This window comes from Sceloporus undulatus, chromosome 5 (genome assembly GCF_019175285.1).
Source record: "Sceloporus undulatus isolate JIND9_A2432 ecotype Alabama chromosome 5, SceUnd_v1.1, whole genome shotgun sequence".
NCBI classification, from domain to species: Eukaryota; Metazoa; Chordata; class Lepidosauria; order Squamata; family Phrynosomatidae; genus Sceloporus; species Sceloporus undulatus.
The window spans coordinates 103,118,270-103,262,448 of NC_056526.1; the positions used below are offsets into that span (position 1 = coordinate 103,118,270).

Below are 144,179 nucleotides of genomic sequence, written 5' to 3' on the forward strand. Positions count from 1 at the left end.
CCGAAGATGTGGCCCGTGGCTCCAAACCGCCCAGTGCCACCGACAAACCCTCCAAGCCCCCCCATAAGTCATTGGTGACTGAGGGTACCGAGCGGGCCTCCAAACCGAAGAAGGGATCGGAGGGCTCCCGTTCGAAGGAGGCTACCGAGCCGGAGGTCCATCTCGCCTCGCCTTCATCCTCCAAGGCATCCAAGGGATCGCGTCATGCGATACCTAAGGAGCGGACCGAGCCGGTGCAAGGGACAAGGTCCCCGAGGCCTTCGTCGTCGACAGCGGCTGCTGTCCTCCCTGGACCTCCCGGACAACCCGTTCTTCCCAGCGGAGGAGCCTCCCAGGCCTGGGAAGGAGAGGCACCACGACGAGGCGGGTCGTGATACTGCCCCTAAAAAGGCAAGCCCTCCAAGGATCGGCCCACCACCGACCCACCGAGGGCAAAGGAGAAGAAGCGCTCCCCCTCCAAACAGGCTCGCGCTTCCGCTTCGTCAGCTCCCCGCGACCAGGAGCCGACGCTGGTACACCAGGGGACCCCGGTACCGGACACACCTCTGCCTCCTCCGACCATGGATTTCATCCACGGGACGGATGATACCGCGCCTCCTCGCTCCCCGGAGCATCGGTCGCCCTCCCACCCGGCAACCGACGATGAGGAAGACTTGCCCCGCGGACAAGAGTTCCTGGACCTCTTTTACGACATGCAGTCGCTCCGCTACTACATGTCGGTCCCGGAGGACAGAGCCTTGTGGGAGTTCACCAGGCTGAACCCCCATCCCGTAGACCGGGCCAACCCGTCCAGATCGGTCCCGACCGTGTCGGTCTACGAGAGGTCGCCGTCTCCATCCCGTAGACGCGAGAGGTCGCCGTCTCCACCCCGCAGATGCTCCCGGTCCTCAGTCGGCTTCACTCCAACCCGCCCGAGATCCCAGGTCAGAGTGACGGATCCTCTCTCCTCTGACCTGGACTCCGAAGACGAGCCGCTGCCACCTTCGGAGGCACCCTCGGACGAGGGTGTCCTCTTGGGCTCGGCCTCCCCTCAGAGGATGCACAACCCAGAGCCGTCTTCTCCGTCGGACGACGTCAGGTCCTTCACGGAACACGTGGTCAAGATGGCGAGGGCGCTCGACATCGAGCTCTCATCCGCGGAGGACGACGCCGAGGACCCGGTTGAGCGTCGGGTGCATGGACGAGTCCCCACTCCACCGTGCCTGCTCCTCCTTCCCTCTCTCCAGACCATCGTGAGGAGGTCCTGGGACTCTCCGGCCGCCCTATCGGCACCCTCCCGCAAGGTGGAGTCACTCTATAGGGTCGCCCCGGCGAGTTGCCCTTGGTTGGCCGAACACCCTAGGCCGAACTCTGCCATCGTGGGGGGAGCCCAACACAGCTTCGTCCCGAAGCAGGCCACCTCCCCTGTCGACCAGGAGGCGAAGAAGGTGGACGGACTGGCCAAGAAGGTGTACTCGACATCGGCTCTTGGGTCAAGGCCGCCAACTACACCGCTTGCATGGGGGCCTACATCCAGACCCTCATGGAACGGATCTCCCCCCTCGTTCCGGACGTCCCAGATGACATCCAGAGGCAGCTGGTGGAGATCAGGGACGAGGCGCACTCCGTCGGAAGCTGGCTGATCACCACTTCCAGGAACATGGCGTACTGCTCCGGGAGGGCCATGTCAGCTTCCATGGCTCTTCGACGCCAGGCTTGGCTGAGGGCCTCCGACCTCAACCCGACGGTCAGAGCTGCCATCGAGGACATGCCGCTCGACGGAACCGGCCTTTTCCACGCCGAGACCGACGACCGCCTGAACCGCAAGTTCAGGATGAAGGCGGCGGCAAAGAAACACGGCATGTCCTCGGCACCGGCCTCTCCGTTCCGGAAGCGACAGCGCCCGTGGCAGCCCCAAGATCAGTCACAGGGGACCTTCTCCCGGGATCGACAGCCCCAGCAGCAGGGCTCTCAGGGACAGCGCTTCCCCGGACACCCTTCTCGACGAAGTGCGCGCCTTGCCTTCATGGTCTTTCCCTACCTGGACGTCTGGCTGTTTGCAGCCGAATCCCAAGACGAGCTGCAGAAGGCAGTTGCATTCGCCCTGCGCCTTCTGGACTCAGGTCAAGTTCATCGGGGCCATCCTCGACTCCGAAAACTGCTTAGCCTTCCTCCCTCCGGATCGGTTTCAGGCCCTGACAACATCTCTCAGGCCGTGCATCTCACACAGAAGGGTGAGAGCCAGAGACGTCCAAGTCGCCCTGGGCCACATGGCATCGACGACATTCGTCACCCCCTGGGCAAGACTTCGTCTTCGACCTCTCCAATCCTGGTTCCTCTCCGTCTTCTCTCCGTTGGAGGACCCGCCTTCAAAGTCGCTCACGGTACCGAGACCGGTAGCCGCTTCTCTCAGATGGTGGCTAAACAGCCCCAATGTCTGCACCGGGATGCCCTTTCACCAGCCCCAGGCGCAGCTGACTCTGACAACCGATGCATCCCTGGAGGGATGGGGCGCTCACCTGCTCGACCTCGTCGTCAAAGACAGGTGGTCCGCAGGAGACAAGCTCCTCCACATCAACGCGTTGGAGATGCTCGCAGTGGAGAAGGCTTTGAGGGCGTTCGAGTTTGTTGTCTCAGGGAGAGTAGTCCTCCTCAGGACGGACAACACCACCGTGATGTACTACATCAACAAGCAAGGTGGTACCAGGTCCAGGACCCTGCTCAACCTCACACTCCGCGTCTGGGACTGGTGCATCCAGAGACGCGTCCTCCTCCAGGCGATTCACCTTCCCGGGGAGGACAACGAGCTGGCAGACCGCCTCAGCAGATCTCCATCGGTGTGCCACGAGTGGAGGCTCCATCCCGAGACGGTCAGCGACCTCTTCGATCGGTGGGGAACCCCCCGGATCGACCTCTTCGCGACCAGCTGGAACAGCCACTGTCCCCAGTTCTGCTCCAGAAAGCAAATGGACGGATCCCTTGGAGACGCATTCGCTTTCCTCTGGACGGGGGAGCTCCTCTACGCTTTCCCTCCGTTCCCTCTCATCATCAGGGTGGTGTCCAAGATGACAACGGATCGCTCGCATGCGATCCTGATCACCCCGTGGTGGCCGAGACAGCCGTGGTTCGCATCCCTTCTCCACCTCTCCAGGAGATGCTTCCTCCGTCTCGACCCGCGTCCGGACCTGTTGTCGATCCAGGACGGACGAATTCTCCACCCGGACATCAAGAGCCTGCCGCTGGTGGTCTGGAGGATTCGGCCCTGACTGCCTTGCCAGAGTCGGTGAGGACGGTGGTCCTGGCTGCGAGGAAGCCTTCCACCCAGCGGTCTTATGCCCTGAAATGGAGGAGATTTTGCCTCTTCCTTAACCAAAAGGGCTTGTCTCCTGCTCAGGTTTCCACTCCAGTGGTGCTGGAGTTTTTGATGGCACTTTTGGATGGAGGGCTGTCCCTCACGTCCATCAAATGCTACCTGTCTGCCATTTGTTCCAAATACCAGTTCGGGGGGAGGATTTCTTTCTTCAAAGACCCCTTGGTGAAGGGGTTCCTGAAGGGTTGTGCCAACCTGTATCCTCCTGTGTCGGTACCAACGCCGGCTTGGAGTTTGGAGTCGGTATTGTCTGCCCTCCAATCCAAGCCCTTTGAACCGATGGCCACAGCGGACTTGAGACTATTGACTTGGAAAACCGCTTTTCTTGTGGCCATCACCTTTGCCCGCCGTGCGGGTGAACTCTGTGCTTTGCGGAGGGACCAGCCATTCCTGAGGTTCCACAAGGACAAGGTGGTCCTCCGTACGGACATTACCTTCCTGCCTAAGGTAGTGTCTGCTTTCCACATGTGTCAGGACATTGTGTTGCCCACGCTCGCATCCAACCCGATGTCGGATGAAGAGCGATGCCTTCACTCTCTTGATGTCAGGAGAGCGCTGGCCTTTTACCTGGACAAAACTGCTGCCTCCAGTCGGTCCGAGAGACTTTTCCAATGCTACTCGGAACCGAAAAAGGGGTTGCCTGTGTCGGCGCAGAGGTTATCCAGATGGGTGTCTGGTACCATCCACCTCTGCTATGAACTGTTAGGCAAGCCTCTCCCTGGCAGGGTTCGGTCCCATTCCACAAGGTCAATGGCAGCATCCTCTGCATTCCTGTCGGGGATCCCCTTGGAGGATGTCTGCAGGGCTGCTGTCTGGTCCCAACCTCTGACTTTTATTAAGCACTATAGGTTGGACACCAGAGCCATCCGAGACGCAGCTTTCGGGAGGGCTCTGTTGGTTTCAGGGTTGCATGGATTGCACTACTGATGTTTTGTGTTGTACAGTTGATACTGTTTACATTTGTTGAATGTTGGTTTGCACAAACCCTATGGGATCGGTCTTGTACGACCTCTGTTCCCTTCTTAGGTTTAGCAAAGTTATTGCTATGTTGTTCTGTGCATGAACAAACAGACTGACTCCTATGGTTCAAGGTTTTTTATTGTAATGAATATACCTTTGGTTTACCATAGCTTTGGTATCAGGACACTCCCTCCGCCGCATACCTTAGCTTGTCAGTCTAAACCCATTTGTATGATTCGCAGAGACCACGAAGAAGAAGGACAGGTTGCTTACCTGTAACGGTATTTCTTCGAGTGGTCATCTGCGAATACATACAAATCCCACCCGTCCATCCCCTCAGTGTCCTGCTCACATTGGCTCTTTCCATCGCCTGCTTGGCGGAAAAATTGCGGAACTGGGGAAAAGAGCGGGAAGGCAGGGGCCTTATAACGGGTGGGCGGAGTTACCGCCAAAAAGTTTCAATATGTTGCAGAGTTAACTCTGCCCAGTGATTCCAGTAGGTTCCGAGCAGCACTGCGCAGGCGCAGTGAAACCCATTTGTATGTATTCGCAGATGACCACTCGAAGAAATACCGTTACAGGTAAGCAACCTGTCCTTCTCCCTATTGAAATTCATTTTGGCCCTATCCAGATGGGCCTTTTAGCACATCGCGACATACTAGGGTTGCCTCGGGGCGTTGCTTATATACGCCCCGCAACCCTAGTACGTCACCAGGATGTCAAAATGGCGGCGCCCTGTCTACATGGGCACTGCCATTTTGATGAGACGGCTGCGTCGCATCCAAATGGCGTGGCATGGCCATTACATCCTGGCACTGCTGCAGGGCACTTGTGGCGCCCTTTCAGTGGCGCCAGAAGGAGCTCCGAAACAGAGCTCCTTTCGCCGCTTGTATTGCTGGTGCACCCTTTACATGGCTGCGCCAGCGATACAAAGAGAAAGGGGCCGAGTGGCCCCTTTCTCTCTTTCCCCATCGCTGTCGGAGTGTCCTTGGGGCATGAAGCCCCAAGGACACCCCTTTCCAGGCTGTGAGGAAGCGGTGTTTAGCTGCTTCCCTGAGGCCTGGAAAAGCAGCAGATTGTGGCCTCTGGGGTTGTTGCTGTGGCCACTGAGGCCCCAATCTGTTGGGAAAAGGGGCGGGTGCAGGCCGCCCCAAAGGGGCAGTCTGTATCTTGCCTTTGTTAGCTTTGGCCTAGCTTTCTAATCTATTAAAGTCATTTTGAATTTCCATCCTCTCCTCTGAGGTATTAGCTACTACTGCTAATTTGGTGTCATCTGCAGATTTGATACGCATGCCCCCTATTTCTTCATCCAAGTAATTGATAAAGATATAGTCATGTTAGTCTGTAGAAACAGTACATAGAGAGATCTTGTAGCACCTTTGAGATCAACTGAAAGCAAGAAATTGGCAGCATGAGCTTTGGTAGACTTCCTCAGATGTTGAACAGCACTGGGTCCAGAACAGAACCCTGTAGCATCCCACTAGTCACTTCTTTCTGGGTTGAAAAGGAGCCATTGCTGAGTATTCTTTGCAGGGACGAGGCTAGGATTTTAGGAAGGGGGGGGGGTCCAGACTAAGTGCCACCATTATAATGGGGCTTGGGTGCAGTGGCACAGCAGCACACACCATTCATTTTTCTAATGGAAGGGGGGGTCCGGACCCCAAGAACCCCCCCCCCTTGGCTACGTCCCTGCTCTTTGGGTTCTGCCAGTCAACCAATTACTAATCCATGGAACAGTTGCATTGCACTTATGTGAGAGTGAGCCTACTCATGCTATGGCTTCCTGTTTTGCAGTCCCATCTCAATCAAAAGAACTGGGTTTAAAATAGACTTCTTGCCCTGTCATTGATTACAGATCTGGTCATCAGCAGAATAGCTCAAGGGTTCAAAGTCTAAGGCTGAAGCCATGTGAGTTGTACTGATTGTTGGTAGAACAAACTTTGCAGTTGGTAGACTGCAAAGATCATAAACACATTTTGCCCCAATTAATGATTGTTGAAAGGCTGCAGGATAGATCACTACACACAGATTGCATTGTAAAATCAGTGGTTTATCAGAGGTATATTCTCAGGGAGGAAGAATACCGTCCATCTCTCTCTCTCTCTCTCTCTCTGTGTGTGTGTGTGTGCGTGCGCGCGTGTGTGTGTGCGCGTGCACGTGTGTTACTACTGTTAGTATGGTAATTTATCCTTAAAAGAAAGGTGGATTTCTTAAGTTATTTGAATGGCAGTGGGGAGTAAGGGACCTGTTTCATGCCCATACAAATATTGTTTTTACTCTTTTGTGATGAAGAACAATTAAATTACTGTTAGATGGGCATTTGGGGTCTTTGGACCTTCAAGGTGTTAGGAAAACAAACCTCCTCGTGATAGCAGTGCTGAAAGCAATATGGGGATATTGGGAATTTATCCGAAAGTGTTGGAGTTACGTAATTAGGCCTGCTTAGAGAGTTCTTATGAGTTTCTGAAATGGGAGGAGGAATTAAAAGCAAACCTTTTATTTCCATGTTCTAGGTACAGTAGTATGTTTAGCTATCCCGTATTAATTAACTCTTCATTTACTTTGAACAGAGTAACCCTGTTTAAGATAAATGGATTGTGGAGATGTAGATGAAGATTAGCTAGCCCTTGCTTCTGAATTAAGAGTAGTGGAAGCACAAAGGCAAAAAAGTGGAACCTAACATATGCGAGTGTATTTTAGTTTAAATCTTTATTACCAGGATGGATGCCTTGTATGAAGCATTTTCACATATTTTAAAGGTGAAAAACCATACAAAAGCTTGGAAATCACAAAACAGTGGTATTCTGGGGTAAGGGGTTGACACATCAGGAACCCCAGAAGACAGTCTGGGAACTCTAGGAGGACTGGATTTAGTCCTAACAAAAGGCGATGGCCATCTGCCGGGGGTACTTTGATTGTGAGTTCCTGTATGGCAGGGGGTTGGACTGGATGGCCCTTGTGGTCTTTTCCAACTCTAGGATTCTATGATTCTAAGAAAACAAATAGCTTTAACATGTCTCAATTACTCTTTGGGTAAAAATATGCACAGATTATGAGAAAGTAGCTTCCTTTTCTCCTAAATTATTAAAGAGGTAAGGTAAGAGGTATATGGTCATCCTGTTTTATGATGTTTTTCTTCCACAAAGCTCCAAGTAGGCCACAAGGGGTTAATTTTACATTCAGAACAATTCATTGAGTAGATTAGGCTAATGACCGTCTTTCTCTTGAAACCATTCTCACAGCTCATTCACACTTGCAAAAAACCCAGTTTTTGAGTCACATTGATCCGAGACTCCAGCATCGATTTGAAACGGAACAAAGTTCACACAATTTCCCCCCCCTTACTTAATGCATTTGTTTCCATTTAACATGATTCACGTGCACACTTACATTTGCAATGCTATAAAATGGATTCTCAATATCAGGCGTGATTGATCCATCCCAGTTCTTTTTTTTTTTAATGTCAATCATTTGATGCACATGGGTGTGTTTCTGGTGATGCAAGCACTCGGAGATGTGGCCACATGCATCAGTTGTTGCTATGTCCATGGTCCTGTGTGTGTGTGTGTGTAAGATGCACACTCCTCCTCCTCCTCACCTTCCCTCTGTGCCTGGGAATGGGCTGCTAGAATCAGACTATTTTTATTTCTATGGGAGCAACAGCTGATCCAGTCAGAAACATATAGACACTTTCCTCCACACTTTCCCTAGTCCAGCCTACACACACACACACACACACACACACACACACACACACACACACACATTCTCTCCCTCCCTGCCTTAGTTCCTTTTACGTTTGCCCCACCCCTGACTCCACTGCCAGCCATGCATGCCAGGGGAACCCCCCCCCCATGACACCCATGGATCCATGCATCCCATGGGAGAATCCCTTATGACAACCACAGATCCATGCATCCCAGGGGAGACTCCATCATGTCACCCACAGATTCATGCATCCCAGGGGACAATCCCCCATGGCACCCACAGATCCATGGGGCAAGAAGAAGATTCCTGCCACGGCACCCATGACTCCCTCCCGTGAACCCACACAAATGTGACAGTTTGCAAAAACTGTCAAAAAGTGTGTTTTTAAACCACACCACACCATGCCGTGTGAACTAACCCGGTTCTTTTCAAAAGAAATAGCAAAAGATTCATTTCCAAAAGAACAGATTCTTTTGGAATTTCAACGATTCACCCCAATTCAGACCAAACTCAGTCGGATCTGAAATCGATCCAAAAGTGTGAAGGAGGTACATATAAACCGGTTTAAGCCGATTTGCAAACCTGTGTAAAACCATAGTGTGAATGAGGCCTCAGTTTCTTCTGAGCCCTGTAACTTCCAAATCTGCATTTGTCAGGTAAACTTTGGTCAAGAACTTGCAGTGTTGATGAAGGCAGCAGAGAGAGGAAGGAGCAGAAATATCGCCAGGGCAGGAGGGGGATAGTCAAAAAGTAAAAGATCATTCTTGTCTGGAGATTTATGCTGTGTTGCATATGTAAGAGTGGCAACTGTTTTACAATAGCTAAATTATGAAAACATCATCCAGATACATTTCTTTTTTACATACAGTATTGGAAGTGTTTCAGGCTTGGCTGGCAAAACATATACTTTTGTTGTTGTTGTAAAGAGATCATGTTTTAACCACCAAACCCGAAAACATTATTGTCTTTGAGCATGAAAAACATTCAAGGACGTTCAGCACATGGACTCTATTAGCTATAATGTGAATCCTTTTTTTAAACAACAGCAATTGTATATGGCTTTCTTCTTCAAATTCTGTCATGGAATTCAGCATAGTACAATTCATATCCCATGACATTACAAATAATGGTTTTTATTGTACTTTTTAAAATGAGAAAAAATAGATAAAGGTTGCCATTTGTTCCTAGTATTCCCCTTAGAAAATAATAATGTTGGAAATTCATCCCTCCCACCTTGACAGCTAGTAGTCTGCGTGTACCATTATTCATAGTTATAAAAATTCACAGTTAAACACTGGTGCATTTTTCTATCCTGGAACATCCATCATGTTTCTCTTATTAGGTTACCGAGATACTGGATTCATGTTGGCATATGATATGTCATTACCATCTACCGTTTAGTTCCCAGAAAGTTTTGCAGTTTATTCTAAGGTGTTAAAAGAAGTATGTAAAATGCATTCAATAAGCACATATAAAACGCTAGTGTAATTTTTTTTAAACAAATAGGCCAACTGAAGTTTAAGGTGTATGGGAAGACAAAGAGCTTTCTATAGAGTATATCACATGGAGCTTTTTGGAGATTTTCCCACTCAGTTCCGACGTGAATGTGTTATCAGAAGCCATTCCTTTCTATGGGGGCTCCTTGTGAGGTGCTTCCGCAGTGATTCCAAAGTGACCCCTCATTTTGGTAAAACCGGAAAAAAAGTGACTTCACAGAATTCGCTTCCAAGCTCACTTCAATTGCACTTCGAATTGGTCTGGTGTGGAAAACCACTCCGATGTCACCCCCCTTGGCCCCCTCCATCCTGCTCCATCATCCCCCTCCTCCTCCTTCATGCCATCTCGCCCCCTCTGCCACCCTGCAACCCATCCCATCATTCCCATCATCTCCTGCCTTCTCCTGCATCCCAATCCTGGCCCAGCGACCCCCGCGAGCTATCCCATCATCCCCTGCCTTCTCCTGCATCCCGATCCTGGTCCCAATGAACTTCAGTGAGCTATCCCATCATCCCTTCTCCTGCATCCCAATCCTGGCTCCAGCAACCCCCAGCGAGCTATCTCATCATCCCCTGCCTTCTCCTGTATCCCAATCCTGGCCCCAGGGACCCCCAGCTAGCTATCCCATCATCCCCTGCCTTCTCCTGCATCCCGATCCTGGCCCCTGCAACCCCCAGCGACCTATCCCATCATTCCCTGACTGCTTCTTCAACCCGATGAAGGATGACAGCTAAGGTGGGGGCAGGGAAGGAGGACAGCATCCAGAGCCCCACTGAGCATGTGCAAGGCTGTCGATTCGAATTGTTGAACCCTCTGGTGTGGTAATACAACGTGCACTCACTCTGTTTTGCTTGAATCCGCATCACGTGACTTGCTTGGAATAGAACTGACTTCGCTTCCCCCTCAATTTGGAAGGGCAACAGAAAGGCAACCAGGTGTGGTAAAACATCACGTTTTAACTTTAATTCGCATTACTAAAGAAGAGTGACTCTGGATCTGGTGTGAAAAAACATCACGCTTTGCATTGCTAGAACAAGAGTGACTGCGGATCTGAGCTGCAAACTCCCCCATGTGTGATAAGGTCCTTTGTCTTCCCACAAAACAGCAACCATTTCCACACATGCAAATTTATGTTTAGACTATATTTACATTACTGTTTAATTGAGACTCCAAATACTTGACCAATGCTTATTTCCAAGAAAACTGAACAATTAGGATTAAAACTAAAACCTGAAGCTTCAGGCATGACCTCTGAATTTTTATTATTTCTGTTAATAATTATACTGTAATGAGTATTCCACACATGGTACTATAGTGCTTTACATTATCAGGCAAGCCAGAATGCTTCAGTGGGTTGAGTGCTGGACTATGACTATGGAGAACCAGGTTCTAATCCCTGCTTGGCCATGAAAACCCAAGTCTTTTTTTCTTCCTTTTTTGTTGTCTCCTTCTATTTTTCTACATTGATTATTATAGTACTCTTTAGTCTCTTCCGCACAGGCCCCTTTCTTGCAGCAGTCACGCTAGTAATAGTAAGATGGGAACAAGACGCTTTCAAGGCAGCCATCACTGCACCTCTCCCAATTGCATGACCGGAGCTGCTGCTTCCATCACATTCTCTTCGTGACTCTCCCTTAACCTTGCCTCCCTGCCTTGTGCCCTGTCCTGCATGCTTTTAGGTTTGGTTCCCTCCCCCCCCCTTGTTTCTTATGCAATTCCAGAACTCTGCTGCCCCTGAAGTAGTGAAAGAAAGAAAGAAAGAATAGAAAATAAATAAATAAATAAATGTAATCAGGGTGCTTCAGAATAGCGAAGGGGAATGGGGACAGGAGGGGGGAGGAGACACTGGCACCACATGACTGGCAATTGTGCAACTGCCCCAAAAGTGATATTTCACAACTACTGGGGACTTGTGTGATTGCCAAGTCATTCATAGGTTTCCCCCATCAATTAAATGGGACGAGTAGGGACAGGACAACTATGGATTGGAGGCGGCAGCATGTGATGAGTAGCAAGTAGATTTTGCTGCCGCTTATCAGTGCACTTAAGTACTCCCTAAGCGATTTACCAAGTGTAAGCTAATTGCCCTCAACAATCTGGGTATTCATTCCAAGCTGCCTTGGAAGGATGCAAGCCGAGTCGAGCTTGAGCCCTTTTGCTGGTACTGAACTCGGAACCTTATGGTTTGTGAGTGAATGGCTGCAGTACAGACATTTAACCACTGTGCCACCAGGGCTCCTTTGGCAAAGCTGCTTCTTTCCCAGTGTAATTGTGGTTTAAAAACCATGTGTTCTAATGTCCTTTGTCTCTATGCACAAGTCACAGTATTTAGGGTTCTGATCCTATTTTTGTCTTCTTTTACTTTTGCTTCTCATCTGTCCTTAACTGCTTAAAGAATTTTATCTGACATCCAGTGAGGGTTCTATTTCTCTTGGGCATTAGATAGTTCATAGCTGCCCTTCCAGGGCCTAGTTATCTGATTTCTAAGCTGTAGTCTCCATTTTGATTAATGACTGAGCTAAGGTATGGAATCTTTTTTAGCCATTTCAATGTCTTCATCATCTCTTTTAAAGTTATGTAAATAATCTGATGTCATAATTTTCAACTGTAAACCTGCCCTTGCACTTTCTTTTTTTATTTTCTTCACTGTTTCAAGTCTTTGCTATTTTCTACTAGTAGCATGGTGCCATCTGCACAGTGGATCCACCATATTGCAGCTAGCCATCTGTGGATTGGAGCTCCCATGGATTACTCTGCCCCATATTAGATAATTGCAGTGCATGCCCAGAGGCACACAGACTCAAGCAGAGACATGTCACTGCCCATTGATTAATATGCTTCTGTATTTTTCACCATCAATTGAGGGCAGGGGGGAACCAAAATTGCCCCAAGAACTGCATTTTAGATGTGTAAAATCAGTTATAAAACCACAGGGTTAGATGGGTCTGATACTCCACCTAAGCAAACAATCCCCGCAGATCACTCCTCTGTTTACTGACAGACATGTTTAGAACCAGAACATTCCAAGCTGATAATTCTGAAGCCTTGGACTGAAGACCTCTAGTGAGAGAGAACATCTGTCTCCCCAGGTGTATTGTTCTACTGTCAAACGTCTCTTGGTGTTAAGATGTTTCTTTTAATGTTCAGCCGAAATCTTCCCTCCAGTAACTTAAACTAGTTAGATGCATACCGTCAAACATTTCACAGCTGAAATCCAGGATACATGTGGCCAAGCAACATCAGAGTGTTGGCAAATGGCAAAACCTATTAATGCGGAAGAATACAAAAACTAGGAGAAACTGCAGCACTGGCTTTTGGCTGATTCTGCTGGGAAGGGCAAGATTCCACCCCCTCCTGTATTTTTCTTTTCCCCCTACTGAGTTAATTGAGTACAAATTACATTTCCACTATGAACTCAGTTTGCAGCAATTGATTTAAGCTGAAGACAAAGGAGGAAAATGGGAGGAAGAGAGAGAAAATGTGGTGTTGAAGAAGAGCACTGAGGATCCCGTGGACAGTCAAAAAAGACAAAGAAATGGGTCCTAGATCAGATCAGGCCAAAAATCTCTTTGGAAGCCAAGATGACAAAACTGAGGCTGTTGTACTTTGGCTATGCCATGAGAAGGCACAACTCATTGGGGAAGAAATGCTCAGAAAGGTGGAGGAAAGTAGAAAAAGAGGAAGGCTGCATGCTAGATGGATGAACGCTATTAAGGAGGTCACAGATAAAACTTTGCAGGAACTAAGCAGAGCACTGGAGGACAGGGAGTCTTGGAGATGTCTCATCCATAGAGTCGCCAGAGGTTGAAATCAACTTGAGGGCAGTTAACAACAAACAACAAAAACAATCCAAAGTTCACACCAATGTAATATCCAGACAGTAAGTGGATTTTCAGGAAAACTTTGGAAACAAAAGCATTTCTGGGATACTTTCTGGGGAAAATGCTAGTGTATAACCTAAATAGAGAGCCAGTGGATGTAGTGGTTTGAGGGCTGGACTATATCTCTGAAATTCAGGGTTCAAATCCCCGCTCAGCTATAGAAAACTACTAGATATTCTTGGGTACGTCACACTCTCTTAGCCTCAGAGGAAAGCAAAGACAAACACCCTCTGAATGAGTCTTGCAAAGAAAATCCTGTGGTAGGGGCACTTTAGGGTCACCATAAGTTGGAAACGACTTGAAGGCATACAACAACAACAATAACAATGAGAGCCTGGCAGAATCTTGTGTGTTATAAATCACAAAAGAATTTGGAGCTTACTCTGTTTTCAGACCTGATTCTATTTACTGGATGGCACATGGTTTCATAGTGGTTGGGAAGAAACTCAGTACAGAAAACATATGAGAAAAATAAACTGTTACTGACCTGTATAATTTATACTAATAATGGTATGCTAATAATATTATAATTATAATATTAATAATGAATCTCTACAGCTACAGTTTCTTAGGATATGCATGTTTCATTGGAAAATTTCACATTTAAAATTTTTTTGGCCTCTATTCTACTGACTGGAAGTACTACACATGTTGTGACACACTTTTCAGATTTAAGAGCTTGCATGTCAAGCAAACCATTTCCCCTTGTTTCACTTCTTTTGAACTTCCCACAAACATAAAAATTACCAATAAGTTTTGCTTTGAGCAATATGCCAAACAGACAATGATGTTCTTCTGCTATGCTAGGACTGACACTAACATAATATAGTCATGATTTCCTCTGCACTTTTGGCAATACAATCAGAGGAACAGTAGGCTTGGGACAAAAATTGCATAGCAACACCATCAGACACTCCCACAGCATTCCTCCGACACCATCTACACTAGTTGAAAATACGCTATATAGCCATACTCATAAAATATCAGTAGCACCAAGATGTTACTGATACTAATCCACACACAACTAGGCAACCAGAATTTCACCACAGTGTCTCTCCTTACTCAAACCAGAACAACACTACTGGCCAAGTAGGAGTCTAAGCCATGTTGCAGGAACAATATCTTCACATCTCCAGAAGAATTGACACACGTTCCCATTTGTACACTCCTAATTCTCTAGACATAGAGAAGGAGGCAGTGAGAAGTAGCCCTCAGCCTTGCTTCATGAGAGAAGTCCTAGAAGCATAAAACCATAAGGTGGAAGAGACTACAATGACCATCCAGTCCAACTCTTTACCATATCCTGATAGAAGGCCACCCAAAAGATACCTGAAGAATGGATTGTGTCTTTGCATAAGTTTATCTTGATGCCTAAGGCAGGAGTACCTGTGCTGCCTGTGCTTCTGTTGCTGTTCTAGGTTCTAGTGGTGTCTGCACAGTCCAGAATGCCCCCAGAACAGCCTGGAGTATGCTGGCCTTGAAGCTACCCTGACCTCCTCCCATTACCTGGGGCCCTCTGTTGCAAAGCAGGGCAGCTGTTCACATGCGCATCCCACTGTGCAGCTGCCACAGCAGTGCACCACTCACTCAGAGGTGAGAATCAGATGCCCAGCATCATGGCTGGGCACCTCTTTCTGACCTCAGAGTGATGTGCTGTGGCAGTGGCTGTGCTGGGCAGCACATGGAATATACATGTAAACAGCTAACCAGCATCACAGCTGTGGATTCTGGATCTTCCGTGAAGATCTGGAGCAAATAGTAATTTAATTTAATCCATATTAAGTGTGATATACTCCAGGTTTGGTGCTGAACTGGCTGGATATCATCTGGACTGTTTGTACTAGACTCTGGGCCATGTGTGGTCCGGACTCCCTGCTTAGAGGACCGGGGTAAGACACCTTATTTGGACCATGCAGACAGGGCTTCCATTTGCTGGTATCCCAACCACCATGCTTTCAGCAGTCTCTTCCTCCTACCTCTCCCAAGTCTGAGGTGTCCTTTCTGAAAGCAAGATATTGTGAGCAAGATGAACATCAACACCACCCTGCTCCCATGGCACCAGTATCCTCCTTGACCCCCATAGCACACTTTCATGCTCCAAATAATAATAATAATATTAATAATATTAATAATAATAATAATAATATTTATTTGTATACCGCCCTATGGGAAACCAATCCGGGCGGTTGACAACAGTAAAATATAAAATACAACAATTAAAAGCACTTTATCCCTCCCCCCCCTTAAGACAGTATTAAACAGTATAACATATTAAAACACAATAGCAAAGCATAAAAACAACAATTAAAAACTAAAACATATGAAAATTGTCAGGCTCCAGTTAAATAGTGGCAAGCCCCTTCAGGGGGCCAATGGTGGTCCAGGGCTCTGGGAAGCCTTGCTGGCATCACTAAGGCTGGCACTTCCTATTGGTGGCAAATGCAGCAGTGACAAGTGGCCAGCATACAGTTCTAATTAGTCTTTGTAAGAGATGCAGGAAGTAATAGTAAACCCAGGATATAGAGAGCTAGAAAGGGAAATAGCTGGAATTATTTCTGGAATTAAATACAGCTCATGGTCTAAGCTAGAGATTTCTAGTTGAACAAAATCACCCAAAAGGGAAAATAAAGCATGTTTTCTCTGTATCTCTACTAGTGTACTATGATTGGCTTTTATTAGTTAGAATCCTCCTGTCCAGGCATAGGGGCAGAGAGATAGAAGATGGATGGAAACTTGGGCCTCTTCTCTGGAGTTTATCACACGGGAGGAATTTCTCTTAATTTCGAATGAAAAGAAAGATGGGCTAGAACGCATTCACGTGAATTTGCTAGTTCAGCTAATTTACGTGATTTTGAATTGCGTTCGAACTGACTTCCCATTGTCCAAAAATAGCTTGCCATTGCCCGAAATTGTGTGTGATCACCTCTCACACAATAATGTGAAACCCCATGATTGCGTTCGGACTGACTTCCCATTGCCCGAAATTGTGTGTGGTAGTCTATCACGCAATAACGTTAAACCCCATGATTGCGTTCGGATTGCCATTGGATTATATTTCCAATTTCCCTTGTCTGATTACGTCCTCTAACTCCAGTGGGTATGTTGAACTTGCAGTATAATGCTATATTGCTTCTGAAAACAGAGCTGAGCTGTGAATGAGCACAGGATTGCAGCTTCATTAAATTGTTCCCTTGCCACACTTCCAAGTCCACTCAGGTTTCTTCTTTGTGCCAACAAGTCCCACCAGGACATAATCCAAGCCCCAAGGCAATCATCACTTGAGCTCTAATAGTGTGTGTGTGTGTGTTCTGGTCTTATAAGAGATGCAGTAAAATAGGATTCATTAGAGTTTCCAGGAATCTTTTGTAAAGTCAACGTTTAAAAAAAAGTGATCAGGGTATTGTGACAGAAAGATCAATGATATATACAACTGTTCCGCACTTTTCCGCACTTCCACCACCTTGCAAGAGGTAATCTTCATCTCTAGAAACATCCCTCCAGGGGTGCAAGTGTTGGAACATTACATCTAGCTGATATAGAAATGATCAAGTTTGCTGCTTAACATGGACAAAAATGCCCTCTCTGATGCTTTTAAATTGGGATATAATGCAACCAAACCTAAATTTGCTGTTGGACAGTATCTTAAGCATAATCAATACCTAGAGTGAATCAAAGTTTATGAACTCGACACATTGTCCTCTTCCATTCTGTCAGAAAGATGTCAGATAAGTTAGTGGGACTAAACCCACAGCAGAAAAGGTGGGCTTCAACAAAAATTTATTTTACAAATCTATATGAAGGTCTCTAGAGAAACCTGCCCTGTCTTGGCCTTAAGATGATATTGGATGCATAAGTATGTTTCTTTAAATTTAGATTGTGCATCTTCAATGAACTAGTTATGATAGGCACAAAGCTGAAAACCACATGACACCGAATATAACCTTCACTGTAAATACTTGTGTAATCTAAGGAAAAATATCTCCCTTGGGAATGTAAGAAATGCAAATAAATGTCTTAGCACTCCTCTGATTCCCTATGTCCCCCCAATTTATTGGTCCATGAGCCTGATGAATGAAACATCCCACCCCATGTCTCTAGGGTCTATTCTATTAAATGGAATGTTAATGAATTGACTACAGTATTTGTATTTAATCTATGGGATGTATGATTAATAACATTTAGCATTTTCATTTCTATACTGCTTATCAATGAACTCAGTACTCTCCAACAGGTTTATAATCTGTAAGCCAATTGCCCCAACAAGCTGGATACTCATTTTACTGATCTATGAAAGGATGGAAGGCTGAGTCAACCTTGGAGTCCTGGGATTGAACTCACAACGTTGTGGCTGCAGTACTGGCATTTAACCACTGTGACACCAGGGCTCTTATATAATTATTATTATTATTATTATTATTATTATTATTATTATTATTAACCTTTATTTATAAAGCGCTATAAATTTACACAGCACTGTACATACAATCTTTTTAATTGGACGGTTCCCCGCCTTCAGGCTTACAATCTAAGAAGACACGACACAGAAGGAGAAGGGAGTGGTGGTGGGGAAGGGGCCTGTTTAGTGAGATAATACATATAAAATACATAGCAATACAGGAAATGATTCAATAAAACAGACAACAAAAGAACATCAAATAGCAAGTGACAATTATGCAATGCCTGGGAACGCTTCTCTGAACAGGATGGTCTTCAGCTCCATTTTGAAGCTGGTTAAGGAATAAAAAGAATAAGAAGCAGAAGCAGCAGCAAGTATTATATTTCTGTTCTTATGTGAACTTAGACACACATACTTATATTTTCCTTGTGGTAGCAACCATAGCCTAGTTTTGTAGAATGTCAGAGTTCCCAGATTTGCGGAATAATTACATCAGTGCCCAAATGGCCCATTGTGGAAGGTGATGTAGGGCTTCTCCTTCTCCCAATTTCCCCCCTAAAAATCTCTACGTTGATTTAAACAATTGTCTTTACTTGCTGCTTATTGTTTCATCATTGATATCTTGTCCTTCCAAATGTCCAAGGAGGCTATAAACTGGGGAATGGGCAATGGGTAAATTGATCTCTTTCAGACTAAAGGCTGACTTCACTTCTTTATGGGGATTGCATTTCAGTGGTATAAGTATAGGTGACATGAATGTCAAGTTGTAACCAACTGTAGGGGATGGAGCTCATCTCTGTTTCTAAGCTGAAGAGCCAGCATTGGCCAAGGACTGCTCTGGTGGTCATGTGGCCAGCATGACTGCACCAAATGCTGTGACCTTCCCACTGAGAAGTGGTACCTATCTTTCTACTTGCATTTGCATGCTTTCAAACTGTTTGGTTGGCAGAAGCTGAGAGTAGTGACAAGAGCTCGCCCTATCATGCGGCACTTTGGCCTCGAACTGTCAACCTTCCGATCATCAGAAATGGCGTCTTAACCACTAAGCCACTGCATCTCTCAGTGGTAGGCAGAGTAAAAAAGGGGGACCAAAAATACTAGCATACTTTATTTTGAAAGAGTGCATTGCCAGTAACTTAACCTTGAAAGCCAGTGTGATGTAGTGGTTTGAGTGTTGGACTATAATCTGGACACCAGGGTTCGATTCCTGCTCGGCCATGAAAACCCCTGGATGACCTTAGGCAAGTCACATGCTCTCAGCATCAGTGGTAAAAACCTCACAATGACACAAATGCTTCGGTTGGTGTTTGCCATGGCCAACCTCTGAGGCCGAGAGAGCGTGACTTGCTCAAGGTGACCAAGTGGGTTTCCACGGCCAAATGAGGATTTGAACCCTGGTTTCCTGAGTCCTGGTCCAACGCTCAAACCACTACATCCTCCTTTACCAACACATTTACTCTCCCACAGGGAGTAGGCACTGGAATCCATCCTAATGCCCCACCTGGTGTTGTCACCCTTACTTACAAAAACACGCCTTTATGTCACTTGTGGACAGTGGCATCATTAGGGGAGTGTGTGTGAAGGGGGTGCAGACCACATCAGGTCACACCTTAAAGGGGGCATGTGTGACACCACTGCAACTCAGACACCTACCTTTTGGCTGTGGCATTCACCTGCTTCCTTTTAATGCTTCAAGGGATGGTGAGGGTGGGCTGAAGCTCGGTCGGAGGAGAAAGGAGAGGCCCACACCCCATTTTAACGCAATCTTCACTATGTCTATGTAAATGCATTTAGGTTGCACATATGATATGAGATCAGAGGGTCTTGGAGATGTCTTATCCATAGCCTAGCCATGAGTTGAGATCGACTCAAGGGCAATTAACAACAACAACAACAACATATTGTAATTTGAAGGTATACATTTTAATTTTGTGTTTATGTTACAACTATCAGCATGACATTCGGTGATTGATGGGAGTTATGGTTTACAAGGAACATCATTAGTGCAAGAAAAAGAAAGCATTGCTAAAGATTCTGAGTGGTCTGCCCTTTTGGAAATGTTGGACTCCAGCTCCCAGAATCCCAAGCTATTGCCCAACGTGGCTGAGGCTTCTGGGAGATGAAGTCCAGAAAAAGACCTCAGTTGGTGAGCCTTGCTCCTGTCAGGGAGGGCTGTTGTCAAGCGGAAAGGAACAGCAGGGGGCGCTCTTCCTTGTCCCCCGCGGAGAGAGAGAGAGAGAGTCGTAGCCTTCCGTTTACCTGGACGGGGGCGGGGCCTCGCTTTGTGCTGCTCGCGCTGCAGCCACGGCTGCTCTCGCGGCGTCCCCGAAAGTAGTCCCGGGCAGGTCCGGGGTGGGTGTTACTCCGCCTGAACCGCCTCACTCAGAAAAAAAGGGGGGGGCGTAAATGAGTCCCTGAGGAATGCGTTGTAGTGCATTTCCTTGTAGCCTCTGAGGAGAGAAGGGGAGGTGGGGGCGGTGTCCCTCCGCGGAGCCAGGAAGGAAAAGCAGAAGGGGCGGGTGCATATCTCTCTATGTGGCTGTGAGGCCTTTGGGAGAGGAAGGGATGCGTCGCCGTCCTCCTTGCGCCTCTTCCCTTCCCTCTATGCTTTCCAAGGGGAAGGAGGAGGAAGAGGCGGCTTAAAGGAGAGAGGGAGGGAGCCTTGAAGGAGGAGGAGGGGTTCTCTTCTTCTTCTTCTTCTTCTTCTTCTTCTTCTGCCTTTGGAGCAGCCATGGCCGCAGAGGGGCGCCTGGGCCTCCCCTTCCCCGCCGCTTCTCTCGCTGCCGACCAAGGAGCCTTTTAAGAAGGCGAAGAAGACAAAGGAGGAGGAGGAGGAGGCGCTGGCTTCCCCGGTTGTTCTGGGCGGAAGTATGAGAGGGCGGCCGAGGAGGGGCTGCGCCCAGCCTTCCTCGCGGCCAAGGCCCCCGGGACCCAGGGCGCCCCCGCCGCCGCCGCCGCCGCTTCCCCTCCGCCGGTGAGGGCCAGAGAGGGAAGATGGGCGCCGTGCTCAGGAGCCTCCTCGTCTGCGGCTTCTGCTCCCTGGCCAGAGGTGAGAGACGGAGGGGCCTTGTATACGTTGTGTCTGTCTGTATATATGTCTCTCTCTCTCTATATATATATGTCTGCGTCCTGTATACTATATGTATGTGTGTTTCCCTGTAAGCATATATGTCTGTGTATATATAGATATGTATACATGCATGTATGTGTGTGTATATCTATATGTATGTGTGTTTCCCTGTAAGCATATATGCCTGTGTGTGTGTGTGTGTCTGTGTGTATATATAGACATGTATACAGTACATGTGTGTATGTGTGTGTGTCTGTACTGTATATGCATGTGTGTGTAAATATACATGTATGTGTATGTACATCTCTCTGTGTGTGTGCAATATGCGTGTGTGTGTCTGTGTAAATATATGTGTGTGTATTCGTGTGTGTGTGTGTGTGTATATATATGCCATGCAGGAAATCTCATTCAAAGCATACCTGACAGATGGCCATCAAGTGTGTGTGTAAATATATTATACATGTGTGTGTATTTGTGTGTCTATGTGTATGTATGTGTGTGTAGATATATGTGTGTGTGTGTGTACTGTATATGCATGTGTCTATATGTATGTGTGTGCCTGTGTAACTATAGGTATACATGTGTATAGGTATGCATGTGTGTGTAGATATGTGTGTGTGTGTGTAAATATATATATGTGTGTGCGTGTGTGTGTGTGTATATATGTCTCTGTGTGTATTTGTGTGTCTGTGTATGTATGTGTGTGTAGATATATGTGTGTGTGTATATATATATATGTGCATGTGTACTGTATATGCATGTGTGTGTATGTGTGTGCCTGTGTAACTATAAGTATGCATGTGTGTGTAGATATATGTGTGTGTCGACACACACACACACACAGACATATATATATGTCTGTGTGTGTGTCTATATAGGCCTGTGTGTGTGTTTCTCTGGGGTGAAGGGAGAGAGAGGGGGTCCTGGCAGGGCTGCTGGGGAAATGGGGGGGAATGGGGCAAAGATCACTTTACTTCTTTGTATTTGTTCATTTAGGGCTTTTCTCTCAGGAGTCTCCCTGGAGCTGTGACCACTGGGGAAGGCTGCCAGGGTTTTGCCAAGGGGGGGGGGGCTTGCCAGCATAATACCATGCTTGCCTCTGCATCTGTATGTACTATATATGCATGTGAGGAAGTAGATTTTGGTCCACAAAAGCTCATGCTGCCAACTTCTTTCTTTCAGTTGGTCTCAGAGGTGCTGCAAGATCTCTGATTCTGCTAACACAGCTTTATCTTTAGAATCGGTGTTTGTTGGGTGACTGTATAGCTCTCTGCAGTCCTGGTTTTATGGTGGCTTGCCTAACACCCCCCCCCCCCAAACAGTAACACAATTCAGGGCCTGTTTGCTAGGGATAGCAGGGAGATCCCATTCCAGATAAGGTCCCTCTGGGTTGCTGTGCTAACAATGTCCTTCTTCTCAGCATTGCTGGCTTGTCTTGATCAATCATCCTGGAAACACTTAACTTGGGAGTCAGCCTCTTTGGATCTTAGGCCAGGAACCACGATTGAGGGGATACTGGGAGTTGTGATTAAATGCAGAAGCAGGCTTTGGGTTGCAACTGTTTGTCTGTAGAACCAGGTCTCCCTGAATCCAGCTGTGCTTGGATTGTGTCTTTCACAGCATTTAGACTGCAGTTGGAAAAAGCTATTTAGTCAGATCCCATTCCTAAGTACTGTATATTTATTTTAGGGCATACCTTCTAACTAACGAAACAAATGCAACGAACTGCTTGGATTCAACCCTGTTTAGTTAGAAATAGCTTGCATTTAATAATGCCCCCTTTTGCGCCTCCATAAGCAGAAGTCGAGTCTTCAGCAAAGAACTGATCTGTTTGTATGGATGCACACACAGAGCGAGAAAAGCCTGCATGCATTTTAAGAAGTGCTTCCTTTTATTCACCAGCATAACTTTCTTTTGGGTGAAAAGAAAAATGCCTAGACTTCAAGAAAAGTTTATGTTGAGAATGCTTGTATTTGTGTGCAAGGGAAAAAAGGTCTCTTAAAAACAATCCCACAGCTTACATTGGCTTGTTTTAATGAGGGCTTGAGTGGATTGGAGTTGGATTGGAAGGAGTCCTGGAAAACCAGTTGATCGATATTCCTTGGGACAAATATTCCCCTATTCAGGACATCTGTTTCCCATCCTCTGACCTCCTAAGAAAACAGCACTGTACACGTTTAAATGAACGATGGAAAACCAGACATTCCTCTTGTGAAAAGAAAGTTGTTTCAGTTGCATCTCTCTGAGTTTCAGAGAGAGAAAAAGTTATTTCGGATTAACATTTTCCTGCATGAAATGTAATCTTCTGTCACATTGGCCAGAATTAAATATCCTGGTATAAATTAAAATTTCAGCAGTAGTGCAAAAATCAGTGGGCTCTTGGCAGAATTTTTTCTTTTTCCAAATGTAATGCTAAGTGTCCATATTTCAGTTTTAATGCCAAGGACAAAATGTTTGTTTCAAAAACAGTACATGCTCTTGTATGTACCATTTGTTTCAAATGAGGTTAAGCAGGAAGTCTTTGGAAGTACCTGAACCTTGTCTCTTCAGTTCTGCTGGAAACAGTCATCCTTGTATGTCTGTCCCATTGGTTTTGTTGGACCAAGCTGTGAGATGAGGTAGGGATAAGAAATAGAAGCAGTTGAATTCTCCTTCTGGTGCACTCCATTTCTTTATTTTGTAATAAAAGTAGAACTTACAATGTAGAATTGTAAAGATGGAAGAGAACACAAGGGCCATCCAGTCCAACACCCTGCCATGCAGGAACTCTCAATCAAAGCATCCCCGACAGATGGCCATCCAGCCTCTCTATAAAGATCTCCAAGGAAGGAGACTCCACCACTATCCAAGGGAGTGAGTTCCACTCAGAGAGTAGGTTGGGTTATGCATGCAGGACTCAAGGCTATAAAGAATATCTGGATTTGTGTTTTACTGGGAGACAGCCATCCTCTACATCAGTGGTTCTCAACTTTCCTAATGCTACAACCCTTTAATGCAGTTCCTTTAGGAACATATCCTTTTTTGGATATGTCCACAGCAAAAGGAAGAAGAAGGAAACGGTAGGGCCACTGCGTGGAGAAGATGGCAAAATGCTAACAGAAGACAGAGAAAAGGCAGAATTACTCAACACCTTCTTTGCCTCAGTCTTCTCACAAAAGGCAAAGAGTTCTCAACCTGAGGATAATGGAGCAGAGGACAGAAAAGGGGAAATTCAGCAGAGAATAAGTAAAGAGATACAGTGGATCCTTGTTATATGCTGGGGTTTGGTTCCAAGATCCCCAGTGTATAACAAAATCCGTGTATGCTCAAGTCCCATTAAGTGTAATGACATAGCAAAATGGTGTCCCTAATTAAAAATGGAACATCAAGGTAAATTTATACTTTTTTGGAACATTTTCAAACCGTGTATGCTTGAATCCTTGTATAAAAAACCCGTGTATAAGAAGGGCCGACTGTAGTAGAGGAATACCTGTTTAACCTAAACAAATATAAGTCTCCGGGACCAGATGAACTCCATCCAAGGGTATTAAAAGAACTGGCAAATGTAATATCGGAGCCATTGGCAATAATCCTTGAGAACTCCTGGAGAACAGGAGAGGTCCCAGCAGACTGGCGGAGGGCAAACATTGTCCCCATCTTCAAAAAGGGGAAGAAAGAGGATCCAAACAATTATCATCCAGTTAGTCTGACATCAATACCAGGAAAGATTGTAGAACAGATCATTAAACAGAGAGTCTGCGAACATCTAGAAAGCAATGCCATAATCACAAGAAGTCAACATGGGTTTCAGAGAAACAAGTTATGCCAGACAAATCTAATCTCTTTCTTTGATAAAATTACCAGCTTGTTAGACGAAGGGAATGCTGTGGATATGTTATGCCCAAGATTGTAAGGGCAACCTGTTTATCCTGAGAGCATGTGATGAGAACCTCTCCCTCCGTGGACCTATTCACAGCAAGGCTGAAAAAGACATTGAGACACCAAATTTGGTTTTAAACACCATGCATGTAACATTTATTGAATCACACAAGTAACACAACCATTGATTATCAAGAGCTCTTTCACTCACACATTCATACAATACTCACACACACTTCCCTTCCGCCGAACATTGATCAGTTGTTCTCGAAGGCTGGGGATGACACCGTTGCCGCGGTAGATGCCAACAAAATGGAGATGAAAGTCCAGGATCTTTATACTTTTCCTTCTCTCTCACTCTTGGCTGCTGGAATCTTGCAATATTGCAGCCCATTACTCAACTTCCTCTTCTGGGAGGACAGACAGGTTGTTCAGATCCGTCCGTGTTCAAAGCTACTCGTTCTGTTCAAAGTTCTCCATTGTCCTGTCAGTTCCTCATCATGGCGACTCAGGAGATAAGGTTCTTCCCGGTCATGGTTCGTCACACCTGGACGGCACCCCGCTTCAGCTTCCAAGTTTAGACTTTCCTCGCCTCGGTTGCCAAATACCTTCGTCACATCAGTGCTTTGCGCGGAACCATCTTGTTTGTTCTTTTAGCTATGTTTAAAGCACAAATCCTTGGTTCTTCGGTTCTTCAGCTCTGGGTTTAAGTCAGAACTCACTCATTCGTCTTACAATATAGTATATCTTGATTTCAGTGAGGCCTTTGACAAAGTTCCCCATGATATTCTTACAAACAAGCTTGTAAAATGCATAACCCAACCTACTCTCCGAGTGCAGAAGAGGGCTTTCTTGCACCACTTCTCAAATGAGTTGGTTTTCTTCCTATCAGCTTTCTTCACTGTCCAACTCTCACATCCATACATGGTGATGTTGAATACAGTGGCTTGGACAATTCTGACTTTAGTATTCAATTGTATATCTTTACATCTTAAGATTGTGCCTAGTTTTTTCATAGCTGCCCTTTCTATTCCCAATCTTATGATTTCTTGACTACTGCAGTCTCCATTCTAATCAGTGTTTGATCCAAAAGTATGGGAAATCTTTATTTTGATTTCCCTGTTGTCTAGGTTGAGTTTATGTAAATCTTCCATGGCCATTATTTTTGTTTTCTGCCTTTGCACTTTCATCTTTGACTTTCTTTAGTATTTTTTTTTCATTTCTTTGATGCTTTCCATTAGTAGTATGGTGTTATCTTAGATTGTTGATATTCCTTCCTCCAATCTTCACTCCTCCTTCCAATTCTAAACCTGTTCTTTGTATGATATTTTCTGCATACAAGCTAAACAAATAGGGTGATGGAATGCAGCCTTGCCAATTGGGAACCATTCTCTTGCCCTAAGTACAGATTCCGCATCAGGACTATCTATAGTCCAGTCCAACCCTCTGCCAGGAAGGAAATCTAAATCAAAGCATCACTGACAAATGGCCACCCAGCCTCTGCCTGAAGACATTCAAGGAAGGAGACTCCACTACACTCTGAGGGAGGTTGTTCAACTGTTGAACAGCCCTTACTGTCAGGACGTTCCTCCTAATGTTGAGCTGGAATCTCTTTTCCTGTAGCTTGCATACATTGCTCCTGATCCTAGTCTCTGGAGTAGCAGAAAACAAACTAGCTCCCTCCTCAATATGACATCACTTCAAGTATTTAATATTTCATACGTGTAACAGTTAAGCAATACAGTAATTGATGTTACTACTCATCAAGGAGCCATACCTTTTTAATAAGTGTTTGTTGTTACTGTGTGCCTTCAAGTCATTTCTGATTAATAGTGACCCTAAAATGAACCTATCAGTTCTTCCTGTGCAAATTAGAAAAAAAGCATTTAGTAATACATACCTACTGCAATACCTACTTTGAAGCTTTACCATATTTTGTTATCTTTAACAAGATAATATGTTTCCATTTTGTATATTTAATTGTTGTTGTTGTGCCTTCAACATTTCCAACTTATATTGACCCTGAAGTGAAACTATCATGGGGTTTTCTTGGTAAGATTTGGTCAGAGGGGGTTTGCCTTTGCCCTCTTCTGAGGTTGGAAGACTAGGTTTCTGTGGCTGAGCAGGGATTTGAATCCTGATATCCAGAATCCAAGTCCCACACTCAAACCACTACATCACACTGGCCTTATAATAAGCGTACTCTGTGGGAATCACATGTTCAGGCACTCCATCCTACTCACATTTCAGTTTTAGATGTACTCTTTAAAAAGGGCCCTAGAACTCCAGTTTTCTTATGGTCTGATGGAATGTAACTATAGAAAGAGTATTTTCATCATGTTTCCTAAAGTTCTGTTGCAATTAATTTGTATTAATTAGGCAATTTGTCCTGTTCATTACCTTTTGCAGCCTTCTTTAGGGAATTCTGTCATTATGAGCGGCTGCTGTAAGGAAAAGTGGAGTTTGAGATTGAAATAAACCCACGTACTGAAAGTTTTTCAGCTGGAATGCATGACTAGACTCTGGAGAATTAGTCTTTACCTTTTCTCTTCTCTTAAAATGTTGCTCACGCAAGCATGCATCAAGGGACTATCAAATATTTATGGAACATCCTGGTGCAGTATTATTGCTATGAGCAGTGCAGCTATGGTGCCACTCCACAAGTGGACAAAACCAAAAAATGCATTTTACGTAAATTATTCTCAGATGTATTTGTGAATGGCAAAAACACACAACTATGAGGGGGGAAATAATAAGGCTGTAATCCTAGGTAGAAGTAGCATAGGAAACAGGTTTTTAAGAAAGAGAATACACAGCACTGCATCCAAGCCTTACTTGCTTGCCCAGCTGCTCAGGGTGGAGGCAGTCAATTCACTTTACTTTTATTTGTCTCTGCCGTAAAACATACTTAAAAAACAACAAAAAGTAGAAGCACAAACCAATTAAAAATTATATAACAGGAATAATAATAAGACAACAATAAAATTTAGAATGCCGCCCCGCCCCCCCCAATCCACAGAACAGTTGTACTTTTATGGGGTCAGCTATAATGCACAAAATATATCATGCAAACCTTTGAAGCTTCACTTGCTTCATCAGACAAAGATATTAAAAATCATACAGGAGAAGAAAAGTGAGGATATTAGAATCACAGGCCTACATTTTATCTTAGGTGTTACTCCAGTTGTTAGTTGAAATGGTCTGGAGGGATATCATTGCAGGCAGAGGCCACTCTTGGGCCCCATTTACTATTTCATACTATGAAAATAATCTGGGATGAATCTGGGTTATTTCCTTGGTGTTCACACTCGCCCTGAATACACTTGAAGCACTTGGGGGGGATATTCAATGCCATCCCTCCCCAGTTTTCCTGAAAGATCCACATTGATCTGCATCTTCGGCGGTGTGGATGAGCTTCTGAATCAATTCAGACTGCTCTGTATGATTCAAGGGAATGGAGTTGACTCCATTTTATCCCGAAACGATGGCACATGTGACTTAACACAAGGGTTAAAATGACTCAGAGAGATTCACAAACCCAAAATGTAAAGGGAACAATGATTCCAATATGCATCAGCGTGGGGATCCTCATCTCCTTGGGACAAAAAACTGAATGCCCCTTAGACCTTGTGGGGACTGGGGGCAAAGGACAGTAAAACACAACATTTCAAATCAGTTAGCCACAGCATCTTCAGGTAAGGCAGGAGTTTGGTCTGATTTTCATAGGGCAGCTTCTTGTGTTCTTTATATGTCAAAGGAAGTCACTCTGCTCTGGGCCCTGATGATGTACCGAATTACTGGTCAGTAGAAGCTCTCTTTTGTAGGACACACACTTCTTAAATAGGGTGGAGAGGATGCAGCCTTAAACATTACTGGAAGATATTGAATTAGACTTTTTTCAATCTAGTTTCTAACCTGGTTTTGTGATTAAAGCTGCTTTCATTGATCTGATGAACAACCTGTATTGGAGGAGTTAGTTCTTGTTGGTTCTTCTGGAACATTAACCATGCTCAATCAGACCAAAGATCTGTCTGGTCCAGCATTCTGTTCCTGCTGCAACGAGTGGAAGTGTACAAGCAGGGAATGAGTGAAACATCATCCTCATACTCACTGCCTGATTGTATGTGTTGATAATTTTTATTTTTATCTCTCTTTTGTTAATGTTTATATTGCTTCATTTTATTGCTTCTGAAAACTCTTTGAGGCATGTCTGAAAGGTAGTGTATGTATCCCAATATAAATAAGTATATTAAAGTGTTCTTTTGTAGCATGTAAGCATTTAGCATGTACAAATTATTGTCCCACAGAGAAACCTGTCTCCTATGTTTCTGCCTGAGGCAGTTTTAAGAATAGCTTCTGGAAGATGACAAATTCATGCTGTTGGCCTAGCTGCTCTCTGTTCTGGGTGAGATTGGTCCAGCCATCACCAATTTGAAGCAGCAAGATTGGCTGATCTCAATAGATGGAGGAAGCATGAAGGCCAGAACTGTGTTTCATGCCAAAATGCAGTTACCAGCTGCTTCTTTATATCATAGAATCATAGAGTTGGAAGAGACCACAAGGGCCATCCAGTCCAACCCCTGCCATGCAGGAAATCACAATCAAAGCCTCCCCAACCGGTGGCCATCCAGCATCTGTTTAAAGACCTCCAAGGAAGGAGACTCCATCACACTCTGAGGGAGTGCGTCCCACTGTCAAACAGCTCTTACTGTCAAGAAGTTCCTCCTGATGTTGAGGTAGAATCTCTTCCTGTAGCTTGCATCCATTGTTCTGTGTTCCAGTCTCTGGAGCAGCAGAAAACAGGCTTTCTCCATCCTCAATATGACACCCCTTCAAATACTTAAACAGGGCTATCATATCACCAACTGCTTGCTTCCTTTACTGTTTCATAGATTAGACCATTCCCACAAACAAACTGCATAATTTTCTTCAGTGGAGGAAAAGAGGTCTGTATGACATCAATGATCATTTTTTATTCATCTTAACTGTTCATTGATTGGTTCTACCTAATACATGGGTGCTATTTCTCATAGTACACGTTGTGAATTATTGACATATGATGTTGTGGGAATCTTGATAGAAATCCCTGTGGGAACAAAACATTATGAACTAAGTATATCACAAGAATGTTACTACTGTTTGTTTTCCAGAGGGATAGCTATTTAGGATTAACATTTATTAAGACAACAGTAGCTTTCAGGGACTAGCTTGTTTTGTTGTCTCACTTAATACTAAAGCGTTGTCTTGATTTGCTTTTGGTATACTGAGCTATTAAAGACTTGCTGAAACATTTGTAGTAGGGCATTAAGAAATGAGATTATAGTATTTGTGACATAGTTTAATGTGGCTGGAAGCTCAGATAATGTGGCTGGAAGCTAAGATAAAATGACATTATCCCAAACTGATTAAAATTAAAAGGAATACTGGCATTTCTATTTTGGATGAAATTTTAGTGTGCCAGATGTTTGAAAGTGACGATCTGTATAATCTTATGAAATAGTAGACTTTTAAAAATGAAAGGAAAATATTAAAGGTATCATTTTCAACCTGCATATAGTATGTAATTCTTTGGAACCATGTGCTGTACAGCACATCCAAACAAAGTTAACATTTGGTAAGTTATCTGCACTTATGTAGTGAATGTGACATCTTCTGTGACTATATTTTATGACTTGGGAAAACATTTTGGTATGCCCATGGAATCTTACCTTGTACTCGTCAAAGGATAGCTATGTTTGTAAACTAGACAGGGCTTTCCTGTGTATATTTACTGGTTAGTAAGATAATAATAATAATAATAATAATAATAATAATAATATGTTTTATTTATATACTGCTATTCCAAAGATCATAGCGGTGAACAGCAAGTACGCTAATTAGCAAGTAAGCTAATTTGCCCCCAACAGTCTGGGTACTCATTTTAGCGACCTCGGAAGGATGCAAGCCTGAGTCAAGCTTCTACTACGATATAGTTCTACTATATCGGGGTTTCTTAACTTTTTCTCCTCATGACCCCTTTTCACCCAATAATTTTTTACACAAGCCCAGGGGTATAAGCATATAAGATAGGTATACAGATCAAACATTTACTGAACATAAATCATAAATATTTTTTTAAAAAAATAATTATTTGGTATATATAATTTTACCATTTATTAAAAATTTGCATACTAATGAGATGGGCATACTTGTTTATTTTTACATGAAGAATTAAATCTTGTTGGAATAGTTAATACTGCAGGACATAGAGCATCTTCAATCTTTTTCAGAGTGGATGGATATTTTGATTTTATAATTGTCAGTGCTGAGAATGTTGCTTCGCATAACCACATAGTACAAAATGGCAGAGGTATGTTTAGGGCCATTTCAGAAATCGTTAGAAATTCTGCCCTAATCCCAAACCAGATTTCAATTAATAATTTTTTTTAGGGCTTTAACTGCCCTGGTTCATTGCCGAGGAATCCTGGGAATTGTAGTTTATTGTGGCACCAGAACTCTTTGGCAGAGAGGGCTAAATGTCTCACAAAGCTACAGTTCCCAGGATTCCCTACCATTGAGCCATGTAAGTTTAAATGGTATCAAACCAAATTATTTCTGCCATGCAGATGCAGCCTAGGAAAACTTAGTTTTAGAAGAATTAACAATATTTCTTGTAGCTCCACTCAGTTTGATAAGGTTAGTGACAACTAATACTTAACTATATTTTCCACATATAAATGGAAATAAGTCAAAATTAAATGTTGAGAAGATAAAACCTAATTAAAATCTGATTTTATATTCATTTAACAGAACCCCAGATTATAATTAGTGTGTGCTTTTTAAAATGTCCTGATCTGAAATTAAACTTCCTCCAGTATATAGACTCATAGAGTTGGAAGAGACCACGAGGGCTATCCAGTCCAACCCCCAGCCATGTAGGAACTCAAAATCAGAGCACCCCCCAACAGACGCCTGTCCAGCCTCTGTTTAAAAACTTCCAAAAAGGGAGACTCCACCTCTCTCCAAGGGAGAACAGCTCTTACTGTCAGGAAGTTCTTCCTAATGTTTAGGTGGGATCTCTTTTCCTGTAGTTTGAATCCATTGTTCCAGGTCTTATTCTCTAGAGCAGCAGAAAATAAGCTTGCTCCACCCTCAATATGACATCCCTTTACATATTTAAACAGGGCTATCATATCACCCCTTAACCTTCTCTTCCCCAGGTTAAACGTATTCATGTCACTCCTCATAGGGCATGATGTTCAGTGTGCAACCCTCTCCCTTATGTTACTGCCGAAACCTATGGTATTAGACCATTGTATGAATTGATTTGAGGTGCTAACAGTGTATTGATTATGGCCAACTCTCTTTCATCAAATTTAGGTAAATCTGTGGAGGTGGTAAACTCATGGTTGAAATTGATGCTGGAGCAGATCAAAAACAGAGGATGTCTTGTGTGCACTAAAGGGCAATGATTCCTCCTCCTTGGGAGATTATGGTTTCCAGCACTTTCTTCCTTAATGATGTGTGTGCAAACTTATAAATCCAGCTCTTTTGCTTGTGACCTAGGTGGCATTTGTAGGATAAAGTTCCTTTCACCATTTGATGCTGTGTGTTTGTTGTGATACCAGATCAGAGAATACTAGGCTGTACTGTAGTTATCCTTGGCCTGGTAAATTATTTGGGTTTTTTAATGCATATGTTGAAGCACCTCTGAAAGATTGCTAGAGACTGAAGTTGACTCAAAATGTAACCCGTAGATAGTTCACTAGTATGCATATTTCTCTAGTCTTAACAGCTTCACTTATTGGTTGCTTATTTCAGAGCACAATTCAAAGTGCAGTAGGCAGCTTGGGACCTACATACTTTATGACTAGGGATAGAACATTTTGTGGTTCTTTTCTAAAATTTCCTCTCCAAGGATACTCAGCTGCTGCCACACATTGTACATGGTTGGTCATTCTGCTGGAATTTTGCTCGGTGGGATTACCCTTTCCTTCAATTTTTAAAACTACTTTTATTGAAATACCTATTTCTTACAGTTTTTACAGGATTCTTAAAAATGACATTCGACACATGATCACTATAAGAAAAACAAAAGTTATTAACTCAGTACACTGTAGTAATGACACAGTGGGGTATGTTCAAAGGTATTGTAAGTCAGTCAGTTATTATGGTCTATAGACACAAAATTTAAGCAATCAAAATATACATGTCATCAAATTCCCCAAAATAAAATTCCCCACACTAATACCTGAATCACAGAAGTTTCTCTACTCTAACTGTCCCTTTGTACATAGATAGTTCTAATCCTAGCTACCTCAAAGAGACATTTGGCAACTACAAGAGTGACATTCATGCATTTATCTTCCAGCAGGAATTTTACATTAAAAAGGTCTGATCATCTTTTCATCTTATTTAATAATGTATAGATTTTGGCTTGTTGAATCTAATTATAAAGACTACAGTGCAATAAAATATGTATCATAGACTCTACTTCCAAGTTATTAGAAGGGCATCTACTTTCGGCATAAGGGACACCGGCAAATCTGCCACAAAGTAGTACTACAAAATATATATTGCACCTTGCCTTAGAGAAAAAATGGCAATACTTGCCTAGAGACAGACTCCCCAAATAATTGGCAATATGGAAAGGGCCCTCATAGTGTAAGTGCATCATATTGGGGGAAGAAGACACGTAAGACTGTGACGACAATTCACAGACAGCTATCTCTAGTCTTATTTTAACAGACCTAGGAACAATATCCAAGCCTAGATGTGAAAGAAGAGATGAGGAGCGGCCAATAGATGCAACTGTCTTTTTTACTATCCTTTGGTCAGTCTGTTTGACTCCTGTGTTCTTACAGAAGGCCCTTGGTATCCACTGGAGTTTGATTCGAGGACACCCCCCCCTCTTGAATACCAAAATCCATGAATGTGCAAGTCCCATTATATACAATGGCATAGTGAAATTGTGACCCTTAATAAAATGGCAAAAATCAAGATTTGGTTTTTGGAAATTTTGAGAAATAACTTTCAAGCTGTGGATGATTGAATCCATGGATGCAGAATCCACAGGTAGGCAGGGCTCACTGTATTTATAAACATGTTGTAATGCTATTGTGAAGTATAGTGGCTCTTGGCAGTCATAGTCACCTGATTTTAGTTACACCTGTTTTTTCAGAAAGGCAATAGTTATGATTGTTTTTATTTACTGAATTATAGATCTCTGCATAGCCTAATTCAATGCTTTTGTCTTCTTTCAAAGCTTCTCCACTGTTGCTGTATGCAAATCGGCGTGATCTACGACTGGTGGATGCTGCACAGGTGAATGAGAATGCTACAGTTGTGGTGGGTGGTTTGGAAGATGCAGCTGCAGTGGACTTCATCTTCATCCATGGCTTGATATACTGGAGTGATGTGAGTGAAGAAGCCATTAAACGAACAGAATTCAACAAAACAGGGAGTGTACAAAATGTGGTCATCTCTGGACTGTTGTCACCTGATGGGCTAGCTTGTGATTGGCTGGGTGAGAAACTATACTGGACAGATTCAGAAACAAACCGGATTGAAGTTTCAAATTTAGATGGATCTCTGCGGAAAGTTTTATTTTGGCAAGACTTGGATCAACCCAGAGCAATTGCCTTAGATCCTACAAGAGGGTAAGCTGCTATTATTATTATTATTGTTGTTGTTATTATTATTATTATTACTACTACTACTACTATTTCTGGCAACTTCTTCAAGCCCTGTAGAGACTCCAAAGACAAACTGATTTTGATGCTTTGTTACCTGTTTTAAAGGCTGGATTTCTATTCCACTGTAATGGTACTTTCATAGTCAACATTTGGCTACAAATGCACATTTCCCCCCTTGAATTTCTGTTTGTATTGCAAAAATCTGTCCAGTTCTTGAATGACACAAATTAAGGTGGCAGCAGGATTTTTAAAAAATGGATATAATCAAATGCATTTAAAAATGAAACGATGTCTTTTTATATCTACTGTACTTTATAAAACCTAGTCCAGTGGTTTTCAAACTGTATTTCATAGAAACTGATAGTTTCTGTTATGGTAAAATTATAGTATCATCAGTAAGATAATTAATAATGTCAAATATATATCTGTTAAAGACATTTGGTCGATGGATAACCATTATTCCCTTGGAGTAAGCAGCTATGAAGATGTAATAAAAATATATTTAGTGCATCCTTTTCAGGTTATATGGTGTGATAGTGAAGTCCACAAGGCTCGGCACAAATCCTTTTGCATCTTCTCTGTGGGGATTCTTGGGCATATATATTAATGTGGAAGATGTTCCTTGCAGTGGCCTGGATAATGGATACTATCTTCTTTTCTGCCAGTGAATTTATTTATGCTCTTAGCAGAAACAAAACCAGAATAGCTTCCTGTATCTTGTTGTAGATACATTCTCTGTATTTCTTCAACCCTACTCCATCAGCATATGTTTTTAATCAGAGTTCATAAAAGCTAGTGCGGACTACAGAATTTAATGGTTTCCTTGAAATTGTCATTTTAAGTGTTGCTAACAGCTCATTAGTAAAATTTTCTGGGCTTCCCTCACTTTTTTTCTCCTTGTATGTTGTCACTTTGACACTGAAGTGATTTTGACAGGTGAAATGCCAAGCTAGTTAAAGCTTCTTAAATTGGTACAGAAATTTGTGTTGCTGGACATGTATAAATACTTTGCAAGTTCTGCGAATTTCTTGTTGGAAAGTCATTGCTGCTTAACCTGTTAATTGCACGTAAAATTGATCGTTCCTAAATAAATTAATTGGAAGCATAAACACAGTAAATAATTCAGAGGGCTTTGCGTAATGCACTGCATATTTATCTATTTTGTCATACTTCCATGCATTACATTCATTGCTGCCATGCATGTAGAAACTTTGCTGAACTGTAGGATAATCCTAGCTGGAATGTTGCAATAGTATTTCTATGTGGCATCTTAGCTAATTTCTAAAAAGAGTATGCTGTAGGGATGTGTAACTTTGTTTTGCAGCTAGGACTGTTAACTAGAAAACTACAGACTCGGCAAAGTTGGGAATTTCTGCTTCTTACCCCATTGAAGGAAGAGAGGCAGGTTTTCAGATCCTATCCATGAAGAATAGTTGTGTCACTGGCTATTTCTAGAGACAGTATGTCACTACATACCAGCCACCAGAAGGGAGAGAATGCTATTGCCCTCGTGTTCTTGTGTGCTTCCCAGAGGTATCTGGTCAGCAATTTCAGAAAACTCAGTGTTAAACCCAATAGACGTCTAGGCTAATCCATTAGGACTCTTCTTTTTTTTTGGTTTTCAGTCTTTCAATTTTTAAAAAGTGACCTGGATGTTTCTAGTTACTGATGTTGTGCCCTGCCCTGCTCCCCCATTAAGTTAATTTATCTAACAGAGTCCTTATGACCAGAATATATTCTTGGGGAAGAGTAGAAGGATGTTGATATAGGGATGGGAAAATAACCCATGAATATAGACATGGGTGTTTTCTTTTCTTTTTACTATTTTAACTTTTAAATTATTCCAATTCTAAGTTCTTCACTTATGTTTTTAGAATGCTTAAAATATTTATATTGAACAGACAGGCCAAAATAAAACTGCTTCTGGTCACTTTGGAGGCATGCTGTTTAAATGACACATGCGTCTTAAGAGGCCCGAAACTGCGCCAAAGCTGTGTTCCAGTCCTTAGGACTGGAGTGTGGCTTTGGCACAGCCTCTTCGGACGCGTACATCATTTAAACAGCAAACCTCCAAAGTGACCTGGAGCAGCTTTATTTTGGCCTATCTTTTTGGGCCTTAGATTGCTTAAACAGATTTTATTGCAAGCCACTTGGACCTCTTACGATATATGGAAAGGATAGAAATATTTTAATAACTAAATCAAAACATTGTTCTTACATTACCTATCTACATAACCAACAGCTAATCCATATTGTGATGTAGTCTGTCTGTAGCAAAGTTGGTAAACTTTTAGAAATGATTTGTTTTCATGGGTTCAGCCTGACTTTTCTGCTATAGCTGTACTAATTGTCCTTTAAGCTATGAAACCTCAGCTTCGGTTTTCTCACGTGTAACGCAGATGAAATATTAGCAAAAATGTTTTACTTTAGTACTTTGTTTTTGTTTTAGTACTTTTATGACCTGTTTCATATATGTCTGTTGACATAGAGATCCTGTTGTCAAAATAAGTTTCAGAATTCCCATTTGTCCAAAACATACGTGGAATTTTGAGTAAAACTAAGTAGTATGTAAAAGTTCTTTAGCCAAAGCCTCTCTTCTTCTGTTTGTGAAAATAAACAGGTTTCTTAGAGAAAACAGGCAAGTCTCTAGTGTATATCATATAATGTGTGAACTAATGGATGGTATCTTTCAGAGCTGGTTTTTCCTATACTAACATTTCTTTTTCATAGTTATACCGAAAGAATGTGGTGGTTTTCCCATTATCAGAATGGCTGAGAGGCATATCTTTACCTGGAACAATCTAGTTTCTCAGAAAGATAACTGATGCTTTAGAGTTGCATAACAGTGAAGTACCCCATTATATGTCATAAATACCTTAAAGGCACTAATTCTGGTCTTATCTTGGAAGCTAAGTAGGGTCAACCTTGGTTAGTACTTGAATGGGAGACTACCTGGAGCTGTAGGCTAGAAATTGGCAAAACAATCTGAATATTCTTTGCCAAAGAAAATCCTATGAAATTCATACATTAGTAAGTTACTTGAAGGTATATACCACCCTCCTTATTAGTGAGTGGCTTGTGCGTGCAGAAAATTCATAACTGTGCACTGTTTGCCTCTGCTTTGACTAGAGGTATGGCTTTGTACTTCCAATGAACTAGGAATGGATTTTAGAATTAGAACAGCCACTATGTCACTTTGCAGGATGACATTTGGATCAGTAGTAATGACCATTTAACTGCAAACAAAGTGACCAGCCACTTGCTTCTTTCTTGGTTTTTTTCCCTTCAGACAGTGGTTCCCAACCTTTCTAATGCCGCGACAGTTCCTCATGTTGTGGCGACCCCCAACCATACAATTATTTTCATTGCTACATGCCAATATGTGTTTTCCGATGGTCTTAGGCGACCCCTGTGAAAGGGTCGTTCGACCCCCAAAGGGGTCCCGACCCACAGGTTGGGAACCACTGCCTTCAGAGATTATAGTTGAGTTTTTTTAAAAACATAGTGTGTGAATATAAAGATGTCAAAAGTCTACATCAAAATGTGATAATATTGATGTAGCATTATGTAACAATTATTTTGCCTGCCTCATTTCTTCAGAGCGATGCCTCCACTGTTGTTTGTTGAGCTCTGTTCTTAGTTTTGTAAACTAATACAGTATGTACACACACTGGGAGAGAAATTTGTTTTTTCCCCCTGTACATTTTTAACCAGAGGGCAATATGCACAAGAAACAAAAGATTTGGAGGGTATGGCTCCTATTGGGTTTGTTGTTGTTGTTGTTGTTGTTTGATAAAAAGAGTCACCATCACTCAGCAGATGTAACAACATGACTTTCTATTAGTTCTTTCGTACAAACTGCGAAGCACGTCAGCCTTTCAGGTTCCAGTGAAGAATAATCTGTCTGTCTTGTCTATGTTACTCTTCCTACTTCATCTCCCTTCTTTTTCTGTCAGAACTTTAATCAGGTGGTTAAAACAGTCTCATATGTAAAAGCTACGACAATTACTGGCCTACAAAGATTTGTGGTAGTGTGCCTTCAAATTTGTGAAGTCGAAGGCTTTCATGGCTGGCATCCATAGTTTTTTGTGGGTTTTTTGGGCTATGTGGCCATGTTCTTGAACATGACCACATAGCCTGAAAAACCCACAAAAAACTATGCCTTCAAATTGTTTCTGGGATTTTCTTGGCAGGTTTTGTTCAGAGCGTTTTTGTTTTGTTTTGATTGCCTTTCTCCAAATCTGAGAGAATGTGACTTGCCTGAAGTCACCCTGTGGGCTTCCATGGCTGAGTGGGGAATTGAACCCGGGTCTTCCATAATCCTAGTCCCATTTATTATTATTATTAACCTTTATTTATAAAGCGCTGTAAATTTACACAGCACTGTACATACAATCTTTTTAATTGGACGATTCCCTGCTCTCGGGCTTACAATCTAAAAAGACACGACACAAAAGGAGAAGGGAATGGTGGAGGGGAAGGGGCCTTTCTAGTAGGATAATACGTATAAAATACATAGCAATACAGGAAATGATTCAATAAAACAGACAACAAAGAAACATCAACTAGCAAGTGACAGTTATGCAATGCCTGGGAAGGCTTCTCTGAACAGGATGGTCTTCAACTCCTTTTTGAAGCTGGTTAAAGAAGTGATGGCTCTTGCTCGGGGGGGGGGGGGGGGAAGCCGGTCTCAGGGGGGGGGGGCCGAGTGAGAAGGGGCAAATCCTAGATGGGGCAGAGGAAATCCTGGGCTGGGACAGCAGACCTTGACTACCAGAACGGAGGGCCCTGGTGGGAAGGTGAGGAGAAATAAGGTCTGATAAGTAAGGAGTGGCCAGCCCATGGAGGGCTTTAAATGTCGACAGCAGGAGCTTATACTGAATGCAGAAAGGAAGGGGGAGCCAGTGAAGGGATGCCAATACTGGAGAAATATGGTCACAGCGGTGGGTGGAAGTGATAATGCGTGCAGCTGAATGCTGGACAGAAATTAAAGGACAGAGGTGAGAAAGAGGAAGCCCAGCCAGGAGGATGTTACAGTAATCAAGTCATGAGACCACTAGGGCATGGACCAGGATCTTGGCAGTAGAGGTGCTCAAACCACTGACTACACCATGCTGGCTATCTAGAGCTTACAAACATACTTATGAAAAAGAAACCACCTCTTGGCTCTCTTGACCCGTAATCTAGATTTGCACTTGCCACAATTGAATAAATTTGAAAACAACGCTACAATGGAAGTTGGTTCTTAAATCACTTTTACAATTTGATATACTGGAACAATTTATCTTTTTTTTTCTAGAAATGTCAGTTTTTGTTACAGTCCTGCCCATCAAGGACATAAGGTAAAAGAGGCAAAGGAGGAGTTATTGTCTGTCCTGAGATGAGCCATAATCTGAGTTTCCACAAGGGCAAGGCACTTTTTAAAATTTTAAATTAGGACTGAGAAAGTTGCTATCCCTTGTGGAAGCTGAGATATGCGGAAATGTATAGCCAGTATTTTGTCATTTTGTTTTGTAAGTAGTTGGGGGCTCCTCCTGCCTTTCACTGTTTTTAGCTAAAGAATGTTGTTCTAGTAGTTGTTGTGTGTGTTATTGCCCATATCTTCATCATGTCATTATAGCCTGCCTTCTTTCAAATCAGGATTCAAGGAAGTTTACAAAGCCAGGGGTTGGATTTTTTGTTTTGTTTGTTTGTTTGGTGTAACTATAGTATATTTGGGGCATAGTGTATTTACTTAAAAACAAATGAGATGAAGAGATCTGGTGATAATACAAACATGCAAGATTTTTGTTGCTCTAATAAAGCTATTTCCCTCTTTCACACTTCTACATCATGCCAGAGGAGCAGTCAGTGTCTCCTGAACGTTTAACTTCTTAAACTAACCCTTTTCCTTGTATGCCATATGTTTTTAGATGGTAAGCCAGAATACAGAAAACTGTCAAATTAACTATTTGCAAGCCACTCTGGAAACTTTCTTTTCTTTTCTTTTTGATAAAGGGGATGTACAAATTTTATAAATAAATGGAAGAATGTGGGGTTTTGAATTTTTCAAATTACCAATATAGTTACCTTTGCTTTCTGCTATATCTGAGTGGTATCCACAGCCCAACTCTTAGGCATACTATGTGTGTATGTGCGTTCAAGGTTGACATACGATGAATTTCATAGGGTTTTTAAGGCAAGAAATACTCAAAAGTGGTTTTGCTATTTCCTTCCTCTCAAATATAGCCTACAACACCTGGTATTCATTGGCAGTCTCCCATCAAAATACTAACCAGGGCTGATCCTCTTAGCTTTCAAGTTCAGATAGGATCTGAGCCCTTTAGTGTTCAAAAATCAATTTTCCAAGTCAGTTTTCACGTTCCATGTTTCAGGTTTTTCTGATGGCTTTTTGTTTGGATTTGTTAAATGGCCAACACAACTACCCCTGCATGTTTCATGTCAGTTTCATTTTATATATTAGTAAAAGAAAAAAGTTCATAACTTGGAGGTCTTTAAGCAGAGGCTAGATGGCCATCTGCTGGGGATGCTTTGATTTGGATTTCCTGCATGGCAGGGGGTTGGACTGGATGGCCCTTGCGGTCTCTTCCAACTCTATGATTCCTACATAAATGAATTCTTATTAACTTATTAACTGTGACGCGGGACAGACTGCCCCAAAAGGGCGGCCTGCCGGCGGCCTTTTTCCCTCTGGAATGCTGCAGCCGCCAGACCGCTCAGGGTCCATCCAGAGTAAAAAGAACCCAGAAAAACTGGGTTCTTTTTGTGACACCATAGTTATGTCACACTCATGATGTAATGGATGCGACACAATGTGCAGACACTATGCGTCCATTACGTCAAAATGGCACCACCCGTGTATGGGATATTTTTCTAGCTACAATGAACAACAGGATTTATGTATTTTTGCTAGTCCCTGTGTGCGTGCACACACATGTGTAAGTGCGCACTGGAAATGACCCTTTGTCAGGATTTTGAACTTAGAAGAACACACACACTGAAATATATGTAAAAACATTTGCAAAGCATCGCTGGTGATAGAACACCATGAATTTCAGTGAACCGTAGAGATAATTTTGCAGTGTTAAGACCTATCCAATGCCATGCCATTGTCATGGAAGGAGCCGTGGTAACCAGTATATTATAGCTTCTTTGCTTGAACCTTCAAGTTTTGTGAAAAAAGAAAAACTTTCTAGCACCCTTTCAGTCGTGTAAGATATCAGGAAAAGTGTTCTTCCTAAAGACTCTGTGGCTGTGCACACTGGCCATAAAGGTTGGCCTGGGGGCAGAGTTGGTGCATGGCACCCATATGGCACACACCCCAACTCAACCCCCAGGACACCATGCACCACTTCACACGGTGCACAGCATGACAGTACTACTCTGACGCTGCGTCGACATGATGCAGTGCCAAGGGAGCGCCTTAAAGCCACAGTGCCATGACTGTCGCATCCTTTCCAGGGCGCAAAAAGGAACTGCTTTTTGCAGCTCCTTTTTTGCATCCTGGAAAGGCCAGATCAGGGCCGCAGCGTGCAGTTGCTGTGGCCCCAGTCCAGCACAATTTGCACAGCCTCTCAATTTCCTGGAATGTTGCCAGCCAATGATTACAGTTGTTTAATTTAGTTAAATCCTTAATTGTTCATTGTTTTTCACAATAATCCCTTTGCTATTTTGAATCAGTGCTGCTGCTTTCCTATTGTCTTCAGCGAAATTTAATTTTCAGTAGATGCTTTCTGATTTTGATTCTGTAATATATATATGTGGATATACTCTTGATTGTACATAGTGTAGGATTGGAGTCACGAGTGTATAACTTATATTCTTTTAGTTGTTGAATTTAGAAGAGCTGTGGATGTTTGGCAACACAAATTGTGGCATCCCAAATCAATTAGAATTACAGTAGATAACTCTAATCAAGCATGTGAAGTATTTTGGAGTTTCTGTCACGGGGTGAAACCTCCATGTGGAAAATAACTCATACACCATTTTTATTTATATAACTGCCTCTTTTGGATGCTTGAATCAGATAGTCCCCTAGGGGAAGAAAACCCTATATTTGTAAAATCATGAAGGATAGGTAATACTAGGAGGTGCATTTTAAATGTTCCACCGGGACATTTGTTTGTTGGTTTGTTGTTGGTTTGTCCTGTGGAAGACAAAATGACATAAATATATACATATGTATTATGGGGCCAGTTATCAGTCCTTCATTCAAGTGCATAAGAATTTTCTGGAGTTCACAGAAGGAAAAAAGTACCCCCTTTCCTTTCTTCTCACCTGATACCTTTCTTAAAGTGCAGGGGGAATGGAGATCTTTGTACTCTCCTGGCATGCATTATCCTGTAGTAGTGCCCACCTACAGAATGGTAATAAACTGGTTCTATGCCCCATAATGGCTTCAGCATTCTGTTAAGTTTCTGAATTGATGATCCATAAATCCTTGTTGTTTTTAAAGCATTTAATGTTGTATACACATACAGATTGCTGCATGCTTAGGTAGTCCCCTCCCAAATAACCTCCAGTGTATCTTAGTTTTAGATTTCTCTGTTTTTCTTCCAAACAGATAAGCACACAGTCACCTAAGTTTGCAGTTAGATCCAACAAGTTAGTACGTGCAAAACTTTGTGTATCTACTTCTCCCAAAATGAGTGTTCCTTTATAAAGCTTCAACAGAGACTTTCTGTCCTTGCTCAAGGTGGTCAAAAGGGAGGAGGACTGTGATAAGGAGAAAGCAAAATGGGGGTCACATATTGTCTCACAAGGCTGTTTATGCGGAGCTCAACCCCTCCAAGCTTCCTGGACTGGTCTTTATCTACACTCTCCCCAAAATGTGTTTATCACCTTTCAAAGTCTCCAGGAATAGTAATTCACCTTTGAAAGGGGTTGAGCCACCACCAATTTCATTTAGCAGGAAAATGTGAATTTGTTCAAAACCAGAAGTGGATTTCTGGCCATGTCTGGGTAGGTTTTGGGGGGATAATTTTTTGTTGTTGCCCATTCTTTAGAGCAGTGGTTACCAACCTTTTCTATGCCCCGCACCCCAATAAAATATAGCCGTGTTAGTCTGTAGAATCAGTATCTAGAAAGATCTTGTAGCATCTTTGTGACTAACTGAAAAAAAGAAGATGGTAGCATGAGCTTTGGTAGACTTCAGTCTATTTCCTCACATGCACCTTTCTTTCAGTTAGTCTCAAAGCAGATACAAGATCTCTTCACCCCTAGAAAATGTTTGCTTGTTGTTCGCACACCCTACAAAAGTAATATTACATTTGAATACGAAGAAGTTTAATGTCTAATTTTTGAACCACAAATTGAATCACATATAGTACTGTAGTTGCTGTGTGCTTCCAAGTTATTCCCCACTTACAGTAAGCCTATCAAACTCTAAACATGAACTAAAATAAACAAATATTTGCATAGTTATTTTATTTATTAATAAAGTTATTTTATTCATTAAAACACCTGAGAGTGAAGTTAATAATTATGTACTCATTCATGTACAGTATAATGATGTGCCTTGTGGGTATGGGAATGAACTATACCTAATAGTATTTCTTTTTCTCATTGAAATCCTAGGTTCATGTACTGGACAGATTGGGGAGAAGTGCCAAAGATAGAGCGTGCTGGGATGGATGGCTCAACCCGCTCAATTATTATCACCGCAGACATTTATTGGCCAAATGGGTTAACTTTAGATTATGAAGAACAGAAGCTCTACTGGGCAGATGCAAAACTGAATTTTATTCACAGATCAAATCTGGATGGAACTCATCGGTAAGAGATTTAATTGTTGTTGTTTTTTTAAAAAATACTTTATTTTTTCTTAAACAGAAGTGGTTTACAAGGAAATTAGAGCAGCTCACTGGTGTCAGATGGATTTAAAAGGATATTTTGTTTTTACCTGCAGAGTAAGATCAAATAGCTATTTGCTGAGAATCCCAAGAGAAAATTTCTTAACTTGTTTTTATTCAGAAATGTGACTTCTTTAATCTTCACAAAATTCTGTTCCTTAGAGGCCCCTCTACAACCTGGAATTTTATTATTATGCTCTAGTGATGATACTTCCTTTTACAAGTGTGTTTGAAATATTTCTTTAGTCTCTAATACATTTGTATGTACGCGAACCTGTGTATACACATGCCGGTGGGCTCTTTCTTGAGAAATGCAAGGTCAAGACTGGCAATTGGGGGAGGGGGGGCTAGGAGGGGTAGGCCCTGCACTTGAAGGTGCTGGCAAAAAAAACAAATTAATTAAAGTCATGGTACATGTCCCTCTGTTCTTCCTTAAGTGTGATGAATAAGACCTCCCTCCATCCCTCAGATGAAGGTTGATGGCCTTTGCTTTCATGAGAAATCAGTAGGGTTTCATTCTTGGTAGACATTAATAGGATTGTACTTAGAAATATATGTTAGCCACTGGCAAGCAATTGAATATGCAGATTCATTACCTAAAACAATCCTGTGTATAGATCTTGTATTATTCTGGCATTGAATTTGGGAAAATTCCTCTTCCCCCCCCCCCCCATAAAAATATAGTATGTTTTGCAGTACTTCTTCCTCTCCCATGCTCAACAAGAAAGAGAAATCCCTATTTCTTAAGGGTGTCATACAGCCTGTTCCTATTTCTTATCTTCGTTTTCCAACCAGACTCAGATGGAAAACTTTTCAGTGTCTTTGCACTCAAAGGGTTTCTGCCAGACACATTCAAATTCTTTTGGTCCTTGTGATCTCTATAACTACAGTGACAACCTTACTAAGACTCAGAATGAGACCTTTGCAAGCCTGGTTCTTGTTGGTATTCAACTCTCTTGCCAGTGCTCCTTGTTGAAGACTCACAATTCCAAGATATGTTCATTTATCCCTGTGATGATGGGTTAATTCTTGTGTATGAGTCAGCATGGTTTTCCTTTCTCCAGAGCCACAGTTGTGGTTACTACAAATGTTTCACTCACCAGTTGGGAGGCTCACTCCACAGGTTTCTCAGTGTGAAGCCACTGATCAACAGAAAATAATGATCTCCATATTCCTGTTCTTGAGATGCTAGTGGTTATAAGCCATCCAGACCTTTGAGTCTGTACTCCTTGGCAACATGGTCCTGGTGGCCTCTAATGATACTACAGTCTTGTATTTGAACAAGCAGGGTAGCAGACCTTCTACTTTATCTCACACTTCTCCTATGGAATTGGTGCTTACATCAAGGAATCTCCATCTCTGTGATTCAGCTTCCAAGGGAAGAGAATGTTCTAGCAGATTCTCCAAGGAGAACCTCTGTGGTCCTATTGGTAGTGGAAACTGCATCCTGGCACTCTACAAAATCTTCAGTCTATGGAACATGTCTATTATACTCTCTTCATCTTACTCCTGAACAAACTGTCACACCTTTACTCCAGAACTCACCAGAAAGGGACCTCACTAGGCAGTGCCTTCCTCTTCCATTGGGGAGGGGGGTCACGTAATGTACCCCTTGATGGCCAAGAAAGCTCTGGTTTGCTTCTCTTCTTCACCTGTCTCAAGGAGTATTCCATAATTTTCCATTCTATCCAGATCTTCTCATCATTGATGGTGGGAAGTGAGGCATCTGGACTTACGAACACTCAAGCTGAATGTGTGAAGGATGCTTCTGTGACTCCTTTGTCTCCTCCTGTCTGGAGTTTTCTAGATGTGCATAGACCTGCCACCGAGCACTCCTCTATATATGAATGGAAGAAATTTCACTTTCTTGGTGCTTCACTAGATCTCTCCTGCATATGTGCAGATTTGGACTTCTTGCTATCATTGTCAGACAAGGGTTTTTTCTCTATTATTGATATTTGTTGGCAGTTTCATGGAATCTGCAGAATACTGGCAAACAGGCTGTTTTTTGTTTTTGTTTTGTTTTTTGCATCACTTCGCAAAGAGATTCTTAAGAGGGTATAAAAATCTTCATCTTCCCTAACATACAGTTCTACTGCTCAGTGGACTTTGGGGCTGGTTCTTTCCCAGTTGTCACAGAAGCATTTTGAGCTGTTGGCCTCCTGTGACCTAACACAGGTTTTTTTTTTTTTGGGGGGGGGGGGTTGGTTTTTAAAAAGAAAAGAAAAGAAAAAAAAAAAAACTCTCAAGCTTTTTTTTTTAAACCTGTTTTTTGCATTAATGTAGGACTACACCAATATAGAACTAAATTAGAAAATTACATGGTGAACTGCAGTTGAGATGTTATGGCTGCTAGCTTAAATAATAATTGTTCTTCACAAAATGCTCTTTTAAAGCAAGTTGTTTTGGTTCAACTTATGTTAATTGAAGGATTTGTTTCTGAATGACACTTCTTGCACTGTAAAATAAAGCCATTAAAAAGAAGCAACTGACATAGGATACTGATCTAACAATGGACACCTGCCTATAAGCTGTTAAAGTTAAAATGTTTAAATTCAGACAGTCATTGTTGTTCCAGTAATGCTTACTGGAACAATAATGACTATTGTTAAACCAACCTGTTGATTTAAACTGTTGTTAAACCAACCAGGGTTAAACCAATCAACCCCAACCTAAAGGTAGTTACCTGGAAAATGGCCTTATACACGGATTTTTTATACACGGATTCAAGTATACACGGTTTGAAAATGTTCAAAAAAGTATAAATTTCAATTATCAAACCTTTATTTTCCATTTTTTATAAGGGACACCATTTTGCTATGTCATTATATTCAATGGGAATTGAGCATACACGGATTTTGTTATACACGGGGGATCTTGGAACCAAACCCCAGCGTATAACAAGGTTCCACTGTACTTCCATCAAGAGAGCAAGGGAATTGTGTAGGGGAGTTGTTCCCTCTATTTTTGCTTTCACAATAGCATGCTATATCTTTTCTGCCTAAGGCAGTGTCTGCCTTCCATCTTAACCAGGACATTGTACTTCCAGCCTTAACATAGAATCTTGCTTCTGTCTTATAATGCTCCCTTCTTTCCCTTGATGTTCAGCATGCATTTGAGTTTTATGTGCACCATAATGCCTCATTACACAAGTCTCAAAGATATATATAACTTCCAGTAAAAGTTGTACATCACTGTCCAACTTGCTTATTGCCTGTCCCAGTGCTGTGGCCATTTCAACCACATTTCTTGGAGGTGTTTCACTATAGGACACTGGCACAGTGGCTACTTGGTCTAAGCCCTTGACTTTCAATAAGACATTATAAATTGGATGCAAGATCCAGTGTGGAAGCCACGTTTGAGAGTGCCGTCCTCCCCCCCCCTTATATTACAGGACATTCCCTCCTCCTATGGTAAGTAGCCTGCTCATGTCTTATTTGAGTGAGTCACAGACACCATGAAGAAAATGAACAGGTTACTTACCTGTAACTGCAGTTCTTCAAGTGGTCATGTGTGAACTTACACAATCCCACCCATCCTGCCTTCGTTGTGTCCTGTTTTCCTTAGTTCTTAGGCTGCTGCTGTAGTGTCCAGTGAACTAGGAACCAAATAGAAATTCCGTTGGTTGTCCACATGGAGAGGAGTGGTGTTACCACTAAGACACTTATTTCCTAGCTCTAGAAGGTTTTGAATGATGCACTGTGCAGCACAGTGATCCCATTTGTGTGAGTTCACAAATGACCATTCAAAAAGCTGAAGGCACTATGCATGGTTTGTCACGGAGGTGGGCACTATCTTGTTTATTGAGAAACCAGCACTGTTCACCCACCCAAAAATAATGGGAGAAACATAGTAGAAGCCTCAGAGAAAAATATCTTTCTCTCTTTGATTCAAGCTGTTTTCCTCTGAATTTTGTTAGCTTAATTCAATAAAATTAAATTTCAGTTTGATGGAACTGCTGTTACCTATTTCTGGTAGGAAAGGGTGGTGAATTAATTTTCTTCTCATTTTGCCCTGCAGTAACAACCCTAATTAATAAGTTAACATATTACTGACTGAAGGGAAATGCACTTACATAGTCTCCTAGGAGGAATTTTTGCTAATAACATTTTTAGAGGCTACTATAACACAGAAGGTATTGTGTCAGCAACAGTCAAATATTTAGGCAGTTCTTTCATATTGAAGCAATTGCAGTCAGTGTGGAGGTATAAGACTGCCTGTTTGCAAAACAAATTAAAATACAATTAAGGCTGCTCTTGTTGGCGATACAGTGAGAATATTGCTAGTAATTTACAAATGTTTTGCCAGGATGTAAAACAGCATTGGAGAGATGATGATATTAGTAGGTATTGAGTGGTATTTAGTTCCCTATATTTATTGAGGTTTACAAAAGATCTTCAGAAGCAACAATTGGTACTAGTTTTATAATTCCTGTTAATACGCAAAGGGATCTTGTAGCATCTTTGAGAGCAACTGAAAGACAGAAGTTGGTAGCATGAGCTTTCATGGATTTGAGCCTACCTTTTCAGGTGCAGGAAGTAGGCTCAAGTCTATGAAAGTTCATGCTACCAACTACTGACTCTCAGTCTCAAATGTTCTGCAAGGTCCCTTTGCATACTGATTTTCTAGACTAACACAACTTAATGCTATTCAACATCTACATGAAACCGCTGGGAGAGAACATCGAGAGGCATGCTATCAGTATGCTGTTGACTCCCAAATATTTTTTGGAAAACATTAGGAGGAATTTCCTAAACAATAGGAGGAACTTCCTAACAGTAAGAGCAGTGCAACAGCAGAACACATTCCCTTGGAGTGTGGTGGAGTCTCCTTCTTTGGAGGTTTTTAAAGAGAGGCTGGATGGCCATCTGTCGGGGTGCTTTGATTATGAGTTCCTGCATGGCAGGGAGTTAGACTGGATGTCCTTGTGGTCTCTTCCAGCTCTATAATTCTGTGATTCTATGATTCTCCATGCCTTCAAAAACAGCCTCCCCTGAAGATAGTGTGTCTCCTTTGAATGCCTTGAGGAAGTAATGGGTTGGATGAGGAAAAGCAAATTGAAGTTGAATCCAGATAGGATGGTGATGCTTATTGTCAGGGGTTCTAACCTAAATTTAGAGGTGTTTAAATTAGTCATGGATGGGGTTACCCTTCCCCTGAAAATTTTTTGTTTCCATTCTGGTAGTGCTTCTGAGTCTGTCACTACAAATGACAGTTCAAATAGATGCAACGGCCAAGAGTGCTTACTATCAGCTTTGGCTGTTACCTCACCATGACCCGTTCCTAGGGCTGGAGGACCTTAATACAATAAGTTCATGTGGTGATAACCTCAAGCCTGGACCTTTGCAATGTGTTGTAATTAGACTACTACTGTACCAGCTTTACTTTAACTTTTGATGTTAGTAGTTTATGATCTCCATTGCAATCTGTTTGTGGTCTTGTTTTTGCGGAGATAATTTCTTTTAATTATGCAGTATATTTGATATCAATACACGGACATCAGGTGATGCCCATGTATACAACCACTTCTTGGGATCTTTGAAGAATGTGTTTGCAGTGAACCAACTGTTGGATTTGCAAAATGATGTCAGTTGGTCTTTTGCCTCATTTCTTGATCCTAGACCAAATTTTCCTACAATTTTTCATTCTGCTTTCCCCCCTATTTTTGCATTCTAGTCACTGGTGATAAACAATCAATTTCCTTTTCAACCCCCTCATCAAATCTTTTAATTTCTTCTTCATGTTCCTTTGTAGCTGGAGCATGAACTTGAATAATGGTTATATTAAAGGGTTTTCCCTGGAAATTTATTGACATGATTCGATCAGACTATGCATTCTATTCTTTGACTGGTTCTGCTACATCTCTCCTCATTTCCTCCTAACATTTCCTTTCCTGAGTAAAATACTGTGAAGATGTCTGACTCAAAATGTTCCATTTTTGTTCACCTTAGCTCTCCCACCCCAAGTATTGCAATATATATTTGTTCTAGCAAGTGTTAGCTATGGTGCCATTGTCATTGTTTTTTAGAGCTCCTCTGCCAGTATTACATCTGCTGCTGCTGTCTAGTAGCTGCTTGACAGTTTAGTCTTTCTCTCATCAAAAGCCATGATACTAATTCATGAGTGCATCATCATCATAGAGCAGAAAAGAAACAGTGTTGTCTTTGAGGTAGAGTGGTATGCAGGGCTTGGCAATGGCACTACTTCTCCGTTGGCTAGCAGCATGTTAGGGCCATTGGCCATACAGTTCCCTTGCACCTGGGTCAATCCGTGAAGTCTGCCTGGTGTTATGGTTGATATATAATATACACCATCCTATATTAAAATTATTATATGTTCTAGATTAAAATGGTCAAATTTGTAAAGTTATGTCCTTGTTTTATAGGCTGATTCAGGGAGAATTTTTTTTTTACATAAAAATGATGTGAAGTAAGTGTATTAGTTCAATCCTAATTTTTAAAAAGGATGTTTGAATTAGACTTTCCCCCTAAATCTAGAGACGTGGCTTGTAGATAACACACACACATGCACACACACATTTTTTGGTATTGTTTTCCATTTCCAGGGAAGCTGTCATTAAAGGATCCCTTCCACACCCTTTTGCTCTGACATTATTTGGAGATACATTGTATTGGACTGACTGGACAACTCGCTCTGTCTTGGCCTGCAATAAATATACTGGGGAGAACTTGCGTGAAATACATTCAAACATCTTTTCTCCAATGGATATCCATGTTTTCAACCAACAAAGGCAACCCAATGGTGAGTCTCCTCTGTCTTTCCCCATTGTTTTAGGAACTAATTTGTAGAAATATATTCCAAGGGAAATTGACTTGCTGCAGACATCATTCTAAGGTATGAATATGATTATTTTACTGAGTTTTTCATTGGCTAACTAACCAAAAACAGAAGCTGTATTTTAATGGGTCTGTGAACCATTAGAGCTCTTGTATCTCTGGATGCATAGATATGGGAGTTGTGAGTTTATAGGAAACAAAAACAAATGATTCGTTCAAAAATATTGTTTCCTTATGCTTTTTTCAAAAGCAAATTTATGATTTTGGTTCAAAATGAGTTTTTAAATATTGTTAGTTCAGCAGTGTGGTTTAGTGTGATGTGAATTCCAGTGCAAACACCCTGTATCATTTCATGCATTTTGTATTCCTGTATTTCTGTATTTGTGCTTTTTGCTTCTCTCACTAGCTAAAAAACAGCATAGAATTTGAAGACATCAAGTGTGCCAGGTTGGCACAGTACAGAATTTGGCTTTTTGCTAGCTAGTGTTTATGCTAATAAAATATTTTTTTTCTTACACTAATGGATTCAAATAGCGTTTCACAACCCACCTATATCTATGTGTATGTATTTAATTTATATCATGGCTTGCTGCCAACATTAAATCAAATGCAGCTAGGTTAAAAAAAGCAAAGCTAAAACCTGATAAAAAAGTTAAACCTTTACCCCCCCCCCATTAAACCAGCTATCATATTAGTACATCATTGATTTAAAAATATATAGAATCACCGAAAAACATAACCATACCAAAAAACATAGCACACACACATTCATAAAAAGATCTTTCTGCACAAGTGCTTAATCATCAAATGCCTGTTTAAATTAAAAAGATCCTTTATTGAGGAGCATCCACAAAGAAGGTTCTTGCCCTTGTCCTTACATGACAGGCCTGTTACAGTAGTGGGACTCAGCAAAAGTCCTCCCTCAGAGGACTTTTGCTGAGTCCCACTACTGGGACATTGAGATTCAAACAGGTTCACAAATAGTTTAGACCAGTGGTCCCCAAACTGTGCCCTTTAAGAGATTTTGGACTTCTGCTCCCAGAAGCCTCAGCCATGTTGGCCAGTAGTCTGAGAGTCTGGAAGCTGAGGTCCAAATACCTTAAAGGACATAATTTGGGGACCACTGGTCTAGACCTTAGTCTGGGTTCAAAATGTTGCACCCAGAATGCTGACTGTGGACAATTATAGGGATCATATAACTTCCTTGTTGAAACAGCTTTGCTGGCTACCAGTTACTTTCCAGGCACAACTTAAAATGTTTGTTATGACTGATGGGAAATGAATTGTTAGTTAGGAAAGCTGTTCCAACAAGAAAGTTACATGTTCCCTATAATTAGCCTCCATCAGCATTCTGGGTGCAACATTTTGGACTCATTGAAGTTTCCAGCTTCCAAAGAAAGCCCCACATTGTGTTTTATTACCATAGATCAGATGAGACGTAATTAAGGCATAGGTCATCATATCCAGGTTGACATCTCCAAGAAGGGGCACAACTGGAACACTCACCCGTGCAATCACACTCTTAACTACTGTTGAAATTTGGCTAACTAGGGTTAGGGATGAATCGTGGTTTTCTGATCTACCTTTGTCCTGACCCAAGATTATCTGCTTTATCTGGATTAAAAATTAAGATAGTTCACTGTTATCCATCTCATTAGTTACCAGGAACTGAGTTAGTACCAAAATGGCTTCCATTGGAATTGCATGGAAAGGAGAGAGAATTGGATGTCATTATCATATTGATGATACTGATCTCCAAACCTCTGGAGTTGGAGTAGTTGCGTATATATATGCAGCCTGAGGGACAGAACTGGGCCCTGAGGGATCCCACAGGCCAACAACCAAGGGATCACATAGGCATCCCTAAGCATCATCTTAGGAGTGCCCCCCCGCCGAGAAGCAGTAAAACAGTGCTCCCAAATCCTATCCCAGAGAAGTTGCCTAAGCAGAAGTAAGAGGGAAATAAGAGGGACTTAACTTCAGTCCAGTTACCATCCAACAAGACAACCAAAATTGTGTCTATCCTATAGTAACCCTCAAGGCAGACTGAAATGATCCAAATAATCAATTTCACCCAGGACCCCTTGGAGTGATGAGGCCACTCTTGGCCAAGAAAGGGATATCAGGGAAAGTAAATTGTGTGGATCAACACCTCAGATCCTCCTACAGAGTTTTTAAAACTCAGAAATATCATGCAAACAGCATTGTATTACTTTGCTCCCCCTTCATATATGATTTTGCTTCTTACTGTGAATATTCCTTTATGAAATTATCTATAATCAAGAATAACAGCTTACATTATGAAGGTACAAAGAATTAATCTAACTAATTGATTCAACAGTTTTAAAACTTCTGAAATTTATCTAATCCTTAGGTATTAGGGAGGCAAAATATTATAGTTAAGAAGGTGGATACAGGTAAGATGTTCTACCCATTTGGTCCCTGTGCACGAGACTTAAGCTGCTGCATTCACCCACTGCTAATCTATGTGATGTCTCCATTTGACAGCTACAAATCCATGCGGAACCAATAATGGTGGTTGCTCTCACTTGTGTTTGATGTCTCCCGTGAAGCCTTCTTACCAGTGTGCATGTCCCACAGGTGTGAAACTCCTTGAGAATGAAAAGACCTGTAAAGATGGTAGGTTATAATATTAAATAGTCCTTAAAAAATCTAGTTAAAACTAACAAATGTACTAATATATTTATACTGGCATAAGTATACCTTTTGCTTTGGCAAGTATGTAACAAGTGAAGTTCAGCCTGTGGAATAGTGCTGCTTTAGTGCATGTGACGATTTTGTGTTCTAACATTAAAACTAGGTGCTTCACAATGTGTGGTGGTAGGGTGTTGAAACTTAAGAGTAGGCTTACAAGGGGACCCCATCTCCCCTCTTCATGCCATCCCTTTCTTCATTTCATGCCTTCCAGTGGCAATCTTGGAATTGGGTTTTTGTGGGAATTGACATCTTATGTATGTGCAAGCAAGGGGGCAGTGTTAATACCAGAACACAGCTCTAGAAGCTTCTGAAGATCTCCACACACGTGTTAATTCACAGATCACCATTTAGAGAACCACAGGTGATAACCTGTTCTTAGTAAAAGTGCACCTTCAAGTGAATTATGCAACTAAGGAGTTAATCTTAGAAAATGGAGAAGCCTTTTATGATCATTTTGGTAAATCTGAGCCCTTTTTGATTACCAATAATGTTTTTGGTTTGCTTTTGCCAACTTTATATATTTTAATTTAGCAGCAAGTGAGTATTTTGAAATAGTGAACTTTGGAAGGATCAACATTTCAATGAAAGACAATTTGCCTGAAATGCAGGGTTTTTTCTTTTGTTTTTCACAAAATTTGACTTTGTCTGTTGTCTAGTCGCGAATGACCTTATATTTTTGAAGCATCATTTAAGGCATGTCTAAATTTATTATAATTTATAGTCCAGTGTGCTGCACAAAATTTTGAATTATGGCAGATTTTATTATTTCTATTTTTATCACTTTATTCTTTGGGTTATTTTTGTTGTGCCTGTTTGTATTATGAAATAAAGAAATACATAAATAGCCCATTACGTAAAGGGGTGTTGTAGCACTTTTGAGATTAAGTGAGGAAAATAAATAAATAAATTGGTAGCCTTTGCTTTCATAAATTTCAGTATACTTCTACAGATCTGAAGAAATCATACCAAAATCTGTTTTTCTAAACCAGATAAAAATGAGGGGGAAGAACTCTCAATGATGCATTGTTTTTATAAGGATTAAGGCATGCATAATGCTTTAAAAATGTTAACCTGACCAACCCCAGCCAAGTAGTTTACATGCAAACTAACTTTTTTGTCTTCTTGGTTTATATATCTTCTTGGGTATTTTAAAAATTTCTACATTGGGGGAACTTTGGACCTTCATTAGTGTCCTATTTCCATTCATTCTAGATATCTTAAAACATAAATATTTTGCAAGGAGCTGAACTAAGAATTATTTTAATTCTTTGTAGCTTCATTCTTTTGGCTAATCAAACTGACTAGCATGGTGTAGTACCTTGGGTGTTGTACTGTGACTCTGGAGACCAGGCTTCAATTCCTTGCTGAGCCATGGAAACCAACTAAATGACCTTGGGCAAGCTACCCTCTCTTATGTGAAGTCGAAGGCTTTCATGGCCGGCATCCATAGTTTTTTGTGGGTTTTTCAGGCTATGTGGCCATGTTCTAGCAGAGTTTCTTCCTGAAGTTTCGCCAGCAACTGTGGCTGGCATCTTCAGAGAATGTTTGCCTGGAAAGGACTTGGCTATATATATATTGTGTGACCTGGAAAGGCAGGAGTGATTTGCATATATATTGTTTGTTGCTAATGGCAGGCCTCAGGGTGTGAGGGTCTGCACAAGAGAATTAATGTCTATTGATTAGTGCTCATTGTCTGCTGGGAGAGTTTTCATTTGCATTTGTTGACTCTTAATCTTGCTGTCTTTCAGGACTGGTAGCCAAACCTTGTTTACTTTAAGGGTTTCCTCTTTCCTGTTGAAATTGTCCAAGTGTTTGTGGATTTCAATGGCTTCCCTGTGCATCATGACATGGTAGTGGTTGGCATGGTCCAGAACTTCAGTGTTTTCAAACAGTATTTTATGCCCAGGATGGGGTCTATGAAAACATCTGATTTAGTGATGCTCCCAGTCCCACTCCCTGTAGGCTGGGGGAAGAGAAATGCCCATTGTTCTCTCAAGTGAAACTAGAGATGATATCACAATTTGTCTGCATTTAACTTCTCATCTCAGTCAAGAGAGAGCACCATGCAGAAAACCAATCCTACCTACACTCAGATAGCAAGAGTGAGCTGAGCCTACTTTTGCAAGCAAGTTGAGGAACAGTAAAACCAGGTCCACAGTTGAATTCCTGAGTACAAAGTTCAACACACTGTTGTGTGGGCGTATTACATGATTTCATGTGGACTATGACAGTGTGCATCAGTATCTGGTCTCCAAAGTTGTAGTCCAATGGAGCCCTAGACTCAAAGTTGTAGTCCAATGCTCAAACCACTACACCAGCATTGGCTCTCATAATAACTAATATCACCATTGTGTGGTTATTGAATAACGTACTTGCATGAAAGGAGAATGGAGTTAGAAGTAGTTAAGTAATAGCTGGTTGATAGAACACAAGGTAGATATGCCTCCCCACCCCTCCAAGTAACATTTTGTTGTAGGGACTGGTAATAGCTAAATGGAGTTGTATTTAAGTGTGATGTGCCTATGAATGTGAGATAATGGAGAACAAGTGTTGACCTCTGTTTGTATGCTTCCGGGAAAGATCCCTATTCGATGGACTGTTTTTTCATTTTATCAGGTTGCTCTGAGATCTATAGATCTTTCCTCTACTTTCACAGACTCTTCTTTTGTGCCCACCACCTTCATTCTTGTTATGGATATCAGAGAAAGCCTTTTTACAGATCAGTCCTATATATTTTTTATTGAAGTGTTCTAAAACTAATTTATAAGTTAGTGATATTAAAGTAAAATACATCCTCAGGGGTAGGGGCGCAAGACCCCAGTGAATGTGGAAAAACTGCAAATAACTTGTCCCACCCCTCTATACAAGAAAGCCAGTTAAAGGGATGAGTGGCTGAGACAAGAGGAGTAGGAGCATGCACACATGCTCATCTTCTTCCCTCATCCCTTTAACTGTCGATTCACCCCTTTCCTGGGTGGATGGGTACCTGTCTTCACCAGGCCTGGAAAAGGGACTGGGAGGGGGTGGATCCATGTCTTCCCAGGCAGATGGATGCCTGGGGAAGACAGGCACCCATCCCTCCCCAAAGAGATTTCCTGGGAGGAAGGATGCCTGGGAAGACAGGCACCCATCTGCTCGGGAATGAGACTTGGGGTGTGTAGTCCACCCCCTCCTTTTTTTTATTTGCTCTTATCCTGTTTTAACAGCTTTGTATAGAAAGATGAGCTATAAGTCAAATTGGATTTTGAGTTTAAACAATCTGGGTGCTTCTTTGTGTACTACACAACTTGTTTTAATTTGCTGGGCTAATGGAAGACACTCTGCTGTTTCCTGCAGCTGTGCTGCACACTTGTCAAGAGATGTGCCCAAAGGTATCTTGCAGTGTTAAAAAAATTGACACTGAAAGAGAATTTTCAGAGATTGAGTGCAAACAATAGTTACCCCCTTTTTAGTCAAAAAAAGAATGCTAAGCTATTATATCATAAAAGATTTTTGAATTGGCAAATAAACCTGGGAAGTGGCTAGTTCATAAGCTGAGACAGGAAAAGATACCATTAAGTAAGGAGATCGATATATAATGGGAAATGTGAAAATATTAAAAGATTCTACAGAGGGTTATATGGGAAAGGCAAGGAAAAAATTAGAGACAAGGTGGAATATTTGATAGACTTCAACTGAACAAATTGTGCATAGAACAAAGGCAAAGTTTGAATTGACCTGTATCTACTACAGAGCTTGCTGATCCTTCCTGGCTCTCATATATTCTCCATGCCTTCATTTTGGATCCACCTTGGAAGTCCCACTTTGTGGAACAGTAAGGCAGAGTATAAATGGTTAAATAAAATAAATATTAAAATTTCTTGCCTAATGACTGTTGTTCTTGTTGTTCTTGTTCTTGTTCTGTGCCTTCAAGTTGTTTCTGACTTATGGCGACCCTGATCTCCAGAGTCCTAGTCCTACATTCAAGCCACTATACCATGCTGGTTATCACATTACTGCTATTATCTCCCTGCAAACATCTCTTTCCATAGGGAAGACTGACTTTATTTTTAAAAGGATTCTTCTTTTAAACAATGTACTGAGATAGACATTATTAATAAAAGGCTGTGAATACTCATACTAACAAGTTAAAACTTAATCCAGATAAGACAGAGGTGCTTTTGGTCAGTCGGAAGGCAGATCAGGAAATAGGGATCCAGCCTATATTAGATGGGGTCACACTCCCCCTGAAGACTCGGGTTCGCAGTTTGGGGGTACTCCTGGACTCAGCTTTGAACCTGGAGGCCCAGGTCTCTGTGGTGACCAGGAGGCTTTTGCCCATTCCTTGAGACACCAGATCTAGCCTCAGTGGTACATGCCTTGGTTACATTATATTTGGATTACTGTGATGCGCTCTACATGGAGCTGCCTTTGAAGAGTGTTCAGAAACTTCAGCTAGTCCAAAAACCTGCAGCTAGGCTGCTAACAGGCAGGCTGTAGATATCACACAACTCACGTTTTGAAACAGCTCTACTGGCTGCTAGTCTGTTTCTGGGCACAATTCAAACTGCTGGTGATAACCTATAAAGCCCTATATGGCTCAGGTCCAGGCTATTTGGCAGACCATATCTCCCTATATGAGCTGGCCTGGGCTCTGAGATCCTCAGGGGAGACCCTTTTCTCCATCCCACCACCATCACAAACATGGTTGGTGGGAACACGAGAGAGGGCCTTTTCCATGGCTGCCCCTAGACTCTGGAATTCCCTGCTCAGGGAGGGTAGAATGGCCTCTTCCATGTTATCCTTCCACTGGCAGACTACTTGTTTAGACAGGCTTTTAAAACAGAAAGTTTTAAAGGCTTGTGATGGGTGTTGTTATATTGTTTTAATATATTTTAAGCATTTTAATCTTTTTAAAGTACTTTATTTTAGCATTGAATTTGTTTTAATTATTATAGTAATTTAATTCTATTTTAATATACTGTTTTTGTATGTTTTTAACTGTATGGTATATTGTAAGCCACAGCCCTGGGAGAAGGGCAGGATATAAATGCTGTTGTTGTTGTTGTTGTTGTTGTTGTTATTATTATTATTATTACTACTACTACTACTACTACTACAGCAGCAGCAGCAACCATTAGTGCCTGGTTAAAACTTTAGATTAATTAGTTTTCCTGTGTAAGTGATGGCATAGTTCCTTGGAGGTGGGAGTGAAACCCCAGTCAGTCCTGGGTAAGCATTTTCAAATATTGAATTTATAGTTATGGAGGCCTGGAAGAAACATAAATTTGATGTATAAAACAAGGAGTGACAGATTGCCTTCTGCCAAACTGATATCACAAGGTTGTTGCTTAATTATGTTGTTGTGAGGCTGAACTGGGATACATTCCATCATGTTGATTTAATCATCTTTAATGAAGAGGAGGATACAAATGTAAGAAATGATAAATAGCTTCTCTTGCTGTGAAGTTTACTTTTTAATTTCTTCATCTGTAAAGGTGCCATGGAGTTGCTGCTGTTAGCCCGGAGGACTGATCTGAGGCGGATATCCTTAGACACTCCCGATTTCACCGATATTGTTTTGCAGTTGGAAGACATTCGGCATGCCATTGCTATTGATTATGATCCTGTAGAAGGGTATATCTACTGGACAGATGATGAAGTGAGAGCCATACGGCGCTCTTTCATTGATGGGTCAGCTAGCCAGTTTGTTGTGCAGGCACAAATTGCACATCCTGATGGCATTGCTGTTGATTGGATTGCTCGAAACCTTTATTGGACTGATACTGGTACGGACCGTATTGAAGTTACAAGGCTTAATGGAACTATGAGGAAGATCTTGATCTCAGAAGACTTGGAAGAACCAAGAGCTATAGTTCTGGATCCTATGATTGGGCAAGTCATATTTCTTACCTTCCTTCCAACATAGTCACTGATTCCTTATAACTGCCTGCCACCCAGCCCACCAGCCTAGCAGTCCCAAGATTTATACAGTCCCAATATTTATATATTTTACGCGGCTTCCAGCTTACGCGGAAGTCGTTTGGGGAGGGAAACAGTGTGTGATTTTGGAAGGACTGGACCATGCCATTCTGCGCCACATGAACGCGCCCCATTATTTCTTATGGGGCTCGAGCATAGACGGATTTTCCCGTATGTGGGGGGATCCGGAATGGATCCCCTGCGTAAGGAGAGGGCCCGCTGTATATTTGGTTCGACAGCTAGTTTGTCTAAGAAATTGGTTTCTGTTATAAAGGCCCACTTCAGTTTTAAGTTCTGATAGGGAAGGTGCTTATTGTATACTTGTGTACTTACTGTTTACTTGTAATAGTGCAGAGGGAGGCTTTCCTTGAGGTATGATCCTTCATTGAGATTGGACAGGGTGCTAGTGTAGCATGCTTTCATCAGCAATATGTAACATTTCTCTGGCATTCCCCTAACTGCTGCCATAGCAAGCTACCCTCAATCATTTTGCAGTTTTACTGCTTTAATATTTTGACTGGTTTTGTTGTATTTTGTGATGCGTTTATTTTGTGATTTGCTTTCATATTTTTTTTAAATGTTAGTCTATAAATCTATATAAACAGGGAAAAATGATTTTCTCTCCACAACAAAAGGTACAATCCACTAATGTTATATTTGTTATAACAGTCTTTTTTCATATTTTTCTCTTTTCCTTTCAGTTACATGTATTGGACTGACTGGGGAGAGATTCCAAAGATCGAAAGGGCAGCATTAGATGGCTCAGACAGAGTTGTACTGGTGAATACTTCCCTTGGATGGCCAAATGGATTGGCGCTGGATTATGATGAAAACAAGATATACTGGGGAGATGCCAAAACAGATAAAATTGAGGTCTCTTATGTCTATTTTAACCAATCTAAATAAGATCCTTTCCTTGGACAGGCACTGGTGACTTGATAGCTCAGTAAGCATCAGTAATTACAAACAACATGCAGATTTACCTGTTGGTAAATGGTAATACCTGCATACATTTCTAACTTTCAGAGAGACTTTCAGTTTTTATCTTTTATTATCTGTTGTAAAAAAAATCAATGTTGGTGAGTCAGAATGAATACTTAAAATGCAGACAGAGAAGGAAGTTGCTCTATGGTGGCATCAGTTAGGAAAACATACAACTTTTCCCTATTACATGGCTGTGGTGCATTTTATTATTAGCTTGGTTTTCTCTTCTAAATTTTATATTATTTTACATACAGTGGGCCTTTGGTATCCACCAGAATTTGGTTCCAGGACCCTCCCCACCTCCCCCATGGATACCAAAATCTGTGAATCCTCAAGTCCAGTTAAATACAGTGGTGTACTAAAATGGCATTCCTTTTACAAAATGGAAAAAAAATCATGCTTTGCATTTTGGAGTGTGTGTGTGTAATTAAATTTCAAGCCATGGGTGACTGAATCCATGGATAAGGAATCCGTGGATATGGAGAACTTACTGTATTCTGTACTTTCCCTTTTTTGTAACTTTTTAAAGCTAAAGCCTGGGATTTTTATAAACTCCATATTGATTTAGATTTACAAAAGTATATTTCTTGAAGAGATGGGTGGCTTCCCTAGGATAAATTCAGAAATTTTCTCAGTTCTTCAAATGACTCAGAAAAAGTATCCTTCCCTCCAAAGAAAGGAAAATAAACCTTTTGACAAATCATTCATCCCCTACCCCTAGGAACAAGTTGTAATAGAAGAACTTGACAGGCTTAAAATCTTGCTACTTATTCAAGGTAAGCTCTTATAGGCCCCTGAAGTTCTTTTCCTGCTTCAGAAGACTTTCATCACCATATCTGTTTTCATTAAAATGCTTCCTATAAATGCAGTTTGCACAGATGAAGCATTCAGTTATGCTCTTGAAGAATGCTCTTGTTGCATTCTTCAATTAATTTAAGGCCCCTTTCCACATCGTCATGGTTGCTTTGTGGGTCCACAGTTGTATGCCAGTGAGTAAACATGTAAGGTCATTCTCCTTTGGATACCACAGATAGTGTGCTTAGCAACCATATCCCAGTTCCCTGGCAGATACTTGGTCATTACTTTACTTTTGTTAACCGCCCGGATTGGTTTGCCAGAGGGCGGTATACAAATAAATATTATTATTATATTATTATTATTATTACATGGTCTTTTGCCAGTGTGGAAGCAGCAGCTGAACTAGGCTAACATTTAAAGATACCACAAAATACAGTGATTAATCCAAGTGTTAGATCTTTTTGAGGTGGGTATGCTTTAAATAAAATTTGAAATTCAAATTTGATCCACTAAGATTCCAAGCTGGTAACACAACAGTACAGTACATTATTTTAAAAATTGTCTGTATTAAACAGATCCTAGCTAATAGGAGTGAAGTACTTCAACTGTATTCAACTCAGTATTCAACTTCCCTCTCTTTGTGCTAAGCTTTGGTTCCAAACTATAGGATAAAAACCAGATGTAGTATAAAATTACTGGAAAACCAGAACCGTTATTATCTTGTGAAAGGAATATCCCCTTGAATCACTCAGCAGCACTCAACATACATATTGATATGTGGTTGCTGACCGTCTTGTTTTTATGATTGTGTGTATAATGTATGAAATAAATTTTGGAGTGTTGTGAACTGTATTGGATAACATGAAGTCCTAAAGGTTTTCACAGCTACATGATAAAAGGTAACTTTTTTGCTTCCCAGCATGCATTATTCAGATAACAAGCTTGCTGAGTCATTTGGAAAAAGGAAGATGTCTCTTTCAAAAATAGGTTTTGTCCCCCCCCCCCCTTTAAGCTTACCAATTCATGGTGATTCATGCTGTGCACCATTACATAGCCCTCAGATAATAAAGCATCAGCAGGGGCTAATGGAGACTGGTAGGGGGTTCAACAGGGAGCTTTTGTTCCCATTTTATCTGGCAGCTTGCAGCAGGCAGAGGAAGGCTGTGGCTCAACAGCTTCCTCATTTATCTCGTCAGGTTTCACAGCTGATAAATGTCTATTGAATCGGATGGCTGCTATTGTGCTTACCAGTGGGGAAGATTTCTCATTGACTTGAGTTTTTTCCCCTGCCATGCGATGGGCTTAAAAATGTATGATCTGCTTTGTTAAATTGGCTTTATATATTTATTTATTTGTTGCTCTACATAGAATATGGCATGGAACAGGATTTTTCCTCTTTTGGCTGTGTTTATTATGCCCACTACTGGTCTCCCACTAGTATCTCCACGTTACATATGTGTTGTGAATCTTCTCCATATTTAATACAAGCTCTTCTTGCCTTAAAGGGTTTTAGAAAAATCTATCCATTCTTCTGTTCTCTGTTCTCCCCTTGTCCAAAAAAGGCAGAAATTGCACACTAACTCCTACTAATGATGAACTTTGGAAAAGCAATACTGATGTCAAAGGAAGCATTAGCCATTGTCTCTACTTATTAGAGGTTCTAGTTTTAGCAAGTGTTTTGTTACCCAGGTATCTGATTCTTGCACTACCATTGTTCTTTTCAACCTGATACTTAAAAACTCATAGAGTGTGTTCTCACTAAACCCATGCATTCATTTCTTCTGGACAGACCCTATTTTATGAAGCCATGAACAAATGTCACATGTTGCAGATAGATAAATCTGGGTTTGTTACATAAACAAAACCCTCGTAGCCATTCTGCAGAGCCTCCAAAGATGTCACTCTGTGTTAGATATGTTTATATTGGACCCTTCCCATCCGCAGGGGTTCGGTTTTGCCCCCTTCCCTTGCAGATGGCAAAAAACGCTGATTGGCGTGGCCAATAATATTAAGTAATGGCAAAGTATATGTCAGCACTTCTGTATGCATGTGCTGCCATTGAATAATATGGGCCATAGAGATCTGTGGCTATAAAATCTGTGGATCGCCAGCCCACCAATGTGAGGGGTCCACTGTACAACTTTTTAAATAAATTAGTTGTGCACTTAAAATATCTCAAACTGTTCTTTTTAATATAGGAGGAATTGGGACTGCACTGCTGGAGCTGCTAACTCCCTGACGTCCAAGTCCTTATGAGTTGTATTTGCGTATATGCCTTTAACGCAGTGGTTCCCAACCTTCCTAATGCGGTGACCCTTTAATACAGTTCCTCATGTTGTGGTGACCCAAACCCATGAAATTATTTTCATTGCTACTTCATAACTGTAATTAAATAGGTGTTTTCCAATGGTCTTAGGCGACCCCCATGAAAGGGTCATTTGACCCCCAAAGGGGTCCCGACCCACAGGTTGGGAACCACTGCTTTAACGGATTTGTTCTTAATGTCTGGGTTCATAATATCAGTATGGTCTTGTGCATTTGGCATTATTTTAACCTGGAAAGACCAAAGCTGGCAGGCATAGCCCCATACTTTTCTAAGTACCCACCCCCTTGCATTTATTTTTATATTAATATCAACATCTGAACAGTGCTTATGGTGCACATCTAAATATGTAATGATGAAGTGATCTGGTTGTTAGGAATTAGGGATAATTAGGAATAATGATCAAGAAAACAAATTTGGGAAGCTGAATACTTATTTTATGAAAATACTCCCTTTAATATTTTCATGCTGATTTGAAAGTCTGCAACTTAAAGTTTAAACAACCCTTCTTCTCTTTTTTCTGTTTTTGCTTACATTTTTGGTAGATTTTTGTTTCCCTTGTACAATGAATTCCAAACTTGTTTGTAGCAACTGTTGATGGTTGATAGGAGGAGAGCTGAAGTTTGTCTTGTAAAATTAAAGTGCCATTCTAGTGCATCCACTAGTAGTCTGTGCACCCATAGTTAGGTTTTCCTTGTCCTGTGCATCATTGACTTTTGTGATTGATGATACCAAGTTATCATCGCTTCAAAGGGAAGAAGAGAGATACAGCAAAACTGTCAATATAGGCCATGCTAGAACTGTGGGCAAATCTCAGAAAATGTTACTTTAAAATATATTTCCATCCCTGAGCCTTAACTGATTATGCAAATGGAGGTTGAAGGCAATATCCATTGGGCTGTCACCCTTTTGTTTTGTTTTGTTTTGGGAGCTGATCAGCAAATATAAAGATGTTTTGTTTGAGAGGATGGAGTGAATTGTGCCTCCTTTTTTAAGTTAACCATCTCTTCCACCCCTCCCCTGGCTTCAGGAGTTTAGGAAACACTTGTTGTAGCCTTTAGACATTTCCCCCTGCCTCAGAGACATAGGTTGTTAATAGTAAGACTGAAGCACACACTTTATACCCACTGTTCTCTGTTCTTCCCCTTTCCCCGCAACCTTTCTGAAAGAGAGATGGAAATTGATAGGTCTGACTCCTTGCCAAAATGAGAACAGACTGTTGTATTGCTTGCTTTAGAAGGGGCCAGGCCATGTGCAAGTATTAAGGGAAAAATGCAGACGAAACAGATACTTCAAATCTGCTGAGTGTTGTAATTTGAGAGCTGGTCTGACTATTTTGAAATGCACGAATGGGGTTGTATATAGTATATGTGCTTGAGGCCCTGCTTTGGGTGACATTTCTCCAAATCCCCCCCCCCCCACTATAAAATAATCTTAGATGCATTGTAAAGTCTAAGGCTTTCATGGCCGGCATCCATGGTTTTTTGTGGTTTTTTTCGGGTTATGTGGACATGTTCCAGAAAAGTTTCTTCCTGGCATTTCGCCATCATCTGTGGCTGGCATCTTCAGAGAATGTTTGCCTGGAAAGGACTTGGGTAAATATAATGTGTGACCTGGAAAGAGGCAGGAGTGAATTTGCATGTATATTGTTTTTGTTGCTAATGGCAGGCCTCAGGGTGTGAGGGTCTGCACAAGAGGATTAATGTCTGCTTGATAGTGCTCATTGTCTGCTGGGAGAGTTCTCATTTGCATTTGTTGAGTCTTTGTCTTGCTGTCTTTCAGGACTGGTAGCCAAACCTTGTTGACTTTAAGGGTTTCCTCTTTCCTGTTGAAATTGTCCAGGTACTTAGATGCATTTTCTCAGAACTGGATTGGCATGATTCATTGAAATCAGTGGTGACTGACTATTAATAAACAAGCTCTTGGCTGGTGCACTATGAACTAAGGGTGGGGGGGGATATTAAAATGTTTTGTAAGACTTTAAATAAATGGGGGGAAATAATCATAGGATAATTCGTATCCACAGATTCTTTATCCTCAGATTCAACCATCTCCAGCTTGAAAATATTTTTAAAAAATATAAATCTCAAAAAGCAGTTTGATTTAGCAATTTTATTTAAGGACATCATTTTAGTATGCCATTGTATTTAATGAGACTTGAGCATCCACAGATTTTAGTACCCATGGCGGCGGGGCCCTGGCACGTACCGAGGGCTTGTTGTAGTTTCTATAATGTCATGCAAATAAATCCAGACATCAAAATTTCTAATATGCAGGCCCAATTCAGTCATTGTGAGCTTCCCCACCACGCAGGTTTTTGTTTCTGGCCGGAATCGTGTTGGACTAAGTTTTCTTAACTGTGAGCCCGAGTTGTGCTAGTGCAGGGTGGCCAGATGTCCTAACTGCAAAGTAGGGTAAGACACCATGAAATGTAGGACATTGAAAAAATATAGGACATGGCAAAATAAAAGCTGAAAACACTTCTTAGTCATGCTCAAAATGGAGGAGATTCTGGAATTCCTCCTGGACAGAAGGCTGAAATGTAGGACAGGTCCTGGGAAAGGAGGACGCCTGGTCACCCTATGCTAATGGTTCCACAAGCACACAAAGAATCCTCTCCCTCACCTTTGACTTGCCAAGTGAGGAATTAATTACTGTAACTGTTTTACAAAAGCAAGAGGAAGACTGTGATACTTATTCAACGGCAGTTTGCACAAGTGTGAAAAATGGTATCTATACTGTAATATATTTATACCAAATGCTAAAAATGTATAGGATCTGAGCCAGTGTTTTCTGTTTAGCACCAAACAATATTTGTTCCTATGTTCAAACTGGCTAGTTATGGTTAGAGGTAGAATTATAACTCATGGCTGGAAGGGAGTTTACTATCCTGGGTTTCTGGAGAGGGTGCTAACCATATGTTACAGTTTAGACATCCCAGCGGTGGTGATTAGTGCTAAATAGGAGACAGAGGAAGAGAAAGACATGAGCCTAAAGCCAACTCACGTTATTTCAAATTGACTCTTTGATTTTCTTAGAAATGCCACCAATTTATTAAAGGAATTCAATTAAAGCAGCAGTCTTACCTCCACTCAGTGTAGATCTCTGCTTAGGTGAAGATATAAATCAGATTGTGTTGTAAAAAGTTTATCTTTTAAAAATGAGGCTAGCTATTTTTTGGGTGCATGACGTAGGCTGTCTCTTACAGCAAAATGTCTTCATGCCCCTAAATTATGCCCCTCACTAAATGATTCTTTCTGACAGCATGAACATTGCTTAACCTTGTAGTACATGTACCTGCCACTGCCATTTCTTGTCACTGACCAAGGTTTCATTGGGTGCTGAAATATTGATTTTTCCAACTTAATGGGCTTGGCGTGTCACTGAGTACCATAAGGGGAATATCAGTCAATAAGACGATATCTTTTCCTGTGATTGTTAAGTCTGATCAAGAATCTTTAGTGTGGGACTTAGCAGGCATTTGAAAGTACACTGTGTAAACTCAGTTTTATACATGTTAAATGCATGTAAATCATAAATCAGTCAGCAGCTGTTTGAAAGTACACCGTCAATTGTATACATGTTAAAAAACAACAGGAAGTTGAACTGATGTTAAGATTACTGTATTGTAATTTCGTGGATTCCCTTAGACCTGTTTCAAAAACTGGTCCCACATTGACTACTTTCCTTTGGTAAGACTTGCATTTCTTAAGAAAGCCTTTCTTCTTTAAACCATTTCCATAGCATATCTCATTAACCATAGTGTGACTTAGTGTGCTAGCTTTCCTGATCTTGAAACATTCCAGTTACAGTATTTAGGGTCTGCTTCCAGAGTGGTCCGAAGCACCTTTATTTTGGCCTGTCTGTTCGGGCTCATTGTTTCTCATATTGTTACAGGTTGTGAAGAAATCTGATAATGTTTTTAGTCTGTTCTATGCTGTGTCCTTTTCAATATACAAAAGCACCACAATTCCCACGATGTCCTTTCAAGCTCTTTCTGTAACGTTTATTTCCAAAAATTACTGTATCCTGCTGGTTCTCTTCATTTTCTTAGGTTTCTTTTATGCTTATTGTATCTGTATTCTTTAAAATCATAGTGTTGGCTCTTTGTTATGTGTCTAGCCTACTTCCACCATATCTCTGTTTGGGGATTAAGTTTGTTTTCACCCTTGTTCATTGGGGATATTCATCTTTAACCAGACACACCTCAGCTTCTGTCAGCTGTCTCAGGGTTTAGTTTAACAGTTGCTCTGCTGAATTTTAGATATCATTACCATGGAATCAGAGAGATGCTGACGGGGACCCAAAGTGTCATTTAGTTTACTCCCTGCCATTCAGTAGTATTGGGGCATGGCCCTTTGTCACATGCTACCCAGTGCCTAAATAAATCGAAACCATCATTTACCGACCCCAACCCTGCCCCCGCAAGAAAACGCTGTACAGAGGGTGGGAAGCCCTAATAACGTTTTAAGCAAAGATGTAGCATGCAATAGTTTCTGAGAGTATGCAGTTCAGCTGCATCTCAAGAAGGTGTGACTGAATGCTCTCATAACATGTGATATGCAAGTACTTAACCACAAGGAGTGCAAGGGGCAAGGCCAGAGCGTTATACTGTATATATTGTGAAATAAAATTTAACTTTGTGAGGTTTGAAAATTTACAGTTTTGGGTGCAGAACATAGGTTCTAACACTCCATCCCTGTATGTGTGTGTATATGTGTAGTTCATTTACATCATAATATTTATAGTTTACATTATAATATAACATATTTACATCATAATATAATATTAATATTATTTACTTCACCTGAAGGTGATGAACACAGATGGAACCAACAGGAGAGTCCTTGTGGAGGACAAGCTGCCTCATATCTTTGGCTTCACACTTTTGGGAGACTATATTTATTGGACAGACTGGCAAAGGCGAAGCATTGAGCGAGTTCATAAACAGACAGCAGAAAGGGAAATCATTATCGATCAGTTACCAGACCTCATGGGGCTGAAGGCTACAAATGTCCATCAGATAATTGGTGAGTGTCTTAAAAATCTGAATTGTAAATTAAAGCTCAGTAAGGCTTCTTTTAAATAATTTTAAATGGAGGCAGTTAAATTTGAGGTCAGCCAAAAAAAGTATTCCTTTGCTAATGCTATAGTATCCTCAATATGCCATCAAACAGAGTGGTGAACCTATCATGGGGTTTTCTTAGCAAGATTTATTCAGAAGGGTTTTACCACTGCCTTCCTCTAAGGCTGAAAAAGAGTGACTTGTCCAAGGTCATTCAGTAGGTTTCCATGACCAAGTGTGGTTTTGAACCATGGTCTCCAGTTGGAAACCACGTTGGCTCCCACATCTATATATCCTTGCCTAAGGGTTAAGATTTTCTGGAAGATTCCTCCTTTGTGTCTTACTAGTGGTAGCAGTGCATTGTGTGAGGATACAGGAGAAGACCCTCTTCCTGGAGGCCTGTATGCCATCAACATAGATTTTACTTTAACGTCTTTTTGGCCTCAAAGCTCTATACATAGTATTAAACTGTATTTTTTAATCATTTAATTTTAATTTATCAAATTGTTTAATATGTTTTAGAATGTTTAGTTTTTCAAAAATTTACATTATTTAAACTTACTTTATTATAAGTAACCTAGAGATTGTATGGCATAGTTGTTGTTGTCATGTGCCTTCAAGTCATTTCTGACCTATGGTGACCCTAACGGGTTTTCTTGGCAGAATTTTTTTTAGAAACAATTTGTTTTTGCCACCTTCTGAGGATGAGAGTGTGTGACTTTCCCAAGGTCAACTAGTGAGTTTCCATGACCAAATGGCTGTTCAAACCCTGGTCTCCAGATTCGTAGTCCGCCATTCTCTTTTGAGCTTTTCTAGAGTGGAAAGTAGTGTAATAAAAATGTTAAATACTAAAACTAAATCAACAATAAAATCAGAGAAAACCTAAAATAGCATAAAATGCAGTAATAATAAACAGCAAACAAAACAATATAAAAGCACAAGATGAAAACAGTAGTCACAAATATCAAATCAAAATGCTTTTCAAAGGAAACTTTTAAAAAGTCATTCTGGCCAAGTTATTTGATGAAAGGTGCTGCTTCTTCGTGGTCTCTATGACTCATGCTGTTGGATTATACCGTGTCTGTGCAGTGCATTTTCAGAACTTGTAGAATAGCTAGCCAGGCCTTTTGGTGGTAGCTCTGCCCACTTTCAACTATGTGCAAAAAAGCTAGGGTGCTCACCAATGGCTCCTCTTCATCCTGGAGAGAAGTGGCTAGCAGGGTGCTATAGGATTCTGTCCTGGGCCCAGTGCTATTCAACATTTTTATCAATGACTTGGATGAAGGAATAGAGAGCACGTTTATGAAATTTGCAGATGACACCAAATTAGGAGTGGTAGCTAATAGCCCAGAGGACAGGATCAAAATTCAAAATGAACTTAATGGATTAGAAAGCTAAAACCAACAAATGAATTTCAACAGGGAGAACTCATTAAGGCAGAAAAAATAAAGTGCACAGATACAGGAGGGGGCGGCATCTGGGTTGACAACAGTACATGTGAAATGAATTTGAAGTCCTAGTAGACCACAAGTTGAACATGAGTCAACAGTGTGATGTGGTAGCTAAAAAAAGCCAATGCAATTCTAGGGTTCATAAATGGAACTATAGTGTCTAGACCTATGGAAGTAATAGTACCACTCTGCATTGGTCAGGCTTCACCTGGAATACTATATCCAGTTCTGGGGGCCACAGTTCAAAAAGGATATTGACAAGCTGGAGAGTTGGAGAGGGAGGCAACCAAAATGGTGAAAAGTCTGGAAACCATGCCCTATGAGGAGTAATGTAGGGAGCTGGGTATGTTTAGCATGGAGAAGAGAGGGTTAAGAGATGATATGATAGCCATATGTGGAAGGATGTCACTCTAAAGATGGAGCAAGTTTGTTTTCTGCAGCTCCAGAGAGTAGGACCCGGAGCAATGGATTCAAACTACAGGAAAAAAGGTTCCACCTCAACCTTAGGAAGAACTTCTTGACAGTAATTGTTGTTTGACAGTGGAACATGCTCCATTGGAGTGTCGTGGAGTCTCCTTCTTTGGAGGTTTTTAAGTGGGCTGGATGACCATCTGTCAAGAATGCTTGGATTGTGAGTTCCTGCATGGCAGGGGGTTGGACTAGATGGCCCTTGTGGTCTCTTCCAACTCTGTGATTCTATACTTCTCTCTCTCACTGTTTCCACTCATTTACCTCATTTCCTTTCATCTGCCACATGATCAGTACCTAAGAAGCCTTGCTAGTGTTTTACTCACATTAACAGTTTTTGGATAAATTTGTCTTGACATTTGGCTACTCTTTTGGTTTTCCCTATGGCTGCCTGATATCTCTTCATCAGCTTAGGTTACCCAAGACTCTTCTTCTCAGCTCACTGTGGAGTTGTGCTTCTCAGCTGCGATTAAGATGTGTGTTGTCTGTTGTGCCTGGGCAAGGGGCATAATGTTAGTATCTGTGCCCATTGCAAGGCCTTCAGACTTTGCAAAAACAGAGAATGACAGCTAAAGGCATTTCTATATGAGGAGACCTAGAAACTACCACAGCTGCCAATTGCAACTATTTCTGCACCACTGAGAGCAACCTCAGAACCAACAATCAGCCATTCTTCTCAAGAACAACCTTTGGGTTCCAACGCCTCTGAATTGGCAGCTAACGTCGGAAATGGCATCTTGAATCCGATGTTTCTCCAGTGTTGATGAAGCAGAAATCTTCAGTTTCAAGCCTTAGTGCTGTGGCCACAGTCAGGAAACCTAAGTCACCACAAACCATACCATCTCAGCGAAACATTCCACTAACACTGAAACATTCTTTGGCAATTGAGCATTCTTCCCCACATCATTCCAGAAAAAAGAGAAGACACTCCAAGAAAGAGCATAAACCTTTTTGAGACACTCCTGTGCTTGAGATTGTCGAACCCATGGTTTTGCTGGTTTCGACAGCTGTACAGCTTCTTCTCCTGCAGAGTCCCTCCAGATACTGCAAATTCAGGTTTGATCAGCATCCAAAGAGGGGATTGTTGAGCCTCCCCCCACCAAAGTCACTTGCCAATGCCAGTATGGTCCATCAGACATCAGGGTCCTGAGCACTACTGGGTCCTGATCTCCACGGACTGGGTCTTGATCTCCATAGACACCAGTACAGAATCTATTTCCTCTACGTCAAGAGGTTGTCTGCTACTCTGCTACCTCATCCTCTCATTCGCCTTCTTCTTGGTATCAAGGTAGATCTTTCTTGGGACATGGTTCTGAAAGTGGCTGGAGGTATTGCAATGGCTTTTGGTGTCATCATCATCAAGATTGTTCTAGCCATTCCAACTGATACAAGAGGGTTTTTTAAAAAAAACAGTTTTAAATTTTAATAATGTACTGTTTTTAATCTTTTGAAATTATTTAATTGTTTTTAAAACTTTGTATTTTTAATGTTTCATACTGTTTGACTGTTTTAAATTTTGTTGGCCACCTTGCATCCCCTATACCCGGAGGAAGATGGAACATAAAATAAATGAATAAATAAATCACACTCCTCTCCTTATACTCGCTCTATTCTGAGAGAAATACCATGGGTACCATGGGTAATACTTTGTGGATGCTGACCATGTCTGTGATATCCCATATCACCATGTGGTTCAGTAATATGCTCATCATTCAACAGTACTGTCACCAGCTAGATCTCTCATTCTACAGTCAGCCCCTGTATCCTCTGTTCATCAGGCAGCTGTGGCCTGACCAACCAGTGATTCACATCAGAAGCAACTTCCATATAGCTTAGCAGATGTACATCTGTGTGGTTTCCAGCCCAACCTGTTTACTGTCCATGATGGACAGGTGCAGCACCCAGATCTTAAGACCTTGTAGTTGACCGCATCCTTAGGAACTATGTCTGATAGCATCCAGGGTTTTATTGAAGCTGCATGCAGAGATCCTCACTGAAGTAGATTCAAGTCGATTGTCTCGGACTCTAGTAATTCAACAATAAATGATGCATTGACTCAACTTGATTTTTAACTAATTTTAATGAATTAATTAATGAATTAACTTAGGCCTGGTACAGATAGGTGAAATGCACTGTCCTGCGGGTGGGGTGAGGGCTGAGCATCCCCACGCTCAAAGTTCTCACCATGCTGCCCAGGCACCTTCATGGCACACACCTGTCCATATGGGGCACACAACGATGATGTTTGCCTAGCGCAGCACCCAAACTGCACCACACCGCATGGATGTCATGGCACGCAAGCGCACCAATGACACCCTGCATGAAGCCTAAAAAGAACCCACCAGGGATCAGGTTCTTTTTAGGTCTCCTGGAGCCCACAGTGTTTGGTTGCCACAGTCTCCATACAGGACAGAATGGGGTGGCATCTCACCACCCCTTTCTGCTCATCTGTCACGCCCCTCACTTTTAGTATTTAACTTGCTGGAATCATTCCTTTCAAGCAGCAGGCAGGACCTGTCCCCAGAGCATAGGATACATTTCTTGGAAGAATTTTTCAAACCAGCTTTTCCAAAACAACCTAACAATGGAGACCTACACAGAAGGCAGAAATTGGTGAAATAAGCAAACTAATCTGCTTTCTCTTGCCATTGCTATACATTTATCAAAAGTGCAGCTGCTAGTATAAAGATTTGTATGGCAGCACAGTGCACCAGGAAGATCCCAACCTATACGTTGCCTCTTTTCAGTGATTTGTCTGAAATTACCATTGGCTGCATGGAAGTAATTAGTGGTATTCAAACTGAGTTAGATGTATAAACAAATGAGTTTGACCAAAACAAAAGTGATATGCTTTTACATATTTCTGTGATGCTCTATAGAACCCTATGATAAGTCCACCTTAAGGTCTCCGTAAGTCAAAAACAATTTGAAGACACACAACAACAGCAACAAATTTAAATAACAGATTTCATTTGTTCTTATTTAGTTGTGACCGAATGAATCAGGTCAGTAATCATACAACAGTGGTTCTTAAATTGGCTTATAACGTATGCATCCTTTGTTATCATATAGAAAGATAGTAATTTTCTGTATTGTAGTAAGAAGAGATCCAGTCTACAGATATCTATTTCACATGAATCTGCTGTGTGGGCTGACCATATTATAGTTGTGGAAAGTACAAGGGTAAAGCTGTTATAACTGTTAATGCTTGTGAAGTCAGAATTGTGTATATTAATTTTACATGAGAGAATAGTGAGTTATATGTGCATTTTGTTTCCATTTCTTTTAGGTTCAAATCCCTGTGCAGAATCCAATGGGGGTTGCAGTCACCTTTGCCTGTACAGGCCTCAAGGTTTGCGCTGCGCCTGCCCCATAGGTCTGGAGCTCATAAGTGATATGAAGACCTGCATAGTTCCAGAAGCGTTCTTGCTGTTTTCTCGTAGAGCTGATATCAGGAGAATATCTTTGGAAACTAACAACAATAATGTTGCCATTCCACTCACAGGAGTGAAAGAAGCTTCTGCTCTAGATTTTGATGTGACTGACAATCGCATATATTGGACAGACATTTCATTAAAGGTATTGGTGTATTTAAAAATATTTTATATATTAACCAGTTGTATTTTACCCACAGACCTTTGATCAGTAGGAATTTAAAAATACATTAAATGATGTAATTAACCACCATTGGTTTTTGGTTTCAAAAAGTATTTAAGCACAGCACTTGCATTTTACTGAAGAGACCTCTTACCGAGGATGTTTTCAAGGTGACTCAGGTCTCTAACGTTTGAAGCAAAAAGAGCTGTCCCAATGCAGGGGTTCTGGATTATTCAGATATACTATTCAGTTCCTCTCAGACAAAGGGAACCCCATGCAATCTTTGGAAGATTTTAAAGAGAGGCTGGATGGCCATCTGTTGGGGGTTTTCCCAACAGATAACCTGGGTAACCCTTCCAGCTCTATGATTCTATGACCACTTATACCCCCTCCCTACTAAAACATGGCAGTGATATACTATAGAAGTGAGTAAAGATGCACCAGAATTCTCAATACAGCTTATGCTACAATGTGTATTACAAATAGTGCAGTTCTGTGAAAACAATCAATGTTACAGATCAGGTCAGAGAGTGAGTTACTGGTACTTCCCAAGGACAACATTGCAATGAAAGACTCTGGATCTTGTGCCAAATGTTACAATGCTTTCTAAATTTCTCTGTGTTTTTTCTCCCTGCCCCACCCCCTGCATCCTTTTCCTGCAGACCATCAGCAGAGCATTCATGAACGGAAGTGCCTTGGAGCATGTAGTTGAGTTTGGCTTAGATTACCCAGAAGGCATGGCTGTGGATTGGTTAGGAAAAAATTTGTATTGGGCTGATACAGGAACAAATCGTATTGAAGTGTCCAAGTTAGATGGGCAACATCGCCAGGTTCTAGTGTGGAAGGATCTGGATAGTCCTCGGGCTTTGGCACTGGATCCTGCTGAAGGGTGGGTTACTTGGTTAATTTTGAATGTTACATGATTATGCAAGATGCTGAAACTATATTTTATTAAGGTCCAAAACAGAAAACAGTGGCTATCTCTGGGACTGCTAGTATAGACAGAGTGTTTCTTTATACAGTTGACATGCTGAGAAATCACTGTACATTGCAGAAGATTCTTGGGTACAATGTCAGGACAGTACAGTCTCAGTTCACACAATAGTGCTGTTCTGTGGTCAATTAGTGCAGAAAAAGAACAATAGTGATGACAAGTGATATTTCAGGAAAGGTTATTTACTGTTACCCGCATTGAGGAATCCAAGATAAATCTCCAAGGCTTATTTTTCTCATATCAGTGGTTTTCAAACATGTTGATCTGCATAAGAATAATTAGAATATAAAAATGAACTCATTGTATGATAATGCAACCCACAAGGCAGGGGTTTAAAATAAATTATCCATCTGTGAGTCACTCTTATTTTTTACAAACATCATTGTTACGGTTGTCCATACCTGTTCAGCATAGGCCATCCACGGTCTTTTGATAACATTGTAAATATATGTTTGGTGAACCTTCTGTTTAGCTGATCTTAATTAATTTTTGTGATTCATTGGTTTTACAGTGAATGCTGTAATTTTTCTACTAGACAGGAGTTATTCAGGAGACTGCGGCCCAATACAGATGGGCAAAAAGTGCCATCCTGGGGCCGAAATTAGGGCTTGGGACAGCGGAGCAACCACATGCTCCTGAACCCTACCCATCTACATGGGGGCTGCCATGATAATGCACGCATGGTGCAGCATCCAAATGACGCCACACCATGCAGACATTACCAGCGCATGTGATGGCACCAATGGCATCACATGCACACCCTAAGAAGAACCTGCCGGAAGCGGGTTCTTTTTAGGACTCCTGGAGGCCACAACATTTGGCTGCTACGTCCTCCGTGTGGGGCAGAAAGAGGCGGCGTCTCAGCGCTCCTTTCTGCCTGTCTGTATTGGCCCTCTGTTTCTGCTCTTGTATCCTTCTGTATCTTTATACAGTCAGCTCACCCCAACTGTGGGTTTGCAATCTGCAGATTTGAGCATCTGCAGATGGCTCCACCCCCTTCAACTCAATGGCACCGCATGCACGGGGCACTTGAGCTGCAATTATTTTCATCTGTGGAAGGGTCCAACCCCACCCCACCCCCCTGCGGATACAAAGGGCTGACTGTATGCCTAAAAACAAAAATAATTCTTGTAAAGCTAGAAGCAGCATGTAAATCGTGCAACTAACAGTTAGCCATCTTGACCGTAGTCCAGTCAGTAACATTGATTTGATCAATTCCTTCCATAAACATGTCTCATAGCCTTCAGGTTAGGATTATCCCGTATGGTTAGTTTAGCACGATTTCATATGTCATACTGTAAGTAGCCAGATATTATATGCCAAGCCAACCTGACATCAGAGATTGCAAAGAGAGCCATCTCTTTCTTCCTTAAATAAACACAAGCTTAGAGGCTCCAGATGAGTTAATTCCAAAATTACCCAAAGAGGGGGATCTGAATTGGAACGTGTTTGCTAGTTTTTGTACAAGTCAGGAGATATGCCTCAAATCTAGAAAAGTCAACCCATCGTATGAAAATGACTACATCCTGTTGAATGCAAAATTGGGAGGCAAAAACACATACTGTATATACTCATGTATAAGTCTAGAAATTTAGGTCAAAAAATTGACCCCAAAAACCTGACTTATCCACAGGTCGGTGTAAGTACTGTACTTTAACTCTTATTTAAAAGAAGGAACCATCTCCTGATGAAAAGCAGAATTATAATATGTGAAGCTCTGACCTCCTCCTACTCTCTCATCCATCCAGTCTTAAGAACAAGCACATAGAGTTATGTATGCTGGAATTTTATAAGTTCTTTGACATTATTTTGCTTTGCTTCATCCTTTAGATCCTTTGTTATATGCCCCTAAATTTTACCTTCAACTTATCCACGGGTCATAGCAAAAACCCATAATTTTGGCCCCAAAACTTGCCCTCGACTTATACATGAGGTTGACTTATAGTCGAGTATATACGGTATACATTTCTTAGAAATAGAGTATTGATTTTCTGAAAGTAAACCTGAAACAATGGATAGCACAGTGTAGTGGTTTGAGTGTCAGACTAGGATTCTGGATACCAGGGTTCAAATCCATGCTTGGCCATGGAAACCCACTGGGTGACCTTGGGTGAGTCACACTCTTAGCCTCAGAGGAAGGCAAAGCCAAAACCTCTGAACAGACCTTACCAATAAAACCCCTTGGCCTGTTACAGACTGCCCAAATAAAGCTGCTTCGGGTCTCTTTGGAGGTATGCTATTTAAATGATGCATGCACCCTAAGAATCCAAAAGCTGCACCAAAGCTGCCCTCCAGTGCTTAGGAATGGAGTGTGGCTTTGGCACGACCTCCAGACTCTTAGGACCCATGCATCATTTAAATAGCATACCTCCAAAGAGACCCGAAGCAGCTTTATTTGGGCAGTCTGTAAGTCACCCTTGATAAGTTTACCTTTGGGTCACCATAAGTCAGAAACAACTTCTAGGTTCACAGAAACAAGAGACCTAAATGACAACAACAACAAACAATGTTATACTTCACAGAACATACAAAACTCATGATCAAACATTCATTTTAAGTATAGTAAAATATCTTTATGCAACTGGAATCTCAACTTCAGATTTCAACATTTGTCCAAACAGAAAAACAAAAACTGCATATGCATTGTTTGTGTTGGTGTGAAAGCTGTGTCCAGACTGATAGTCTAGTACATGGAAGGTTCCATAAGTAGTAACAAGCATAAGTTCCCAAAGCAGGACATTCCAGTGGTGGATAAGAAATATATTTGGATCTGCTGGATGTAAATTTTTCCATTCCCAGCAGAAGGTCTCAAATCAAAATCTGGCAGACTGCAAAGTTTCTCAGCCCAGAAAGCTTCCAGCCCGAAGTGATCATTTTATTTCTTGCAATGTCAGATCAGGCCATAGTATACATGCCTTGATTACATCCTGTTATTGTAATACACTCTGCATAGGTTGCCTTTGAAAACTGTTCAGAACCTGCAAATCCAAAATGCTGCATGCACCAGGGCTGCTGACTGGGGCTGTTTCTGGGGAAAACCTCACTTCCCTGTTGAAAAAGTGTCACAGATTGGGTTGTTTCTCAATACAATTAAAAGTGCTGGTTATGACCCAGAAAGCCATGTACATCTTGAGTGCAGACTATCTGAAAGTCTGTATCTCCAAACATGAGCTTGCCTGAGTTTTAAAGTGCTTAGGCGAGGACTTTATCTTAGTTGGTGAGACCTGAGAGCAAGCCCCTGGCTGATGCTGAAATTCCTTGCCACAGGAAGCTAAGATGCAGTGCACTTTCTATTTGCTCAGGACTTTGAGCAGTAAGCTGTCTGATGCAGAAGATCTTTTAACTGGAGTGTGTTGTATTTTCGTCATTATTTTAATAGGTTTCAAAACTATTTTAAATCAATTATTTTAATATGATTGTTTAATTGTTTTTAAAACTTACCTGTTATACCGGTTTTAACTGTATTTTGTTTCAAATCATACTATGAATAATCTTGGATTCCATGTTGGGAGAAAGGTAGGATATAAATAAAATAAAACAATTCTCCCTGATTGGTGCAACTCCAAATGTGCTTAGCGTAAGATGATAAATGTACTTCAGTTATTGTTTGATAAGAAATAGAAGTTATGTTGTATAATCATTTAATATTTAGCTATATTTCCCAGCTATTTCTGTATTGTTGCTTCTTTTAAATTAAATACTTGATTTGTATCTTTAGGTTTATGTATTGGACAGAATGGGGAGGCAAGCCAAAAATAGACAGAGCTGCCATGGATGGTGGTGAACGCAGTACATTGGTGCCAAATGTGGGACGGGCTAATGGACTGACAATTGATTATGTTAAAAGAAGATTATACTGGACCGATCTGGATACTAACCTGATTGAATCATCCAATATGCTAGGTAAGTGTATGGGTGCAATCTAGGATTTTTCATATCAGGCAAAGTTGTGAAGTGGGTTGTGGAATGACTGAAAGGCTTTATGCTTCTGCAGATCCTTTCCACCTCTCTCTTTGGATGTCCATCTTCTTACTTTCTTATTGTTAAGGTTACACAAGACTCATTTTGGCTCTTAGTATGCTCACTCTTAAACAGAACTTTTCTTCTGAATGTAATATATTTGTCAGATGTTTTTCCATCCTGTGATATTCCAGGAGTAATACACCCAATGCTTGAGTAGAAAAAATAAACACTTCAGCAAGCATATGGGTGGGTGTGACTTTATCTTTCCAATGCCAGTCCCTCACATTGCATCTGCTTGTGGTTCTCTTGGGGGTGTAGGAGGAGGAAGCAAAGAAAAAATTGATATACGTACAGATTTTTGCAATTCTTTGTATCTCAAAACAGTTCTTAGACCATAGGAACTATTTTTTAAAGAAACAGAAAGATGCCACAAGATGTTATTAACAGTGTACATTGTGTTTAGATAAAGGACAGTAATATTAATATTAAGATTTAGAGCAGGGAACCTCTGGGGTAGGGGATGCATGTACCTGTATTGCCTGCCCCCAGGCCCACAGCCTCTTTCTTCAACTCATCTTCAGTCTCCTTCAAGTGGCAATAAAGTTTTTAAAAAATTTCCCTTGGCGGGTTATAGACCACCGAAAAGCAGCGGTCTGGCTCTGCCGCCGCTTGCAGCGTCCGGGAGCCGCAGCTTCTAAACCGCGGGACTCCCGGACGCTACGAGGAAGGAGCACAGAAATCGCACTCCTTCCTGGGCCCCGGAAGTGGCGCCGCAAGGCGCGCTTTCGCAGCATCACTTCCGCCGCGACACGCCTGGACGCTAGGCGTCCAAGACGTCAAAATGGTGGCAGCCATGTGGAACGGCTGCCGCCATTTGTTACGGACAGAGTCCGTAACAGGAGTAAGGGCATCTAGAAGAGACACCCCTTTTTTAAACTGGGACGTCCTAAGGATGTCCCAAATGGTGGTCTGTAACCCGCCCCTGGTAGCTTTAGTTCTCATGTCTGCTAAGCAAGTACAAGGAATATGAACAGCAGCGGGAGGTTTAGAATTAATCCTCTCCTCCTTGAGCATTACAAACCTAGGATATACTCGACTATAAGTTGACCTCATGCATAAGTTGAGGGTAGGCTTTGGGGCCAAAATTATGGATTTTGATATGACCCTTGGATAAATCGAGGGTGAAATTTAAGGACATGCAACAAAGGATCTAAATGATGAAGCAAAGGAAAACAATGCCAAAGAACCCACAAAATTCTGGCAGGCATAATGATTTTGGCTGACACTAAATGCTGGATGGAAGAGAGAACAGAGGGAGGTCAATGTCTCTTGACAGATTGCACCCTTGCCTTTCACCAGGGGATGGTTCCCTTTTTAATAAGAGTTTTAGTATAGGACCTGTGGATAAGTCGACCCAGGTTTTGGGGGGCAATTTTTTGACTAAAATTTCTAGACTTATACATGAGTATATACAGTATGCTTGCTATCCACATAATAGTTTAGTTTCATTTTTAAGCTTAAATGTTTTGGTGGGGGTGGCAGAGAAAGAAAGTTAGGGATGTGTAGGACAAAGAAAAAGAAAAAGGGACAGACACACATGTCCATATACATACGTCCATACACATACACACACACAGTTTATAGGTGATTGGGTGTGTGAGAGAGCAGGTCCCCCCCCCCCCCCAATCGTATCCTATGTTTGAGTCTAGCCTGGGACAGTGCTGCTATGTGTATCACCACCCTCACTCTGGAATGGGAATAGCCCTCAGGCCCAGAAAGGTTTCCCTTGTCTAAAAGAATGTTTGCATGCAAGTACAACCCAGCTGGACAAGCCAGTAAATATGCGTTCAAAAGTAAGTGCCTTTTAGTTCACCAAAGTTTACTCCCAGGAAAGTGGGTAAAGGAATGGATCTTGAATGATGTTTGGTAGTAATTTCTATTCTCACTGTTTCATCTTTAACTTACAAAACTATATATGATAAAAAACATGGTGAAAATGTTTTCTATATTTATAGTAGAAAAGGTAGAATGTATATTTTGCAACTTAATGCTGTCAGAATCCATTTGTTTTGTGTAGTTTTTAAAAGATAAAATGCATGTTAAACTGTTAAGTTTTAAAAATTTCATATAATGTTTACAGTGTGTCTGAAACTTTAGATACACTATTTTGTATATGGTGCAAGAAATCAGACTGGATTAGTGATACAGAGTGGAGAATTCTACAGACATATTTGATTAAGACTCTGCTTCCTAGTGTAGTTTGATTTGTAGTGTGGAGAAACATCTTGATAACTCAGATGTCCTGTTTTTAATTAATATTTCTTTTCATTCACTTAAAAAAAATAGGTCTTGACCGTGACGTTATAGCAGATGATCTGCCTCATCCATTTGGTCTGACTCAATATCAGGATTACATCTATTGGACAGACTGGAGCCGGCGTAGCATTGAGCGTGCCAACAAAACCAGTGGCCAAAACAGAACTGTCATCCAAAACCACTTGGATTATGTGATGGATATCCTAGTCTTCCATTCATCCCGGCAAGCAGGCTGGAATGAGTGTGCTTCCAGTAATGGGCATTGCTCCCATCTCTGCTTGGCAGTGCCTGTTGGTGGTTTTGTTTGTGGATGTCCAGCTCACTATTCCTTGAACTCTGACAACAAAACATGTAGCGGTAAGCCATAAACATAGATGACAATTTTAGTGGTGTAGAGACTACTGTGTTTTTGTGGTTCTGAGTTGAGTACAACTACAGTAATAATTTAAATGCAGATCAAAATGAATTACAACTCAGGTGGTATATCCCAAATACAGGCCCATCAATGCGCACAATAGAAGTCTTGGGGAATCTGGTTCATGCAATACCAAAACCGAAAGAAACAGCATTTTTAAAGGCCTTATCCCATGTTACCAGAATTTATATTGCATATATGCATTTCATATATAATGTCAGTAACTTTTACAGTAAGTATAGATTTGTATTATTATATGCATATTGCAATTTAGGGAACCGAGGAATGGGAGTTTTCATTCACATTTAACAGCATGCCAGAAATTTTGGTTTTATAAGCCACAGTATGAAGGGGTACAGGCTAATATATGCATCTCAATTGATTCTATTGCAAATGAGAAGGTACACCAATTAGGAAGGAAATCATTCTATGTGATTTCCCAAACTAGGATTATGGTTAAGTGTGCCCAAATAAACCAGACTTCCAAAGGAGTTTACGCCAAAGTTGTTGTTGTTGGTTTAGTTTACTGGACTCAATAAACAGTCTTCTTGGGTTTTGATGTCACACAAAGCTTTCCTGTTTCTGATTTCTTTTTTAACCATTTGTTTTCATCTGAGGGAATACTTGCCAGACTTTTAAAGTGATCCTTGGTGATATTAGTATTGCTCATACCCCTGTTGCAACTGAGGAAGAACTTCACTAAACTTGAGATAATCCTGATTTCCAAGTGCCATCTCATGATAGCGTTCGTGACAGAACTTATAGGGTCATGTGCTCATCCAAATGAAATTTCTCCCTGGCTGCTGCTTTTAAATTTTCCCTCTCACTGGTGACTTTTCAGTTATACAGGATCATAATCACAGTACAAAGCATGTACCTTTAAATTGTTTAAAGAATTTAATCTATATATTTAGTAATTTGAGCAATAACTTTGTAAGATAATTATTATCATTTATAGATACAGAACCAGAGGATCATACACAGGTATACCTCAGTTAACAAAGTAAATGTGTTTCTGAGCATTAATTCTTTAACAGAAAATTTGGTATGAAAATAACATGGAAAAAATAGAAAACATATCTAGGGGTAGCCATTTTGGCCATATAGCAAAATACAATAACATCCAAAATCCACAAAACAGTGATACTTTTATTGGGCCAACCAAAATGCACAAAATATGACCATCCAAAAAACATCTAGGGGTAGCCATGTTGGCCTTATAGCGAATCCAATAACATCCAAACAATGATAACTTTGTTGGGTAAAGAGGGCTATCTAAACTAAGACCATAAACAGAAAATGCAGGCCTATGACTCACATCTTCAATTTCTTTCTCATTTTTGCCTGATGAAGAAGCCAGTGTGACTTCAAAAGCTTGCAACATGTAATTGTGCATTTTGGTTGGTCCAATAAAGGTATCATTGTTTGGATGTTATTAGAGTCACAAGTCAGTGTCAAGATGTTGTTGCTCTCAATTGAGATCCATGCAGGCAGAGGCCATTCCTTTTGGCCATGTGGGCTCTGGAAAACAAAGAGTCTTAAAGTCTAGAGAATATAATTTTAAACTCCATTTGCAACATAAAAAAGAAACTTTGAGATCTGGGCTGTCTCTGTCCTTTGCAAGGCTACCTGTCCCCGTATTAGGCAGAGAACACTGAATTCCTGAAGAAGCCTCTGCTGTTACATTTGGAAAACTTTTAGGTACTGTTTAGGTAAAACACACCATATACTGCCCCAATTAGGTTTTAGAGTTTGGCCATAACGAGCCATCATCTTACTGTTTTTACATATTTTACCTTTATACCATTTTATATACTATGTCACAGATATGGCATTGCAAAAGTTTGTTGATAACTGTATAACTAGTCAGATGAGAAGGAAGAAGAGAGGAAGAGCAGAGGCAGCAGGATGCCCCAAATGGGATCGAATTGTAAATTCTCATTGGCAGCTCCTGCAAAAAAAAAAAACCTGGTTCTTTTGAAAAGAACCTCTGAAATCCCAGTCTCAAAATAATCCAAGTGAAGGGAGATTTGCACCGGGCCCCCTCGAATTCAGATAAGGAAACCCAAGTGGGAATGAGCCCTGAATTCGGGTCAGGAATAACTGGTGCAAGTGCAAACGACCCCAGTTTAAACCGGTTTGCAAACCAGTTTAAAATGTAGTGTGAACGGGCCCCTGCTTCTTCAGCCCTCCTTTACCATCCTGCCAATGCTGATGCTTCTAAAGAAAGTTACGCTACACAGATGATGATGAAGAAAGAGGGGGGTTGGTGTAAAAAGGGGCTTCACTGTCAGCAACCCTTTTAACTGAGTTATGACTGTACTGTGTTAATGGTAGAGGTGAGATTTGGGGGGGGGGATTCGTGGAGTTCAGTTGCTTATCCCCTAAATTACAGTAGCTCTGAAAATAGAGAAATAACAGATGTGGCTGAATTATTTTTGCAGGCTTTTATCAAAAGTAAAAAGAAAATGTAAGAGGATAATGGGATTGTCTGTGACTGGTTTTGAGTGTTCTCAGAGGCCTTTTATGATTCTGTAAAATTTTAAAGGCTGTTAGTTTTCCTGCTTCTGAATTGAGGTAACTAGATGCAAGGAGTCTATTAATCTTTAAAAACAAACAAACAAAACCAAACAATCTCTTGCTGTCAGATGCTCTCAGCATTAAATATTTCTGCTTTCAATTAAATATTTCTTTTGGCAAAAACAATAAGGCCCTGTGTGCACACATACACATACACACACACACACACATGTGCATGCCCCCACTTATTTCCCCCCTTTTAACTTTCTTGGTAGTGCAACCAGAAATCCTGCTCTGAAGCCTTTTTTTTCTTTTGTGAGCCATACCCCATATATATGCACATATTTTCTTAATTATGAAATAGGAACAGTACTGGGTAAAGAACTGAAACTTTATTGTTGAAAGGCTGGTAGTTTGGCATACAGATAAATGTGCTATTTTTCAGTATTAATTTCCAAAAGAGACAAAACATAGGCCAAACTTTTTATTAGATTGGACAACCGGGTACCCTACATATACTGTTATTCTAGAGATTCTTTTTCCTCAGTCATATCCCTCATGGGGAATGTTTCCTTGCTAGGGATTTTCTGTGAATTTCTTCAGCATTTTCTCCCTAGCCCCAAAGTTAATCTACTGGTCATTTGGTGAGGGCTGACAGCAGTAACAGGACCTGGCTTGCACCCGTGTTGTTTCTAAACAGTCTAGTACTACTTTGAGTTTAATGCCTGACCATGGTTTACTGCTGAGTGCTCAGACTAAGGTCTGCCCATAGAACAGGACTGCAGATCATCTACCTAGACTGAATTCGTTGAGTTCACCTACTGTATAGTTACATCTAGCCAGTGAAGTTTCCAATTTAATAGTAAAAGATTGACTACCATATATAATCAACTATAAGTTGATCTCATCTATAAGTCGAGGGCAGATTTTGGGGCCAAAATTATGGATTTTGATATGACCTGTGAATAAATTGAGGATAAAACTTAGAGGCATGTGACAAAGGATCTAAAGGATGAAGCAAGGAAAACAATGCCAAACAACTTACAAAATTCCAGCAGGCATAACTGTTTGTGCTTATCCTAAAGGCTGGATGGATGGTAAAGTAGAGGGGATCCATGCTTTTTTTTGGTGTTCCCGGGATAAACTAAGCTCTCACCTTTATCACTAGTCACAGAGAAAGGGGATGGTTCCTTTTATATATATATATATGGGTTAAAGTACAGTACTTATTTTGACACATGGATAAATTGACCCAAGTTTTTGGGTCATTTTCGGACTAAAATTTCTAGACTTATACATGAGTATATACAGTATCATTTGAATAACCTACGTGACGTGCACCTCCTCACTTTATGCAATCAGAGAAGGAAAGCTGGAGTTAACCATAACTTTGTCTCATATTCAAACTGAGAAACTGTGGTTAATAACTTTTTTAAAGGTCAGACTATATCTATATATCTATGAGAGAGAGAGAGAGAGAGAGAGGAGACATGATTATAGTCTTCTTCCATGTTTGCCTTTTTATAAGTCATTGTCTGAGAGAGAGAGAGAGAGAGAGGAGAGAGAGAGAGATTTTGTGGCTAGAATTTCAACCCAACTAAATAAATTGTAATGTTTAATCATATGACATTTTGTAGATTAATACATTTAAGTTGCACGTGGTGGTAAAGCCATATTTCTAAAAAAAGAATATATTACCTTGTTTTAAGTTATACACATGACTCATTTACACATGACATCATAGAAGAAGTAGAGCTCCTATGTGTCAGAGAATATCTGTGATGGTATTTGCTATCTGTAATTTTATAAGCACTTGTATTTAAATATTTTGTTTTGTTTAAAACTTTCTCACCCAACTCCATGTCTTTTGTATCTGTTTATTTCAACTATCGCCCCTACAAGTTTTTTGCTGTTCAGTCAGAGAATGCAATCATCGTATGGTGATAGATGACCAGCAGGTTCCAGATATCATCTTCCATCCACGCCTCAGAAATGTTGGGCCATTGACTATGAACCACTAGACACACGTTGTACTGGATTGATTCCAGACAGAATGTTATCAGAAGGCACAGGAGGATGCAGGCAGCCAGGTATCTAAGTGTGGTAGTTTGATTCTGCAAAGATTGGGAGACAGGATAGGGGCTGTTTTAAATATATCATGTTGTAGTAGAGTATGTTGTTGTTGTTTTAACATACTGCATGTTCTTCCAGAGAAAATTTCAGAGCTAGTCTCTTAAAATTAACATGTGATGTCATTCAAATTTGAAAACACAGAAATGTGTTTTATATGCCTATCAAATGTCTTTCTGATATTCAATATTCAATAGATACAGTTAGTTACAAACAGTGTTTCCAACTGATGAGTTAAAAATCAGGGACGTTTTTGTTCAGACTGATCAGTCACCTCCTGGGTTCACTTGACCATAAAAAAATTTTTACAGGGCAGCTTCAACATGTTACACGAGTGCTGAAGTAGGATATGAGTCGTATTTCCTATAATATCCAAAAATGAGTTCCGACGTAAATGGTGTGGAAGTAGAATAGGTTCTGACAGTTCACTTTTTTGGATTTATAGTTCAAGTATGAATACACGGTTCTCACATGAGCTAACCTTTTTTAAAAAAGTCAGTTGTTAGTAGATGTGAATTGTGTAGCTATATGGCAATGTCTAATTCTCTTCTGCTTGTTTCCTTGAATTTGTTTCTTGTCTCTTCACTCACAGAGCTTTACAGTTGTGATGAGTCCAGTTCCAAATCAGAACCTAGATATACAGCCTTATGATCTGAGCATTGACATCTACAGCCGCTACATCTATTGGACTTGTGAGGCTACAAATGTAATCAATGTGACACGCCTAGATGGGAATCAGATGGGAGTAGTGCTGAAAAGTGATCAAGATAGGCCCAGAGCCATTGTTGTAAATCCAGAAAAGGGGTAGGTGGAGTGCCTCAAGAGAAATGCAAGCTGATCCTCTTTTACTTGCTGACCTTTTCTTCACCCAGTCTAGAACTATTGTCTTTGAACCATTGTCTTCACTGGTTGTTTTGTGAATTTGAGGTTCTTTGTTTTCCCATTGGGTATCATAAAAATGAATCTTCTTTAACTGCAAGATATTTGTGCAAGAATCCTATTCCCCAAACCACGACCAAATTCAAGCTTCTGTTGATTACAGAGACTGTACCACAAATATCCTGGATCCAATACCTTTCAGTATCAGCATAATACAAAAAGGAGGATCCTTACAGTCTCTACAAGGCATGTCCATCAAATCATGAACAGGGCATAGGTTATGTGATGTGATTTCAAATTGGTTGTGGTTGAGCAAGATCCTATGTAAAGAGTATAAAGTTCTATGATGATCTATACCATATTTTTGCAACATATTACTGCTGAAAAGAACAGAATCTTTTATTTTCACAGTTCAGCCAAGTAGTAAGATGTTTTATTGAAAACATTTAAATGTTGCTTATTATATTAATACAGTGAAACATTATTTTATGTATTAGAAAGCTTGATCAACCATGTTTTAATGCTTTCTAACACTAACACTCCAAAGTAATTAGGCTTTGATATGAGCTACATATTTCGAGAAAACCGGGGATTCTATTGACAAGTTGGTAGCTGATATATAGGAGAATACATCAATAAACAATCTGCCCTCCCTATTGGTGGGCTTGCCATCCATGGATTAGAGCATTTGTGGATGGCCCCACCCAATTCTCATCAGTGGCGGCACATGTAGTAATGATTGCTTATGAATTTATTTTTAAAATCTCTATTCACTTTTGATTTATCATAAAATAGATAAACATGCCACCCAAATATGCACGCTCCGCTTTTAACATTCTTCTTTTTTCTGATTTTATCCAGTCTAGGCAGCATGCGTAATAATAATACAGTTTTAAATATGATAAAGCCATTCCTCCTCTTAGCAATAACATCTTAAATATTCTTCAGTTTAACTCTTGGCTTTTTCCCTGACCAAATAAATGCTGATATGACTCTGTGCCACATTTTAAATGGCATATATTTTAATATATACAACATTATAATTATTCTTGAAAAAAATATATTATAAATCTATATATCATATATATATTCTTTTAAATTACTGCACAAAGTAAATTTTATATCATTGGTCCATATTTCCCCCCTTATATATCACCTTATCCTGTATAGCAGGCTCTTCCCTTATGCCGAGGATCCGCGCCACGGGCCTGCACACCATTTCTTTCATTGCACGGCTTCTGTGTAAGCTGGAAGCCACGTATAGTGCACCTGCATATGGCATGGGTGCACTGTACTCATTTACAGGCTTATCTTTTGTTTGTTTCTGAAGCCATTTATATACTTTTTAATTATGAGGTCATTGTCATAGTTATTTATCCAACTCTGAATAAAAAGGAGAGCCTTTTTAAAACAATGATTTTAAAGTCCAGCAATGTGCTTATCTTTATCATACTAAGATAACCATGCCAATCAAATCTTAAATTATGGCCTTCAAGTTCCAAAACTCTCGCATTTCTAAGCAGTATCCATGCCTTCAGCCTTACAAAAAATTGGCCTCATGGTACAGTTTTAATGTAACTCCTTCCCTCTACGTCAGGTAGTGTGTTTTAAATTTTATTCTGGGTTTCTTTGCCTGTTAGACAGATCTAGAAATCTCTTTCTGTTTTTGCATAAAAGGTATATGTGAAGGATTGTTTGAAAAAAGAAATAAAATTCTTTTATTTTCATTTCCTATAAGAGGGATTGTTTGAAAGAAAAAAGAAATAAAATTATTGGTTAAAAAAAAAGTTGCTTTTATTGCTGCAATTTTAACCAAAGAGGATAAATTTAATTTCCCCCATTTTTCTAAATTTCTTTGAATTTCTTTCAAGACTTTTTCATAGTTTTGAAATAAGAAACCGTTGTCCTTCATAACTGTAACTCCCAAATATCATTGCCAATATTTAAAGGAAATTAGCAATTAAAATTATAGTCATATATCCAGGGTTAATACAGTGGAGGAAATTTCCTGGTGGAGAGGTGATGATATCTACTGAAAATAATTAAGATGTCCTGAACTTTAATATAGTTGTATTTCAAAACTAGCATATCTGTTCCAAAAGAAAAAGTGGTATCCAGAACACATTTTTTTGCTCTTTAAAAACTTTGGTTTTACTTAATGCAAAAATGTAGTGTGTGTTTTCAGTTTGTATACATGAAAGATATCATTCGTATAAATAAAATCCATGTAGTAGAAAAGTAATGATATCACTAAGATATCATGATTTAGATCAGCCATATAGAGCAGCCCAGTATAGTTATACTCATATTGCAATGTGGGACAGGGAGGAAAGAACAGTGTGTGGCAATGCTTGCACACCTCAGCATCATGTAATTCCATGCATGCTATATTATTTTAAGGGCAATGCATTTGAATGGGAACTCTGAAGTTACTTGTAGCAACAATACTGAGATGGGGAGGACAGAGGATGATTAATTATTTCCCTGCCCATAGGGAAGGGAATATAGGAGACTTTTGGAGTTGGGTAGATTTTGATCACAAAAACAGCTGGAAGAAATCTGTTAACCCTTTCTGTGATTCAGCTTCTGAATTTTGCATTTCCCTTTCTTTAAAAAAAAATCCTTAAAAGGCCAAGTGCATTGAATCTCCTTGTTAAACAATGTCTTAATGTAATAGAAGATAGGATCTACAGTCTTTGCCAGTTTAATGAGAGGATAGGAAGAGAGAAAGTTAAAGGAGGTGACATAAATTTCCTAACCTTGTTTTTACAGGTACATGTATTTTACCAATCTCCAGGAGAGGTCTCCTCCTAAAATAGAAAGGGCAGCATTAGACGGAACTGAACGTGAAGTCCTCTTTTCTAATGGACTGAGCAAGCCTGTAGCCTTGGCAGTTGACAGCCAGCTAGGCAAGCTGTTCTGGGCAGATTCTGACTTGCGGAGAATTGAAAGCAGTGACCTTTCAGGTAAGTGGCTCCTCTTTGCTTTCTAATAATTGATTGAGATCCAGCATGTTTTTTGTTCCCATTTCAGAAACAATTAATGTTATCAGTATTCCATTGTTTGCTATAAAGAGATATGTTTTTGATCGTTCACTTCTTTTACATCTTTTGTTTTTCTTTATCTTTACAACAGGGATCTTTACTGTAGTCCACATGCTGTTGGACTGCAACTCCTATGATCCCCCACCATTGGCCTAACTAGTACTGTTAGGGGTTGCAATCCAGTAACATCTGGAAGAACACACATCTTCCTGCTCCCAATGTACATCATTGTGAGTTTGCAATATTTTGAAATTAATTGGTTGATTTTCTCTCCAATCCTACCGCATCAAAAAGTATAGTTAGTCCAGCTACTTGTTTCCCTTGTGCTCGGGAAGCCTGCAAGCAGAATCTAATAGCAGCAAGGCTGTCTTCTTTCTAATTTCCAACAGAGGATATCATAGTGTTTCTGAACCTAGGTGTACATCTGCATCAGGGTTATAAATTATGTGGGTGTGACACATAGCCATTGGGAGCCTTGGACACGCAGACCCTCCCAGTCCCACAGATTACAGAAAAATTACCCATTCACCATTACAGTACTTCTTTTGGCTGAAGTGAAAATGGCCTCTAGGTGGCACCGGCCACTCGCCCCAAAATATCCAACAATACCCCAAAAAATGGACTAGAAGGCCATTTCCAGTGCTGGAAAGTGGCAGTGATGCAGTCTACATAGGGATGGAAGGAGCAAAAAAAAAAAATGTCCCTTGACCCTCTGTGTGTGCTTACACTTGACCTGTGCAATGAAACCAATGGGAGAAGTCATTTTCAGGTTTCTGCTAAATTCTTATCACTGTATATGATGTTTAGCTCCACCTCAAGAAGGAACATTATAGAAGGAACACAGTTGCTCTAGTGTATTATTGAAAGCTTTGGTCTTTATAGAGCTAGCTATGGCCCCATACAGGCAGGCCAAAATAAAGCTGCTTCGGGTCACTTTGGAGGTATGCTGTTTAAGAGTCCGGAAGCTGCGCCAAAGCTGCCCTCCTATTCTTAGGACTTGATCATGGCTTTGGCACAGCTTCTGGACTCTTAGGCACAGCATACTTCCAAAGTGACCTGAAGCAGCTTTATTTTGGCCTGTCTGTATGGGGCCTAAGTTACTCTGGAAAATCAGTATGCAAAAGGATCTTGTAGCACCTTTGAGACTAACTGAAAGAAAGAAGCTGGTAGCATGAGCTTTTGTAGACTATAAAGTCTAGTCCCTCAGATCTATGGAAGTAGACTCAAGGTAGTGAAAACTCAGGCCACCAGTTTCTTTCTTTAGGTTAGTCCCAAAGGTGTTACAAGATCCTTTTGCATTTTAGTTTTCATACAACACTTGAGAGTAGCTGTATCCACACTGCAGAAATAATGCAAGGTGACACCACTTTAACTGCCATAGCTCAGTGGTATGAAATTCTGGGAATTGTAGTTTGTTGTGGCACCAGAGCTTTTTGACAGAGAAAATTAATGTTTCACAAAACTACAATTCCCAGAATTCCATAGCATTGAGGCATGGCAGTTGAAGTGATGTCAAACTAGATTATTTTTGCAGTGCGAAAGCAGCCATTAAGTGGTGGTCATGCCCAGCAATACCTTATTTCTAGTATAAAGAGTCTGAAGAAATGAAATATATGTCAATGTCTTCCATAAGCTCACAACAAACAGTTTTGAATTGTCTTTGTGTGATTTAATGGGAACGTGCAATGTACATATAAAGAAGTATTTTCTTAAATGACTGTCAGATTGTAAAAACTAGACACTGGAATTATATGAAAAAGGATAGTGTTAAAAGTTGGTACCAGAAAGCTTGTGTATTGCCCTTCCTGAGAAACTGTCACAGAATCTGCACCTTGTGAGAGGTAAAACGTAAGAAAGAAGCACGTTGCAGAAATCCTCCGGTATATTAGTCAAGACATCTTATTAAACAGGCATGTATGAACTGAATGTATATACAGATGAGCATTAGTTTTTATGCTTGTAGATGAATTTTTCATAAATACAGTATTTCAACAGTACTCAATTTCCACTAAATCTATACTTAAAACTATCAAATTAATTGGAGTCCTGACTGTAATTTAAATATAGCTTGCTTACAAGAATAAAAAACCCGTCTATACAAAATTAATCTAAAATGACCTGGATATGTCTCAATTGTTCAACATTTTTCTTTTTTTCAAAAGGAGCCAATCGGATAGTATTAGAAGATTCAAACATACTACAACCTATAGGTCTGACTGTGTTTGAAAATTGGCTCTACTGGATTGATAGGCATCAACAGATGATTGAAAAAATTGACATGACTCGTCAAGAAGGACGAACGAAAGTTCAGGCTCGTATTGCTCAACTCAGTGATATTCATGCAGTTAAAGAACTCAACATACAGGAATATAGTAAGTGCTGTGCAGTATTCTGGGGAAGAGGAACTGAGTGGTCCATGGCATTCATAGTTAAGAGTTATTTTACTATAGCATGCATCCTGTATGATTTTCAGCCCACTTAAGCAATGTATTTCACACCTACTATCTTGGTTCAAGAGAATACTTACATTGTTAAGACTAAGGAATGATCTGAAGGTACATTGTGTAGCAACCTTGCTGACATTCAAGAGGTCTGGTTCTGGTCAGATTGAATAGGGGAATCTTGCGATATTTCTGTATGCTGGTTTGGCTCTTTGTATGAAAGGTAGGACATAAATACATCAAGATGAGAAAACAAGATGAATGACTGTGAGGTTGATCTGGCTGCAACATTGGTCATTCCATGTGGCTGATTTAGCTTACTAGATGGGTGTTCCCTCTCTCCCTTACTGTTCCATATGCATCTCTCTCAGAGTTACTCGCTTAGCAGAAGAGGATGACCATCTCAGGTGGAATATGCTTTCCCCTTCAAAACAAGCTCAAGGACATAGTGAGCGATGAGAGAGCTGCAGTACATAAGGATCTCAAGAGCCATATTTTACCCACCCCTGATTCAGGGAAAGAAGCATAGAACATGTGCATTGTATGCAAAAGGTCATAGTTTCAGTTTCTGACATTATCAGACAGAACTGATGGTGCCTGAAACCCTGGAAAGTCACTGCCAATAAGTATAGACTGACTATTATTCTTGAAAAGTTTGGGTTGTTTATAAAATAAAAATGGAGATAAAATAGGAAGTTATGGAATCAAGCGCAAGCAGTGACAAAAATGTCAATAAATATTCTTGCAGTCATACTTTGCTAAGGCTGCATCCGCATTGCAGAAATAATCTAGTTTCATACCACTTTAACTGCTATGTGTCAATGCTATGGAATTCTGGGAATTGTAGTATTGTGGGACATTTAGCCTTCTCTGTCACTGAGCTCTTGTACCACAATAAACTACAATTATCAGAATTCCATAGCATAATTGGATTATTTCAGCAGTATGAACACAGTCTAAGTTAACACCTGGTCATGCTTACTTAAATATGAGAACCTATGATCCTCCTACCTGCCTTCTGGGATAATAAATCTATCAAGATTTGCTCTGAATCACCTTTCCTCATCATGGTTCTTAATTTAAAAACATGTATTAGTGCCTCTGCAGAAAATATTTGGTCTTTGTCATAACTCCCCACTTGTATTTCCAAAGTGAATAGACTGTGTTACAATGGCCCAGTACATAGCGCCTAGAAAGCGCAGTCTCCCAGCGGCTGGTTTTGCTTCGCGGGGAAGCCGCAGCCTCCAGACCACGGGACTTTCCCATGGAACAAAAAGAATCCACAAAAAGCGGGTTCTTCTTGCAGCGCCATTATCACACGGGAGTGCGCCAATGGCACACTTGCGACGCCATAATGGCGCCGCAACATGCAGATGCTAAGCATTCATCACATCAAAATGGCGGCACCCATCTGTACAAAATGGGGCACTAGGAGGTCAAGGAAAGGTCCATGGGGAAGAAGGGAGGGGGCCTGCCCAGCTCCCCTCCCTCCCCACTTACCATGCCTGACCCCCCCCCCCCCAAGTGTCCCCAAATGGGGCACTTGGAGGCAGGGCAAGGTCCGTGGGGAGGAAGGGAGGGGGTCTGCCCATTCATCTTCCCTTTTTGCCTTTCTTTGCCCCCAAAGGGCTCCAAAGGGGTCCAGTAAGAGGAGGACTGGGGATGTGCCCATGGCTCCGCTCTCTCATGGGCCTTTCCTGACCCCCAGCTGGGGGCTGGGAAAAGGGGAGGGGAGAAGCCCTGCCCAGAGGGTGGAAGCTCTGCCCACAGAGGGTGGAAGCCACACCCTCTGGGCCAGAAGCCCCGCCTCAGCATTCAGCCCCATCCTGAGGGGGCAGAAGCCCCGCCCCCTGGCATGCAAACCTAAAAAAGTTCGCCATCACTGAGATAGATCTTTCTCAGGCTTTTCAGCCTGTCTCCATATTTGCTAATTGCGCTGCATTAACTGGTTCTTCCCACCTAGTCTTCCCATCACCCACAGCACAGCGGAACAGTTGTAGACATGCAGGTGTTCTAGGACTACAGCTCCCATCAGTCTTAGCCAACCTAGCCACTTTTGAGGGTGATGGGAGAGGCAGTCCCACAACATCTGGAGGACTACAGTTTCCCCATTCCTAACCTACACAAGAGTCAATTGTATGGAAGTGGATTTTTGTGATAGTGTCTCCTTTCATTAGAGAGTTGTGGAGCTGTCATATGCTCTCACTTCATATATGCACATGTCTCCATCTTGCTGAGATTTTACTCTCTACATTGCATACACAAGCAGCCAAACACCAAGTGTTTACCAGATATATGTACAACTAGATTACGCTGCATATTCTCTATTCTATTTCATTTTGTTATTCTTTGTATTAAATTACTGTTGAAAGGTGGGGTGTGGATATTGACTTGATAGAAAGGAGGATGGCTTGGAGAGAAGAGGAGGGGGAGTGTCTTGCCATATGAATTTTTGAAAAAATTACCTGTGTGAGCTTTCCCCACAGACTAGAAGCATTGTTATAATTTTCCACTGCTAGCCCAACTGAGCTAGTTGTATTTACCCAGTAATTAGATCCTCTGCCTGTGTTCAGGGGTTACTTCATATTTTTATGAAGAAGTCATAGCCTTGCAAATAGGTTATAAGACTAAACTCTTGCAGGTTCTAGTTCAATTTTAGACCCTTATCTTTGTTCCTATGGCTTTCAAGAATTAATTCTTCAGTGGAAAATTCAATTTTTGTGGGTAAGTTGTCTGACACTATTGATTGTCTCCATGAGGAATCCCTTGGAACATTCTCAGGGCATTTTCTCAAATCTGGTTTGAAAGTCACTGATGCAAGCTGTCTTTTATTTTTAAGAAAAGGTTCAATACATTTAAGCAGCATTTTCTACTTCTGTGTTGTTTTTGCAGGACAGCACCCTTGTTCCCAAGATAATGGAGGTTGTTCACATATTTGTATTGTGAAAGGTGATGGAACCACACGTTGTTCCTGCCCCATGCACCTAGTCCTGCTTCAGGATGAACTTTCTTGTGGAGGTACATCTTCCCCTCCCCTTTCTTTTTTTAAGTTTATACTAGTTTTCTATATATAAATCAATGCTTCTAAAACAAACACAAGAAGTATATGACAGATATATGCAGTAGCTTGATGTTATATGTTTACATATTCATATTCAGAGGGAAAGGAAACATAACTGAAGTGGATTAGTTCTCATAGTATAATATGTAGTAGTAGATTGAGAAGGAGGGTTTGCTATAGAGAGAAGGAATATGAGCATAAGCTAGTGGCCTGTTTTTGATCTTCTAACTGTCATTACGGGAGAGATCTGCTGTATACTGAGGGTGGATTTAAAAAAAAAACAGTTTTGTGTTTCCTCGCAGTCTCTTTGAATGTTCTTTACATAATGAGATAACAGAAGGTTGTGTTAACATTATCCGTAATGTGAATTGTTACTCCTTCGTTTGAACTAGTTCCAGAGTGGCAGACTTCAGAGTTGCAGGATCTAATTTGTTTTTAACTAGAACTGTGGAGGCTAATGCAAAACACAAACACAATTAAAGAATTCCAAGTCCAGAAATGTGTTTTTGAGTATCCAGATTGAATGGAATTTACAGTTCCTCCACACAAAAGTGTAGTCCTGTTTTCTTGATTTTTGCAGTAGAATTTATTGTGGAGAACTCATTATTTTTAAGAAATTGGAAATCAGAGATCCTTGCTGAAGTACTGCAAATCATCGAGAGATCTACTTGTAAATGTAAATCTATCTTCTGGCCACTCCTGAACCAGTTAACATTGAATAGCAAATAAGGCTGCGTATGAGACAGGTACATAAAAGAAATGAGATAATTCAGGCATGTTTCAGGTAAACATTTAATGCAAAGCCAGAAAAGCGTGTATGAGAGGGAGAGGTTGAGAGGCAAATCACATGTACACTACACAAGGTTAGTAGTAACTATAGTTCATGTTAACTAAGTGTGAACAGCTGCATTGAAATAGCAGTAGTCGACTAGAAGGGGGGGCAGCATTTTGCTGAAACAAGCCTGACTGAACGGATTTGTAGAAAGCACATAACTAGACACTGAGTCACAGTGCACCCATCTGCTGTACATTATATCCTTTTTAGTGTTTTTTTTTAAATTAGAATTATTGTTGAACATTGGAATGTGAGTTATCTTCATAGACACAACTGCTCTGCACTGAAAGCAATACATTTCCTTTCCAAATGAAATGTGAAGATATAATAAGAGGCTTATTGTAACAGCAGAACAGGGATGGGGCTATTCTCTCTGAAATATATGCCCTTAGCCTGCAATTTGTATTATACTGATGCAAAATGCAATAGCTTGCTGCTTCTCTATAGAGAAGAGCATGGGACTGCCCTGATATTTACTCTCAAAAACTGTTCTGTGGGTGCTGTAAAAAATTGACTTAAAGGGGCCTTCATTTGATCTAAATAGGCTAAAGTTTAGGTTCTTCGCTTTATATATGGCTGTGGTTTGGTTTTTTTAAATTCCTTCCATGATACCATGCATATGTAAGATTATGGAATAGGTGTCTTCTCACAGCCAAACTTACATTACCTTTCCTGTGTACCTCTGTACTTGAGGAGTGAAGGATATGTGTTTTTGCTATTGTTGTATCACATTGTTAGCAAAAGGGTCCCAGTTTAAACTGGACCTCTAGCATGGGGGCTGTTAGGGAGGTTTTAACTCTTCCCCCCACCCCAAGTTCTCAGCCAAGTTCTCAGCCAAAATCAGGGGCTCAAATTTGCAATTTGCTGAACCCAAAAAGTGTACACTTGTTAAAGACCACCTTCTACTAACATGCTGATTAGGTCAGGGATCCTATATGGCAAACTGTGAAAGAAAACAAGGCTCTATATTTGATTCTAAAGTATTCAGTTCTACTTAAGAAAATATACATGTAGTTTCAGTATGAACGTACTTTTCCTTGTGGCTGTTGTAAGTGTAATTATCATTTTCAATACATACTATAGTTATGCAAATAAAGGCTATATATACACACACACACACACACAGACTATAATCCATCTTGTCAAAATAGCACAGCAGCAGAAAGAGAGAGCATACAAAATATATGTAGTGATTCATGGGCTTATTCAACATCTACTGTAGACAAATTAATACAAAAAGTTTAACTACAACACTTTGAAAATGGCATATATACCAGGAGAAATGTGAAAGGAGAGGTAAGGGATATGTACCCGGCTGCCAGTCCCAAGGGAGATGCACACATTAGAAATGGCATCCATTCTGCTGTAGACATCACACAGTTTAGTATGGTTATGTGCTGATGTACAGTCAGTGTTCAGTCATTTAACAGTTGGGCTTTAGATATTGAACTCCAGTTCCTTCAATGCACTGTTGAAATAAACATTAGTTTCTGTTTTCGAGAAGTGTCTTTTACCATCCCTCAGCCCCTCAGTTAGACATTTTGCTTATATGGTTCCATCCTTCAAACAAATAAACAAACCAACAAAACCCACAAACCTCCCCTTTTTTGTAACAGAACCGCCAACATGTTCCCCGCAGCATTTCACGTGTTTCACAGGGGAGATTGACTGCATTCCTGTAGCTTGGCGCTGCGATGGGTTCACTGAATGTGAAGATGCCAGTGATGAGAAAAACTGCCCTGTGTGCTCAGAGTCCCAGTTCCAGTGTGACAGTGGGCAGTGCATTGACAGTGTCCTTCAGTGCAATGGAGAACCAAATTGCCAGGATAGCTCAGATGAAAAGAAATGCGAAGGTATCAATGTTTCCAGCACAAAATAACTGCTTTAGAGTAAAAATAGTTGGAGGTAAAAGATGGGAGGCGGTGAAGAGGCCACTGTTAACAGAAATTTGGAATATTTTGAGACAATGAAAACCTTGTTGGAATGATCTGTTTGTTGCAGTATTCTATGGCTGGTGCTGTACATTATTTGCACAATAACAAACGGGGGAGAGGGGATCTGAGGCCAGAAAATTCAATTTCTGGGCTAAATGAAATTGAGTTCTGCTACCTCTAGAAATTTTGTACATTTAGTGACTTTACATAGCTTCTCTTTTGTAGTTTGCTTTCTAATTTTGTTTGAGTTGATTTATACTTCATACATTGGTGACCAGGAGAAATAAGAAATTACACAAGGAATAACAGTTTTCTTCCTACAGTGGAGGAAGGTATCCATGAATAGGCAGGGTGACTAGATATCATAACTGCAAAGGAGGACAGGGTACCATTAAAATGTAGGACAATAAAGAAAAATTTAGGGCATTATATAATAAAAACTAAAACACTAATATAAATACAAATTCGTGCTTCTTAGTCATGCTCAAAATGGAGGACTTTTTGGAATCCCTTCTGGACAGAAGGTTTAAATGTAGGACATGCCCAGGAAAAGGAGTATGTCTGGTCACCCTGTGAATGGGATACTCTTCCCACTTAATCCAATAAAAAGGGCTTATGCAGATAAAATATGTGTGCTCTTCTGAATCCCCTCCTACTTTCAGTTATGTCCAAATGAAAGGGTCAGGACATCAGCAAATACAATTGAGAAAAACTGAGTGGTAGATACCAGATCAAAAGAAACATTCTAAATATTATTGTCTGAAGAATCAAATAAGAAGGCCAGGATTGCAGTCTTCTTGTCCTTTGTGCACTGCCCAGAAGCATCAGGGTAGACACTAACTAAGAGAATACTGTACTGTACCAGATGAACTGATTACCTTATTCAGCAGGGCTCATCTTACAATCCTAAAAAGTTAACATCTAAGCAAGACACAGAGATCTAAGCATGTCAGGGATCTTGAAGAAAATACAGTTTGATTGAATTGGAATTCAGGATGTTCAGTGCTGGATGGCATTTCTCTCTTTTGAAAATGAATTCATGTGGTCTTAGTTTGAGAGACAGAAACAATAAGATTATAGCTCTAGGGTAGGTATCTCATCTAAACACTACATACATTTAAGGATACCCTACTCTAGACTCTAGATAAGTAGAATATAGGATTTCACGATAAGTTTTTTTTCAATACTGGATTGGAAGATATTCTGCCTATCCTGAATAAGGATATTTAGCTGCTGGCAGGCCAACATATTAGGTTTACACTTTGTGTCTCAAAGACATCACATACTACTTTGTAAGTATTTTATTCAATGTTCTTTCATGTTTAAAGTATGAGTAATGTATGAGCAGGTAGAACTAAGTAGATTTAGAGTAGATTTAGAGTTACTACTGTCCTTTTGATACCATGTTCTTCTTTGTGGTCTCTGTGACTCACCATGGGTTGTTCTGCCCCTGTGCAGAGCTTGTAAGAGATTTTTAGTGGTAAGCATAGCAGTGCTTGGCATTAGCTCTGCTTCCTTTCTGATGTGCATGTAGCAGCATTCCTACTCTTTTCCTCTGTTTTGTCTGCAACAACAGTAGCAGTACCTTGGAACTTTTTTCCTCCCAGAGATTGCTAAGCAAATATCTTGCCACCTTTTTTACTTATTGTTCACTTTTTGTTTCTTATTACTTGTGATTAATTTTTTTTTTAGTCTTTCTATGGGCCCCTGAGCCCATGGTATCAAGTGTTAATCTTCATGGCCCTAACAACTATATTTTAGAGGTACATTCAGAGGAGGGGGATTCCCAAAACTGATGGACATTTGTGAAGATTACTTTGTTTGCAAGGAAGCCACATCATAGAAATATACAAGCAGTGTAGAGTGTTCCTGAAGCAAGCATTGAAGAATTGTCTTTATTGCTTCTAAGTTTCTGGGATAGAAAAGCCCCTTCAAACTGGGACTGCCTCTGCTCCAATTACCTCACCAAGATCTTTGGCTCATGAGCACCACCCTCATAAGTGTGTCCCTTTGACTCTGACTTACCTTTAGTGATACTGTCTACTTCAGATTCAGTTCCATCCAAGTTAGATCTGTTCATACTATACTTTGGATTGGCAGTTACAGAATCACATGAATCTTGGACTGATCACAACTGGAAAGGGAGAAGAAGTGAAAAACCACGTGACTGTTTCTCCTCATGAAAAGAATAAGAAAAAGGACAATGATCACCATCATAAGAAGCCATATGATTATTCAGATCCAGTTAGTGAACCTCTGTGATTCAGTTGGTGCATTTTAAAGTCCCCAAACATAATTTGGATCTAAGTCATTCTGGATCTTAGAGTTTGTCTGCACGGACAAATTACTCTAAATTCCACCTGGGCTTATTGCATCCTGTTTACATGACACAGACAAAACCTTGAATCGAGTATAGGCTGTCTTCACAACATCCTCATCAAATTCAGGGCTTCTTCCCCCAACCCACATTTCAGTAGTTCACCTTTTTGCTGCAGGTTTTTGGCTTTCTTCACAGCGACAATGATGTCTGCCTTCACCTGCTGTCCCTGTGAACCATCTAGCACCACCACTGTGGGCACAAGTCGCTCTGAGGTCAGAATCAGGCATTGATACCATAGCTAGGTGCCTTGTTCTGACCTTGGTACTGGTACTGAGCAACAGATGGGGACTATATGGGAAAGTATCCCAACCTATTGTTCATTGTGAAAGCTGAAAATCTCCAGGAAAAAGTAAGAGGCAAATTTGGAGCCAGAATACTCCAGGGCAGCTCAGAGTATTCTGGCTAGTGCAGACCTGTGCTTAGAGACCCTATCTGTTTTCTCTATGTTCCCCTGGCCCATGAATTGTGAGAGGGAAGATGTGCAAACTTAACTGTGATGGAATCCATGCAGTTAATCAATAGGTAAACTTTTTCTTCCTACCAGCAGGTGACAAGACTGGCTAACCCAGTGCAAGTCCTTCTCAACTTCATGGCTTCTACAACTCAGCTAGCATTGCAGGCTTAGGTACATATGAGACCCCATGTGTGCCACTTACTATTATGGTGGATTTTCTACAGAACAGAACCAAGAGTTTGTGGAGCAAGAACAACATGTCACAACATAACAAACTAAAAATGCTGATATTGATCCAAACATGATGGACATTTGAGCCCCTTTTGTGAAGAGAGGTTGTTCAAATATCAGCACATAACACTACTGTCATATTCTTCATCAGGATGACTCACTGCAGCTCTGTTCTAGATCTCACCTTGCATCTCTGGAAGTGGTGTGTGAACAGGTACATCTTCTGACAATTTGTGTGTCAAGGGAGGACTACGGCAGGAATGACACTCTTGAGTTGTACTTCCATGGTTTCTCAGGAGTGAACACTTGTGCAGGTGGTAGTTCATACTCTATTGGAGGACTCAAGGTGCCAATGTATTTTCTGCCAAAGAGAACTTCAAAATAGGAAGTTTTGCTCCACGACAAAGGAATCACTTTTCCTCCTTTTCAATTGCTGAAAAGGATGATAGTGAAACTGCAAGATAACCATACATATCACATCCTAATCACCCTATAGTGGCTTTCTCAGGTGTAGTACATGCCTCTTCTCTGATATGCAAAACAGTGTTATCACTATCCTCCATCCTGCCAAAATCTATGACTGCAACAAACAAGGTCAAGTCAGACACTGAGCTCTTCAGATATCGCACCTCAGTGTAACTGATAACAATTGCTGAATTTAACACACAGTATTCTTGCCATATAGGAAGCTTCTAGAAAACCATCCACTAGAAAAAAGCTATTTTCTACAAATGGAAGGTGTTCCTGAAATATCTCTTCCCCTTCTGACATGCAAGTAAAATATGTTCTGGAGTTCCTTATATACTTGATGAAGAAAGGCCTTACATGCTTCTGGTGTGCTCTTCTTAGTTTCTTCACCCCTATGTGAAAGCCTTCCTAGAGGGTCGCAAAAACCTTAACCCCCTTGTCCATCTCTAGTGCCCACATTGTACTTACACACTGACTTGATATTCCCTACAGTCAAGCTGTCCGTACCCATGGCTACCTGTGACTAATGTATGTTAATACTCAAGACAGTATTCCTGGCAGAAATTACATCTGACAGAAGGAGAAATAAACTTGCTTCTTTTTGCTGCACCCTGCCTTTCCTATTTTTCCACAAGGATAAAGTAGTGCTTTATTGTGCTGGAAATTATGCCACAATTTTATCTATCCAAGGATGTCACCCCGCCAGTATTCTTCAAGAATCCTGCCACATCAACAGAAACCACTTAATGTTCACTTACAACAGTCAAAAGCCATTCTACCAGGGCTTTCTCTGCATCTGCAGTCTTCCTTGCTAATACACCTCTGCTATACATTTCGAGAGCAGCAAAATCGACATAACCTTGCACCTTTATCAAGCATTGTAGCCTAGCTGTGAGAACTTGCCCAAATTCCACCTTTGGTGGAGAAAAACTTTATTCTTAGGACAACTGACAACTCCATTCCTTCAGGTTAGTTAGCTTGTCATTCACCCATACGTGTGAGTCACTGAGTCCATAAAGAAGAACAGGTTGCTTACTGTAACTGATTCTTCAAGCAGTCATCCGTGAATTCACACAACCCTCCTGCCTCTCCACTGTAGCTGTTTTTTCTCAATTCCACCTCCGCTACTCTTGAATGGTGCAACATGTAGGAATTGAGGAAAAGAGCGGAAATGCTGACACATGCTAATCAAAAGAGAGTAGGGTTGTCAAAAAAATTAACTTGGCTTAGGTCTAGAATTTTCCAACAGCTTCTGCTTAGATACAGGACAACCCATATATGTGAATTCACAGATGACCACTCAAAGAACTAACAACCTGTTTTTATATGAGGAAAATCTCTCTTTTACAGGAAGATATGTACAAGATACCACTGTCATTTTGACAGTATGTAATAACCCCAAACCAGTCCAAAGTTTTATCTCATGCAGAAAAGCATGTAAAATTCTCCTCTGCGTAGCCCTGCCTATTGAAACCAGTGGGAAGAACAACATACTTAAGGATGCCCTTCATCTTCTTGTTTAGAAATTTAAAGTCCAGTATCCTCTTTCTCTGGTCCCACCCAATCCCAACCACCGGAGCCTTTACATCACCCACCCAATGGCTTCTGAGACTTCAGCATGAATTGGTCATGTTGTTTTGAACATATCATTATAGCACAGATTATTGGAAATTTTAAAAACAGAGTTTGTGAGATTCCTGAAAACATTGTTGGAAGAGAGAATTAGAAAATTAAGCATAAAGAATGATTTTGGTACACAGAGGTCAGCATATCCCCAGCGCAATCCTTATTTCTTCACTTGTCCTGTTCCCCTTCCCAACTGGCCCTTATTATTCTGTGCCTTTATGTCAACTGACATATGGCAACACTGTCCTGGGGTTTTCTCAGCAAGATTTCTTCAGAAGGGGCTTCTATTGCCGTCCAGTAAGGCCGAGAGTGATTTGCTGAAGCTGACCAGTGAGTGGGTATCCATGACTGAGTGGGGATTTGAATCTTGGTTACCCAGAGCCCTAGCCCAGCAATCAAACACTGCACCATGCTGGATCTTTCCAGACATTTTTAGGTAGCATGAAATGGAGTGGGAGTGTGATTTGTGAGGTTGCTGATAGCTATTGAAAAATGAAATGTAGTTCTTCATGATCTTCCCTGTAAGTATGACAGTTTACATTCACAGTGCTGAAAAACAGTTATCAACAAAGCCCTAATAATCTTCAGTGTGCGTATTGTTCAAGTATAGTTTGTTTTCCTCATAACTATAGGTTTGTTTTCCTCATAACTATAGGTTTTTATACTATTAATTGTCTGCATTGTTGCGCTGTATATTTGGCTTGTTGATTTAGTTATTGCTATAATTGAATCATGGGTTATAATTTCCCTTTCTCCAGTGCTTTGCTTAACAGATCAGTTCCGATGTTCCAGTGGGCAGTGCATTGGGAAGAACAAGAAATGTGACCAGAATTTGGATTGTAGTGACAACTCTGATGAACAAGGATGCTGTGAGTATGACAGTTTACATTTAAATATTACATTTCAAAAGCTATTTAGCCCACCTCATAAATTATCTTGGCTTTTGAAAAGAGAAGATGATAATAAGTTTATTGTTTTTGCATAAATCTAAGGATAGCTATAAAATATAAATTATTCCAAAAATCAATAGGTGTGCATGTGTATGCTTTCTCTCTCACACACACTCCTTTCTCTCTCTCTCTCTCTCTCTCTCACACACACACACACACACACACACACACAACATGAGGTGAAGCATAGCCCTATTGTGCTGTTAAATACTGCTATAGAATTGTGGCATTTGAACTTCATCAGAAAGAACTATAGAAACAGCAACCACATGGGATGTTCTTTAACTATCTTTATGTTATTGTTCAGGGAATGAAAACTGCAGAAGATGCAGCAGAAACTGCAATTGGCTGCACCCATGCGTCAGCCAAAACTATCTCCTAGCGAAACTTAAAATACCTTACAATTTTCATTTTAGACAAATTTTCTTCTGTGGGATGGGGTACTCAGAATTATTTATTATTCCTGATGACTGACTAATATAGAGCAGTTTTCAGGGAGTGCTATGGCTCTGGGAGTGGAATTGGTAGGCTGTTAAAAAACAAAAACAAAAAATACTGGGGTGGGGGCTACTTGCAGTGTATGGGCTACAATTTTTCCACCCTTGTCATACCATGCAGATGAGTGCTATTCTATGGAAAGATTCAATAGCATTGATCAGTCTTCCTACCAAGCTCTCAGAGAAGCTGAATTTTTCCCTTTTCAAGCTTTCATATTCACCTTGTGTCAATTTTGCTACTCTAACCCTGTCCATATATATTTATCCTTCACCGCCCATTTAATGGCAGCATAAGATTCAGAAGGCATCAGGGTGAAGAGTGACTGTAGAAATCAAGTTGTTTAAAAAAATAGCCTATTTGATAACTATTGGTTTTTCTTCTGCTTTACTTTCAGACACAACTGAAGAACCTGCACCTCAAGCCACCAGTACTATAGGTTCCGTTGTTGGTGTGATTCTAACCCTTTTTATCATTACTGTTATGTACTTCATTTGTCAGAGGGTATTGTGTCCACGCATGAAAGGGGAAGGCGAAACAATGACCAATGACTATGTGGTGCATGGACCAGCATCTGTACCTCTAGGCTATGTGCCTCATCCCAACTCTCTCTCTGGATCTCTTCCTGGTTAGTCATCAGATTTAAATGCATTTCTTAATACTGTTGTGTTGAAAGTCTTTTTTCTTAGCAAGGTTTACGTAGTTACACCAAAAACCATTGTTGACATGTGCAATCAAAGCAAATGTTGATGAAAGCCTCTCAGTTTGATGGATTTGAACATGTTGAAACTAGAATACTTAAATATTATTTTTTTTAAAAAAAATGAAAGTTTCATTTGGAATTGAATTCACAATCTATTTCTTCCCCTGTCCTAAATTACAGAGTTCCCAGACACCACAATAAGATACATCATACATGAGGTTTTATCAAAATTCTGTAGGTGACTGATGGGAATGGGGCTGAAAGGTGATCAAGATACATACTGAAATCAGTGTAAGGATAGGTGGAGTGTCATAGAGATGCAAAGTAAAGGCTTAACAAATAAAAACTGCAGTCTTCCTTCTTGCTGGACACTTTCAGAATAGAGCATGCCATCATCACATCAAAATCTAATCACAGAATTAATTTCTCCTGTGTGGAGCGATGCCAGTCCTGTAACCAATATTCATCAATCCTGTATGCCAACATTATTGTCTTGGGGCAGAAACTAAAACTACAGGGACTAAAGACTCTACATGTGCAAAATAGACTGAAAGGAAGTTCAACCCATGACCCAAATAAGAGAAGCTATTGGCCACAAAGAATTGTATCTTCAGAGCCCATTTTCTGTCTCCACAGAATCCATGATGCTTTGAAGCATACTGCTCCTTCACAATTTAAAATCGTCTTTGCCAAGCCCCTTCAGCTTTCAGCAAATACAATCCTTTACCCTGCCATTTCCACAAGGCTTCTTGTAAAAGACAGTAAGCAGCAAGTCCTTTAACTTAGGATGGGACTAGCTGCAATTTGAAGAGTTCCAAGGAAGGGAAGATAGACTCTATAGAGTATACCCCCTTTAATGTGCATTTTCAGAACCCCAAGTACCCTTTCCCCACCTTTGACTTCAAATTCAAGGTGAATGAATGAATGAATGTCCCAGGGGAGATTATCAATTTACAATGAACTGCTTTCATTCCAGCGAACACTCAGATTTGTGCTCCACTTCCCATTGTACTAACAACAATATAGGACTAATAATTTGGACATCTGGATGCATACACCTTCAAAGAATGTACTTTTCTTTTAGTTCTAGTGTTGCTACTTTTTCCCACTCTCATTTACACTCTGGGTTGCTACACATAATTTTTTACTGAACTGGCCCTCAGTGGAGAATTGAAAGTGGCTTTTCCTTTTGTTTGCCTCATTATATCTTGACAAAAACATGCCTGTTAATTACACTGTGTTTGCACAGATCATGCCTGATCCTCCTTGGCAATAAACATTTTTGTCTGGAAATTGTAGTTATGAACATTCACTCTTCTTTTTCCTTTTTAGGAATGACTCGTGGCAAATCTGTGATCAGTTCACTCAGTATTATGGGTGGAAGTAGTGGACCTCCGTATGACAGGGCTCATGTTACTGGGGCATCGTCCAGTAGTTCTTCAAGCACCAAGGGTACTTACTTCCCTCCAGTAAGTTATCACATTGTCTGGTGTTCATTTCATAGTTGAATTTACATATGAAAGCTGAATGCTGAAACCTTAACCAAAGATGATTCAATTAGGTGGTTATTGTAGCAAAGCTGAGTCCATAATTTTGAACAAGCAAACATAATGTGTTTATTACCACAACTCATTAACTCAGATTAGTCTGAGAATTAAAGTTTAATTCAGAAATGATGCACAAATATGCAATATTTTTGAGCTTATTTCCCCTCAAACTTCATTTTTCTGACTTTTTATTGCAAATATACATTTTGTAAGCATATTGATGCTTTGAGAACTGTACTGCAAAAAATGAAAGAAGTGAAAAAACAAAGGGCAACATGTTTTAGATCCACCATTAAATTATCAGAGAGAGGCATAAACCACTTAAAAATGAAGAAGAAATGAAATTCCCAGTCATTTCCAGTGGAAAGGGATGAGAAAACATATGCTTTAGTCCATGGTGCTTTGATGGTAAAGCCAATGCTTAATGTCTTAGGGCTGTAATTGACTTAGACGGTATAGTGGGAAGTGCAAAAAGCCTATTCCAGATTGAGGTAGTTATTTGTCAGTTGTTTTTTCATGGGCAAACATTCTTCTGATAATCTGAAGGAAACTGAATATAATAGCTTCACTGAATTAAAGCATTGCTTTAAATTTTATCATGAAAGAAAAGTAAGGTAGAATTTAAGCATTCTAATAGTTAATTTGTTGGAATAGTAAAAATCTGTAGTATATAGAACAGTGATAGTGAACCTTTTAGAGACCAAGTGCCCAAAGTCAGTGGCATTCCTGCACTGTGTGTCACCGAGCGCAGGGGATGAGACTTTCAGGGGTGAGACTTACAGGAGAAAACAAGGAAAAAATGGAGGCTCTGACCAAATAAAAGCTCAAAACAAAAGGCCACTCATATAAATATTAAATCCATCCTTCTTAGCCCTGCTCAAAATGGATAACCTTTTGGAATCCCTGCTGGACAGGAGGTTGAAATGGAGGACACGTCTTGAAAAGGAGGAGGACCATGTCTGGTCACCCTGACCTAAAAACACCCATATAGATATAAATCCATACTTCTCAGCCATTCTCAAAATGTGGGAGCTTTTGGAATCCCTCCTAGACAGTTCCTGTTTTCTTTGGAGCAGCATCAGCATCTGATAAGCCTCACATCCATAGCTCAGGGTGCATTCATTTCTGAGAGGGGAGAAGGACAGCAGCCGTGTTAGGCAGTGGGCTGCTTGAGGACACAATGCAGATGTTGAATGGGCTTTTTCCTTAAAACAGCACAGTGGACAAATGAAAGGAATAATTTAAATGTAGACTCAAGGATTTGTGGCTAGTAAAGTACAATTTTAAGTATGTGTCTTGCTCAGTTCTATACCTATATTGCAAACCAAGCCATTTTAACGCTCATCAGAAAAATACAGCTGAGTATATAATAAAGTGAGAATCAGCATGGTTTAATGGTTTGAATGTTGGACTATGACTCTGGAGACCTAGGTTCATTTCCCAGCTCAGCCATGAAATCCACTGGGTGATCTTGGGCAAATCACAGTATGTATTCGCAGATGACCACTTGAAGAAATACCATTACAGGTAAGCAACCTGTCCCTCTCTCAGCCTAAAATGATGGCAGTGACAAAAATCCCCTCTGAACAAATGTTGAAAACTTGAAGGCACAACAACAATATGTAATATAGATGTAAATAAACCTAATGAACTGAATTTATATTTCTGACTGTTTTTAGCTTTTATGTTGTCATGTCCTCCATTTTTCTTGAATGTCCCCCATGAATTTGCATGTATATGTGGATGTTTTTAGCTTTTATTTTGTCATGTCTTGGGCTATTCTTCAGTGCTCTCCATTTTGACCATGGTTAAGACGTATAGATTTATATTTACAGAAGTGTTTTTTAGCATTTATTTTGTAATGTCCTCCATTTTGAGCATGGTTAAGAAGCATGGATTGGCATTTCTAGGAGTGCTTTTAGTTTTCATTTGGTCAGGTCCTTCATTTTCCTTCAATATCCTCTATTGTTAACATGACTAAGAAGCATAACTTTATGGGAGTGGGGTATTTTAGCGATTATTTGATCACGCCCTACGTTTTCTTCAAATGTCCTCCATAGAATACCCTGTGCATACTGATATTCCAGACTATCAGGGTTGGTTCTCTGAAATCATACCCAAGTTGCAAGCCTTCCCTCTGGCGCCACCCAGGATAGGGTTCCCCTGAGTCGGAAAGGGCTAGAAGGCACACAGTAATGATAACCATGGGTGGCCCTTGTCAGGTCACACTGTCTCAACTTTAGGGGGGAAAGGCAATGGCAAAAAACTCCTCTGATGGCACCTTACCAAGGAAACGCCAGAATAGGGCTCCCCTAAGTCAGAAAGGACTGGAAGGCACACAACAGCATCAGAGATGAGCAGAGATTGGACCCTACCTTAATATCACCATAAATTGGAAATGACTTGAAGGCACACAGCAAAAACTAAATTTCCCATTACCCCATAGCAAGGGGCGGGACTTCCACCCAGAAGGCTGGCACATGGCCCAGCTCCTTGTTTTTGTGCGGGAGGAAACCAGCTCAGTTTCCCAGGGCAAACTGGGCTATGAGAAGGAGCCAAGCTGGACCATGCATGGACCTCCACCCAGCTGCAGCCATTGTGCCGTCATGGACCAGGCCACGTGCCACAAATGGCACTTGTGCCATAGGTTCGCCAACACAGATATAGAACAGGTTATTGCTATATTCAGTAAAGATTGCCTTACTTTGTTTCAAATATTTATTTAAGCTTTTTTCAAATTCTGTTTAAAATGGCTCTTCTCACCACTTTCTGTTTTCTCTTTTTCAAAGATTTTAAATCCTCCTCCGTCACCAGCTACTGAACGTTCACATTATACTGTGGAGTTTGGTTATTCTTCAAACAGTCCTTCAACTCATCGATCATACAGGTAATATTACTAACATATATCCAGCTCTTGTACAGCCTTCCAAATAAGTCCATAAAGCCTGCCTAGCCCACATAGCCTATTTGTGCATACATAGGTGGAACATGGCAAAGAGCTTCCCTCACTTTATAAAACTTGTCTTGGTACTGAGTTCATGGGAAAGGACTTTCCAAGCTTGCTTCTGTGCCAGCTGCTTTCTTGACAAAGAATCAAAGCCAGATTTAATTCCCTGTTCTGTGGCCCTGTGGCCTTCCTTTAGATAACTCAGAATTTTTTTCAGATATTTCTTTGTACTTAAGAAACTTTATGAGCCAATTTAAAATGTTGGGCAGGGCAAATGAATGAACAGGCTACTCAGATGTACTTTTGAGTATATTTGGGACATGTAACTTGTGCAAATTTGTTGTACTAAAATTCCATTTAAAGAAACCTTTCATTGCTTTTTATACATTCAGAATAGGGCTGCATTACGGAGGCTGCATGTGGCAGTCTGTTTTAATCTTTTACCCTAATAACCACCTGCTCTCCAAGGGAAAATAAATACAAAATGTATTTGATGTTTGGTATTGGCATATTATACTATAAGAAGAGCAAGTTTAGACTCAGAAGAAGCAGCAGGGAAGATAGGAAGAAATTCAGAATCGCCCAAGCCTTTGTATTCCCAATACCATATACAGATGTGAGAGCTGGACCGTAAGAAAGCCAACAGAAAGAAAACCAACTCATTTGAGATGGGTTGCTGGAGAAGAGTGCTGAGGATATTGTGGATAGTCAAAAAGACAAACAAACCAGGTCAAGCCTGGATGCCAAGATGATGAAACCGAGGTAGTTATATTTTGGCCACATCATAAGGAGGAATAAATCAACAGAAAAGATAATAATTCTAGGAAAGGTAGAGAGCAGCAAAAAGAGACGAAGACTACACACCAGATAGATAGACTCAATCTGGGAGATCAAGGTCATGTACACTACCTATGCAGAGCACTGGAAGACAGGTTATCTTGGAGATGTCTCATCCAAGGGTCGCCATGAGTTAGGTCTGGCTTAAGGGCAGTTAACACACAGACACACACACACATTCTTACACATGGATATACTGCCATATCACATGATTCTGTAAATTTGCGGTTCCTTTGTGATACTGCTATCTTTATTTCTTCTCACCTTTCCCCCCCTAGTTACAGGCCATACAGCTACCGGCATTTTGCTCCTCCCACCACGCCATGCAGCACAGATATTTGCGACAGTGACTATGCACCCAGCCGGAGAATAATGACAACAGTGGGCAAGGGTTACACTAGTGATTTGAACTATGATTCTGAGCCTGTGCCTCCACCACCAACACCACGCAGCCAGTACTTATCAGCAGAGGAGAACTATGAGAGCTGTCCACCATCTCCATATACAGAACGGAGCTATTCACATCACCTGTACCCACCACCCCCTTCTCCCTGTACGGACTCCTCATGAGAATTTCCCTCCCTCCTTTGACTGCCTCCAGCCTACCAGTGTAAATAATAATTTCCTCTAGCAAGAGGGGGGAGGACATGAGAGGCACGGTATAGTATGTACAGTTAAAATTTATTACATAGGGTGGGGATACTGGGAGTGTATAGAAGGGCAGTGATAAACAAGGCTATTTATATATTTTCCTAAAAACAGAGTTTGCTGCTTTGTGCCATAAGAAATTTTTAAAATTTGTATACAAAGTTTTTTTTTATTATTTTTCCAAATGAAACACAAGAAGATGCCTTAAATCAGTGAAGTGACTGAGCACATAAGGAAATGGAAGGACCAGGGTGCGTAGCTATTCAATGAGCCAAATACCAAAAAAGAAGAAAGCTTTTTAGCAAGAAAAAAATGAAAGGAAACTACCATGAAGCAGCATCCATAAGGAGGTGCAAGGAGCTGAATAACTGCTTGCGCTTTTAACTCCTGATGGATCAGCAGTGCAAAGAAAACTTGAAGAAAACTGTAAGAACAGAAAATTAATGGTACACAAAGGGCTTTATTTTCTACAAGAACACAGCTATCACAGCAGTGACAACACTGATGTTTTTACAAAGTTCTGAAAATAACACCTTGTGGCATGTGGAAGGGTAACTTGGGGGGGGGGCGTATTGTTGCAGTTTTTGTTTCTATTTTGGCATTAAGATTTTATGGCTTCCAGCCTACTTTCATCAGATGCATGTGATAAAATGGGCTGGAACCCAAAATAAATTAATGCCTAATAAAACTTGTTAGTCTTCCACATGCTATAAGACTCATGGTTGTTTTTGCTCCCATAGATTAATAAGCTCCCCCACTCCCAAAGTTCTGAAAATGGCACCTTTGTTTAGTTCAGATCATCTGATATAGCCTAGTTGTACCATTTTGCAGTCTTTTGTCCCTTTCTGGAAACACTACCTTCTTGTTGGATGTGCATTTGTAGCCCTTCACTGAATGTTTCCCCATGTTGAAATAGGAAAAAGGCCTAGAATGTGATTGTATATTCCTGCCCTTTTCTCTCCCTGTTCTGTTTTATAGAGTAAGGGAGATCCTGCATTCAGATACATGATGGGGCTTCTGGTGTCTTTGTTACCTCTGTTTGCAGTGTGAGAGAAACTTGAGCTCTGGTCTCTGTCTTACTTCAGTTACAGTCCTGTGGAACAAAATAATGAAGACACTTTTGTATACATGTGTCTGTGTGCACACATGAAAATGTGTGAAAGAGTGGAGTCTTTTCTTCTTTTCAGTACAGTGGGATTGTGCTGTCCTACCAGATCAGTTCTGATTCCAGGGTAATGACAAGGGTAATTATACCTGAGGAAGTTTCTTCCCTGTTCTTCAAAATATTTTGGTGCCCCCAAAGTTTTCATATTTTTATACCACACAATAAATAATAATTATGAAAATAATTTAATTTTGAAGTGATAGTTTAATGTAAATGAAATCTTATATTCTTGCAGTACTTTCAGTGTATAGTAAATATCACAGTATAAATTCATATATTTAAAAAATACTATTTTGTCTTTATTACAAAGCTTTTACAATTATTTTCAGTCATGATAGACTCTGAACCCCCAGATAGTTGGTTGGTGCAGCATTGATGCTAAATAAGCTGATCCTTGCAGTGAGATTTCAAGATGCTGCTTCCTGTTTTATGTCAAAAATTCAGTTCTCAAGTCCAAATTGCTGTGAATGTCAGTTTTTAGAGTTAATCTTTGCCAAAGCATTTTGCTAGCATTATATATTTGTCTGTGCCCCTTCACTGATTGGGGGAGGCAGCCTTTCATTTTCTAGTAACTTTTACACAGTACCAGAAAATCAACACATGAATTGCTTTAAATGTTTAGTTCTCTGGAAGTTGCAGTGTTGCTGCTGCTGCTGTTGCTGCCTGTTTGGGCAGTGAGTATCTGAATTAAGTATTAAGCTTCAAATTTTGGGATTCACAGCTGTGTTCTTGGAAAATGTCACAGAGTGTCTTCCTTCTCAAATGCTGGAGTTAAGTGGAGTAGAAATCATTGGGTAGTACTTTGTTTTGGAGGTTGCACGAGGAGGCATCCAGTATATTCTTGTGCAGCAGCTTTACTCAGTTGTATAACAGCAGCTGAATGGTGCTAACCACAGCTCTGCATGACTGATCCAAAAGCCCACAGATCATCTGAGAGAGGTCCCAAGTGGCAGCCTTTCCCCCTTTTAGAGAGAAGTATACTGGCACCAGCTACACAAAAGTTTTTGGCCAGTATCGTTAACCTAATTTTTCACAGGTATAAGAAATTATACATATTGTCTAAGAGCTGGATTACTCTGATATATGTGTTGTGATTGCTCAAACATAACTGTAGTGTTTGCTGAACTAAATAGGCCAAACATGAAATTGAAATGTATCCCTTCAGTTGCTTGCCTCACTATTGTGGCTCTGGTGACACAAATTGCCCTTTAACAACACTTTGTTTGCTATGGGATCAGTAATAATAATAATAATAATAATAATAATTTGTTTTATTTATATACCGCTATTCCAAAGGTCATAGCGGTGAACAGCAAGTAAGCTAATTAGCAAGTAAGCTAATTTAACTAGAATAGCCAAAGCAACCACATTTGCTACATGACATGTTAAGCAGCCGTTATTTAATTCTTCGTCAGTTTCAGTTTAAAGTGTTTAAGGCTTCCAAACATTGCTTGCTTCTGAATAATTAGTTTTCTGGGTATTTTTGCAAGCATGGGCACTATTTAATTTCAGCTGCCAGAAGCTAAATGTTATTTCTACTCCATTTTCCCCAGTTCTAAATTCATTGAATTAGAAGTAAAATTCATTGACTTTATATAACTTAAATTCCAAAGACATTTGCATCAGGATTGCAGCCCCGAGTTTAAAATTGTTCTCAGGCTTCAGTTCTGCCTTATACTGCCTTATAAAGGTTCTGCTAAAACAAAATTGGGTTAGCAGGTGCTCCATTTCAAATTCTTCCATTTTTGTCAGCGTTTGTTTGGCTCTTCTATACAGGAAAGGCATGTGTGAAGTCTCCTGAAAAATGGATATCATATTGTAAACAAAAAGAAAATTCCCTGCAGTGCCCACTATGTTGAGAATATTGGGGGCTCAGCAGGGGCTGGAGTGATGTGAAACAATTTGGTGATGTTTACATCTTTAAATGTACACCATTCTGACAGAGAATTAGTATGTATAAATGTGGATTCAGAGTATTAGTTTGTCTCAGTCTGTTTGTATTGTATTACCAACAGTCTTCTTGCAAGGTGTGTGTCTGTGCCAATTTCTGTTACAAGGTGGTTGAGCTTATGCTGTGGTATCTTCTTTCTATGGTAGAAACAAGGTTCCTTGCCTCCCCTGTAGATTCATTTAGAATGGATGGGAATCACATGGTCTTTCAGATATTATTTGAACTGTAAATCCCAGCAGATTTAGTCATCATAGCCAATAATGAGAAATGCTGAAGATTGCAGTTGGAAACCCTCGAAAAGGGTGCATGATTTTCCCTCAGTTTAGAAGAGTGAGGTTAGTGGTTTTGTATGATAGATAGCTTTCATATTTCAGTGAGATACAAAAAGCGTACTTCAGAAAGAAGGCTGCTAACTTTGCCTTATACTAAACACTACTTTGACTCAACACTAATCACCTTGAAACAGGTTAATCACATACTGAAACAAATGAGTCCCAAGGTTAAATTGATGTTGAAGAGGAATAGGTGTGCTCAGCATCCTCTGAAACAAATAATGTAATGAAACCTTTTGTCATAGGCTCTGTAAGTTTGGCCTTTCCTCTCTGTTCCTTTCCCTGTTATAACTCATGTGTTACTAGTAGTAACAGAACTCTCTGCCAACACCAGGAGGCACAAAGAAGGCTTATCTAGAAGGAAATGTAGGCAGATCATACAAGGAGTGAGTGTGCAACAGCCTCCTCCTTAGACCAAAAAGAAAATCAGACACACATTAAATGATGCTAAAGAAAAGGGTACTTTCTCTTGGGAGAGTACTTACTTCTGAGCTTTCCACAAATTCTATTATCCACAGTTTTCTTGTGCCAGTCTAATTGTAGGAGAATGATTGTGTGAACTACTTTGCTTAGATGGGTCGTAGATGTAGAGCACCCATGACACTACAGAGCCTTTACCAGGAGCAAGGTTTAGAAAGATTAATGCTTGATTTTACAATTACAGAAATATACCCGGATTCCTTTCATGAAAGCTTAATTTGATACATTTTAAACAGGTTCTGTTAACACAAGCAACAGATAGTTTGCTGTTTTTTCACTTTTTAAAAAGCAGTTTTATACTGAACACTGCTTTCTGTTTGAGAATCTATTTTTTGGAAGTTTTATTTTACAAACACTCCATTTGCTTTAAAATCTGTAGGGATACATAGGCGGGTTACAGACCGCCATAAAGTACGTGCTCTGCGCGTACTAGGGTTAGGAAGGGCCGTATTAGGGTTAGGAAGGGTCTTACCTTCCTCACGGCCCTTCTTCCTAGTACGCACAGAGCGCGTCCTTAATGGCAGTGCCCATCCACATGGGCGCCGCCATTTTGACGTCTTGGACGCATAGCGTCCAGACGTGTCGCGGCAGAAGTGATGCCATGAGGGCGCGCTTCACCCCTCGCAGTGCCACTTCCGTGTTTTGAAAAGGAGCTCCATTTCAGCGCTCCTTTTTCGCTGTGCTGGGAAGCCTCGCGGTCTGGCCGCTGGGGCTTCCCTCCGCAGCGAAAGTCATTTCCGACTTACGGCAAACCTAAGGCATGTCTATCAGTTTTTGGGGCAAGATTTGTTGGGCGGGTGCCAGTGCCTCTTGAGGCTGAGTGAGTGTGACTTGCCTAAAGTCACCCAGTGGGCTTCCATGGCTGAGCAGAGATTCAAACCCTGATCTCCAGAGTCAAGCCACTACACCATGGTAACTGTTTGTAGCTGGATTATTCCTATATGTACGCTCCCTTAAAGTCCAATTCTAATGTATGTCAGATAGTGAAAGCATTTATTAGCAGAAATTATGAATTTTAATTAAACCACACCTACCTGTGGTGCCAGCAACTAACAGTTATAAATCCAAAATCAGTGTGTGAGTATACCTACTCTAAAATTAGTTTGGTTCTGCTGCTAACTTTTAGTATTTCAACCTTAAGTACCATTTTTGTTTTGAAAATACTTATGACCAAGCACTGTCAGTGAAAAATAAAGGAAAATAAATAAATTGTAGGTAACTTCATAAAGAGGATACTATCTGTCATAAGCTGAACATGCCTTGTTTGCAAGTGAAGGATCTGGTGCTGCTTTAAACTTCTAAATGTTTTTAAGTTTTATAATTTTAATCTTGTTACTGTCTTTTTTAAAATCCAGCTAGTTTCTCATAGATCTCCACACAATGGTGCTTTGCAAGGATGTATTATAATGACCAACATTTGGTCAGCCCTATTCATTCAATCACTAACACTTTTTATATTGTAAAATAAAAACACTTTATTTGCAAGTTGTATATAACCCTTGTACAAAATTCCCTATTCCTTTTCCAATTATTACTATACATGAAGTTGTAACAAATAAAATGTTGATTTTTTTTATAATAAACATGAGGAGAAAATCTATTTTCTTGATTGCAATGAACAGATGCCTTGATCTAGGCCAGTAAATTTACTGGAAGCACTGGAACTGAGCAAATAACAGGACTCCTGTTAGCAGTTTAGCTGCAGCATTTTGCACCAAACAAAATATGTTCGTCAAAGCCATGACCACATTGCACATAGTCTATACAGGATATAACCAGGAAATGTGTAATGCCAATATCAGCCTACATCAGATAGGACACTTCAAAAATGTTTGTAGCTAAACCTGATGCCTATGAGCAATTCTAGGCCCTGCTCAACATCAACTAAAGCAATTGAATGTTTGTACTTAAACCAGGCTGGATATCAAACTGAAAATGATTCATACAACTAGTATCATTTAAGTATCTCTAGAACTGTAATGTTACAAGCTGTTGGGTTTAATGAAGGTTTTTTTGCACGTACCTTTATCATGTGCTTTATCGACTAGCAAAGCCTCTGATTGCATAGATCATGAAAGGGTATGGAACGCCCTTAAAGACATAGGAGTGCCAACACATCTGATAGTACTTTGGACAAGAGGCTACTGTTGGAACAGAACATGGGGAAAGAGAATGGTTCCCAATTGGCAAAGGGGTCAGACAAGGCTGTATCTTATCACCCTACTTGTTCAACTTGCAGAACATATTGTAGGAAAAGCAAGATTGGACATAGGAGGAGGAGGAATCAAAATAGGAGGAAAAAATAACAATCTTAAGATATTACAACGACCCCATAATACTAGCAGAAGACCCCCCCAGACCTGGAACAGCTACTAAGAAAGATCAAGGAAGAAAGTACTAAGACAGGCCTACTATTGAACATAAAACAAAAATCATGACCAATGAGGAAACAGAAATAGTATTGAATTCTCATACCTGCAATCAAACATTGGTAGTAGGAACAGGGACTGCAGCCAAGAAATCACAAGAAGATTAAAAATGGAGAGAGCGGTTATAAAAGAACTAGAAAAGATTCTAAAATGCAAAGATATACAAATGAGCACAAAAGTTGGAATCATACAAGCCATCTTATTCCTATTACCACATATGGATGTGAGAGCTGGACAGTTAAGAAAGAAGATAGGAACAAAATCAATTCATTTCAGATGTGGTGCTGGAGAAAAGTGTTGTGGATCCTGTGGATGGCCAAAAGGACAAACAAATGGGTTCTACAGCAGATCAAGCTGGAAATCTCCTTGGAAGCCAAGATGACAACTGAGGCTGTTGCACTTCAGACACATCATGAGAAGGCATGGCCCATTGGAAAAAACAATAATGCTAGGAAAGGTGGAGGGAAGTAGAAAGAGAGGAAGAGTGCATACTAGATGGATGGTTTCTATTAAGTAGGTCGCAGGTCTGAATGTACAGGAACTAAGCAGAGTAGTGGAGGACAGAGTCTTGGAGACCTCTCATCCAAGGGTCGCCATGGGTTGAGATTGACCCAAGGGTAGTTAACAACTTTTATCAGAACTTGGGGGGGGGGAATTCCCAGAATTGTGGTCAATGACCAAAATTACCATATTCCCAAATTCATATGAATACATAAAATACATACCATACTATGATCCAGCTAGTAGAATGACTTAGCTTTCAAGCTAAAGTGTGAGAGCATCCAGAAATGCAGACATTTTGTTGAAGAAATCCATCATTTTGAAGGTTTATTATAGTTACTTTTAAGACCATTTAATCCATGTGTATGAGCACCAAATAGTGAAAGCATTTGTTAGCGGAAATTATGGATTTTAATTAAACCACCCCTGCCTGTGGTGTCAGCAGCTAATAGTCATGTGTATGAGCACCGCCAGTTCACAAACCTGGTTAAAATGCAAAAATGCATGGATAAATTGTTCCCAAATGTTTTGCCTCACAGCGTCATTGCCTCATGGTAGCACATGGAACCCCAGTATACTTTTTCTCCTGATCCATGTGCTTATTGTGCCAGCAACTCTATTCTCACAGTCCATTGTGTAAGTACATCAGTGTAATATTTTATGCAGGTGGAAGTTTCACTCCACATCTGACAAGCCAATGTGAAGACAAGAAAAGGTGGGAACTCGTCAGTTTAAATGTAGATTTAAGTAAGTAGATTACTGCACTACATTCTTACAGTGCTGCTATTCCACTTTTACTGCTGTGGCTGCTTCCTATTGCATTCTGAGGCTTGTAGTCCAGTGAGGACTAAGCCCTCTGGCTGAGAGTTCTAAATGCCTTTCCCTAAACTACAAACTCTAGAATGCAATAAGAGGCAGCCAGAACAGTTAAAATGGAATAGCAGCACTATAAGAGTAGTCCGGTAATCTCTTAAGTTTTTTGTGGGCCTTTTGGACTATGGTTGTATTCTGGAAGAGTTTATTCCTGATGTTTCACCATCGTCTGTGACTGGCATCTTCAGATGCCAGCCACAGATGCTGGTGAAACATCAGGAGTAAATTCTTCCAGAACACGGCCGCATAGCCCAAAAAACCCACAAAAAACTATGGATGCTGGCTGTGAAAGCCTTAGACTTCACAATCTCCTAAGTGTTTCCCAATAATCACCAAGCAACCATATTTAGATCCTGGCTATGTTATACTGTACTTCTCTGCACATAACTCAAGGAAAAAATGGCTGAAATCCTGTTGGGCCTTACCTCTTTGTAAATGTCCTTATGTCTGCTAGAACCGGGTGGTTCAATGTCCATACCCAGTAGACAGCTGCTGTAAAGTTACTACATAGCGGAGCCATCAGAGAAAACAAAGTGCAATGGGACTGTGGTGCAATATGATGTGCATTCCATTGGTCCAGATGCATATCAGGCAGTAATGTTCATCAGGCATTCTTCCCAGTATCCTATTACATACCTTCACAATTCAGTAAAGACATTTCTTAGCACCTCTGCTGTGTAGCTAGGTATATGTACTGTAAAGCTATGTTATGTAACAAATCATATAGGATTCCAGTGCTTATCTTCTCACTTTGTACAGCCATTAAAATTTCAGATCCAATATATATAGGGGCTATATGGCTGCAAACCTCGCTATGTTTTGCACACATGATTTTTACAGGCTACCAAATTCAAACAGCTACTAAGATCTCATCTCTATGGTGGGTTTAACATGGCTCCAGTCAAAGTGAATTTGTGAACTGCCTCAGATTTCTTTCTCACTCCCTTGTTCCTTTTGCTCTTTCTATGGGCTATGACAATTTCTCAGAACGGATTGTCTTTAGAGAATGCTGTTTATGACAGAGAGCAGTGGAGTGAATGCAGAAACTCTTTAGGAGACACAAAATTAATTCCTTTTTGTCATTTGTAAGTACAGGCTGTTTCCACCTGATCCCAACTTTTCAATTTCAGTCAGTCAGATTCTTATAAAAACCTTAGAACGTATTTGAGAACAACATAAGTAGAGTACACAAAAGAACATTGTAGAAGCTACGAGACTGAGTTAGAAAGACAATCTGTTGCTTGCATTTGTTGAGAAAGATGATATCTACCTGTATGTGACTTTCCACTCCATCTGACAATTTGATACTTTCCATAGTGGTAAAATTCAAAGACATTGCATATCAATCCAGATGAACACAGCTATGTCTTTCAATTTTAGTAAAGTAGGAAAATTGCCAGTGTGATCAAAAATTGGGGTTTTCCACCATATTATCAGAAGAGAACTATTAAGAGTATGGGTTAAATATAAGGAAATAATTGGTGTTAAAATACCTGGTTGGATTTCTCCACAAGAAGCGTTTCATGGCAGAGAATTGGGAAATGTTCAGGATTGGCTTAGGTATCAAGATACAGAGCCTAACTGCACTGCTTCTTTATACTTAGGATTGTTGATTGTAGATGAACTGTATTGCACTTTCTGCAGTAATCTGGCCCTTAGCACACTCCACAAGCAGATTTAGCTTCCAGCATCATAGCTGCCTCCTCTATCATGCTGCTAACTTAATGATTAGTCAGGGCAGGGGTAGGCAACCTGCGGCCTGCGGGCCGGATGCAGCCTGGCAAGGCCTTGGGACCGGCCCCAGCCCGTTCCTGCTGCCGATTGCCGCCGGAGCCTTTGGCCTCTTGCATGAGGGTGTGGGGCCTTTGGCCTATCAGGAGGAGGCGGGAAAGGGGGGCAATTGTCTATAGAAGCCTCAGAAACATGCATTTATATTAACATTAAAAAAAGCAGCAAATTTTTTGCGTGTCCTCCATTTGAAAATTTTGTCCTACATTTGTCCCAGTTTATTTATTTAATTTTTTAAAAAATTGTTTAATTGTTTGTTTTTTGGCTTCGGCCCCCCCAGTTGTCTGAGGGACAGCAACCCAGCCCCTGGCTCAAAAAGGTTGCCTACCCCTGAGTCAGGGAATTGGGGGGTTGTTGTTGTTGCACCAACAGCATGGCATCATAATAACACCTGATAATGGCCAAGAACTTTCACGAGAGGTGAGACAGGAAAAGTAGCAAAGTAAACAGGAAAAAGACATGTCCAACAATGCAAACGTTATCTGAAGCAGCACTACATATATTATAGGAATGTGGAATCTGAGAAGCATGAGCCAGAGAAAGCTAGACACAGTAAAAAATGAAATGGAACACATGAACAAATCAATACTGGGTCTTTACTTGTTTTTAATTGTACAGTACTGTTCTTTTAAACTGTAAGCTGCTTCGAGACCCAGTTTTTTTGGGGCGGGAGTAGGATACTACTACTACTACTACTAATAATAATAATAATAAGGCTGATTACGCTAAAATGGACAGCAAATGGGCATTTTGACTCTGACAACTACTCAGCGTTCTACTCCGGAAATGAAAAGACAAAGAAACAGGGTGGCTTTCATACTAAGAAGAGATGTAGGAAAAGCAGTCAAGGATAGAAGCATGGCAATAAGACTTTGGGACAAATCTATAAACATTATCATAATCCAAGTATATGCACCAACCACAGAGGCACAGGAAGAAGAAATTGAGAGATTATATGAAGGAGTCCAAGATGAAACTGACCGCACACCAATACAGGATTTCAAGCTAATCATAGGCAAACTGGAGTGCTAAAGTTGCAGCAAAGAAAATTCCAAAACAATAAAAAGATTTGGACTAGGTACAAGAAATGATGCAGCAGAGCAGCTGATATAATTTTGTGAGGCCAAAAATGTGTTCATTGCAAATACCTTCTTCATACAACCAGAGGGGAGATTATACACATAGATACCACCAGGTGGTCAAAACAAAAAAACAGATAGACTATGTAATTGGAAGCAGAAGATGAAGAAGCTCTATTCTGACAGCATTCTACCAGATGCTGACTGTGATACAGATCATGAACTACTAATATAAAAAATTAGTAAAGCTGAAGAAGAAAAGAAAAACAGTCATTATACCAAATTGTGACCTGAACAATATATCAACAGAATTTAGAGACAATGTAAAAAAATAGATTTGCTCTATTAAGTGTAACTGACCAGGAAGCAGAAGAACTATGAAGTTCTTCTATGAAGCGAAGGACATAGTCAAGGAAGACACTAACAGCGGCAAAAAAGAAAGAACAGAAATAATGGATAGCAGATGGGATGCTTTAAGCACTAAAGGAAACAAGAGAAGCAAAAGAAAGGAGAGATAAGAACAAAACCAGAACCATGAATGCAACTATCCAATGACTAGTGTGCAAGAATAAAAAAATAACTACTACAGTAATCAATGCAGACAAATCGAAGACGACAACAAAGTTAGAAAGAGATCCATAAGAACTCAAAGGAAAGTTCAAACCAAAGCCCGGGATGCTGTGTGATCAGAAGGGGAACCAATTACAAGATAAAGAAGAAATAGAAAGACAGTGGAAGCAATACACAGAAGGTTGATTTTTATTTTGTTATTTTTCATTTACATCTTTACAAACAGCTCTTGAGGACATATTAAAGCATTTATTTGTTTAAATAATGTATTACCAAGCTGTGTAAAGCAAAAGAGCTAGACCATCATAGGAGTGCGGGGCTGTCACCAGGTTCTTGGAGGCCCTGAGTGGTGGCAGCCTTGGACATAACTTCTTGGGGTCTGGCTGAGCACCGCCACCCACATCCCATTAAGACTATCAGGTAAGGTGGAAGGACATGAAGCTGGCTCAGGCCAGGACCTAGGGACAATGCAGGAGCTGCAGTCACTGCCCCTGTCTCCATTCAATAAATGTAATACATCTGACTCACTGTGGAGAGAAAAGAAGAAAAAAGGAGAGTGGCAGTATCATCCTTGGTGTCCTCTCTTTGGGCTATGGACCCCAGCCTTTGTCTTACCATGAAGGAACAAACCCAAAAAACTGGAAAGCACATTTTCACAGTAGAAAAATGAAAAGAGACAAAGTCCCACATCCTACAGGATGGGCAAAAACCTATTTCTTAAAAAGCCCAACACGCTTTAGTCTTCAGGCCAAAACCTACTAGGCTTCTTAAGAAATGAACATTTTTGAACATCATATAGCACATGTGATTTGGTCTCCTTTCATTCTTCCACTTTGTCCTGTTTTGTGAAGCCATGCCAGGAGCTGGCACTCAGTCCATATCACAGCCTGCTAGGATTTGCAGAATATATTCCCGCATCAGAAGAGCTCCACGTCTTCATCATACAAGATCTTTTAAAGCTTTGGGGGGATGTTCTTCCCACCATTGTAATCCACATGTCTCCCAAATAACATGTTCTTTGTTTACTCTACTTCTTCCTGGTCTGGAACTCCAAAAACTTTTTCCTGGAAACAAAGAAGAAATTGAATCAATGGGCTTCTTCAGTTCTGGAGTGTTTTGTTGTTTGCAACTAGGCCTTCCCCTGACTTCCTGTAGACTCTACCTGCAAGTCCTTTTTTGTTATTTCATTACATTGCTACATTCAAAGTACCTGAAATGTACTTGCTATTGCTACATTCAAAGTTTCTAGCAGATAAGGTGATGCAATTTGCAACCCTCCAAATGTTGGACTGCAACTCCCAGAAGCACAGTTAAAACTAAGAGATTATGGGTGTTGCAATCCAACAATTGGATGGCCCCCAGTTGTTCTCACCTGTCTCAAGTGACTGGAGGAAACCAAGCAGCTCTTAATATAGATAGGAAGGGCCAATAACTGAAAGGCAGGGGGTCTTATTCAGTGTCTTCATAAGCTGTCCCTGACCACCTCACTAAATTTGCTATTTTGATCAATAGGCTGCCTATTCTCGAGGGAGAGAAACTCTTGGTAGTAGCACATTGAGTACTGATCCCTTCAGATAACATATGGAAGTGTGAGGAGGAATGTCGCTGATTGCTAGGCAATTCCACTCCCTACCAGCCTTCATATTTGGCCATCAACTTCATGAAGTTGGTGAGCAACTCCCAACAGACTCTTGGATGTATACACAAACTTGAGGACCCTTCCTTATCCATTTGAGTCTTAGGCCCCATTCTCACTGGGGAATTTGCCCTGGGTGGAACTGGGTCAAATTCGGTAAGCCGGTACCGAATCTCCCCGGAAAAAAGTTCCCATTACCCTTTACCTTGATCGATGCAATTTGCCCCTCTGTAAGTTCCCATTTGCAGTAGCACTTTAAAATGAAGCCTCCTTTATTGTCAGTGTCCTACAACAATTGGCCAATGAAATGGGTCCTTTTCTTAAAAAAACTGGCGGCAGCATTCGCATATTCTGTCAACTTGTCAAATTTAAAAACCTCCATGTATGTGCATGTGTTGTGTACCTTCGGGTCCGATTGCCACCAACTCCCAACAGACTCTTGGATGTATACACACAATTGAGGACCCCTCCCTTATCCATTTGAGTATTACAATGTTTCTAAAGGTTTCCACCCCTTCACCTGTTAGAGCCTTTCTGGATCAGACTGAAACTGTACTCCAGCATTGTTTTCATGCAGAGCTCATTCAGAATCTTAGGATACTGGAGCAACAGCCGTTTCTTGTGATTATTCTTAAAGAAGTGGAATTGAGGACATGCTGCCACTGATACTGGAAGTAATATCTGCAGCAATATCTCCAGAATAACAAGTAGCCACTGATAGCTTTATACTCCATGAATTTCTTGATACCCTTTCAAGGGTATACAGCTTAGCCATTGTATTTCCCCAAAAGTATTGATATGCATATGCTTGTAAAAAATTATTCTTCTTAGGCTGGGAGTGGCAATCATGTGGCCCACTGTATATTGCTGGGCAAGAAGTCCCAGCAGACCTAATCAGCATAGCCAGTGGTGTGAAACACTGGGAGTTACTGTTCAACAACATCTAGAGGGCTGCATCATTCCCACTCTTGACTTAGACTTAGCATCCCTAAGTGTGCTGAAGCAATGCAAAGTTTGCTAATCAGTATTGTTTCAAAGGTATCTAGCAACAGGACACAGGGAGAGAGGAAGCAGATTCTCTTACCCATCCACCTTGGCTATGGATCCAAGGGCTAAAGTTTTCCTTGAGGTATCTCGCTCCAAAACCCAGCACAATGTTCATAGGGTGCATGTCCACAGCAGTGAGTCTTGCTGCGACCTCCATAGCAAAAGCAACCTTGGTGCGCTGAATTTGGTCCATTGTGGAGGATACAGGAGCTTCCTCTAGGAATTGGTCAGTTACTCTTCTGAAGAATGCATAGGACATCAAATCGGAGACACACTGAGAAAAAGCCTTATCCTTTTGCATCTAGAAATGGAAATATATATTATTTGTCAATGAGATCAAAAAGAGAAAGCATACACCCAAATGTCATAATTACTGAGAAGGTTTACGACTCCATCTAAATCCAAGGAGCCTATTTTAGTGCTAAACCAGTGTCTGCTATCAATAATGCTCTGGATGAGGCCAAACAATCTGAAACATAATCCCGACAAGACAAAGTGCTCTGGTTAGTTGAAAGGCAGAACAGGCCATGTTCTAGAATAGTTTCTTCCTGACGTTTTGCCCGCATCTGTGGCTGGCATCTTCAGAGATGGCCACATAGCCCAAAAAACCCACAAAAAACTATGGAACTATTGAAGGAAAGCCTTCAATAATCAAATTGTTTTTCTCTAGCTGAAAAGTTGTAATGAATGACACTCAATTTCAGCATAGGCCAGTTTCTGTGTTATGGGAGGGAGGACTCTGAGGAACTACTGGAGTTTGATGTAGCTCTTAGATTGCTGTGCTAATCTGTCTGAATTGCTAGGGACAGATTTTATTGCCCAGTATTTGCTCTAAAGAAAGGAGGCCTCTCTTTTCCCCATACTTTCAATATTCTAAACCTTTTTTTAAGCTGCAGAATGAAAAGTACAGCACCAATATTTGACAAAACAGTACATTAATAAAAACAAAATAACAGAACAGATGTTTCAGTGGTGAACTTTAGAATATACCTCTTATAAAAAATGAGATCACAGAATAAGACTACACAAATCAGTGGCATCACTAGGGTTGGCATCACCCAGTGCAGTAACTCATGGTGCCATCCCCCTCATTGACCCCCTTCCATCCCACACTCATACAGAATCCTTAGTCATGTTTTTGTACTCGTATTATTCACTGATCATAATTCTTGTATACAGTGGGCCCTTGTTATATGCTTGGGGTTTGGTTCCAAGATCCCCCGTGTATAACAAAATCCGTGGATGCTCAAGTCACATTAAATATAATGACATAGCAAAATGGTGTCCCTTATAAAAATGGAAAATCAAGGTTTGATATTTGAAATTTATACTTTTTTTGAACATTTTCAAAACATGGATGTTTGAATCCATGTATAAGAAATCCGCGTATAAGAAGGGCCGACTGTATTACTGAACGTCATGTTAATAGTTGCAACGTAAACAACTAGCGAAATTAAAACTATACTTTTTAAAATGTCAATATCATACCATCTAAATGCATGTACATATACATAGCTTCATATGGCTGAAGTGAAAATTTAGTTAAAGGTGGTGTTTTAAAAGAAATTTTTTAAAAATTAAACAATTAAATTTTCTTTTATTTATTTATTTTTTGGGGGTGGGATGGGGGCCCTCTCCTTTCTCCTCCCATTAAGCTTCACTCCACTCAACCATTTTGTCAGCATTTTAAAGGGACTCAAATGAACATGACAACCCCTCCATTCTGCTTTGGTCAGGCCCCACCTGGAATTCAATTCAAAAAAGGATTTTGACAAGCTGGAGTGTGTCCAGAGGAGGGCGACCAAAATGGAGAAAGTTCTGGAAACCATACCTTAGGCGGAAAGACCTAGGGAGCTGGGTATATTCAGTCTGAAGAAGAGAAAGTTAAAGGCTGATATGATAGCCCTGTTTAAGTGTTTGAAAGGGTGTCATGTTTAGGATGGAGCAAGCTTGTTTCCATCTGCTCCACAGACTAGGACATGGAAAAATAGAAGCAAGCTACAGGAATAGAGATTCCACCAAACATTAGGAGGAGCTTCCTGACAGTAATGGTTGTTCGACAGTGGAACACATTCCCTCAGAGAGTGGTGGAGTCTCCTTCTTTGGAGGTCTTTAAACAGAGGCTGGATGGCCATCTCTCAGGAATGCTTTGATTGTGATTTTCTGCATTGCAGGGGGTTGAACTAGATGGCCCTTGTGGTCTCTTCCAGCTCCAAGATTCTATGATTCTTTGGGAAGGCAGATATTTGGGGAGCAGTGGTGTCACGCACACCCCTTAGAAAGTCACCTGGTGCAGTACACACCTCCTGGAACTCCCGATCCAAATTGCGGAATGTTGTTTTTAAAAACCCCTGGGGGCAGGGACATATCTTGATACAGTATGAAAACATTTTGGGTGACTAGTGACCACAAAACAAAAACCACAGCCCAATGGGCCACATGTGGTCTATAGGCTACATTTCACCCGCTCCTGTATTGCCCAAGATACAAGTTATCCACAGTTGGTGAAGGAACATTGTTGTTCCTTCATTGCTTTCAAAAGTAATTTGTTATAGGGCAGTGATGTTGTAACTTCTTTCTTCTAACCTCTGCCAAATTTACCTTTATTTGCAGTTCATCTCCTGATTTTCTTAACAAGGCAACTATTGTGTCAATTACCTTTTCTTCATTATCTGGTGAAAAGACACATTTAAAAATGGATCATTATCAGACTGACACAAAAAAACATAGATCTGTAGTGAAGTGGTTAATATGTAAACTGCATTTAGAACTGCTTTGATAGGACCTGTTATCCATACATTATCTCAAAAACCTTTCCAGCATGAGGTTTTCCATTCTAATAGTAGGGCTGCTGGCATTGATAAGGATGGCAGAATGGAACACAGTGGCACTGGACCCAAAGGATCTACAATTAACTGGAAAGCTTTCCTGCAAACCCAAATTTGCAAGCCCAACTGTACAAGCAACAGACTAATTGTACAAGCAATCCATAACTGATCCTCTGCACAGGGTGCACCAACCTCACAGTGTTTGCATTAGCTGCTCACAGTGGCAAAGTTGTGGATTGCCCTTTGTTGTCCTTGCACAGCAGTCATTCTCAGGGCTCCTCCTGAGGCTTTATTATTATTGTTGTTGTTGTTGCTGCTGATTGTAGTGGAGTTTAGTGTCACTCCTGATAGCTGCACATTTCTGTTCAACTACTTTTTTCTCCCAGTTGGGGTTAAGCTGTGCTGTGGGTGTGATTTCCCACCATCTCCTACATGAATTTAATACTGGCCCATAAAGTCATAGTACTAGAGAACTATACAACTTTGGCTTCTTTCTTTCTTTTAGGGTTATAATGTTAATCTGGTAATTTAAAATGTAATAAGGAAATGAAGGTTAGTGGCAAACCTCTGTAGCCCACATTTGAAATGTCATCAGTAGGACTGCCCAAAAGCACAGTGGGGGAAACTGAGACAATGGGTACATATGTATCACATTTAGACCAGACCTTACCACAAACTCCTAGGAAACCCCAGGCACCTACCCACCCTCCTTGGGTCTAAAACTTTGCTGCCAGAACAGAGAAGAATATTGTATGGCCATGGGGATAGAGGGAGACTTGATAACTACAGCAATAACTCCTGCCAAATCTGGTCACATTGGCTGGTGCACATTTTACACAGAATGGCAAGGATGCCCAAGATCCCTGGCCAGCTTGGAAAGTTAGTTCTAGTTCTCTCAGACATACTAAGCTACTGTTATAGTTAATTATTTTAAAAAATAACCCTGCTGTTTTCCATTCCTCAAAGCAACTAATAATAATAATAATAACAACAACAACAACAACAACTTTATTATGGCCATTTGGCCAGCACACAAAGCAACTAAAATAATATTATTAGTGACCATTTCATTCTTCGAGGTAACTAAAATAGTTCTTTTAATTTAGAAATGATAACACCTGAATGCACAAACTGCTGCCCTATAGTACAAAACAATGATATGGCGTCACAAATGGTATGAGCACTTTCAAAGCAACTCTCTCTATCACCTTGCCAGCAGCTTCATCAGACCACAAAGGCTGTGGTCACTGGTGGGACTGGGCTGGCTTCTGGGTTTGGCTGCTCTGCTGGCCAGGTGGTAGAGATAGTCACTTGCCTTTGCTGCCCAGACCTTGAAAAGGCTGCGAGCATTGGGAGAAATATTGCCAAAGAGGCCAACTGTTTATCGAAGCCGGCTGCTCCGCAAATGTGCAAGGAGCATATGGCTTCTGTAAGCAATTGATGGAGGAATGGTGGGGGGAGTGACCTTCACTCCAACCACCTCCTTCTCATGTCTAGCTTAATTCAGAAATCCAGACTTCAGTAGGTAAAACTCATAAAGCCTTTATTAAGAAACTAGGGGCCTGAACAGACAGGCCAAAATAAAACTGCTTCAGGCCACTTTGGAAGTGTACTGTTTAAATGACGCATGCGTCCTAAGAGGCTGGAAGCTGCGCCAAAGCCATGCTCCAGTCCTAAGGACTAGAGCACAGTGTTGGCACAGCTTCTGGCCTCTTAAGATGCATATGTCATTTAAAAGCATACTTTCAAAGTGACCCAAAGCAGCTTTATTTTGGCCTGTCTGTTCGGGCCAAAAAGATCCAATCCAGTAACATTCATTGTCAGACCAGCAAATGATAAAAATTCCCTAATTAAACTACATACAAAGTTCAGGTGGACTTAATTCTCATTCGTTGTAATTAACAAACACACTTCTCCTCTCTTTCTCATCCCACCCTCTTCTCTGTTGTTACAACCAGAGTCCTTCACAGAATTGACCTTGAACAGGCTTGGCTCATGTTTACCTTCCTTCCAACATTATCTCAGCACCTGTACCTGAAATCACCAGGACTTGATAATACATTACCTTATTCCCAATGTTTTGTGGTAGGCAAGCTGTTTAGGCAAGTCCTGACACTCTCAAGCCACTGCTATGCATTCACAAACCCTTGCTTCTTTCTTTTCCTCTCGCTCGCTTCCTTCTTTTCCTCTCTCATTCCGTACCACATAGTCAAATACTGATGGGAACCCTGAAAAAGCCTTCCAAGAACCTCCTTCTCTGGAGGGGGAGCTGATCAGCACCTGAAGTTGTCACCCCCTTTAAGAGGCATATCCCACCTAAGGCATATGCAATGCAATGTAATTATCCCTTAATTATAGGAGAAAGGAACTAATAAAAAGTAATCAGTGGTTTGCAAATAGTTACTTCTACTTCTTTTTTTTAATCTTTATTGAAAGTTTATTTACAACATAAAAATAAGGGCAGTACCAAAACATTTCCAAATTCTTGATTCCAATATTCTTAAAAAAATTATTCTTAAAAAACAAAATATTTCTTAACCCTTTTAACCCTTCAAACCCTCCCCCTCCTCCCCGCCCCCACCACCCCCTCACTTTTCGATTTCACTTATTTATTGCTATAACTCTATTTCTCAAAAATCTATCATCTATTCCTTATCTCAGCGGCTTTCATTCTATTTTGCTTTCATTTCATTTTCTATTTGCTTATTATGTCCTGATTTCTGTTCTAAAAGGGCTTTCCTTTATCTAGGTCCCTTTATAAGTCAAAACTGTCTGTCGTGTTCTATGGCGTTCCTGTATCTATGAAAATCCTAACGGCCTCTCCGCTGCTTTCTGATTCGAACTATACTTGTTTTTTCCTTATCCAGCCTTATAGATGCATGTCATAAAGGTTGCCTAAACTACTGCGCGCTTTCCTTTCCGGGTAAACTACGCTTTCCTTGTATATCTATGGTCTTTCTGACTGCTCCTCTGGCTTCCTGTTTGCTATGTACTTTCCTTAGCTATGCTAGCTGCTTCTCGTTCTAAGAACTGTTCCACAGGGCTGGCTGCTTCCTGTTCTAAAATGCTTCCTTCCGTTCCCTTTATAATCCATGTCCTGCTTATGGGCTGCTTTCGGTTATATCTAATCTATAAAAAAAATGCCTTTCCTTTATCGACAATCTAAACGTTCCGGCTTCCTCAGCTTTCCTATTCTATGCTGTTCCCTGTAATTTATGGTCCTGTTCCCCTGCTTGCTGCGTCCGGTTCTATGCTTTCCTTTATCTAAATCTACGTTCTGCGCTTTCCTCGCCTATGCCTAAAATTCTAAAAAATCGTTCCTTTAATTTATGTCCTGCTGCGTCCTGTTCTACTAATGCTTTCCGTTTATCTATATTCTTTCTGCTGCTTTCCGTATCTAGGCTTTTTGTTTTTCCGTTATCTATGATGTCCTTCCTGCTGCTTTTGTCCCTGTTTTCCTGTTCTAGCTTTCCTTTATCTATGTCCATGCTGCTTTCTGTTCCTAAAAACTAAAACTAATAGTGCAAATAAACGATGCGTTCCTTTATCTAGCTATTTCTTATTGCTGTCGATGCTTTCCCTTCCTTTATCTAAACGTTCGGCTGCTTCCTTTCTATGCTTCCGTTAATCTATGTCCTGGCGGCTTGCCGTTTCTATGCTTTTCCTTTAAAATTCTAAAACTAAAACTAACGTTCTGTTGCTTTCTATTCTAAACTATCTATGCTTTCCTTTATCTACGTGCTTCTGCTTGCTTTTCCGTCTATTCTACTAAAACTATTCTATGCTTTCATGTATCTACGTTCTGCTGGCTTTCCGTTCTAACCCTTTCCTTTAAATCTAGTTCTGCGATTCTGATTTCTAAATGCTTCCTTTATCTAATGTCTGCTGCTTCATGTTCAATTGCTATGCTTTCTTTATATCTTGTCCTGCTGCTTCCTGTTCTAATGCTTTCCTTTATCGATGGCCTTATTTCTGTTCTAAAAAAAAATGCTTCCGTTATCTACGTTCTGCTGCTTTCTATTCTAAATGCGTTTCCGTTATCTATGATGGGATGTCCTGTGTCCTGCTGCTTTCTGTTCTAAACGAAAAAAAAATTTCTAAAAGTTCTAACTTTCTGATTCTAAAAAAAAATGCTTTTCCTTGATCTCATCTAAAAAAGGTCTCTGCCCTGCTGCTGTTCTTTTCTGCTGCTTGTCCTGTGTCTAAAAAACTATCTATGTTTTTTTTGCTTTTTTTTCCCTTTATCTAGGTGTTTGCGTGATGCTTTTCTTATCTATGTTTTGCTGCTTCCGTTCTAAAGTTGCCCCTATGTCTAAATCGATAATCTACGAAGGTCTAAACTAAAATAATTTCCTAACTACCCCGTTCTATCTACTAAAACGGAATCTAAAATAATCCAGGTCTACGAACTATAACTAACTCTATAATAAATAAATTCCCTTCCGTTTCATCCCGTTCTATAAACCCTTATGCCTTTTATCTAATGTGTCGGGTTATCCTTTATCGATGTTCTCTGCGCTGCTGTGCTAGTTTTCTCCCATTCTAAACCATTCTAAGCCCATTCTATTATAACCTATTATATTTCACTATGTTCTCGGCTGCTGTCCCCATTCCGTTTCCATTCTACCCGTTTCCTTTCCTTTTCTACGTCTTGCTGCTGTTCGCCTCCCCCTTCCTTCCTTCTTCCTTCCCCCTTTCTTCCGTTCTAAAAAAAAAAATGCGGTCCGTTTCTATGTTCTGCTGCTTCCTTTGCCTAAATCCTTTCTTATCTAGTCCTGCTGCTTTCTCTGTTCTACACTTCCGTTAATCTCCTTTCTGCGGCTTTCTGTTTCTAACTAACACTTTCCGTTTATCATTTCTGGCGAGTGGCTTTCTACGAAATAAAAAATATTCTACACTTCCCTTATCTAGTTCTATGCTAGGTCGGTTCGAATAAAAATACCCTTTTCCTTTAGCTATGCCTCTGCGTGCTTTTCCGTTTCCTAATACTTTTCCTTTATCTATGTCCCCTGCTGGTTTATCTATCTGTTCTAAAAAATCCTTTCTTTATCTATGTCCGCCTATGTCCTCGGCTGCTTTCTTTCTGGTTCTAACGAACAATTTCCTTAATCCCTCCCTTTACTGGTCCCTGCTTGCTTTCTAGGTTCTAAAAGCACAATACTAAGTCCGCTGCATTACTGCGACTGCCTTCCTATCTACGCTTCTGCGCTTTATGCTAGGTCCTTTACAATCACGATACTGCCATTCTGTTACTTCCTTTATCTATGTCCTGCTGCTTCTCTGTTCTAATCTTCCTTTATCTAATGGCCTAAGGCTTTTCCTGTTCAATATCTTGAATACTTGCCGTTAGCTATGTTCTGCTGCTGCTTTCCTATCGATACCTTTCCTTTATCTATGTCTGCGGCTTCCATTAGTCGAAAATCCGTTCCTTATACTCGGTATATGACTTGCTTTCCATTCTGTACTTTCCTTTAATCATATTCCTGCTGCTTCTGGCTTCCTTTATCTAGGTTTCTGCGTCTTCTATAAATTCCGTTCTAACCCTTTCCTTTATCTATGTTCGGCTGCTTTCCTTCGTTCTATGCTTTCCTTTGCTAGTCCCTATGTCCTTCCTATTCTGTTCTATGCTTTCCTTATCTATGTCCTGCTGCCTTCTGTTACTAATCGATGCTTCCTTTATATATTGGCCTGATTTCTGTTCTATGCTTCCTTTATCTAGGTCCTGCTGCTGTCTGTTCTAATGCTCCTTATCTATGTCCTGCTGACTTTCTGTTCTATGCTTTTTCCTGTAGCGAGTTTTTCTGCTTCCAGAGGTCCTGCCTGTATCTATGTCCTTACTTGTCTTTTTTCCTGTATCGATGTCTGCTGGCTTTCTGTTCTATACTTTCCTGTTATCTATGTCCTGGTGTCCTGCTGTCTTCGGTCTATTCTTTCCTTTATCTATGTTCTGCTGCTTTCTGTTCTAATGTTCTATAAAAGCTTCTAACTAAACCCTTTCCGTTATGTCTGTGTCATTTTATCGATGTCCATGGCTGTCCTGCTGCGCGGCGGCATCCTGTTCTAATACTTGTCCTTTAGCTCTACTTTTCCTACTGCAGAACATGATAAAGGAAAGCAAGAACGAAAGCAGCAGAACGTAGATAAAGAAAGTAAGAATGGAAAGCAGCAGGACAAAGATAAAGGAAAGACATAGATAAAGGACATAGATAAGAAAGTATAGAACAGTAGGACATAGATAAGGAAAGATAGAACAGAAAGCAGCAGGACATAGATAAAGGAAGGATAGAACAAAAGCAGCAGAATGTAGATAAAGGAAAGCATACAACAGAAAGCAGCAGAACGTAGATAAGGAAAGGGTAGAACGGAAAGCCAGCAGAACGTAGATAAGAAGAAGGTGAAACGGAAAGCAGCAAAACGTAGATAAGGAAGGGTAGAACGGAAAGCAGCAAAACATAGATAAAGGAAAGGATAACGAAAAGCAGCAAAACATAGATAAAGGAAGTAATAGAAAAGAAAGCAGCAGAACGTAGATAAAGGAAAGGGTAGAACGGAAGCAGCAGAACGTAGATAAAGGAAAGGGTAGAACGAAAGCAGCAAAACATAGATAAAGGAAAGGATAGACACGGAAAGCAGCAGAATGTAGAAAAGGAAAGTAAGAGAAACAGAACAGATAACATAGATAAAGAAATATAGAACAGGAACACAGGACTAAAAGAAATATAGAACAGAAATCATTCTTTTTGTTGGACACAGAGCCATAAGTGTGGAAAGACACAGAAAGAACAATAACCACACGAGCGAGTGAAAATGAGAAGGAAAGAAAAATGGCACAACAAATAGAAATAAGGCAAAGTCAGGCAAGAAGACCATCTATGGAATTGAAAGCAATGGCTGTAAATTTGAAGGTCTTGGAGGCGATCCAAAAAAGTGGAAGCCACATACAGAAAGTGGAAATAATATACGTCAAGAGATAAAAGATTCAAGGGAAGAATTAAGACGAGACTTTAAGGGAAAATGGAGGGGTTGAAGGAGGTATGAAGACGCTTTCTGACTGAGTGAAAAAGAAAACAACAAAATTAGAATTAAAACAGAGGAGCTGGAGAGAGCAACGCAAGAATTAGCAATAATACAAGCACATGAAAAGGATCTAAGCAGAATGAACGAACTGAAAGATAGAAGGAAGTGTAAAAATTAGAGGCTTGAGGAAAAATACAATGAAGATCTTTATGAAAATTGGTCCCAGTCCTCGCTAAAATGATGATTGCACTCCTGAAAACCTGGACTAGATATCGATAAAAATTTTCGTATTAATTCATGGGCTGCAAAGAACAGAAATTTGCCCAGAGACATGTTGTTTTTTTACTAGGGAGAGAATAAAGATAAAATAATACAAGAAAGTTATGTTAAAAAAATATTTGATGAGCGTTGAAATAAAAATTTTTAAGGAGTGTGCCTGGCGACCTGCTACGTAAAAGGAGAGACATACAACATTGACAAGAAGGCTACAAGCTAAAAATGGTGAGATAGAAATGGGAGATGCCAGAAGGAATCTCCTTCACTGGAGACAAAGATTTTAAAAGATTGACACGTTAGAGAAGGCAATTTTTTTATATAATAGATGGTTCAAGGAGGAAGAGAAAATGAATAAGGAAGTGAAAGAGCTGCAATCTGAAAGAAAGTGGACAAGAAGGAAAGAATGATAAAGAAAGAAAGAAAAGATGAAACAGAAAGACAAGATGAAGAGGCGAACGCCGAAGAAGAAACAGGATCCGGAGGGTGAGTGATGCTGTTGGGGGCCACAGGAGGAGTGGAACTGGAATGGGAAGGGGATATGGATGCCTTGAAGGGGCTGTTTGAGACTGGACTTTCAAAAAAGAAGGAAGAGGAAGAGAAGAAGAGAAGAAGACGGAGGAAGCTGAAACAACTGTTGAGTGAAAGGACATGAAAATCACATCATGAAGTAAAGGGGAGAATACGGGATATAAGCGGGGGAAAATCTTCATGTATGGAAAGAAATGGGGGGGAAGTATGTGGTATACAAGAACAAGGATTAAGAAAAAGATGTGAAATTTTCAACAATCCAAAATTGGGAGAAGTCCTTTCTCTGCGGGTGAAAAAAAAGGAATGGTGTAGCCTTAATGTTAAAATAAAAACAACTCTGCGGTAGAAAACTAAACGATAAGAAGGAAGGTAGTGGGGGTTGAGGTTATGATAGAAGGTAGGAAGACTTTGGTAATTGGTATTATGGCCCAACGAAAGGAAAGCTAAATTCTATAAAAAATGCAAAGATAAAAGAATTGAAATTTGAACACACTTATATAATGGGAGATTGGAACAGGATAGACCCTAAGATAGATAGAATATCAACAAAGAAATACAGAAAAAGGGCAACTGCCAGAAACTTTTTTTGAAATGTTGGATACTTTCTCGCTATTAGATGTGTGGAGATACAAAAATAAAAAACTAAAGATATACTTTCTACTCGAATCCGCATAATTCGGCATCAGGATATATGTTCTTAATTCAAGAGGTTTGGGGCACAAGATGTTAAAGGAGGTTAAAATTAAAGTAACAAAATTTTGGACCAAACCAAATTTTCCTGAATTAATGAAAAGGAATTTGATTATAGATGGAGATTAGATGAATCACTCTGAAGGACAAAAAAATAGAGAAGGAAATCAGACAACAGATCAATTTTTTATTTTAAGGAAATCTGGAAAAGGATACAAACAGGAAAATTAATAGGGGACGCAGATAAGAGGACACTTGATGAAAAAAAAATCTGAAAGGAAAAAAGGTCACAAGATGAGATAGAGTTATTTCAGAAAGATTCAGGAGAAAGAAAGAAAAACTGAGAAACCCACAGAATAAAAAATTGATAAAGAAACAAATTTTAAATAATCAGTTAAATGTTAAAATGGCAAGACGAAATAACCAAACAATTGAAATTTGCTAAACAAAACAATTTGAATTTAAAACAAAGCCGGCAATTTTTGGCTTACAAAGTTAAAAAGATGAAAGAAGAAGACAGATATTGAAATTAAGAGACAGTCAAAGAATCATTACAAGCAAGCTAAGATGGAGAGAATTTCCATAAGTATTATAGTAGTTTATATGAAAGAAAAGATTAGGAAAAACCGAGCAGGATAGATTAAGCAATATATTATGAGAGTTGGAGAAAATGGGCATGAAAACAGACCTTAGAGAAACGAAATCAAAGACCACGAAAGAGAGATAAGTATGGCAATTAGGAGAGGGAAAGAGACAGAGCTCCGGGCCCAGACGGATATACGCTAAATTTCTATAAAGTTTTCAAGGGTGAATTATTAGAGCCATTAAGAAAAATATTTAATAACATCTTAATAGAAGGTATACCAGATTCATGGGAGGGAGGCGAACATAACCTTAATACCAAAAGAGGGAAAGAGCAGGACGGCCCGCAAATTTTCTTTTTTTTTAAATACTGATTACAAAATTTTTACCAATATCTTAGCAGAAAGATGAAAAATTGTTTTGAGAAAATGGATAAAAGAGGCAATGTGGCTTTCTACCAAAGAGACATTTAAACAAAATATAAGAATCAAGGATTTAATTGAGTACAGACGAGAAAACTCCAGGGAAAGAAGTAGCACTAATATTCTGATCGCGAAAAAGCTTTCACAACTTAGATTGGGATTTCATGATAAGAATAATTTAAAAATTGGTTATAGGACAGAAGAGGACGAAATGGATTGAAGAAATAAATAAGGAACAAAAGGCTAGAATTATAGTAATGGAATTAGGACTAAACTGTATAATAAATAGGGGAACTAGACGGGGATGCCCATTGTCACCATTATTATTATCACGGTTTGGAAGTGCTATGTAATAAGATAGAAAGATAATTCGATAAAGGATTAATTTTAAGGGGAAAGAAATTAGATTAAGAGCTTATGCAGATGATGTGGTTCTAATAGTTGAAGAACTCATTGAAAAATCTCAAATGTATTAAAATAGTAACTGAATTTGGAGAAAATGCAGGACTAAAATAATAAAGACAAACGCGATGATACCTGTAATATGACAAAAAGAGAGCGAGATATTATATGGGAAAACAGGGAAAAAATTCAACAAAAAGTTAAATACTTAGGGATCCTATAAACAAAGAAAAATAGTGATCTGTTTGATAATAATACAAAAAAAAGTTGGCAGGATATAAAAAACAATTTGGACAAATGGAATAAATTACAATTATCATTATTAGGAAGAATGCTCTAATAAAAATGAGTGTTTTACCAAAAAATCCTATTTTTATTTCAAAATCTACCAATAATTCATAATGAGGGGACTTCACACATGGGATAGGGAGCTAAAAAGATTTGTGTGGGCAAGAAGGAAAGCCAGAATCAATTGGACAATATTAACGACAGCAAAGAAAGAGGAGGATTAGGGATGCCAAACTGACTTACATTTTATGCATGTTGCTTGGAATGGATAACAAAATGGGTGGAATTAAAGGATGAGCAATTATTAGATTTAGAGGGATTTAATCTAAGATACGGGTGGCATGCCTACATGTGTGGAATAAAGTTTAGAACTAAAACAAGGAGTTCAAAGAGCATATTGTAGGAAAGCATTATATAAAGTATGGACAAAATACAAGGAAAAATATTATAAAAAGTTACCAGAGTGGGCTTCTCCTCACGAAGCAATATTAAAGAAGGGCAGGATTGAGGGAAGAGATTGGCTAAAATATAAAGATTATGTAAAGATAATAGAGGGAAAAATTACAATGAAATCTAGGGAAGAAATGCTAAAAGAGGGAATTAAAATAGATTGGTACTTCTACTTCTGCTCTATAGTGTATAGACAGAGATTAGGTGGAACATGGGTACTGACAGCTTGGCAGAGAAATGAATGGGGAAGAGGTTCCAAAAGACAGAACAATCATGTATAAAAACTGTTATGGGAAATAATGTTACCTTTTCCATCCTCCTCAAATATGGACTTGCTGCTCTGTGGACCATCTTCTTCTATGCTCAGAATACGGACAAATGTTTTCAGTCCTCTTCCTTCCACAGACCTGGAATTCTCAACTATCTCAGCAAGTCGCTCTGCCACCAGAGTGATGGATAAATCATCTGGAGAAAGAAAAGAGAAATGAACCAGTCTTCTTCCAGTCAGTCAGTCTGCTTCACTACCACAAGACAGAGTGATTGCCTACTAAACATTACAGATGAAAATCACTACATAACTACCATTTTTCTAACCTAAAACTTGCCACAGCTGTCCTGGAGAAGTGGGACAAAAGTGACTGTCATTGGAAAGATCTGACATCCTTGCTTCCTAAGCAAGAGTCATGCAAACACTGGCCATCGTTCAGGGGCAGATACACTGCATGCCCATGACCCCAAATATAATTCTGGGCATCTGTTTAAATGATGCATGCGTACTAAGATTCTGGAAGTTGCACCAAAGCTGCGCTCCAGTCCTTAAGCCTGGATCGTGGCTTTGGTGTGGCTTCCGGACTCTTAGTATGCATGCATCATTTAAACAGCATACCTCCAAAGTGACCCGAAGAAGCTTTATTCTGGCCTGTCTGTAGGGGGCCTAAGATAATGGAAGTCAACATCACATCAGCAGATCAGCAGACACTAATTATGCATTACACTAAGATACCTCCTTTAATCTGTCCCAGATATACTGCTAATCTATTTTCACAGTGTTCTACTATAATGAAAGAAAGAAAGAAAGAAAGAGTTTCTCATTTTCAGCGTTCTCCATACCTTGTAAATGGTCTACCCCATCCTCCTTAGTATCCTCTTGTTCCTTAACTAATAAGCCTTGAAGGTTTAGACCTTTTTCCAGGGAAATCCTGGGCATTTTGCTGCCAACTGCAATAGAGTAAACATGACTCAAGTTGCACAGTACTATAAATCAGTCAAATTATTTTATCAGCCAGGCCAGAAAATCCCACAAGTTTTTCTCTCTTACAGTTACTACTAACTCACATACCTAACATTTTTTGCCCTTTGTGATACACAGATTGATCCCAAACTAGAAAAAGGAAGATCTGACTGAGGCAGAGATTTGAATCTGCTTGATGGGAGGGCCGAGAGCTAGCATGGTGTAGTGATCTGAGTGTTGGATTAAGACTCTGGAGACCTTGCTCAGCCATGGAAACCTACTGGGTGATCTTGGGCAAGTCACATACTCTCTGAAAGCAAAGGCAAACCCTCTCTGAACAAATCCTGCCAAGAAAATCCTGTGATAGGTTTACTTTAGAATCCTCATAAATCAGAAATGATTTGAAGGCATACAACAACAATCACCAACAGAAGGGTCAGCCCTGGCTGCTTATTGCTCAGACTAAATCCAGTGCTATTGACTCTGATGGCAGCAGCTCTCCAGCATCTGGCACAAAGGTGTTTAGTAGCTCTGTATGTGATCTATCACCCAGCTGTGGACTCACCCATATAAAGAATCAGTCCACTACATCTATGTTCTTCAGTTTTCACATGGCTTTGGTCACATAGGGTAAATGCTGCTCATTAACAATACACAGATTTTTTTTCCCAAATCCATTTTCGCCTTTCAATATGGTGCAAAAGTTTTCTTTAAAAATAAACATAAATGAGCATTATAGAAGAACTTCCATTTAAGTCTTTTCTATAATTTTATTACAGGAAAGGGTTTTAGTTCAGAAAGATATACACAAAGAGAGACATATTTCTGTCTATCTATATGGTGTCTCTTTCACAGTACACAAGTATAATAGTTTGATACTAGTTTAAGTGCTATGGCTGTGTCCCACATAAACCTTGGGTTTGGGGACACTAGAGCTCCACAAAGAGAATTTTATATATCTCCCAAAACCTATACCAACATAAGTAATAGTGAAGCATGATGGAAGCTGTAGTGCAACATCTGGAAGGCCGCACAAGTTGGCCACACCATTTGTAAAATTAACTTCTTGAAGGAAAGCTGTTTTGAAGCTAAAGGTGAGCTAAAAACCAGCTAGCCGTCAGTGATGAATATATATTCTGGACATATGATTAGAAAAAAGTCAACCCACTTTTTATCTCGTGTGTAAGGAGAGGTTTACTACCAACACCTCCCTCAAACCTGATCACACCTCCATTCCTTTTGGATGGTATCTGCCTGGGCTTCTCTCTGGTTTGGGCCTTTAGACAAGAAGGAAACAGAAGACGTTCCCACTTGGATTTCTTCTTCTTCTCCGTTTTCTTCTTGCTCCTCTTCTGGGAAGTCTGCTCTTGATCCTCAGAAGACAAACCTTGTGTTTTTTCTTTACTGGCTGGTCTTGCTGCTTTCATGTCTTCACTGCTTAGAGATGATCCCTCTAGGCCTTTTGCTTGCCTTTGTAAAAGTTGTCCATATTCGCTAGCAGACCATCGGCGTTGGGCATAGGCTACAAGCACTCTGTACTCTATGCTCATTCTGTCTACATCCTCCAAAGAGATTTCTTCTCTACTGCAAGAATTGGCCAAATTCATTTTGTACCTGCAAAGATAATGCTTCTTGTTAGTCTTGTTAATCTTTACTAGAAGTTGCTATTATTAATGATACTTGGAATTTGGAGCCCTTTAACACTTTGAGAAGGTGGGAAATTGAGAACCATGCTTCATATACCTTTTTGTTTACTGGTGTAAGAATATGTTAAGCCTGAAGCTCATATTCAAAGCCTAAGATCTGAGGACTGCTACCTGACAGATCTCAGGACAATGCCTGGAATGGATGAACAACAGTGGCCATGCTTCATCGTTCAGGTTGGAGACTGTGTTGGTCCTGATGGCTCAGGCTAGGTAACATGAAATCAGAGCTGTAAATAACAGAAGCAGAAAATATCTATCTCCTTTTGATTCTAGCCTCACATACTTCTAGACCTTGGAGATACTGAGAAGGCAGACAATGAAGTCTAGAAGCCTTTTTGGTAGCTCATTGAGTGCAGTAGTTCAGGAGAACCCCACTTCAAGAGAAACAACAGGGAATCAAGCCACTACAACAACAGCTGTCCATCGAATTAACAGAAGAGGTAGCAAAGAAAATGAAATGGTCACGTCAACATTACTTTCAGCATGCAAACAAGACTAACAAATGAAAAAAGTACAATCATCAAAACTTGCCAAAGAGAAAAAGAAAATACAACACAAGCAATGATTTAAAAGCCTTTCTTAAGTTCTATGAAAATCAATATAAAGAGGAAGGAGTAAATAACAGCAAAATCCTACAATACCTAGAAAGATCAGAAGTCCAGCAATTAAATCAAGAACACAGAGAAAGTCTAAATTGACAGATACTGACAGCAGAAGTAATAGAGGCTATTAAAACGCATAAATTAGGCAAGGTTCCAGGCCCTGATGGCTTCCCCACAAGCTACTATAAGAAATTCCAAGGCGTCTTGGTTGACTCGTTGAAAGAAACTATGAACAGAATAGCAAAAGAGACATGGTAGCAAGCGACAATAACACTCATCCCAAAAGAGGAACAAGAACACACAGAGCCAAAGAATTATAGACCAATTTTTTTTGGGAAATACCAATTATAAAATCTTTTCATCTATCTTGGCTGAAAGGTTGAAAAACATTGTCCACTGAGATCAGTGTGGCTTCTTGCCAAAAAGATATATGAATGATAACATGAGGAACATACTCAATATGACTGAGTATCATGAAAAATAATGAAAAGAAGCTTGCACTGATCTTCATGGGCATTTAAAAAGCCTTTGACACTATGAAGTGGAAATTGTTTGAAATTCTGCAATTTCTGAAAATGGTTGGAAGAAAAATGAAGTGGATCCAGTCAATTTATAACAATCAAGTGCACAGACTGTTGTGAATGGAGAAGGAACAGAATATTTTAAGTTACAAAGGGGAAGAAGGTAGGGCTGTCCATTATCACCCTTATTATTTGTGATCATTTTAGAATTTTTGTTGAATGAAATAAGGCAAGATAGGGAGATAAAGGGGATAAAAATTAAAGGCTCAGAGTTTAAGCTTCAAACCTTTGCTGACAATACTGTTATATCATTAAGTGATCCTGTTAATGATACTTCTAGGCTATTAGAAAAGAGAAATGAGTTTGGAAAGATATTGGATCTGAAAATTAACATGGATAAGAGGACACTGCTAACAAAAAATATGGACAAACATGAAAAATCATTATTGGAAAAACAGTTGGAACTCAAAATAACAAAAAAGACTAAACATTTGGGTATAGTAATTACAAATAAAATTACAGATGTATTTACAAATAATTATCAGAAAAAAATTGAAGTAA

General features: G+C 40.5%; 2 protein-coding genes across 2 annotated transcripts in view; one reads left to right on the forward strand and one right to left on the reverse strand.

Moving 5' to 3' along the window:
- The first annotated feature begins 20,497 nt into the window (after positions 1-20,497).
- LRP6 (LDL receptor related protein 6) lies at positions 20,498-117,752 on the forward strand. The gene is given in 28 exon segments (XM_042467317.1): positions 20,498-20,840; positions 33,964-34,357; positions 43,970-44,167; positions 50,810-51,006; positions 53,550-53,681; positions 59,237-59,633; positions 60,422-60,593; positions 68,639-68,855; positions 74,099-74,388; positions 75,069-75,295; positions 79,119-79,303; positions 81,710-82,034; positions 86,505-86,537; positions 86,539-86,609; positions 86,612-86,635; positions 86,638-86,672; positions 86,675-86,704; positions 87,337-87,548; positions 90,396-90,589; positions 92,830-93,039; positions 96,001-96,126; positions 98,621-98,857; positions 104,856-104,966; positions 105,940-106,170; positions 107,578-107,714; positions 110,582-110,679; positions 111,855-114,626; positions 114,727-117,752. Coding segments are annotated over 27 exon segments (4,830 nt in total). The 5' UTR covers positions 20,498-20,785; the 3' UTR covers positions 112,147-114,626; positions 114,727-117,752.
- A 5,827-nt stretch (positions 117,753-123,579) lies between these two features.
- BCL2L14 (BCL2 like 14) overlaps positions 123,580-144,179 on the reverse strand; it is a 37,761-nt gene continuing 17,161 nt past the window's right edge. The window contains exons 2-7 of the mRNA XM_042469651.1: positions 141,958-142,403; positions 140,669-140,776; positions 139,865-140,023; positions 128,677-128,747; positions 126,113-126,376; positions 123,580-124,456 (exon numbers count right to left, since the gene is read on the reverse strand). Of these exons, the coding sequence (XP_042325585.1) occupies positions 124,415-124,456; positions 126,113-126,376; positions 128,677-128,747; positions 139,865-140,023; positions 140,669-140,776; positions 141,958-142,396 (1,083 nt within the window). The 5' untranslated portion in view covers positions 142,397-142,403 and the 3' untranslated portion in view covers positions 123,580-124,414. The remainder of the gene's footprint in view (positions 124,457-126,112; positions 126,377-128,676; positions 128,748-139,864; positions 140,024-140,668; positions 140,777-141,957; positions 142,404-144,179) is intronic.